Below are 121,896 nucleotides of genomic sequence, written 5' to 3'. Positions count from 1 at the left end.
CTAGTTTAGCCGAAGTGGGTGTTAAGAGAGTTAGGTCACTGAGACACAATGACTGACCAAATGTTGGTAGTAATCTGTTAAACCTGTGGAAACTCCAGCTGTCTAACAGAAATTCCTTTGCGTTGTGTGTTTGACCAGGTGAACAACAATTGTGTGCTGGCCCCAGGATGCCATTCAGACCTTCTGCCTGACTCTCGGGGCACAAGGCTCAGTACCTCCAGAAGCATTTTACCCACCTCATCTGGGCATGGGGACAACATGTCTTCATACAGGAAGGCCGCAAAAGAGTCTGGTAAATTCTCATGCCTCGCATGCTTTGGGGGTGTGAGGGGCAGGAGGAACAGAACTGTGGTTCTCAGATTATGTATGTGGGAACCATCTGTTAATTTGTTAACCTGCAGGTTTTGATTCACTGGGTCTGTGCACGAACTTAAGATTGTGCAGTCTAACAAGCTGTCACACTTAAGAGTAGCGGTGACTAGAGACTTGTGTTTTATTTTACTCTTAACAGATAACATTTTTTCCAGTTATGTAAATAATAATGTTACATATATAACATGTAATACATAATTTTTGTATAGTAATAGATATTACATATTTACTGCAGAGAATCTGGAAAACAAGCACAAAGGCACAGAGAAGGTGGCTTTCAGTATATACTACTAACAGTGTTCTAATGAGATGCCACTGTCTCCAGGTGACCCATACTGTCATTGTCTTGTCTCCAACACTGGTGGCTTACTGTCATTTTTCAACATTTTTTTTAAAGATTTTATTTATTTATTTGACAGAGAGAAATCACAAGTAGATGGAGAGGCAGGCAGAGAGAGAGAGGAGGAAGCAGGCTCCCTGCTGAGCAGAGAGCCCGACGCGGGACTCGATCCCAGGGTCCTGAGATCATGACCTGAGCCGAAGGCAGCGGCTTAACCCACTGAGCCACCCAGGCGCCCCTCAACATTTTTTTTATACCTTTCCTCTCTCTTTTTAAGTTCAGCTCAGCTGCTGCTCCCTCTTCTCTCCTGCCCTCCTTGTTCTCAGTGTTGCTCCCCACGCAGAGGGCTAAGCCAGAGCTCTGCAAAGGGCCGTCCTTGCTGGGCTGCTTCTTTGGTCTTGCAGCTCTGACTCCAAAAGTCTAACTGGTCCTGTCTACATCTAAAAGACCCAGAAGCAGCTTGCTTCTTCATTGTGATACTACTTACCTGAGCATATTTGTGGTCTCCAGTTTTTTTTTTCCTTCCATTATAAACATTACTATTGACAACATTTTAATATTTATGGATTTTATACTTGCGCTAGATTCTTTGTTTAGGATAAATTCTCAGGATTGGGATCCTTGAGCTAGTGGGTCTGAATTTTGTGTTGCTTTTATTCTCTGTTGCCACCATTATTTTCCAGAAAATGTTAATCCTATTACCAGCAGTATGTTAGTTATAATGTAACCTCCCTTTGGTGTTATCACAGCCAAGAAGGTAATTCAGTTTTTATGAAATGGTATTTTGAGTCTCCTTTTTCTTTCCAATTCTGTGATTACTCTTCAGGACTATTTATTTCATTTTATTTAACTTGATTTTTTAAAAAATCTGCCTACTGCTTTTTCCTTTTTGAGATAACAGTGCACTAACAGTTCATCAATTATTTTCTGAACTACATAAGAATCTGATCAAATTATAGATTTTTACTGGAGTCTTTTAAAATACAATTTTGAATTAGTTTCTTTCCTATTTTATGTCCCAAACACATCATTCCTTTATTTTAGGTTTCGTGAAAAGTACAAAGACAGCACACACAAAAAATAGTAAAGGCACTCATTTACTTAAGACCTTTGCAATTACTGTGCAAGTGACCAAACTGACTGGTTCCTTAAAATAAATTATTATGAAAGTAGCAGTTGTCATATTTTATTGGTAGAATGTTTTAAATTCTAAATACATATGGCCATTTATAGCTTTGTTCTTTTATTGCCACCTAGTGAATGGTCTCTTTTCTCAAGGAAAGAGTGCGTTTTGCAAAATTGCTTTGCAAACCATATAGATGGAATTAAAGTCCACAATAAGAGAGAGAGATAGAGCAACAACCAAGTTACTTTGAATGAATTAAAATCTTTAGCCAGTGCCCAAATCACTTATTAGAAACATTTATAGTTTTTGTGGAATTCCAGCTGGAATTTGTATTTTCTTTTCTGGGCTTCCTTAAGGCTTTTAAAAATATCTTTATTACAGTGCCTGTTTTATTGTCTCACATTATAGTTAATTTTATACTTCTCTATTGAAGGACAGACTTCTGGAGGGTAAAGATTGAGTCTTTCTTCCTCTTTGCTTAAGCACACTCGGTGCTTTGTATATTGTAGATATTTAATAATGTTTGTTGAGTTAAGCATTATTGCAGAGCTGCTTTTCATGGAAGAGAGAGAATAGAAGAGCTACTACTGATCTGTAGTTTCTACAATACATTGTCCTTCAAGAAATGACAGATTAGCAGTTTTGATTTATGAAAAATTTCTATTACCAAACAGATCATTTGTGAGCCCCTAGGAGAGGATGAAATGATCTTTTAAGAACTGAGTTTTACTTAAAACAGGACAGGTTAAACCAGCTTCTAACTAGAGTAGTCTGAGCAGCCCTGGATCAAGAAGAAGCTTTCCTCATCCTGATAGGGTAAATGTTCTTTTTCCTGGCCACCCTAAGATTAGGATGACCCAAACCACCAAACGCCAGGAAATCTCTTGCTTGGAACATTTGATGGCCCTAAAGCCTCCCCTGGAATCCCATTGTGAAATGAGATAGGTGCTTGAACTTAGCAGTGCTTGCTGATGTCAGAAGTCATCCCTTTTTTGATTCTGAAAGTGGTAGAATACTCAGGAGATTCAGTTACTCATTCAACTAGTTAACTAGTCGCTTAGATGTCCTCTTGGCAAAGGCTTTGTGAAGATCTTCAGCCTTCTTCATGTTTTAGGCTCCTTAAAACTTAGCCAAAGTAACCTGAAATTTTTGGTCATCTTGTTGCTTGAGGTCCAATAAAATTTGAATTATACAAAACCATGTAGGACCTGAGCTAGCTAGTCCAGGATTTATGCTACTCTCTGTTAGTTCCTGAGAATCCTGGAAGAGATTCGTGAACAAGATGGTCAAAATAATAAGCAGAAAGAGCTCTGAGAAATTTAGCAACCCTTAGAAGAAATAAATATCAGAATTGAATACAAAATTGGCAAGGCAGGAAACAACAAATGTTGCAGAGGTTGTGGAGAAAGGGGAACCCTCTTACACTGTTGGTGGGAATGCAAGTTGGTGCAGCCACTTTGAAAAACGGTGTGGAGGTTCCTGAAAAACTTAAAAATAGAGCTACCCTATGACCCAGCAATTGTACTACTGGGTATTTACCCCAAAGATACAGATATAGTGAATAGAAGGGCCATATGTACCTCAGTGTTCATAGCAGCAATGTCCACAATAGCCAAACTGTGGAAAGAGCCAAGATGCCTTTCAATAGATGAATACATAAAGAAGGTGTGATTGGTGTACACAATGGAATATTACTCAGCATTCAGAAAGGATGAATGTTCATCATCACTAGCCATCAGGGAGATTCAAATTAAAACCCCATTGAGATATTACCTTACACCAGTTAGAATGGCCAAAATTAGCAAGACAGGAAACAACATGTGTTGAAGGGGATGTGGAGAAAGGGGAACCCTCTTACACTGTTGGTGGGAATGCAAGTTGGTGCAGCCACTTTGGAGAACAGTGTGGAGATTCCTCAAGAAATTAAAAATAGAGCTTCCCTATGACCCTGCAATTGCACTACTGGGTATTTGCCCCAAAGATACAGATGTAGTGAATGTTTATAGCAGCAATGTTTATACCCCAATGTTTATAGCAGCAATGGCCACAGTCGCCAAACTATGGAAAGAACCAAGATGCCCTTCAACGGATGAATGGATAAGGAAGATGTGGTCCATATACACTATGGAGTATTATGCCTCCATCAGAAAGGAGGAGTACCCAACTTTTGTAGCAACATGGACGGGACTGGAAGAGATTCTGCTGAGTGAAATAAGTCAAACAGAGAGAGTCAATTATCATATGGTTTCACTTATTTGTGGAGCATAACAAATATCATGGAGGACAAGGGGTGTTAGAGAGAAGGGAGTTGGGGTAAATTGGAAGGGGAGGTGAATCACAAGAGACTATGGATTGTGAAAAACAATCAGAGGGGTTTGAAGTGGCGGGGGGGTGGGAGGTTGGGGTACCAGGTGGTGGGTATTAGAGAGGGCACGGATTGCATGGAGCACTGGATGTGGTACAAAAACAATGAATACTGTTATGCTGAAAATAAATAAATTAAAAAAAATGCAGATTCAAAAAAAAAAAAAAAGAAAGGATGAATACCCAACATTTTCATCAACATGGATGGAACTGGAGGGGATTATGCTAAGTGAAATAAGTCAAGCAGAGAAAGATAATTATCATATGGTTTCACTTATATGTGGAACATAAAGAATAGCATGGAGGACGTTAGGAGAAGGAAGGGAAAAATGAAGGAGGGGAAAACAGAGGAGGAGACGAACCATGAGAGACTGTGGATCTGGGAAACAAGCAGGAGAGTTTTAGCAGGGAGGGGGTGGGGGGATGGGTGAGCCTGGTGACGGATATTAAGGAGGACATGGATTTCATGGAGCACTGGGTTTTATATCAAAACAATGAATCATGGAGCACTACATCAAAAACTAATGATGTACTCTATGGTGACTAACATAAAATAAAAAAGAGTTGAATATAAAGTTAGATCTATTTTTCAGAAAATGGGATAAAGAGACAAAACAGATAAAAGATTAGATTAGAAGATGAATCCAAGATTGCCTGTCTGTAACTAATAGGAGTTATGGAAAAATACAGTGACTGAGAAGTTACTTACTGAAGAAAAATTTCCAGATGGAAGGACACGAGTTTCTAGATTTGAGAGTGAGCTCAAGTACCAGCAAAACAAAAGGCAAAAGAGACACCACATCAAGGAACATTATTGTGAAATTTCCAAACACAGGGAGAAAATCCTAAACATTTCCAGTGAGGGAGAATGAAAGAGGTCACAGGTACAGAAATGTACTCTCTATTCTTAGCTTCTCAAATTATCGCAGTGGAAGCCGCAAGAAAGGGTTTCTCAGTCATCACATTTATTTTCAATGTGGGACAAGAAAAGAATTAGAGGGAGTGGAGTAAGGAACTGGGGTTGTCAGCCCTGGGGGAGAGAACCAAACAGTAGATGTTACACCAGTGAGCCAATGTGCCAAGAGCTATTGTGAAGGGACGCATTCTGTGGTGCTCCAAAGTGCAGGGGTGGAGTCAGAGATTACACAGGGAGACTGGCCCAATGTGCTAATGGCTTGTGCTAGTCCATGATTAAATCGTGATTGTCTGAGACAAGCCTATCCAAGTTTGAGTAGAATCATATAAGTGAATCTCTTTGAGAGATTGCTAGACTTTGAAGTATAAAATCTAACTAGACCACAGGAAGACCATGGGATGTGATTATGACGATAAATGCATTATATAAACAGATTAGTAGAGAGGAAGCCGTCTGGTATAGGCACAAAAAATGGGTCAGTAAATCTTACAGGTTTTTTTTTTTTTTTTAGTTTAAAGAAAGTTAACAGAGCCCTGCATTTCTTTAAAGGTTATTTAAAAAGTACGGTCTAGTAAACTTGAAGGTTCTTCATTTATTCAAATCAAATTTTGAAAGCTCCTGATTGACCATAGACACAATCCCTTTTTATTCTAAAGGTCAAAATCATATATTCTTGAAAAATCACTCTGCGTTCAAGTGTCACTTCATTTAACTACATTGTATTAGCAGAAACACAAACAGAGAAAAACTCTGTCTCAGATAATTTATTCAACTCATTAAATAATCAAGGAGTAGTGCTGGTTGAAAGAACATTTTGAGGAACAAGGTATGTACTGTCTTAGAGAAGGCATTTTGAAATAAGTTTGCTGAATTAGAAGTTAAAGTGATTAATGTTCTACAGGGCATCAAAACCATATCCTTTTCGGTCAGACAGTCATCTTAACAAAATGATATCATTAAAATAATAACTTTACTTCTGATATAAATATATGACCTGCAGTTTTGGTTATTTGACTATTATTTATAACTAATTGTGTTATACCTCACAAACTGTTTTGACTCAGAGCTTTATCAAGTTTGAAAGCCTTTGAAAGGGCAGAGGATAGAAATCAGGGGAAATCAGGATAATCTCTTAGATTTCCATTTTATGAATGTCAGAATTTATTAATTGTCCCAGAACTGAAGGACATTTTGTTTTTCTCCCCAATATTTATTTTTCCAAACAGTACTACAATGACATCCTGATCTTTGATCAATATTTGTATGTGTGAGTATTTCTGTATGAGAGATATATAGAGGAGGAATTTCTGGTTAAATTTTGTGCACATTTAAAGGGGATTGTTACTGTTTCAATTTAATTTCCCTTTAGCCTATTTCCCTAAATCCTCATCAATAGTGAATTTTATCCATTTTAATAATTTTTCCCAACTGTTGAGTTAAAGTGATATCACACTATTTTAATGTATGCCTTCCTGAATGCTAGCAAGGTTGTTATCTTTTTTATTAGGCTATTTGCATTTCATCTGAATTTTCTGTTTTTGTCTTTTTTTATTGTTGTTTTAAAAATGAGTTTACTATAGGATATATGTATTGCAGGTATCTTTTCCCACTCTATGGTTTGCTTTTTGACTTAAATTTTCCTAAAAGTTATGTATGTATATATGTATGTATGTAATCTCTCCACCCCATGTGAGGCTTGAACTCATGACCCAGAGCTCAAAACTCATATGCTCTTCCAACTGAGCTAGCCAAGTGCCAAGTGTCACTGTCTTTTTACTTCATGGTAAAAATGGTATCTTTTGATGAAGAGAAATTCTTAATTTTAAGGATGTCCAGTTTTTCATTGTTTTCCTTTATGGCTAGTGTTTGTTTAAGAAATATTTACTTCCTCAAGGTGATGAGGATATTTTCCTCTAAAAGCTTATTTAACTTCTCAGATTTAGATCTATGATCCTTCTGGAATGAGTTTTGAGTATGGATATTTAATTGAACTGGTACCTGGTATTGAAAGACATTTTTAAAAATATGTTCACGAGGGGTATTGATATTTCACTACTTTTGTTGTAGGGTTTTTGATAGCAGGGTAATTCTGATGTTGTCAAATGTTTTTGAGAAGTATTCTGTGTTCTTTTATTTTCTGGACTACTTTTTGTGGAATTGGTATTATTTATCCTGAAATACTTGGTGTAAGTGAAGTCATAGAGCCTTAAAAGTTATTTGGATGTTTTTTTTGCAAGGTTTTGACCCAAATTTTCAACTTCTTTATTTGGATTTTCTATTTCTTATTGTGTCTCTGTTTAAAATTTGTGACTTTTCACTGATGAAAGAAATCAAAGAAGACATAAATGAATGGAAAGTTATCCCATGTTCATGGACTGAAAGAATTAAAATTGTTAAAAATGTGTTTACTAGCAAAGTCATCACAGATTCAATGTAATCTCTATTGACATTTTAATGGCACTTTTTACAGAAGTAGAAAAATTTACATGGCGATACAAAAGACCATCACACTTTATATTTCAAGCTGTATTATAAAGATATAGCTATCAAAACATTATGGTACTGGCATGAAAACAGATACATAGACCAATGGAACAGAACTGAGAGCCCAGAAATAAATTTGTATATATAGTCAGCAGTATTTGACATGAGAGCTATGAATACTCAATGGAGATAAGACAGTCTCTTGCATAAATGGTACTGGGAAAATTAAATATATAAAAAAAGGAAGCTACACACATACACACACACAGGAATGTTATTCAGCCATAACAAAGGAGATCCTGCTATTTGCAACAACATGGGTAGATGTTGAGGGCATCATGCTAAATGAAATAAATCAGAGAGAAAAGATAATACTGTATGGTCTCGCTGATATGTGGAATCTAAAACAAAAAAACAAAAACAAAACACAAAATCATAGAAAAAGAGATCAGATTTGTAGTTACCAAAAGTGGAGGGATGGATTGAAGGGGGGAGTTGGAAGAAGATAGTCGAAAGGTGCACACTTCCAGTTATAAGATAAATAAGTGCTATGGATGTCATGTACAACATGACGTCTATCTGGTTATCACTGCTGTATGGTATATATGAAATTTGTTAAGAGAATCTATATGAAATGATGAAGATAAACTGATTTGATAATCATTTCACAATATGCATAAGTCATATCATTATGTGATATACTTTAACCGTATACAATGCTGCATGTTGATTACATCTGAATAAAATGGGGAATTGACCCATGGATGAGTGGATAAACAGTATGTGGTATATTCATAAAATGGCATATTACTTAACCTTGAAAAGGAAGGAAATCCTGTCATGCAACAACATGGATGGACCTTGAGGTTATTATGCTAAGTAAAATAAGCCAGTCACAAAAAGATAAATACCATATGATTCCATTTATGTGAGATATTTAAAATGGTCAAATTCATAGAAACAGGAAGTAGAATGGTGGTTACCGGGTGCTAGGGGGAGTGGGATAAATGGAATTGTTTAATGTTTAAATTAAATTTCAGATTTGCAAGATGAAAAAGTTCTGGAGATCTGTTTCATAACAATATGCATATAGTTAACTCTACTGAACTATATACTTAAAAATGGTTAAGATGGTCAATTTTGGGTTATATCTTTTCTACCACAATAAAAGAAAAAATGGAAGGAGTGCTAAGGTTGGAAACTTACTATTTTGTACCCATTACAGAAGACTGAATCAAGCAAAAAGCAGCAATAGATGCTAAATATAGGTGAAAATTTCAATGAAGAGCAGGATGTGTGTGGTCACAAAATGTCTCCCTATAGATTGTGCATTAATTACAAGATAGGAGAACAATTGGACTTCAATCAGTGGTCAGAATTAATGCCAGTAATGAGGGAGAGATGGACAGTGTAAGGTTTCAGATGTAAAATGCTGAGAAAGGAGCCTCACCTATGCAGTATTCTAGTCGAGAATGCATAATCTGAATTTAATCATGAGGAGACCTTGGACAAAACAGAAATAAGGAGGATTCTATTAAAAACAATGGAACAGAGGGATTCTATTCTATTAAAATGTGCGTGTCCAAAAATTTAAAAATATTTGGGTCTTTGAAGAAATTTATTTCCCTAAATTGATAATTTTGTTGACATAAAAACTATTTTAGAGTAATTTTTGATTTACAGACAAATTATGAAGATAGTACAGAACATCCACAATACCCTTCATCCATTTTCCCTGTTGTTAGCATCTCATATTACCAGGGTTCATTTGTCAAAATCGACCTTAAAGAAACTGGCCTTGGCATATAAGTATTAACTACATTCCAGACTTTATTTGAATTTCGCCTTTTTATCCCCATTCATGTTCTCTTCTGTTCCAGGATCCAGCGCAGAATATCACATTGCATTTAGTCAGTATGTCTCCCCAGTTTCTTCTGGTCTGTGTCAGTTTCTCAGTCTTTCCTTGTTTTTTGTGACCTTGACAGGTTGAATAGTGGCCAGGTTTCCTGTAGAATGGCCCCCAATTTACAGTTGTCTGTTTCTTTTTTTTTTTTTTTAATGATTAGACTAGAGTTACAGGTTTGGGGATGGAATACTACAGAATTGAAGTGCTCTTCTTGTCACATCATCTCAGGAGGCACATGACATCCACGTGACACCACTAAAACTCTTTAACGGTCATCATTTGGTTAAGGTGGTATTTGCCAGAGGTGTTTTCTCTGCTGTAAAGTTACTGTATTTCCCTTTTTTCACTCTTTGGAACTGAGTTACTAAGTGTAGTCTGCCCTCTGGGTGGGGAAGTGAGCAAGAATTAAGCTCTACCTATTGGAGGAGGGAGTATATATACATTTTGGGAGATTTTCCTGTAAAGAAGGTTTGTTCTCTTCCCCTACTTATTTATTTGATCATTAGTTTATATGAGTATAAACTCATATTTATTTTATGCTTCATTATAATCCAGTTGTTACTTATTTTAGTGTTCAAATTGTTCTAGCCCTGGCCCTTGGAAGGACTTTCAGATTGACTCCTGTGTCCTGTCCTTTCACGTACATTTTCCTTTAGTTTTTTTGAGCACTTTGCTACTTTACTGCATTACAAGATACTCCAGGCTTATCTTGAGTTTTCCCCTGGCCAGGCCCTAGATTCAGCCACTTCTAGAAAGAGATTTGTTTTACTGGAGAACAGTATTTAGAAATCAAGATCTGGACACTGGCTTGTTTGTTACTACAGTAGTATCATTGTTTCTGGCCCCTGGATTTTTTTTTTTAACAGACAGAAAAATAATCACATGGTTTAATGGAATAAATCTTGAAAAATGTAAATGAACGAAGTGAATTCTTGAAACGTTAACAGTCATAACCAACTTTAAATGCTGAGCCCAGGTGAAGCACTGTACTGAGTGTTTCAGGTGTAATACCTCAGCTGATCATCATAATGTCCTTATGACACAGGCACTGTTGGTATTTCTGTTCTATAGATGATGAAACTGAGACACAGAGAAATTAGGGAATTTGGCCAAATTGTGTGCCACAAAAATGACAGAACTGGGATCAAAGAGGTGAAATTCAAGTGTGATATATGACACTTGGGCATTACTGATCGGATAAATTCAAGAGAAAACTGTTGAGAAATTATTAGGATTAATCAAACAGTGAATTTTGAGGAAATACAATTTATCAGGGTTTTTTTTGTCCATCATGGTTTGTTTTTTTTTTCTGTGTACTAAGAATTACTTGCATAACTGTAAACACTTTTCTCCTGTTTCTAAAATTTTGTAGTTTAGCAATTAGGTTTATATCTCTGATTTACTCCTTTTTTTAATGGGGTAATATAAGGATTGAGGTTTTTTCCCCCCATGTTATTTCAGCATCACTTTTTGAAACATCTCTCTTTCTCCATTAAGTTACCTAGGCATCTTTGTCAAAAATCATTGAATATATATGTTTGTAGAATTGTATGTGGACTTTCTATTCTGTTCCATTGCTTTATACTTCTGTCCTTATTCCAGAGTCGTAGTATCTTAATTATTATAGCTCTGTAATAAGTCTAGAAATCAAGTGGTAAAGTCTTTTGGTGTTGTTCTTTTTCAAAATTGTTGTTGCTATCCTTGGCCCTTGGCATTCTATATACATTTTAGAATTAGCTTGTCAGTTTCTACAGAGAACGCCTAATGGGATTTTGATTGAGATCACTGTGGGGGTATTTAACATCTTAGCAATATCGAATCTTCGAATGCAAAGACAATATGCATTTCTCCATTTATTCGGGTATTTTAAAATTTCTTTCAGCAATGCTTTGTAGGTTTGTTTTTGTTTTTGTTTTTTTGGTTTTTTTGAATTTGGGAGAGAGAGAGAGCTGGAGCCATGGAGCAGAGGGAGAAGGAGAAGCAGACTTCCCATTAAGCAGGGAGCTCAACTTGAGGCTCGATCCTAGGACCCCGGGATCATGACCTGAGCCAAAGTCAGACACTTAACTGACTGAGTCAACCATGTGCCCCAATGTTTTGTAGTTTCCAGTGTATAGGTCTTAAGCATGTTTCAAGTATTTCAGGTTTCTTACATTATTAAATTTTTTAATTGTGATTTTTAGATTGTTCCTTGCTAACACATAGAAATACTGCCGATTTTGTATTCTGACTGCATATCCCACAACCTTGCTAAGTTTATTTATAATTTCTAACAGCTTTTTTAAAATAGATTCCTCATGATTTTTTGTATATACAATCATACTATCTTTGAATAAGAGTTTCATACATCTTCTTTAGCAATCTTTTTGTCTTCTTTTTCTTGCCTAACAGCACTGGCTAATACTTCCAATATGTTGTTGAAAGGATGTATTAAGGACAGACATCTTGTTCAGTTGTTCCAGATCTTAGAGGGACAGAGTTCAGGCTTTCACTCTTAAGAATGCTGTTAACCGTAGGATTTTTTGTAGATACTCTTTATCGGGTTGAGAGGTTTCCCTTCGATTCATAGTCTGCTGAAGGCTTTTTTTTTTTTTTTTGTAAATAGGAATTTTATTTTGTTAAATTTTTTCTGCATCTATTGAAATGATTGTTTTTCTTCATTTTGAGTATAATCATACAGCAACTTATACAGATTGCTCTTGAAGTGTTAGCTTACTTTATATTTTTGGATAAATTTCATATGGTCACAATATACCACCCTTTCTATGTATTTCTGGATTTGATTTAGCATATTTTGTTAAGGACTTTTGCATTTTTATTCGTGAAAGGATATTTATCTGTAATTTTCTTCTAATATCTTTGATATTGGTATCAAGGTAGTTGTTAGGAACTGCAGAGTGTTCTGAAGTTCATAAGTTGAAACCCTCACCCCCAAAGTGATTGTGTTTGGAGATAGGACCTTTAGAGAACGTATGAAGGTTAAATAACATTATACAGGTGGGGCCATAATCAAATTGGACAAGTATCCTTCTAAGAAGAGGAGAAGACACGAGGGATATGCATGCACAGAGAAAAGACCATGTGAGGACACAACAAGAAGGTAGTCAGGGAGAAATGACTTAGGAGAAACCAAAACTGCTGGCACCTTGATCTTGGACTTCCAACCTCCAGAGCTGTAAGAAAACTGAATTTCTATTGTGTAAGCCACTCTGTGCTATTTGTTATCGCAGACCTAGTAGATGAATACAATAGTGTTTATGTCTTTCTATTCAGTTTTTATGTCTCCTCTCTTCAGTTTTATGGCTAATTGTTGTAGAAGCAGTGTTTTTCTTTTTCCTTAATGTTTTGTAGAATTTGCCAGTGAGGCTCTTCAGATCTGATGTTTCTTTGGGGGAGGATTTTAAATTATGAATTCACTTTCTTTAAGTGATATAGGGCTATTCATATTATCTAGTTCTTCTTGAATGAACTATGGTAGATTTTGTCTCTCAGATTATTTGTTCATTTCATCTAAGTTGTCAAACATGACATTAAGTTACCTGTATCCTTTAACACACTTTACATTCTTATAGAAAATATGGTGTCATCCTTCCTTTCATTCCTCAGGTTGTTAGCTTGTTTCTTCTCTCTTTTATTTTTTGATGCATCTGAAGATTCACCAATTTTATTGATCTTTTCCATGAACCAAACGTTGGCGCAGTTGATTATTTTTCTCTCAATGATTTCTGTTTTTACCACCATTTCCATTCTTCTGCTTCTTTGAATTTGTTCTTCCTTTATAATTCAATAAAGTAGAAGTTTAGATAGTTGGATTTTGGGCCTTTCTACTTTCCTCATACAAGTATCCAATGCTGTACATTTCTATAAGACATTCCTTTGGCTTCATCCTTAAAATTTCAATATGCTGTTTTTATTTACCCTCAGGAAGTTAAGAAGTTTTCTAGATTCTCTTGTGACTTATTCTGACTCACAGGTTTAAAAATTTGTGGTATAGTTTCCAGATATTTGGAGATTTCCCATATATCTTAATATTATATATTTCTAATTAAGTTCCATTGTGATCTGAGAATATTTGTAGGATGTAGTTTATAATTTATATGATAAGCTCTGGGTGATTTCATAGCTTGTAAATTTATTGAGAATTATTTTATGGCTCGGTGTATAATCCTTGAAAATGTCCCACACACACTTCAATATATATTCTGTTGTTTTTAGGTGAAGGGTTTTGCGCTTTTAAATTAGGACAGTATGAATTATAGTGTGTTTCAAATCTTCCAAGGCTTCACTGATTTTTTTTTCTTTTATGTCAGTTGCTGAAAGAAAGTTTTGTGGGTATGTGTCTTTCTCTTTTCAGTTCTGTTAGTTTTTATTTCATATTAATCTGGGTTTTTGCTATGAGTTGAATATAGATTTTGAATTGCTGTTTTTCTAATAAATCAGCCTCTGTCATTATGTAATATCATCTTTATCACTGATAATGCTCTTTAATCTGAGGTCTACTTCATCTAATGCTAATCTAGCCATTCTAACTTTTTCTTGACTAATGTTAGCATGGTATCTTTCTCCCTCTTTTTTCTTTTGAAATTTGCTGACTTTCTGTTCAGTCTTGCCCCACTCCCCCATCATGTGCTTCATTTTTGGATCATTTCGTTGCTGTATGTTGACATACACTGGTCTTTTCTTCTCTACTGTCTCATCTGTTGTTAGTTCTATCCAGTACATATATTATGTATTTCACCACTAGAAATTCCATTTGGGTTTCATTTTTACAGTTTCTATTTCTCTTCTCATTATGTTTTATTTTACTTCCTTGAGTGCCTTCATACAAGTTATACTAGCTTGTTAAATCTTCTCGTTTATAAATTTCATCATCTATTCTTTCTAAGTATATTTCTATTGATTGACTTTTCTGGTCTTAGGACATATTTTCCTCCTCCTGTGCATCCCTGTTAATTGTTTACTGGATGCTGGGTGTTGCAAATTTTTTTTTTTTTTGCAAATTTTTGGATGCTGGATTTCTTTTTAAATTCCTCTAAGAAAGTGTTGGTATTTTCTGCCTTGAAGTTGTATTATTACTTGAAGTTCAAATTGAACTTGATTCTTTTTGAAGCTTGCTATTAAGCTTCTTAAAGATGGTGCAAGGAAGCCTTTATTCTGGGGATAATTTAGTTATGCTAAGAAGTGTGTGTTCTGTGAACCTTCTCTGGAGTCCCATGTATTGTGAGATATCCTCATTCTGGATTATAAGAACACAAACTTTTCCTAGCTCTTACTAATCTCTGCTGCTTTCCAGTGATTTCCCTTGATGTCAGGAATTGTCCTACATATATGCAGACCCATATTCTGCAAAGGGTAAGAGAGGATTTCTTTGCAAATGTTCAGATTTTCTTGTTCTGTATAGCTACCTCCTCTCTTGACATTCTTCCCTGCAAATTCTACTTGCCACAGTCTCTCTGAGCTTTGATCTCTTTCTCTGCAGCTCAGTGAGATCACTGGACTCTCTTTCAATTCTCTCCCTGAGCTATGACCTGGAAACTCCCTGTGGTCTTAATCTGGGGGCAATCATAAGGCTCACCTCATTTGTTTCCCCTCTCTCTGAGATCATAATCTATTGTGCAATGTCTGAAAATTGTTGTTTCAATGTATTTTGTCCTATTTTCTGGTTGTGATTAAGTGATAAATTCCCCATAGACAGAAGTGAACATCAGTGTAGGTTACTTAAATTTTCATTTGTTTATTAGGTGACATTGGATTTTTAAAATACATTTATTGACCTGTAGGTTTTCTTCTTCTGTGAGTTGCTTGTATATAATTCTTATCGTCATTTAAAAACAGAATTGCCTCCCTAGCATATGAAGCTCCTTTTTAAGTTCACAGAATTCCCTGTTCTTTGAATCTTAGTGTGAAGCAATAGTGGCAGTAACATTTAATGTCAAGGATTATGGGAGGATATGGTAGTTTTAGCATCAGTAACAGGAGTGAGTGTTAGATACGCACCTTCAGCATTCAGGAGACCCATGTCTTTTTGCTCAGCCTTTTTGGTGGTTAGAGGAATTGCCCAGAGGACATGCCATAAATTTTACTTATTCTCAAATCAGCAGTAGTTGGATGTTTTTATTTCCTACTAAGAATAGCAGCTAGTTTAATATACTTGACTCATTTTTTCCCCCTATTGGCTTGTCTTGCTGAATTTCAGGAATTCTCTATATATCCTAGATGCAGATCACTTCTTCCTAGTGAATACTTTTTTCTTTTTGAATCCTATTGATGTACCTTTTTTCCCCCATTTCTTTTAAAGATTTTGTTTTTAAGTAATCTCTACAACCAACCTGGGGCTCAGATGTCCAACCCTGAGATCAAGGGTCACATGCTCTTCCAACTGAACCACTCAGGCACTCCTACTGACAGTGTCTTTTATTTGTTTTTTTTGGCAGTGTCTTTTAATTAATATTCAAATTTATCAATATTTTCTTCTGTAAGTTGTGCTTTTGTAATTAGAAAATCTATTCCTACCCTGAGAGAATAAAAATAGCTTTTTTTTGTTTGTTTTTGTATACTATCATCTTTGGTCTTATCAGGCTCTGAGATAGGTATATAATCTTTTTTTTTTTTTTTTCCTAGCAGGAAAGCCAGTTGTCCCAACAGTATTTATTTTATGTTTTCCCTCTGATCTGCAGAGCCACCACTATCTAAGAGTAAATGCTCTTAGGTACTTGAGTTTGTTTAAGAATCCCTATTCTCTTTTCTGCCTCTATTTTCTACTCCTACACCAGTGCACCCTGTTGATTGCTTTAACTTATAATCAGTATTGATATCTGATAGGGCAAATGCCCCAATCTGTTTTCCTTGTCCAAGTTGTCTTTGCTGTTCTTGGACTTGTTTTCTCTAGTTTGTCTACACACACACACACACACACACACACACACTGCACACATCCTGCTTAAATTTTGATTAAATTTGCATTAAATTTGTGGATTAATTTAGAAACTACTTACAATTATTATGATACTTAGTTTTCTTCTGTATAAATATGGGTTCTACTTTTTGTAAACCAGTAAGATTTTGCAATTTTTACTATTTATTTTTGCTTTATTTCTAGTTACCTTTTATTTTTATTTCTATTGTAAATGGTACATTTTCTTTTGTTGCAATATTTAGTTGGTTATTGTTGGTTTATGGAATGTTTCTAATTTGTTGTATCAGCTATCCTGTCCGAAGTTTTTATTATTTCTAGTAATATGATACAGAGTCTCTTTAATTTTCTATGTATTTGCAAATACAATTTACTTGCTTTGTTTCCAATTCTTAAGGTTTTTTTTTTCTTCTTTTGTTTTATTGCTTGGGCCCTATATATTATACAACATTAAATAAGGGTAGTGGTAGCAGGCATTTTATGTTTTTCTTAAAAAATGAGACTGTGTCTAAAGTTTTACCATTAAGCTCATGTTAGCTCAGTATTTTAAATAACATTTTCTATAAGTTAAAATAGTTCTATTCTACCTTGAAAGGCTGTTAACATTTTCAAATGATTTTTCTTTCTATGTTCAGATAATAATATGATTTCTGTCCTTTATTGACATTTGTTATATAGCAAATGACACTGATAGATTTTTATGATACTGGTCATAATTTGAAATTTCTTGATAAATCTAACTGAGTCTACACGTTCTTCCATTGCACCATTCAGTAATATGGTACTTAGGATTTCTGCATTGATGTCCATTTTTAAGTTTGGCTTACAGTTTTTCTTGTATTTTACATCTTTTGTTCTCATGTAAGGATTTTACTGATGTTTTAGTATAAATTACATAATTTTACATTTTAAAAAATTCTCTAAAATAGTATAAGAAAGAAATTTTGTTCATTGAAAATTTGATAAAATCTCATCTGGAAGCATCTTTGGGCCCATGTCTGTTACCTCCTGGGGATGAGATTTTAAATTATTGGTTTAAATTTTTAAATGCTTGTTATACTATTCATGCTTTCTACATATTCTTAGGTAGATTCAGATGATTTACAATTTTCTGAAGAAGTTTCCATTTCATCAAATTTGTCTAATGGTGCTTTTAAAAATGATAGTTGAGTCTGTGGCTGTGCCCTTTTTCCTTCTTAGTATTAAGTAAATTTGTTAGTGAAAGATGTTTGCGTATTTTTAAGTCTTTTATCAAAGAACTAGTCTTTGATTTTGTTGATCTGTTGTTTTAAATTATTTTCTATAAGATGTATTTCTTTATGATGTCTTTCTACTTTTTGGGGGGTTTCCTCAATTTTACTTGGACTTTATGATTGACTATAAAACTCATTTTTGTCCATTTTTTTCTGCTTTTGTTATAAATGTATTTAAAACTATACATTTCTGCTTTAAACACTGCTTTAGCTAACTTTCACGTTAGTTTGGATATATTGGTTTCTCATTGATATTTCATAATATGTACATACAAAGTTAACTTATATTATAATAGTTCACAATTATTGTCTTTTTTAACACATTAGTGAATGACCAGTTTTACTTCCAAAGTATATGTTTACTATTTTTTTTACTATATTTGTATTGTTGATTTTGTAACATACCATGTCACAAAATTTCTAAATCATAATATTGAGGGCTGCCATGATATAAGAAACAGTACTTTGAATGCTCAGTTTTAAGATCAGAGAAAAACATCTCCTTTGGCTTCTATATGAAATAGTCTGTGCAGTTAAAGTAACAGGTAATGATCCTATAATAAAACAGCAATGGCTTTCCTAGGGAGAATTCATATTATATTCTTCAATAAAGCTTGAAATGACTTTCTGTATACATCAACACATTGCTAATTTATTTATTATTAAAAATTCAAGAAGTTAGAGACTTATGTAACACACCTTTCTTTTTTAATTAATTAATTAATTTTTAAATTTCTTTTCAGTGTAACAGTATTCATTGTTTTTGCACCACACCCAGTGCTCCATGCAATCTGTGCCCTCTCTAATACCCACCACCTGGTTCCCCCAACCTTCCACCCCCCCCGCCACTTCAAATCCCTCAGATTGTTTTTCAGAGTCCATAGTCTTTCATGGTTCACCACCCCTTCCAATTTCCCTCAACTCCCTTCTCCTCTCCATCTCCCCTTGTCCTCCATGCTATTTGTTATGCTCCACAATTAAGTGAAACCATATGATAATTGACTCTCTCTGCTTGGCTTATTTCACTCAGCATAATCTCTTCCAGTCCTGTCCATGTTGATAACAAAAGTTGGTTATTCCTCCTTTCTGATGGAGGCATAATACTCCATAGTGTATGTGGACCACATCTTCCTTATCCATTCGTCCGTTGAAGGACATCTTGGTTCTTTCCACAGTTTGGCGACCGTGGCCATTGCTGCTATAGGCATTGGGGTACAGATGGCCCTTCTTTTCACTACATCTGTATCTTCGGGGTAAATACCCAGTAGTGCAATTGCAGGGTCATAGGGAAGCTCTATTCTTAATTTCTTGAGGAATCTCCACACTTTTTTCCAAAGTGGTTGCACCAACTTGCATTCCCACCAACAGTGTAAGAAAGTTCCCCTTTCTCCACATCCTCTCCAACACATGTTGTTTCCTGTTTTGCTAATTTTGGTCATTCTAACTGGTGTAAGGTGGTATCTCAATGTGGTTTTGGTTTGAATCTCCCTGATGGTTAGTGATGATGAACATTTTTTCATGTGTCTGATAGCCATTTGTATGTCTTCATTGGAGGAGTGTCTGTTCATATCTTCTGCCCATTTTTTTTATATGATTGTCTGTTTTGTGTGTGTTGAGTTTGAGGAGTTCTTTATAGATCCTGGATATCAACCTTTTGTCTCTACTGTCATTTGCAAATATCTTCTTCCATTCCGTGGGTTGCCTCTTTGTTTTGTTGACTGTTTCCTTTGCTGTGCAGAAGCTTTTGATCTTGAAGTCCCAAAAGTTCATCTTTGCTTTGGTTTCCTTTGCCTTTGGAGACATATCTTGAAAGAAGTTGCTGTGGCTGATATTGAAGAGGTTACTGCCTATGTTCTCCTCTAGGATTCTGATGGATTTCTGTCTCATGTTGAGGTCTTTTATCCAAGCCGACACTGCAGGAAATATTAAGGGGGGTTCTATAAAAGAGGAAAAATCCTAAGAATAGCATTGAACAGAACTACAGAGACAATCTACAGAAAGAAAGACTTCAAAGGTAACACAATGTTAATAAAAACGTATCTATCAATAATCACTCTCAACGTGAATGGCCTAAATGTGCCCATAAAGTGACACAGGGTTGCAGATTGGATAAAACGACAGGACCCATCCATATGTTGTCTACAAGAGACCCATTTTGAACCTAAAGATACAGCCAGACTGAAAGTGAAGGGATGGAGAAGCATCTTTCATGCCAATGGACCTCAAAAGAAGGCCGGGGTAGTGATTCTCATATCAGATAAATTAGATTTTAAACTGAAGACTATAGTCAGAGATACAGAAGGACACTACATAATTCTTAAATGGACTATCCACCAAGATGATCTAACAATTGTAAATATCTATGCCCCCAATATGGGAGCAGCCAATTACATAAGAAAACTGTTAATCAAGATAAAGAGTCATATTGATATGAATACGTTAATAGTAGGAGATCTTAACATGCCTCTCTCAGAAATAGACAGATCATCGAAGCAGAAAATCAATAAAGAAACAAGAGCATTGAATGACACATTGGACCAGATGGACCTCATAGATATATACAGAACATTCCACCCTAAAACAACAGAACACTCATTCTTCTCAAGTGCACATGGAACCTTCTCAAGAATAGACCACATACTGGGTCACAAATCAGGACTCAACTGATACCAAAAGACTGAGATTATTCCCTGCATATCCTCAGATCACAATGCTTTGAAACTGGAGCTCAATCACAAGGAAAAGTTTGGAAGGAACTCAAACACCTGGAAGCTAAAGACCAATGGTTTCACTTATTTGTGGAGCATAACCAATAGCATGGAGGACATGGGGAGTTAGAGAGGAGAAGAGAGTTGGGGGAAATTGGAAGGGGAGGTGAACCATGAAAGACTATGGACTCTGAAAAACAATCTGAGGGTTTTGAAGGGGCGGGGGATGGGATGTTGGGATACCAGGTGATGGGTATTATAGAGGGCACAGATTGCATGGAGCACTGGGTGTGGTGCAAAAATAATGAATACTGTTATGCTGAAAATAAATAAAAAATAAAAAATAAAATTAAAAAAATAATCTGGGAGAAAAAAAGATGATCACATCATTTTTATTATTTATTTTGTTAATATGCTGTATTGCTTTGGTCCATGTGCACCTGTGAACCATCATTGCATTCCTGGAATAAATCCCACTTGATCATAGTTAAAAAAAAAAAAAGAATGCTTGCATCAACCAGGAGATCAAAGAAGAACTTAAACAATTCATGGAAACCAATGAGAATGAAGACACTTAGGTCCAAAACCTATGGGATACAGCAAAGGCGGTCCTAAGGGGGAAATACATAGCCATCCAAGCCTCCCTCAAAAAAATTGAAAAATCCAGAATACACCAACGTCTCTACACCTTAAAGAACTGGAGAATCAACAACAAATCAAACCAACTCCACACATAAGAAGGGAAATAATCAAGATTAGAGCAGAAATTAATGAGGTAGAAACCAGAGATACAGTAGAACATATCAATGAAACTAGAAGCTGGCTTTTTGAAAGAACCAATAAGATCAATAAACCATTGGCCACACTAATCCAAAAGAAAAGAGAGAAAGCCCAAATTAATAAAATTATGAATGAAAAGGGAGCGATCACAACTAACACCAAGGAAGTAGAAACAATCATCAGAAGTTATTATCAACAGTTATATGCCAATAAGCTAAGCAACCTAGATGAAATGGATGCATTCCTGGAAAACTATAAACTCCCAAAATTAAACCAGGAGGAAATTGACAACCTGAATAGACTGATATCTAGTAACGAGATTGAAGCAGTGATCAAAAACCTCCCAAAAAACAAGAGCCCAGGACCTGATGGATTCCCTGGGGAATTCTACCAAACTTTCAAAGAAGAAATAACACCTATTTTCTGAAGCTGTTTCAAAACATTGAAGCAGAAGGAAAACTTCCAGACTCTTTCTATGAAGCCAGCATTACCTTGATCCCCAAACCAGGCAAAGACCCTACCAAAAAGGAGAATTTCAGACCAATATCACTGATGCATATGGATGCTAAGATTCTCAACAAGATCCTAGCCAATAGGATCCAACAGCACATCAAAAAGATTATCCACCATGACCAGGTGGGATTCATCCCTGGGCTACAAGCATGGTTCAACATTCACAAATCAATCAATGTGATAGAACAAATTAATAAGAAAAGAGAAAAGAACCACATGGTCCTCTCAATTGATGCAGAAAAAGCATTTGACAAAATCCAGCATCCGTTCCTGATTAAAACACTTCAAAGTATAGGGATAGAGGGAGCATTCCTGAACTTCATCAAATCTATCTATGAAAGACCCACAGCAAATATCATCTGCAATGGGAAAAAACTTGCAGCCTTCCTGTTGAGATCAGGAACACAACAAGGACGCCCACTCTCACCATTCTTGTTCAACATAGTATTAGAAGTCCTAGCAACAGCAATCAGACAACAGAGAGAAATAAAAGGTATCCAAATTGACAATGAAGAAGTCAAACTCTCTCTCTTCACAGATGACATGATTCTTTATATGGAAAACCAAAAAGACTCCACCCCCAAACTACTAGAACTCATACAGCAATTCAGCAATGTGGCAGGATACGAAGTCAATGTGCAGAAATCAGTGGCTTTCTTATACACTAACAATGAAAATACAGAAAGGGAAATTAGAGAATCGATTCCATTTACTATAGCACCAAGAACCATAAGATACCTGGGAATAAACCTAACCAAAGAGGTAAAGGAACTGTACTTGAGGAACTACAGAACACTCATGAAAGAAATTGAAGAAGACACAAAAAGATGGAAGACTATTCCATGCTCTTGGATCGGAAGAATAAACATTGCTAAAATGTTTATACTGCCTAGAGAAATCTATACTTTTTTAAAAATTAAATTTATTTATTTTCAGCATAACAGTATTCATTATTTTTGCACCACACCCAGCGCTCCATGCAATCCGTGCCCTCTATAATACCCACCACCTGGTACCCCCAACCTCCCACCCCCCCACCACTTCAAACCCCTCAGATTGTTTTTCAGAGTCCATAGTCTCTCATGATTCACCTCCCCTTCCAATTTCCCCCAACTCTATTCTCCTCTCTAACTCCCCATGTCCTCCATGCTATTTGTTATGCTCCACAAATAAGTGAAACCATATGATAATTGACTCTCTCTGCTTGACTTATTTCACTCAGTGCAGTCTATACTTTTAATGCCATTCCGATCAAAATTCCACTGGTATTTTTCAAAGAGCTGGAGAAAATAATCCTAAAATTTGTATGGAATCAGAAGAGATCTCGAATTGCTAAGGAAATTTTGAAAAACAAAAATAAAACTGGGGGCATCACGTTACCTGATTTCAAGCTTTACTACAAAGCTGTGATCACCAGGACAGCATGGTACTGGCATAAAAACAGACACATAGACCAGTAGAACAGAGTAGAGAGCCCAGATATGGACCCACACTGTTCCTCATCTAAGAAGTAGACCCTGAAAGACAGAAGAATGATCTTCTGTGATACCCAATGCATAGGTTCTGGAAGTTGTGCGTTATTTAGGATTTACCTGAAGAATAATACAGAAGTAGGAACAAAGGGACTGCTCAAAAATTAACTTTCTGAGGATGATCCTAGAAGAAGGATCATGTTTGCTGTGTTATTTATTTAAAGCAGGGAGAAAAGTGATTAAAACAGGAGATAAAGATGAGATGACTGTACAATAGGAAAAATAGACAAACATTCCCCTTGTGTAGCTTGGGTTTTCTCATTAAGACACAACCTTTCTCCGTGTAGTAGCCCTTTGCATTTGACCAATTCTGTCCTTCTCTTTTTTCAGGAAAAAATAAGAAGGGAAATGACTCTGATTTGGAAGACATGATTTCCAGGGAGACTTCACCTTCATCAAGTGAGAAAAAGACACCTAAATCAGTGACTCATAAGGTAAAACTAGAAGAGGGATGTCTGCTAAATGATTGTGGCTACTATCTAATCACAGAGTAAGCTCTCTAAGGCATAGTGGTGTATTTGTTCTCCTTAGCACAATAATTTTCATTCTCTGTCACTCTGATGTTGAAGATGACCAAAATAGTAATTTGAAGGAGTAAAACTCTTTGCAACTCTAAAGAAAACTCTTGATACTCTTCTGGAAATTTTACTTATTTTGGCATGGATTTTATTTTGTGCTACTAATAGAGTTACAAAATGAATTTCATATAAAATATGAAGCACCCTTAGATGTATTGATTGATGGAATTCTTAAAAGTTAGAGACAGAAAAAAAAAAAAAAAGTTAGAGACAGCATGGTGCTGTGTCTCCAAACTGTGGAAAGGTAGAGGATTGGGAAAAATCTGGGACAAACCCTCTCACCTTTACACATGTCTTCTTCCTTGTGGAGATAACGCCAGGATCAGAGCACAAAAAGAGAATGCATTTTCATCATGTCAGTGGTTTGCATTTTTTTCTCTTATCTACTGGAGCTTTGGGACTGCCATCGTGTTGCTGTCCTCAGACTCACATTCTATAAGTTCCAGCATTACTAGAGATCAAAGTAAGTACCAAGAACAGACACTGCTTCACCTGCTCCCCAGTTTGGCTGCCCTCTCCACCTAGGACTCACAGTCATGCTGCTTTGAAAAACAGCACTGTGGTTTGGTTGTTCTCTCAGAGGAATCTGTGCATTCTTCTGTGACAGGTAAAGTGGCTGCTTCGAGGCCACCTACTATCACATCTCTGGCTGGCGGTCTCTAGTTCTTAATGCTCTGCTGGGTTCTCAGACCCACTGTTGATACTTTTCTCTGATCAGAATGATTTTGTACCTGAAGGAGAAATAATTCCAAAGTGAGCACTTTCATAGAACGTCCCGAGTAGATCCTTTTTATAACCATATTTGACTCCCTTCTAGAACTCAATACATTTCATCTTAATTTTATGGCTTGACCTATCAAGGATGAATTTTGATATGCTTTAAACTTTACTCTTATTTTTTATTATTTTTTTAAACTTTTTAAAAAAGATTTTATTTATTTATTTGACAGACGGAGATCACAAGTAGGCAGAGAGGCAGGCAGAGAGAGAGGAGGAAGCAGGCTCCCTGCTGAGCAGAGAGCCCGATGTGGGGCTCAATCCCAGGATCCTGGGATCATGACCCAAGCCGAAGGCAGAGGCTTTAACCCACTGAGCCACCCAGGCGCCCCTAAACTTTCCTTTTAGAAAAGAGTATCTTAGAGAAAATCTCTGGATGGTTTTTAGAGTAACATGTTGGGAAAACCAGCTGATTTTACCAGAATTTGCTTTTCTTAACATTTCATGAATTAATTTTATGTTATAGCCCCTTGATGCCCTTTCAGTTATGATGCTATCCCTAAGAATTATCTAGATTCAGACTTATAGATGATTAGATTTGGAAGCTAGGTCAAGACATTTTTATTCCAACACTCATTTTAGAGGTGAAGAAACTAAGTCTCAGAGAGCTGAAGTGATTTGTCTGTGATACAGCTTTTCAATCACATCAGAGACTAGAAACCAAGCTCCTATCTCCTAGTATTACTGCTTTCACTTTGTCCTCATATGTCCTTGGTATATACAGTGCAGGAAAGCTAACTTACATTCTTTAGAAAAAGTTATCTGGCCCTTTCTTTAATTTGACATTAATTTGATTCGGTGAGCAATCTCCAAAAAGATCTGACATCTTGGTAATTTGGTATATTTCTCCTTGCGCCTTCTTAGCGTTGTTAGCCAAATCACATTTCACTCAATCAAAGACATATTAGAGTCCTAAGTGAGACTTTAATTTGAATTGCAGCCATCTAAAACAGTTTGCCTTCTTGGATAAATGTAATCAAGTTGATTTTGAAGTGTGACTTGAAATATGTCTCAGGTTTAAATTATGGTAGGAATTCTTGCCCAGGTGACATCACTTTTTCTTCATGAGTGAGTTTGAAGAAAATAGCTTTTTAAACATGTCTTGTTGGAGATGAGAGGGATTGTAATAGTACTATTGTAACAGTACTATTCTCTTTCTTTTCCTCCATCCCATTTCATTCACAATCTTCACATTCCTTTTTGATTCTCCTGAAATTAATGTTTAGGGATTTGTTTTACTAATTATTGTTGATAAACTAGTTTTTAGGACTAGGCCAACTCTGTAGAACTCATTCAATTTATTGCTTATTTCTGTTGTTTAATGAAAAGAAGTCTTTGGAGGACATTTTCCCTTGATTTTTTTTTTAAGATTTAGTTTTTTTAAAGATTTTGCTTATTTATTTGTCAGAGATAGGGAGAGAGAGAGAGAGCACAAGCAGGGGGAGTGGAAGGCAGAGGGAGAAGCAGGCTCCTGGCTAAGCAATGAGCCCAATGCAGGACTTGATCTCAGGACCCTGCGATCATGACCTGAGCTGAAGGCAGACACCTAACCAGCTGAGCCACCCAGGTGTCCCTTCCCTTGATGTTTTAAAGTAAAAGAGTTAAAATACACAGAACAACACTAACAGAAGAGAACTAATGTAGCTATAGTAATATCAGACAAAAAGGCTTAAAAGCGTAAAGGTATTAGGCTTTAGAGGTCACTATATAATACTAAAAGGTTTACTTCATAAGGAATAACATGGAGGACAAGGAAAGAAAGGAAAGGAAAAATGAACCAGGGGAAATTGGAGGGGGAGATGAAGCACAAGAGACTGTGGAGAAACAAACTGAGGGTTTTGGAAGGGGGCAGGGTGATGGGATGGGTGAGCCTGGTGGTGGGTATTATGGAGGACACGTATTAGATGGAGCACTGAGTGTGGTGTAGAAACAATGAATCTTGGAACACTGAAAAAGATAAAAAAAAACAAAGCTTTAGTTCACATGGAAGATATAAAATTCTAAACTTATAAGCACTAGAATATATAAATCAGTACTGGACATAATTACAGGAAGGAATTAATAAATTCACTATGATAGTGGGCCATTTAAAAAGATATCTTTTATTAAAAGAATAGACAATAGTTGAGAGTATAGAAATTATAAAAAAATTAGCCAGATAGATAGAACAGACATATCTATAGAACTTGCATCCAAAAGTTAGAGAATATACATTCTTTTCAAGCTTACATGAACCATTTATAAAAGTTTACCATATACCAAATTAAAATATATCTCAACCAGTTTCAAATAATCTTTTTTTAAAAAAACTTTATTTATTTGACATAGAGAGAGATTTCATAAGTAGGCAAAGAGGCAGGCAGAGGGATAGGGGGAAGCAGGCTCCCCCAATGAGGGGCTTGACCCCAGGACCCTGAGATCATGACCTAGGCTAAAGGCAGAGGCATAACCCACTGAGTCACCCAGGCACCCCTCAAATAATCTTTATAATACTGACTGTGGCCTCTGACATAAGTTGGAAGTCAACCACAAATAGATAAAACATACATTTGGAAATTAAAGACATACTCAAAACTCATGGGTCAAAGAAGAGGTCATAGTGGAAATTTAAAATATTTAAAGTAGAACAAATATAAAATTATGTAATATAAAATATGTGGTTTTGTCATTATGCAGTAGTTGGTAGGTGTATACCAGATATCAAATTATCTACTGTAATAGATTACACCATCACATTTACAGTAGTACCTGCAATAAAGTATGTAGGAATCAAAATTCCACTGGTATTTTTCAAAGAGCTGGAACAAATAATCCTAAAATTAGTATGGAATCAGAAGAGACTCCGAATTGCTAAAAGAAAAAGAAAAAGAAAAACAAAACTGGGGGCATCACGTTACCTGATTTCAAGCTTTACTACAAAGCCGTGATCACCAAGACAGCATGGTACTGGCATAAAAACAGACACACAGACTAGTGGAACAGAGAGCCCAGATATGGACCCTCAACTCTATGGTCAAATAATCTTTGACAAAGCAGGAAAAAATATCCAGTGGAATAAAGACAGTCTCTTCAATAAATGGTGCTGGGAAAATTGGACAGCTATATGTAGAAGAGTGAAACTCGACCATTCTCTTACACTGTACACAAAAATAAACTCGAAATGGATAAAAGACCTCAGTGTGAGACAGGAATCCATCAGAATCCTAGACGAGAACATAGGCAGTAACCTCTTCGATAGCAGCCACAGCAACTTCTTTCAAGATATGTCTCCAAAGGCAAAGGAAACAAAAGCGAAGATGAACTTTTGGGACTTCATCAAGATCAAAAACTTCTGCACAGCAAAGGAAACAGTCAACAAAACAAAGAGGCAACCCACGGAATGGGAGAAAATACTTGTAAATGACAGTACAGACAAAAGGTTGATATCTAGGATCTATAATGAACTCCTCAAACTCAACACACACAAAACAGATAATCATGTCAAAAAATGGGCAGAAGACATAAACAAACACTTCTCCAATGAAGACATACAAATGGCTATCAGACACATGAAAAAATATTCATCATCACTAGCCATCAGGGAGATTCAAATTAAAACCACATTGAGATGCCACCTTATACCAGGTTAGAATGGTCAAAATTAGCAAGACAGGAAACAACATGTGTTGGAGAGGATGTGGTGAAAGGGGAACCCTCTTACACTGTTGGTGGGAATGCAAGTTGGTGCTGCCACTTTGGAAAACAGTGTGGAGATTCCTTAAGAAATTAAGAATAGAGCTTCCCTATGACCCTGCAATTGTACTCCTGTGTATTTACCCCAAAGACACAGATGTCGTGAAAAGAAGGGCCATCTGTACCTCAATGTTTATAGCAGCAATGGCCACAGTTACCAAACTGTGGAAAGAACCAAGAGGCCCTTCAACGGACAAATGGATAAGGAAGATGTGGTCCATATATACACTATGGAGTATTATGCCTCCATCAGAAAGGATGAATACCCAACTTTTGTAGCAACATGGACGGGACTGGAAGAGATTCTGCTGAGTGAAATAAGTCAAGCAGAGAGAGTCAATTATCATATGATTTCACTTATTTGTGGAGCATAACAAATAACATGGAGGACATGGAGAGATGGAGAGGAGAAGGGAGTTGAGGGAAATTGGAAGGGGAGATGAACCATGAGAGACTATGGATTCTGAAAAACAATCTGGGGGTTTTGAAGGGGCGGGGAGTGGGAGATTAGGGGAGCCAGGTTGTGGGTATTATGGAAGGCACGTATGGCATTGAGTATTGGTTGTGGTGCAAAAACAATGAATACTGTTATGCTGAAAAGAAATTAATAAAAAGATAGTATGTAGGAGTCAATCTAAGGATAGGTCTGAATTACTTTTTTTTGAGAATATTTAAAAATATTTTGTTGTTATAGATATATCATTAATGGATATTAAGTCTTAATAAATGAGGAACATAGTTATCCCTAATTTATTTATTTACCTTTTTAGAGATTTATTTATTTTAAAGAGAGAACAGGAAGAGGGGCAGGTTGGGGAGTGAATCTCCTACAGACTCCCCACTGAGTGTGGAGCCTGATGTGAGACTTAGTCCCATAACCCTGAAATCATGACCTGAGTCAAAATCAAGAGTCGGATGTCTGGGTGGCTCAGTTGGTTAAGCAGCTGCCTTCGCCTCAGGTCATGATCCCAGCGTTCTGGGATCGAGTCCCACATCGGGCTCCTTGCTCGGCAGAGAGCTTGCTTCTGCCTCTGCCTCTGCCTGCCTCTCTGCCTGTCTCTCTGTCTGCCTGTGCTCGCTCTCTCTCCCTCTCTCTCTGACAAATAAATAAATAAAATCTTTAAAAAAAAAAAAAAGGAGTCGGATGTCCAACCGAGCCACCCAGGTGTCCTAGTTATCCCTAATTTAAACTACAAAATGAGTGTAACTTAATTTAAATAAATTTTTCAGTTCGTGTGTGTGTGTGTGTGTGTGTGTGTGAGAGAGAGAGAGAGAGAGAGAGAAAGAAAGAGAGAGATTTGATCAGCTGATTGCAAAACTTGGGAAAACAGGAGGTCAAAAATAGGCAAGCCAGTATTAGGAAAGAAAGCAAGAGTATATATGTGGTGGAGGGACGACTGGCAGTGCAGGTTGTCCAGGCTTATAAAGCTATATAGGAATTAAAGAAATGTGGTAATACAATAAAAGGTGGCAAATAAGACTGATGAAACTGCATAGAAATTTCAGAAAAAAGACTTATATGCATGTGGGAGCATTTTATATGACAGATGATATTGTAGATATCTACAGTGACCTGCTCAATTAGTAGTGTGGTACAACTGGTTATCCAGTAGGACAAATAAAATGCTTTACTACCTGTGAGTGAAGATGAACAGATTCGTTTCTTCTTCCCTTTGAGGAAATGATCTTGGGTTAGCCTTCCAGGACCCTGTTTCTCTGAAAACCTGATAAAGGTGCTATCACCTGTGTTACCAGGCCCATTGCTTACGGTGAAAATGACCCTGGACTACGAGGATTATGACCAGAACAATGATGTCTTGTTGAGGGTACAAAGGGGTGAATGTGGGAATCCCCTTGCTGTGAGCCTGAGGTTAGGTTCATGAATTATTATAAGAGGTACTGGTTCCTGTGTACCTTGAGGTTTCTAAGCTGGGAGACTTAGGTATACACCCATGTGGTGTCATTGCATCACACCTGAGCTTAAACCAGATTGCTGTTAGGACTCCTGATGAGGGTACACTTAAGGCTGTGCTGCTGACATGTTGTGGCTCTTCACCTGTATCCTTCTGCAAAGCTCATCTGGTACTGGGTGTGGCCTACTGGATCTGTGAATGTCCAGCTGACTACAAGGTCACTATTGGTGGTTGAGCAGAGTGGGCAGAGTACACTCTACACTGAAATTGATTCTAGGTGAATTGAATCCCCCAATATTAAAAGCAAATGTTAAAAAATTTTGTAAAAATATTTTTTTAAATAATTTTTTTATTTTTTATAAACATATATTTTTATCCCCAGGGGTACAGGTCTGTGAATCGCCAAAATTTTGTAAAAATATTTTGAGGGGCGCCTGGGTGGCTCAGTGGGTGGGGCCTGTGCCTTCAGCTTCGGTCGGGATCCCAGGACCTGGGATCGAGCCCCGTGTCAGGCTCTCTGCTCAGCAGGGAGCCTGCTTCCTCCTCTCTCTCTCTGCCTGCCTCTCTGTCTACTTGTGATCTCTATCTGTCAAATAAATAGATGAAATCTTTAAAAAAATATTTTGAGAGATTGCATTTTTTCTTGCTGGCATAGGGAAGGACTTTTAAATTATTATTATTATTTTTAAAATTTTATTCATTCATTTGACAGAGAGATCACAAGTAGGCCGAGAGGCAGGCAAAGAGAGAGGGGAAGCAGGCTCCCCGCTGAGCAAAGAGCCCGATGCGGGGCTCGATTCCAGGACGCTGAGATCATGACTTGAGCTGAAGGCAGCGGCTTACCCCACTGAGTCACCCAGGCACCCCTAAATTATTTTTATTTTAATTTTTGTTCTTCTACTTATTTTCATTTGCATATAGTTGAGACACAATATTACATTAGTTTCTGGTGTCCAACATAGTGATGCAGAAACTCTGTATGTTAGGATATGCTCACCACACGAAAGGACTTTTTTTGTCTTCTCTATTATTCAAAATGGTTATTAGCTAATCCCCTAGAAATGAAAATATTTAGAAAACTATTAAAATATAAGTTAACTTTATATTTCAACCAATCCTTATTCATATTAGGCTAAATCATTATGTTTTGACGTGTTCAGCTAAATGAATACACTTGGTAAGAGTGCTGGGTAGTCATTTACATCTTTCCATTAACATGCTTGTTTCTTTTTTTTTAAATATTTTTTATTTGTTTATTTTGAGAGAGAGAGAGAGTGAGAAGAGAGCTTGAGAGGGGAGGTCAGAGGGAGAAGAAGACTCCCCATGGAGCTGGGAGCCTGATGTGGAACTCGACCCCAGGGCTCTGGGACCATGACCTAAGCCGAAGGCAGTTGCTTAATCAACTGAGCCACCCAGGCGCCCAACATGCTTGTTTCTTAAGTTGATTGTGTTTGGTCCATGTTTGAAAATGATGGTTGCAGGTACTCCCACAAGAGGTACTCCAGGCCTAAGAAGTTTCATGGGATAAGCAAAACACACACACATTGCTTCTCGGCCTTTTGATGAAGATCAAGTGTAGTAAAACACACCCCCCCAACGTGTAAACATATTAGTAAGAGAGGAAAGATTAAGAAGTTCTACACAATCAGAGTCGTCAAAAGTCACTTCAGAAAAGATGGAAAGAAATGGTATAGGCTATGGCTCAATATGAGGCTTGAGAAACAGGTATGAGATGAGGATGGTCAGTCTGGCAAAGGCCAGACCGTGGAAGGCTGCCGGGATTTTGGATCCACTGTTTTCTTTTGCTGAGGATACTTCCCTTTTCTCTTTGCTTAGCTCTTCCTTTTGTCTTTTAGGTACATGACAGTTACGTGTCACCGTACTATGTGACTGCATTAACATCACCAGCTGTAATTTGTATGGTTGCTTGTGTATTTTTTTCTCCTCATGAGAAAACATGCTCTGCAGCAGCAGAACACATGCCTCTCTTGTTCACTGTTTTATCCACAGCACTTAGAGCAGTATCTGTGCATACTAGATCCTCAGAAAAGAATCATCGAATGAATGGATTAATTGAAGCAGAATTACTGAATCTTTAATTTAATGTGATTTCCCCCCTAATTATACTCAATTTTTTTTTAAATTATAGAAGACTCTGAATGCAACAGAATGTACTGACATCTATGGGGCAGTACGGAATCCCATGGTAGAGATGGATTACTGGACTAGATTACATAAGCACTAAAATAAAGATAAATACAGGGCTAAGAATTTAGTATTTACAGTAAACCAAGGATAAGAACCTTCTCTGGGCTACAGTGATATTTTTTTTTGATAAAAAATGAAGCCTATTTTTATCAACTTTTAGTAAAGAACTTGGGTGATTCAATAAAAATTCACTTGTGTGTGCATAGTACTTTATACTCTTTTGTTTTGACAGGTTGTAAAATATTTAATAGGGAGCAGTACATTTCAGGTGATTTTCTAGAAGTAGAAATCACACTGACTGTGGTTTTAGTTCTATTATTGAAGATTCTTCTTAAGAAGTTATAGAAAAGACATTTCTTTTAAACTACACATTCCTAAAATCATAGCCATGATTTTCTTTTCATTCTTATTCCTGTAGGTTTTGGAAAATGCAGGTGGCTCAGAGAAGGTAAAACTCTCTGTTCAGAATTTCCAACACAGTAATTACGATGATCTTTTTAAAGATGCTACAGAAAGGTATAACCAATATGCTTATTTAGTGAGCTTTCTGTTCATTCATGCTCATAGCCCTCTCAGTGGAGACCGTGAATAAACAACCCTCAAATGTTTGATTAGTTTCTCAAGAGATAATTCTTTGTAGTAAGTACAACCTGATTTTGCTAGAAATAGGATGCATTTATGACCTCATAAATATGGTATTAACACAAGAAGAAGATATTCCTAAAGAGTTTAATTTCTCAGTCAACTCAACAATTATACAGTTCCAGAGTCTTTGTAAATGTGTTGGGAGCTTTGGAGAGGGCATTATGCTTGAGGTAAAGTAAAGCACAGGACACAATTAATTCCACTAGAAATTATATGATTTCCAAGAAAGAAAATAATGTGCTACAAACAATAGAACTGTTAGATGATGAATTCTTGGTACTATGTATGAAAATATTTAAAGAACCAAGAGAAAAGTACATTTCCATTAAGAAAAACAAAACAATAGCATTCATGCTTATAAAAATGTTCAAATTTAGGTGTGACATGCAAAATCATATCAAAGAAGAGAACATCTTAATGAGCCATATTTCCATATAGAGATTTATAAGTCATGTTAGCTGTAGTGACTGGAATAGCACTGCATAATAATGCAGATAGTTTAAAACTTGCATATGCAACTTTCAAACGTGCATTAAATGAACAAATAAATAATAGTTCAAAAGACATTTTGAGATCCTATTATATACTAATGGTATATACAATTATTAGATGGTAATTATATACTAAGCATTGTATTAAAATGTAAAATTTACACAGTTCTTGTCCTTTAGTTTATAATTTAATTAGGGAAACAGATATGTAAAAGACAAATTTAAATACAATATAATAAGTACTGTTATAGAGCCAAAGTCCAGGGATTGTGAATACAGAAGACAGAAATATGGATGGGAGAGTTTATCACCACCTTATTTGAATAAAAAATATTTAGGTTGGATTTAGGATCTTAAGTATAAATCTAGCAGAGGAAAAGGGAGGGAAGAAAATGTCAAGCTGGGAGAGGTTTGAACAAAGATAAGTTGTGAAAATATCTTATTAATGGTGAGAAATATTATGTGTTAAGAGCTCTAGGGTACCTGTGAATTTGAATGCCAGGAAGCTTGGGAAGATAAGAGGTAGAGCCAAAAATATAATGTGGGTCAGAGTGTGAAGGAGCTTGATATACATGAAACCAAGGAGTGCATATTTTAGTCAGTTTGTTAGCATTAGGAGGAAGTACAGATGGAATTTTTCTTGTTGTATTCATGCATATGTCTGTCTATCCATCTAGGAGGAGGATTGTGGGTAGCAAGGTGGATGATATCTGGCAAGAAATGGGCAACAATTAGATATTTATAGTAATCCAAAAAAAAAAAAAAAAGATGAGAAGAGGAATGAATAAGAAACTTGAAATGACTCACAGAAGCAAAAGAAGAAAGGCATTTATTTGGTTAAGGTTAAAGCATAAGATGCACAAGAGATTAGTAGGCATGACGATGAAAAAGTAGGAAGGGGCCAGATTGCCAGTAACTTAAACTTCTGTGAGGGGCCTGGGTTTTTCCTGAAGCTGGTGGGCGGGTAGAATTAAATTTGAATTTAGGGAGAGTTTTCTCTAGACATCAGAGATTAGAACCAGAAATCACATTAAGAGGCTTCTGTTAAGTGGGGTTGCAAATGACGGTGCAGCAAGTAAATGGAGCAGTGAGAAACTGGAAAGGAACAGGAAGAGAGTAGGGCTTAGTGTTTGAAAGAAAGTTGAAAAGGGTTTCCATTTTTAAGATCGGGGGAATCAAGTATTCTTACGTTTGGAAGAATTCATACATGGGGGAGATTATATATATATATGAAAAGATAATTTTAGAAAAAATTGTCTAGGAGACAGAAGGCTTGGAGTTGAATGTGGAAGAATTAATTCTGATCAGGGAGAAAGTAAGGAATAATTGAAAATGTTGGTGTAACTAAGCACACATTTTTAAAAAAGTATGTTGAACGTGTTCTTGCTTTCTGGCTTTCATTGTCGAGAAGGGGCTACATTTTTACGAAGGCAGAGAATTAAGATAGGGTCTACATGAGGATGGTGGTTCAGAATTAGCTGCCATGGAAGAAAGGTAGAGGAAGCTGGACTGAGACCTGCCCGTATTTTCCAGATGGCTTTCTGTTGATATCAGAGACCCCGTGGCCTCAGTACTTTCTTCCTGCAGCCGAGGTAAAAGACGTTAGTTGATCCAACATGCCTAATTTGCAAGCCAGGCAAATGTGGGAAGAGATGGAGTTTGTGATCAGACGTTGGGACGTGGGCATGATCTCTGTGGAAGTGGCCCCCTCCAGGGGCAGACGACAGAAGTACATAGCTGAACTAAAATGGAGATGGGTGTCAGCACATTAATTAATACAGATTACCAGAGAGTCTTTCATAAATGTATATATTCTTTGAAACCATGAACAAATACATAAATTTCTTTTCTAGTGAGAGTGAGGGCACCCTCGCCACGGGTGGCTTGTTTCTCAGAGACAAGTGGAGCAGTGAGGATGAAGAGCTTCCTGGACCATCCCAGACTGTCCCGCCTCAGCTTGCCGGTACGACATCATCCTATTGCTATTAGCACATTCTTGAAGAGGCTGTATTTCAGAGGTAGGAACGAAGACATTTCTAATATGAATGCAGGAAAGAGCTGGGAAAAACTTTTTTAGATGGGGAAAGCATGGTTTCCTAGGATTTTTTTTTTTTTTTAAGAATGAAGAAAATGCTCCACACTCCACCTTCGTAAGGGTAAATTTCTCCCTTTCTTTGAGTATTTTAATATATCAAGGTCAGCTTAATAAAATGAGCTATTTGTATTTTCTTATACTAGGAATTAGAGATTTGTGTAGACTTGCATTATGATCTGCTTCCTCATTTTCTTAATTTTAATTTGTTGCATAGTATATACTTTATGAGTAAAATAGGAACATTTTTTGATGACACGTAGTCATATGTTGTAAGGAAAAAGAAAATACAGATGTGTATAAAAATAAATCATAATACTGAAGAATATTAAAAATGTTGTGTGTATGTGTATTTACTTCTGTATATAATGTAAACAGAAATATAACCATGAACATATCTAGATTTATACACATATAAGTTATAAAAATAATAAAATAAAAACATTTAAATTTCTATATATGTAAAATTTGTGTGTGAGGTAGGGGAAATCCCATACTTCAAAAAACCCTGGGGGTGCCTGGATGGCTCAGTGGGTTAAGCCTCTGCCTTTGGCTCAGGTCATGATCTCAGGGTCCTGGAATCGAGCCCTGCATCAGGCTCCCTGCTGGCCAGCTTCTCTGCCTACTTGTGATCCCTCTCTGTCGAATAAATAAATAAAAAAAAAGAGAGAATTATAGAGAACATGCATTTCAATATTAGATTGAGTGTCAAAATCTTCTCTAATGACTTTTTTAAATTTGGAAAACGTCAAATCTAATTAGGACAATCTCACACTCTAATTGTTAATATACAGTCTGACACAAAAATAGTTTACAAGAAAATACTTTTAAAATACTAAAGTATAATTTACATATGGTAAAATTCATCCTTTTAGCATGCAGTTCTGTGAGGTTATAGACAAAGGTCTACCATCACCATCAAGATGAGTTTCCTTCATTCTTCATCTTTCTCGTCATCGGTCTTTTGTCGTCGGTCTTCCCTCACCCCACTGCCTGTGCCTGGCAACCAGTAATCTGATCTTGTTCTTGTTAGCTTTGTCTTTTCCGAAGTGCCATATAAACAGAATCATAAATATGTGCCTTTCATGTGCCACTTCTTTCACTTAGAGCAGTGCTTGGTATTTGTTTCCACTGTTGTTTTTATTGGTATTTAATTTTTTTTTCCTAAATAGCATTCCATTGTATGGCTATACCAGTTTGTTTATCCATTCAGCAGTTGAGGGACATTTGGGTGTTTCCACATTTTGACGATTATGTATAAAAGCACTACAAACATTCACATACTGGTTTTGTATAAATCTACTTTTCCATTTCTTTAAAGGGGTGGATTTCTGAGTCATAAGTCTATAACTGATAGACTGTTTTCCAAAGGGGCTGTACCTGTATTCATTTTATCTTTTTTCCTCCTACTCTTTTTTCTTTGTGTTTGTGTTTAAGATAATTTTTACCAACTCATCTGCAAATTTATTTACTCTTTCCTCAGCTTTGTTAGTCTACGAACAAATAAGCCCATGTGAAAACATTCTTTAGCTTTCCTACAGAGTATTTATTTATTTATTTATTTGAGAGACCGTGCACTCGCAAGCCAGCATGAGTGGGGGGGAGGGGCAGAGGCAGTGGGAGAAGCAGGCTTCTGGCTGAGCAGGGAGCCCTATGTGGGGCTTGATTCCAGGACCCTGAGGTCAGGACCTGAGCTGAAGGCAGACTGAGCCACCCAGGCGCCCATCTTACAAAGTTTTCTAGTGAGAAAATTTACATTTGACTTTATCTTCTAGTTTCATCTCTGTTCAAATTCCCGATCTGTTCATAGTTTGTCCACTTTTTCCATAAGATCTTAAACATATTAATCAGAGTTATTTAGAATTCCCTCTCTCATGATTTTAACACATGGGTCATATCTAAGTTTTTTCCTGTAGAATTGCCTTGGTTTTTTTGGACGTATTTTGTCATTGCTGCTGCTGCTTCTTGTATGTCTTGTAAAGTTTGGTAGGGTGTTGATTTGGGGTGTATAAAAGTAGAGATTAAGGTAAGTGGAATTTATGCCTGGAAATAGTCATGCCTGTTCCGCTGCTAGGCCATTAGTGTAGGTTCTTGATTTAGCATGTTTGAGACATGGGTCAGATTTTGGTTTTGTGTTGCTTTCATTACCTACATGAACTTTTGTTTGTTGGTTGGTTTTGTTTTGTTTTGTTTAATTTTTAAAATTTATTTTCAGCATAATTTATTTTCCTTCATTGTTTTTGCACCACACCCAGTGCTCCATGCAATATGTGCCCTCTCCAATACCCACCACCTGGTTCCCCCAACCTCCCACCTCCTGCCCCTTCAGACCCCTCAGATTGTTTTTCAGAGTCCATAGTCTCTCATGGTTCACCTCCCCTTCCAATTTCCCTCAACTCCCTTCTCCTCTCCATCTCCCCTTGTCCTCCATGCTATTTGCTATGCTCCACAAATAAGTGAAACCGTAGGATAATTGGCTCTCTCTGCTTGACTTATTTCACTCAGCATAATCTCTTCCAGTCCCGTCCATGTTGCTACAAAAGTTGGGTATTCATCCTTTCTGATGGAGGCATAATACTCCATAGTGTATGTGGGCCACATCTTCCTTATCCATTCATCCGTTGAAGGGCATCTTGGTTCTTTCCACAGTTTGGCGACCGCGGCTATGTGAACTTTTGACTTAAAAATGTGTCAAGATTTAAATTGTGCCTAGGGTGGCAACTGCAATGCTAGAGGGTTTCTCTTCACCTTCCTGTTCTGCCCTTACTTTAAGCCTTCCTGGTGCACCTGTGGTTCAGAAGGGCTCTTCCCCACACTCATGCTCTAGTGGTAGCCTGATACTGGCTGGCCTGCACAGGAGGGCAGAGTTCTTTGTAGTCATAGTCCAGTCTCAGCCTTTGGTAGGTTCTCTGTTCCTGGTTGTCATGGGAGAGAGTTTTGTCCGTGATGCTGTCTCTCCTCGCTGTGACATTCCAATTCTGCTTTGTATTTTTGGCAGGCTTACTGTGGGAGAAATTTCCTGTTCCTTGCTTAGTGGTAGGACACTGATGATAGTATCAGTATAGGGTCCTGAGCTCAGGACCGTTTCCTGCCTTTCCTCCTGGAGGAGAGTGTTTTTCTTTAGCTATTTCTAACTGCATTGGTTCTTCACCTGTGCACAACAGAGTTTGCTGCTCGTCCTCCTTCAGCTGAAGACTTTGTTCTCTGGGGAGATGGTAGGTCCAAATGGGACTTTATACATTTTCCACAGTGGCAGTAACTCTTCTCTAAGCCTTTGTCACTGAGGGATTCCTTCCATTTCCAACTCTGTGTCATTTTTTTTTCTTTCTTTGTTTCTTTTTTCCTTTCTTTCCTTTTTTTTTTTTTTTTTTTTTTTTTTTTTAATGAGCATCCGTTGGAGGCCTTACTGAGTCTGCAAGGGTGTTGCAAACTCTCTAGTATCTGTGGCTTCCCAAAATTTCATGCTCTCACATTAGGCCACATTCAGCCTTCAGCAAGATACTAAGTTTTTTTTTTAATCTGAATTCTTTTCCATCTTATGGAAATCCTATAAATTAAGCCATTCTCCAGTTGATTTTTTCCCCATTAATAATCTGTAACATGGGGACGCCTGGGTGGCTCAGTTGGTTGGACGACTGCCTTCGGCTCAGGGCGTGATCCTGGAGTCCCGGGATCGAGTCCCACATCGGGCTCCCAGCTCCATGGGGAGTCTGCTTTGCTCTCTGACCTTCTCCTCCCTCATGCTCTCTCTCACTGTCTCTCTGTCAAATAAATAAATAAATAAAAATCTTTTAAAAAAAATCTGTAACATGTATTCTTATACATATTTCCTATGTACCAGTGCTTTTTTTGTTTGTTAGATTCCCTTGGTAAGTCAAGGTATATATTCATTTTGTATTTAATAGATAATATCAGACTCCTTTCCAGAGGTTAGAGCAATTTATTCTTGCTCTAGCTGTTTTGAAGGGCCCAATTTCCCATATTTTTATCACCACTAGATAACCCTTTTCCCAGCTTTTGCCAATCTGATGAATTAAAAATAACAGTTCCTTGTTACTGAAATTCACATTGTCCTGATGACTAATGAGAATGAGTATCTTGTTTGTTTATTAGCCTCTTTCGTTTGCATATTTGTACCCTTTACCATTTTTGTCTTATTATTTTGTAGGAACTCTTTACATTTTGGAAGTCCTAACATCTTGTCTGTCTGATAAATATAAATTCTTCTCCTGCTCCATACCTAAGAAAGAAAACCTTCATAACCATTGTGGGTTTCTAGAGTGTTTAGAAAGTCCTTTACTAGAAGAATGCACAAATACTCTCTTAAATTTCTCCCAGAATTTTCATTCATTCATTCATTCATTCAGTTTTACCTAGGTTATTCATCTTTCTGCTGTTAATTGCTAAGTATAGTGGACATGTAGAAAATGGACTAGACAATTAAACCAGTACCATTCACTAAGCCACTTTCCCAATTAAATTTAAATATATGTTTATTAAATTAAATTCCCAAAAGTGTTTGGATCCTTTTCTGTTCTCCAAACTTTTCCACTGATTGTCTTGTTTGTTCCTGTGGACGTATTATTCTGTTGCGATTATAGCAGTTGTAAGTAATATCTAGAAAGACAAATCTTCCCTTAATTTCTAAAAAAAAAAAAATGAATGTAAAGGGGATTAAGAGGTGCGGACTTCCAGTAATAACAAATAGCATGGAGGACAAGGGGCGTTAGAGAGGAGTAGGGAATTTGGGTAAATTGGAAGGGGAGGTGAACCATGAGAGACTATGGACTCTGAAAAACAGTCTGAGGGGTTTGAAGTGGCGGGGGGGGTGGGAGGTTGGGGTACCAGGTGGTGGGTATTATAGAGGGCACGGCTTGCATGGAGCACTGGGTGTGGTGAAAAAATAATGAATACTGTTTTTCTGAAAATAAATAAATTGGAAAAAAAATAAACAGATCATGGGATGTAATACAAAGCATAGGGAGTGTAGGTGATAATATTGTAATAACTTTGGTGACAGATGGTAAATAGACTTATTATGGGGATTATCTCATAATATATAAAGACACCAATCACTTTACTCCTAAAACTAATAGGATACTCTATGTCAATTATACTTCAGTCAAAAAATTTTACAGGCTGTTTGGGCTATTGCTACATATGGCATTTTAAATTATTTTGTTCATTCCCATGTAAACCCTTTTGTTTTTTTTTTTTGTTTTTTTCTTTCCCCAAATTTTTATTTAAATTCTTGTTAGTTAACATGCAGTGTAATAGTTGTAGAATTTAGTGACTCATCAGTCACATACAACACAGCACATCACAAGAAATGCTCTCCTTAATCCCATCACCTATATAACCCATCCCCGCCCCCACCTTCCCTCCAATAACCCTAAGTTTGTTTACATGGTTAAGAGTCTACTTCTTGGTTTGCTGCTCCTTTACTCCTACCATGTTCTTTTGTTTTGTTTCTTAAATTCCACATGTGAGTGAAATCATACGGTATTTGTCTTTCACTCACTGACTTATTTTTGTTAGCATCATCCTCTCTAGCTCCATCCACTTCCTTGCAGATGGCAAGATTTCTTTCTTTTTAACATGGCCAAGTAACATTCCATTGTGTGTGTGTGTGTATGTATACCACATCTTCTCCATCCATTCATCAGTCAGTATACATTTGGCTCTTCCCATAATTTGGCTGTTGTTGATAATGCTGCTACAAACATCGGGGTGCATGTATACCCACATAAACCCTTTTGAAATTTAGATTGAGAGTGGCATGACATTTATATTCATTTGGGAAATATCGGCATTTTATGACACTAAGTTTTTCCTTCTATGTGAAGAATGAGGTGTGTCTGGAGATCAGGTATTGTGTGTGTGAATTACAAAATGACTATTGCTTCACCTTCCAAAATCTGACACAAGAACCTCTCTTATCAACCATCTTAATTGGAAACATTTGGGAAATAGAATTCTTGGAGAAGTAGTTCAGCCTAGCCATGTTGACATATTGCAAAGTGACCACAGTCCATCTTTTGTTAACTTGACACTCATACACATCTCTTTAAACCATACCTAATCTCCAAATAAAATGAGACTATGAGAGTCCATGGTCTCTCATGGTTTACCTCCCCTTCCAATTTCCCTCAACTCCCTCCTCCCCTCCATCCCCCCATGTCCTCTGTGCTATTTCTTATACTCCACAAATAAGTGAAACCATATGATAATTGACTCTCTCTGCTTGACTTATTTCACTCAGCATAATCTCTTCCAGTCCCGTCCATGTTGATACAAAAGTTGGGTATTCATCCTTTCTGATGGAGGCATAATACTCCATAGTGTATATAGACCACATCTTCCTTATCCATTTGTCCGTTGAAGGGCATCTTGGTTCTTTCCACAGTTTCGCGACTGTGGCCATTGCTGCTATGAACCTTGGGGTACAGATGGCCCTTCTTTTCACAGTTTTATTTTTTAAATTTTCTAATGTATATGCTTTTCATTTCTTTTTCTTAACTTATTGCACTAGCTGGGACGTTTGGTACAATGTTGAATAAGAATAGAAAGAGCAGACTTCATTTTTGGGGGAAACATTTTGTTTTTCATCATTAAGTATAAGGTTAGTTGTAGGATTTTTGTGGATGTCTTTTGTCATATTAAGGAAATTCTTTCCAGTTTTAATTTCCTGAAAGTTTTCATTATGAATGCATGTTGAGTTTTGTTTTGTTTTGTTTTAGTGCTTTTTCTGTATCTGCTGAGATGATCACATAGTTTTCTTCTTTTGTCTGTTGATACGGTGAGTTATGGTCAGTTGCTGTGGTTGATTTTCAAATGTTGAACCTTCTTTGTATTCCTGAGATAAGCCCAACTTTGTGCATTATCCTTTTTATATGTTGTTTGATTCGATTTGCTAGCATTTTATTGAGAATTTTTACATTTATGTTCATGATAGATCTTGATTTGTGGTTTTGGTTTTTGTGATGTCTTTTTCTGGTTTGGGTGTCTGGGTAAAATTGCCCTCATAAAATTAGTTTGGAAGTGTTTCCTCCTATTTTATATTCTAGAAGAGTCTGTACAAAATTGTTATTATTGCGCTCTTAAATGTTTGGTAGAATTCAGTGAAACCATCTGGTCTTGGAATGTGTTTGTAAAATTTTAAAATACATATTTGTATTCATTTTCTAGGGCTTTCATAACAAAGTGACTGATTGGCTAGTCAAACTAGTGACTGATTGGCTTACACAACAGAAATTTATTTTCTCACAATTCTGGAGGCTAGAGTCCAAGATCAAGGTGTTGGCAGTTTTGATTTCTTCTGAGGCCTCTCTTCTTGGCTTGCAGATGGCCATCTTCTCCCTGTGTGGTATCTGGATCCCATTATCTTTTTTCATAAGGACACTAGTCGTATTGGGTTAGGGTACACTCAAATAATCTCATTAATTTTATTATCTCTTTAAAAATCCTATCTCCAGATATAGTTGTATTTTGGGTTATTAGAGGTTAGGACTTCAACATAAAATTCTAGGGGGACACAACTCAGCTTATAGCAGTCTTCAGTGTTTTTAACTGATAAAGGACTATTAGATCATCTCTCTCTTTGATGACCTTTGGCAGTTTGTCTCATTCATATAAGTTGTCTGATTTATGGAACTAGAATTGTTCATAATGTTCCCTTATTAACTTTCCAATATCTATAATATCTGAATTGATGCCCTCTCTTTTATTCTTGTTTTGGTAAAGTGTGCTTTTTCTCTTTTATTTTTTAATCAGTTTGGTTAGAGATTTATTAAATTTTTAAATTCAATGCTACTTTATTTATTTTTATTATTTTTAATTGAAGTATACTTAATGTACAATGTTATATTAGTTTCTGGTGTACAATACAGTGATTCAACAGTTCCGTATATTACTCAGTGCTCACAGCAATAAGTATAGTCACTATCTGTCTCCACAAGTTATTACTGTCTTATTGAACTATATGCCTTATGCTTACATTCTATCTCCATAACTTACTTGTTTTGTACCTGGAAGTTTGTCCTTCTTCTTCTTCTTCTTTTTTTTTTGTGTGTGATTTAATTTTCGTTTTTATTTATTTATTTTTTAATTTTTTATTTCTTTTCAGCGTGACAGTATTCATTGTTTTTGCACCACAACCAGTGCTCCATGCAATCCATGCCCTCTCTAATCCCCACCACCTGGTTCCCCCAACCTCCCAGCTTCTGCCCCTTCACTTAAGCACCTTCATCTATTTCAGCCTCCATCCTCTGGCCACCACCAGTTTGTGCTTTCTATTCAAGAGTTTTGTTATTTTGTCTCTTTACTTCCTTGTTTTGTTTCTTATTTGTTTATTTATTTATTTTTTATTTATTTTCAGCATAACAGTATTCATTATTTTTGCACCACACCCAGTGCTCCATGCAATTCGTGCCCTCTATAATACCCACCACCTGGTACCCCAGCCTCCTACCCCCCACCCCTTCAAAAACCTCAGATTGTTTTTCAGAGTCCATAGTCTCTCATGGTTCACCTCCCCTTCCAATTTCCCCCAACTTCCTTCTCCTCTCTATCTCCCCATGTCCTCCATGCTATTTGTTATGCTCCACAAATAAGTGAAACCATATAATTCCACCTATGAGTGAAACCACATGGTATTTAACTTTTTATTGATCTTTTCCATGAACTAGCTTTTGGTTTCACTATTATTTTTAGTATTTTTCCTATTGATTTGATTGATTTCTTCACTAAGTTCTTTCTTCTAATATAAGCATTTAATACAACAGCTTTTGCTGTGAATAGTATTGCTTTAGCAATATTCCTGAGATTTTGATGTGCTTTTATTTACATTCAGTTTACAATACTTTCTTATTTTAGTTGGCCATAGCTGGAAAATTTTGAGCACCTATGCAATGTAGCATTGGATTTTAACTCAAAATATAAAATAAATATCTGTGAGTCCATACTAATATAAAAAATAATTGAATATGTAAATAAATGGGGAGAAGAAGCAAAACTCCCATGAAGAAGAATTCCAAATAAATTGTGTTGATATTCTACTCTAAAGTAAATGGAGCAAAACTGCCCACCCCTTAGGTGTAGGTTGTACATAGTGATTTTTTTTTTCTAAAGAGTACAGTATGGAAAGAGGGGTAAAAAGAGTAACTTTATAGTAGGGAAACATGATACACAGCTACAGCAGGTGATTAAGGACAACATCAATAATAATCAGTCATGTTGATAGTAGGTACCCTTGATATATTATGATGAACATGGCACTTTACCTCTGTGATCTTCCCCAAAACTGATAACCGTAGGCTAATCATGAGAAAAACATCAAACAAATTCCAGTAGAGGGGCATCCTAGAATATATCTGATTATTACTCCTCAAACTGCCAAGGTCGTCAAACACAGGGAAAGTCTGAGAAAGCTTCACAGCCAAGGGGAGCCTGAGGAGACATGAGAGCTAAAGGCAGTAAGGACTCCTAGATGGGATCCTGGAACAGTAAAAGGCTATTAAGGAAAACCTAAGAAAATCTGAATAAAATATGGACTTCAGTTAATAATAACGTATTAATATTGGTTTGTTAACTCTAACAAATGTACTATTCTCATACAAAATGTCAATAATAGGGGAAACTATAGCAGGGGATATATGGGAACCCTCTGTACTTCCTGCTATTTTTTTGATAAACATAACTCTATTCTAAGTTCTGTTTTTTTTTAAGTATTCTCTAATTTCTCTTGCGACTTCTTTGATCCATAGGTTATGTAGAAATACACTTTGAACTTTCCCTCTCTCTCTCTCTTTTTTTATTACTTGATTTTATTTGCACTAAGTGGCAGGCACAAAGCAATCCTCCTTAGTAAAATTGACAATTAGCTTCACTCAACACTTTTAATAATGCACATAAAAGAAAGTATTCATCTTACAAATTGTTCTGCAATCCAAATACACAATAGCTTGGGAAAGAACGTTTAGAAAACAAAAGCCAATGTAAAAAGACAGATTAAAACAATAGGACAATATAGGTTTCATATGGCTTTGATTTTACAGTTTTTTGTTTTGTTTTTGTTTTTGTTTTTACTGTATCAGTGTCAGAAATCTGTTCCATCAGCTGGCTCCATTGCTTGGGATTCAAAGAAATACCTTTTCTTCCAGGTTTCATTTCATCTTCTGCATCCATCCAATATTCTCTAATATCGTCAGGACTTTCCCTTTAAAGTCCCAAACACTGACATACCTCATTTTTCCAATCTGGAACATGTTACCATCTCTGCTACTGTGGCTCTGCTTAGAGGATGACAGGGCTCTTGAAATTTCACCAGCCTTTTGGTTCTTCATAGGTTTTTCTGGAGTAACTTGCTTTTTCCTCTTTAACTTTTTGTCAACCTCACTGTCAGAAACGCTGCTAGAAGAGTTTGAAGAACTAAGTTCCTTTGATTTAGGCATTGCTCCATTTTCTCATTCCAACTGCCTTCTGCTTGCCTGCTTGCAACTCTGCTTTGGCCTTTCTCAATATTTGAAGATTACCCAGATATGTCATTGATTTTTAGTTTAATCTCAGTATGGTCCAAGGTCTTAATTTATATTAATTCTTTTTAATTTGTTAAAATACGATTTTTGACCTAGAATATGGTCTATCTAGTGAAGGTTCCACATGCAGTTGAGAAGAATTTTTATAATGTTGTAGGACAGAATGTTTGATAAAGGTCAGTTAAATCAAGTTGTTCAGTTCTTTTCTGTTCTTCCCGAATTTCTGTGTACTCGTTCCATTGATTTGTGAGTGAAGTCTTCAGTTATAATTGTGAATTTTCTTTCTAATTTTAGGACTGTCAGTTCTTACTTCATGTATTTTGGAATTCTTTTAAGTGCATACACATTTAGCATTGTTATGTCTTCTCTGTGATTGATTCCTTTATCACTAGTAATTATTTTTTAAAAAATAGGTTTAATTTTTAGAGAAGTTTTGAGTTTGCAGCAAAATTAAGCAGAGGGTACAGAGATTTCCCATATCTTCACTGCCTTCACATATGCGTAGTCTCCCCACCATGAGTATTCCCCGCAAAAGAGTGGTATATTTGTGACAATTGATGAATCTACATTGACATATTATCACCCGGAATCCATAATTTACATTAGGGTTCACTATTGGTGTTGTAAATTCTGTGGGTTGGGACAAATGTGTAATGACTGGTGCCCACCATTATAGTGTCAAATGGAATAGTTTTATTGCTCTAAAAGTTCTCCTCATTTCCCTTATTCATTGCCCTTTTTCCAGTAATGACCTTTTTAATCTTGGTAATGTTCTTGGTCTGAAGTCTACTTTGTTGTTGGCATATTTTCTACTATTAATGTAGCCACTCCAGCTTCTTTTGATTTGTGCTCCCATTGTATGTATTTTTTCATCCCTTTACTTTTAACTTGCCTACATTTTTGTATATAAAGTGGATTCTTGTGGGCATTGCATGGTTGGGTCTTGCTTTTTCACCCAATCCCCCAATTTCTGTTTTTTTTTTTTAAATTAGGGTATATATAGACTGCTTGTGTTTATATCTACCATCTTTTAACTCTACCATCATGCTAATTGTTTTCAGTTTATATTTCTTTATCTTTTTTTCCTTTTTTTTTTACTTCTTTTGGATTATTTTGTAATTACATTTTATTTTCCCAATTGGCTTATTAGTTATACCTCTTTTAAAAATGTTCTCTTAAAAAAATAAAAATAAAAATGTTCTCTTGGTCACCCTAGGATTTATAATATACGTCTTTAATTTCTCACAGTCTGTTTTTTCTATCTTCAAGTAACATTATATCACTTCACGTGTCGTATAAGGACTGTCCCATAGTGTTGCCCTAATTTCTCCCATCCATTTTTGTGTGATTATTGTCAAACATTTTAATTTTACATAACAAGAAAACATTTTATTTTTACATAACAATAATCATGAAATACATATATACTGCTTTTGTTTTAGGTAGCCAGTTACCCTCCAGAGAAGTGAAAATAAAGGGAAAAAAATGAATTTTATATTTAGCTACATCTATGGAATATTTAGAACTCTTTATTTCTGTGTGAAGATCCAGTTTCCTGTTCTTTGATATATTCTTTCCGCCTAAAGATTTTCCTTAAACATTTCTTATGGTGCAGGTGTGCTGTTAATGAACTCTCAGTATTTGTTTTCTGTGCCTTCCCGGACTCTTTTTCTCTTTCAGTTTGAGTAATGCCTATTGACCTATTTTTAAGTTGGTGGATTCCTTTTCTGTATCAAGCCTATAGATAAGCCCATTGATAGCATTATTTCTATTTTAATGTTTTTCATTTTTAGGATTTCTGCATGGCTTTTTGTGGTTTCCTTATCTCTGATGAAATTTCCCATTTGTTTATACATGTTGTCCACTTTTCCATTGAAGCCTTTAGCTTTGATCTTAGTTATTTAAGATTGTCTGATAGAGGGGGAGGAGTCAAGATGGCGGAGAAGTAGCAGGCTGAGACTACCTCAGCTAGCAGGAGATCAGCTAGAGAGCTTATCTAAAGGTTGCAAACACCTGCAAATCCATCAGCAGATTGAAGAGAAGAAGAACAGCAATTCTAGAAACAGAAAAACAACCACTTTCTGAAAGGTAGGACTGGCGGAGAAGTGAATCCAAAGTGACGGGAAGATAGACCCCGGGGGGAGGGGCCGGCTCCCGGCAAGCGGCGGAGCAACGGAGCACAAAATCAGGACTTTTAAAAGTCTGTTCCGCTGAGGGACATCGCTCCGGAGGCTATACTGGGGCGAAGCCCACACGGGGTCGGCGTGACCTCAGGTCCCGCGGGGTCACAGAAGGATCGGGGGTGTCTGAGTGTCGCAGAGCTTGCGGATATTGGAACGGGAAAGCCAGCTGCAGAGACAGAGCCGACAGTAAGCTCGCAGCTCGGAGTTGCCTTGAACCGGTCGCAAGCTCGGTGAGCTCGGAGCGCGGCCGGAGGTTGGGCAGACGCGAGTTACTGGGAGCTGTTCGCTGAGGGCGCACAGAGAAGCGGGGCCCCGGGCTCTCGGCTCCTCCGGGCCGGAGACCAGGAGGCCGCCATTTGTATTCCCGTCCTCCGGAACTCTACGGAAAGCGCTCAGGGAACAAAAGCTCCTGAAAGCAAAGCCCAGCAGATCACTCAGCCGGGCCCCTGGTAAGGGCGGTGTAATTCTGCCTGGGGCAAAGACACTTGAGAATCACTACACCAAGCCCCTCCCCCAGAAGATCAACAAGAAATCCAGGCAAGACCAAGTTCTCCTACCAAGGAGTGCAGTTTCAATACCAAGGAGAGAGCAGCAGAATTCCAGAGGAGGAGAAAACAAACCACGGAACTCATGGCTTTCTGCCTGTGATTTTTCAGTCTTGCAGTTAATTTAATTTTTTTCTTTTTCATTTTTTTTCTCTTCTTCTGCTAAAATTTTTTATAACTTTTACCCTTTTCTTTTTTAACGTTTTTTAACTAGATTATCTAATATATATATTTTTTTCTTTTTTATACTTTTGTTTATTCATTTTCTTTTTTTTTTAATTTTTTTTCTTTTTTTTCTTTCTTTCTTTTTGAACCTTTTTTTAATCCCCAAATCAGAAGAGATTCTAATCTCTTCAACCTTTTTTTTCTTAATTCTTTTTTAAATTCTTGATTGAATTTTTAATTCAATCTCTTTTTTTTAATTCTTTTTTTCTTTCTTTCTTTTTGAACCTCTTTTTATCCCCAAATCAGAAGAGATCCCAATCAGAAGAGATTGGGAGATCCCAATCAGAAGAGATTGGGAGATCCCAATCAAAGGAGATCCCAATCAGAGGAGATCCCTCACCCAATCGTGAGGGGGGAAAAATCCCCCCTCACGATTTGGGATCTCTTCTGATTTGGTTAAAGCATATTTTCCTGGGATTGTTGCCACCCTTTTAGTATTTTACTTGCTCCTTCATATACTCTTAGCTGGACAAAATGACAAGGCGGAAAAATTCACAACAAAAAAAAGAACAAGAGGCAGTACCGAAGGCTAGGGACCTAATCAATACAGACATTGGTAATATGTCAGATCTAGACTTCAAAATGACAATTCTCAAGGTTCTAGCCGGGCTTGAAAAAGGCATGGAAGATATTAGAGAAACCCTCTCCAGAGATATAAAAGCCCTTTCTGGAGAAATAAAAGAACTAAAATCTAACCGAGTTGAAATCAAAAAAGCTATTAATGAAGTTCAATCAAAACTGGAGGCTCTCACTGCTAGGATAAATGAGGCAGAAGAAAGAATTAGCGATATAGAAGACCAAATGACAGAGAATAAAGAAGCTGAGCAAAAGAGGGACAAACAGCTACTGGACCATGAGGGGAGAATTCGAGAGATAAGTGACACCATAAGACGAAACAACATTAGAATAATTGGGATTCCAGAAGAAGAAGAAAGAGAGAGGGGAGCAGAAGGTATACTGGACAGAATTATTGGGGAGAATTTCCCCAATATGGCAAAGGGAACGAGTATCAAAATTCAGGAGGTTCAGAGAACGCCCCTCAAAATCAATAAGAATAGGCTGACACCCCGTCACCTAATAGTAAAATTTACAAGCCTTAGTGACCAAGAGAAAATCCTGAAAGCAGCCCGGGAAAAGAAGTCTGTAACATACAATGGTAAAAGTATTAGATTGGCAGCTGACTTATCCACAGAGACCTGGCAGGCCAGAAAGAGCTGGCATGACATTTTCAGAGCACTAAACGAGAAAAACATGCAGCCAAGAATACTATATCCAGCTAGGCTATCATTGAAAATAGAAGGAGAGATTAAAAGCTTCCAGGACAAACAAAAACTGAAAGAATTTGCAAACACCAAACCAGCTCTACAGGAAATACTGAAAGGGGTCCTCTAAGCAAAGAGAGAGCCTACAAGTGGTAGATCAGAAAGGAACAGAGACAATATACAGTAACAGTCACCTTACAGGCAATACAATGGCACTAAAATCATATCTCTCGATAGTTACCCTGAATGTTAATGGGCTAAATGCCCCAATCAAAAGACACAGGGTATCAGAATGGATAAAAAAACAAAACCCATCTATATGTTGCCTCCAAGAAACTCATTTTAAACCCGAAGACACCTCCAGACTTAAAGTGAGGGGGTGGAAAAGAATTTACCATGCTAATGGACATCAGAAAAAAGCAGGAGTGGCAATCCTTATATCAGATCAATTAGATTTTAAGCCAAAGACTATAATAACAGATGAGGAAGGACACTATATCATACTCAAAGGGTCTGTCCAACAAGAAGATCTAACAATTTTAAATATCTGTGCCCCCAACGTGGGCGCAGCCAACTATATAAACCAATTAATAACAAAATCAAAGAAACACATCAACAATAATACAATAATAGTAGGGGACTTTAACACTCCCCTCACTGAAATGGACAGATCATCAAGCAAAAGATCAACAGGGAAATAAAGGCCTTAAATGATACACTGGATGAGATGGACATCACAGATATATTCAGAACATTTCATCCCAAAGCAACAGAATACACATTCTTCTCTAGTGCACATGGAACATTCTCCAGAATAGATCACATCCTCGGTCCTAAATCAGGACTCAACCGGTATCAAAAGATTGGGATCATTCCCTGCATATTTTCAGACCACAATGCTCTGAAGCTAGAACTCAACCACAAGAGGAAGTTTGGAAAGAACACAAATACATGGAGACTAAACAGCATCCTTCTAAAGAATGAATGGGTCAACCGGGAAATTAAAGAAGAATTGAAAAAAATCATGGAAACAAATGATAATGAAAATACAACGGTTCAAAATCTGTGGGACACAACAAAGGCAGTCCTGAGAGGAAAATATATAGCGGTACAAGCTTTTCTCAAGAAACAAGAAAGGTCTCAGGTACACAACCTAACCCTACACCTAAAGGAGCTGGAGAAAGAACAAGAAAGAAACCCTAAGCCCAGCAGGAGAAGAGAAATCATAAAGATCAGAGCAGAAATCAATGAAAGAGAAACCAAAAAAACAATAGAACAAATCAACCAAACTAGGAGCTGGTTCTTTGAAAGAATTAATAAAATTGATAAACCCTTGGCCAGACTAATCAAAAAGAAAAGAGAAAGGACCCAAATAAATAAAATCTTGAATGAAAGAGGAGAGATCACAACTAACACCAAAGAAATACAAACTATTATAAGAACATACTATGAGCAACTCTACGCCAACAAATTTGACAATCTGGAAGAAATGGATGCATTCCTAGAAACATATAAACCACCAAAATTGAACCAGGAAGAAATAGAAAGCCTGAACAGACCCATAACCAGTAAGGAGATTGAAACAGTCATTAAAAATCTCCAAACAAACAAAAGCCCAGGGCCAGATGGCTTCCCGGGGGAATTCTACCAAACATTTAAAGAGGAACTAATTCCTATTCTCCTGAAACTGTTCCAAAAAATAGAAATGGAAGGAAAACTCCCAAACTCATTTTATGAGGCCAGCATCACCTTGATCCCAAAACCAGACAAGGATCCCATCAAAAAAGAGAGCTATAGACCAATATCCTTGATGAACACAGATGCAAAAATTCTCACCAAAATACTAGCCAATAGGATTCAACAGTACATTAAAAGGATTATTCACCACGACCAAGTGGGATTTATTCCAGGGCTGCAAGGTTGGTTCAACATCCGCAAATCAGTCAATGTGATACAACACATCAATAAAAGAAAGAACAAGAACCATATGATACTCTCAATAGATGCTGAAAAAGCATTTGACAAAGTACAGCATCCCTTCCTGATCAAAACCCTTCAAAGTGTAGGGATAGAGGGCACATACCTCAATATCATCAAAGCCATCTATGAAAAACCCACTGCAAATATCATTCTCAATGGAGAAAAACTGAAAGCTTTTCCACTAAGGTCAGGAACACGGCAGGGATGTCCATTATCACCACTGCTATTCAACATAGTACTAGAAGTCCTAGCCTCAGCAATCAGACAACAAAAGGAAATTAAAGGCATCCAAATCGGCAAAGAAGAAGTCAAATTATCACTCTTCGCAGATGATATGATACTCTATGTGGAAAACCCAAAAGACTCCACTCCAAAACTGCTAGAACTTGTACAGGAATTCAGTAAAGTGTCAGGATATAAGATCAATGCACAGAAATCAGTTGCATTTCTCTACACCAACAACAAGACAGAAGAAAGAGAAATTAAGGAGTCAATCCCATTTACAATTGCACCCCAAACCATAAGATACCTAGGAATAAACCTAACCAAAGAGGCTAAGTATCTATACTCAGAAAACTATAAAGAACTCATGAAAGAAATTGAGGAAGACACAAAGAAATGGAAAAATGTTCCATGCTCCTGGATTGGAAGAATAAATATTGTGAAAATGTCTATGCTACCTAAAGCAATCTACACATTTAATGCAATTCCTATCAAAGTACCATCCATCTTTTTCAAAGAAATGGAACAAATAATTTTAAAATTTATATGGAACCAGAAAAGACCTTGAATAGCCAAAGGGATATTGAAAAAGAAAGCCAAAGTTGGTGGCATCACAATTCCGGACTTCAAGCTTTATTACAAAGCTGTCATCATCAAGACAGCATGGTACTGGCACAAAAACAGACACATAGACCAATGGAACAGAATAGAGAGCCCAGAAATAGACCCTCAACTCTATGGTCAACTAATCTTCGACAAAGCAGGAAAGAATGTCCAATGGAAAAAAGACAGCCTCTTCAATAAATGGTGTTGGGAAAATTGGACAGCCACATGCAGAAAAATGAAATTGGACCATTTCCTTACACCACACACAAAAATAGATTCAAAATGGATTAAGGACCTCAATGTGAGAAAGGAATCCATCAAAATCCTTGAGGAGAACACAGGCAGCAACCTCTTCGACCTCAGCCGCAGCAACATCTTCCTAGGAACATCGCCAAAGGCAAGGGAAGCAAGGGCAAAAATGAACTTTTGGGATTTCATCAAAATCAAAAGCTTTTGCACAGCAAAGGAAACAGTTAACAAAACCAAAAGACAACTGACAGAATGGGAGAAGATATTTGCAAACGACATATGAGATAAAGGACTAGTGTCCAAAATCTATAAAGAACTTAACAAACTCAACACCCAAAGAACAAATAATCCAATCAAGAAATGGGCAGAGGACATGAACAGACGTTTCTGCCAAGAAGACATCCAGATGGCCAACAGACACATGAAAAAGTGCTCCATATCACTCGGCATCAGGGAAATACAAATCAAAACCACAATGAGATATCACCTCACACCAGTCAGAATGGCTAAAATCAACAAGTCAGGAAATAACAGATGCTGGCGAGGATGCGGAGAAAGGGGAACCCTCCTACACTGTTGGTGGGAATGCAAGCTGGTGCAACCACTCTGGAAAACAGCATGGAGGTTCCTCAAAATGTTGAAAATAGAACTGCCCCTATGACCCAGCAATTGCACTACTGGGAATTTACCCTAAAGATACAAACGTAGTGATCCAAAGGGGCACGTGCACCCGAATGTTTATAGCAGCAATGTCCACAATAGCCAAACTATGGAAAGAACCTAGATGTCCATCAACAGATGAATGGATCAAGAAGATGTGGTATATATACACAATGGAATACTATGCAGCCATCAAAAGAAACGAAATCTTGCCATTTGCGACAATATGGATGGAACTAGAGCGTATCATGCTTAGCGAAATAAGTCAAGCGGAGAAAGACAACTATCATATGATCTCCCTGATATGAGGGAGTGGTGATGCAACATGGGGGCTTAAGTGGGTAGGAGAAGAATCCATGAAACAAGATGGGATAGGGAGGGAGACAAACCATAAGTGACTCTTAATCTCACGAAACAAACTGTGGGTTGCTGGGGGGAGGGGGTTGGGAGAAGGGGGGTAGGGTTATGGACATTGGGGAGGGTATGTGCTTTTGGGTAAATTGGAAGGGGAGATGAACCATGAGAGACTATGGACTCTGAAAAACAATCTGAGGGGTTTGAAGTGGCGGGGGGGTGGGAGGTTGGGGTACCAGGTGGTGGGTATTATAGAGGGCACAGCTTGCATGGAGCACTGGGTGTGGTGAAAAAATAATGAATACTGTTTTTCTGAAAATTAATAAATTGAAAAAAAAAAAGATCACTGTGGGGAAAAAAAAGGTCAAAAAATATTATTGTTACCCGGGGCACCTGGATGGCTCAGTCGATTGAGCATCCCACTCTTCCTTTCCGGCTCCCATCTCAGCGTCCTGGGATTGAGCCCTGCCATGGGCTTTGTGCTCGGGGGGTGTCTGCTTGTCTCCCTTTCCTTCTTCCCTCTTAGGAGCACACCAGCATGCTCTTTCTCAAATAAATAAGTAAATCTTTAAAAAAAAAAAAAAAAAGAAGAAGTGGTATATATACACAATGGAATACTATGCAGCCATCAAAAGAAACGAAATCTTGCCATTTGCGACAACATGGATGGAACTAGAGCGTATCATGCTTAGCGAAATAAGTCAAGCGGAGAAAGACAACTATCATATGATCTCCCTGATATGAGGGAGTGGTGATGTAACATGGGGGCTTAAGTGGGTAGGAGAAGAATCCATGAAACAAGATGGGATAGGGAGGGAGACAAACCATAAGTGACTCTTAATCTTACGAAACAAACTGTGGGTTGCTGGGGGGAGGGGGGTTGGGAGAATGGGGGAAGGTTATGGACATTGGGGAGGGTATGTGCTTTTGGGTAAATTGGAAGGGGAGATGAACCATGAGAGACTATGGACTCTGAAAAACAGTCTGAGGGGTTTGAAGTGGCGGGGGGGTGGGAGGTTGGGGTACCAGGTGGTGGGTATTATAGAGGGCACAGCTTGCATGGAGCACTGGGTGTGGTGAAAAAATAATGAATACTGTTTTTCTGAAAATAAATAAATTGGAAAAAAAAAGAAAAAAAAAGAAAAAAGAAGGTAAAAGTACTAAAAACCTAAGGGTACTATGATTGTATATAATTTTTGTTAATGAAAATAAGAAAGTAGTAAATATGTATTTTGATAAAGATGAGGATTGTCTGTTATTTGAATAAATGTTTCACCCTCTGATTTGATAAAAAAAAAAAGATTGTCTGATAGATTTTTTATTATGTTATGTTAGTCACCATAGAGTACATCATTAGTTTTTGATGTAGTGTTCCATGATTCATTGTTTACATATAACACCCAGTGCTCCATGTAATCCATGCCCTCCTTAATACCCATCACCAGGCTAACCCACCCCCCTACCTCCCTCCCTTCTAAAGCCCTCTGTTTGTTTTCCAGAGTCCATAGTCTCTCATGGTTCATCTCCACTCCAATTTCTCTCCATTCATTTTCCCCTTCCTTCTCCTAATGTCCTCCATGCTATTCCTTATGTTCCACAAATAAGTGAAACCATATGATAATTGACTTTCTCTGCTTCACTTAATTTTACTCAGCATCCATGTTGATGGAAATTTGGGTATTCAAATTTTTGATTTGATGGCTTTTCTGATGGCTGAGTAATATTCCATTGTATCTATGTATTGTATCTATCCATTGTAACCATTGTATCTATGGACCACATCTTCTTTATCCATACATCTGTTGAAGGGCATCTTGGCTCCTTCCACAGTTTGGCTATTGTGGACATTGTGGCTATAAATATTGGGGTGCATGTGACCCTTCTTTTCACTACATCTCTATCTTTGGGGTAAATACCCAGTAGTGCAATTGCTGAGTCATAGGATAGCTGTATTTTTAATTTTGGGGGGAAACTCCACACTGTTTTCAAAGTGGCTGCATCGATTTTCATTTCCACCAACAGTATAAGGGGGTTCCCTTTCTCCATAACTTCTCCAACATTTGTTGTTTCTTGTCTTGTCAATTTTTGCCATTCTAACTGGTGTGAGGTGGTATATCCCTGTGGTTTTAATTTGAATTTCCCTTATGGCTAATGAGGATGAATACTTTTTCATGTGTCTGTTAGCCATTTGTATGTCTTCTTTGAAGAAGTGTCTGCTCATGTATTCTGCCCATTTTTTGACTTGATTATCTGTTTTTTGGGGTGTTGAATTTGGACCCTCAACTCTATTGTCTGATAGTTTTAACATGTCATATCTCTGTCTGGTTCTTTTTATTGCTTTATTGCTTGACCTTGTTTCCCCCTTTTACTTGCTTCTTAGTGTGCATATAATTTCTTCGTTGAAATCTGGGTGTCTTGTGTTTTGAGCTTGAGGTAAATAAGAATAGACATACCTCTTCATTTTGTAGGCCTTCAGTCTGATGAGTTGAGTCAATTTAGTTAGGACTTGAGCAGGGTTTGGGTTTTAATGTTGCTGTTCTTACTCTTAGTGTATCACCAGCTTCAAATTCCTGTTTTGTTATCTTGTGCATAGAATGGAAAATACCACAATTTTATTTCAATGTCTACCCTTTGCTTAAATATCCCCATTACACCTGCACCTCAGAGAAGGATCCTGTCCATGACCTTGTTTATTCCCCAGCAATAGAGTGCTCTTATTTGTAATTATGTTACTTGCTAACCAGTCGGGGGTGGGAGTACATTCTTTCTTGTCCTTGTTCAGTATCAGTTGTAGGCAGGTACAGGTCTCCTTGGTTCTTGGGATGGTGCCCTTAATTACCTGTCCTTTCTTTAGGGTAGAGGATATGTTATAGGCTGAGCAGAGGATGATTTCTCCCCTCCTAATTCCCAATGTTATTGTGTCTTAACCTGTGCTTTGTGAATAATAGGGTTTGCTGCCCCTTTCCCAGCTTATGCGTTTGATCCGTAGGAGAGACAGAGAAAAAGGAACTGAATGAGGCATTGTACCTTTCCTACAGAAGCTGCTGCTTCCCTCTCCAAACTTGTATCATGAGGGAAAGATTTCTTGAGTTCCTCACCCTATCTTAAGTTTTTCTTCTGAACTTCTAATGAGGCCCTTACATATGCTATCTTTTGTTTTTGTTTTTAAGATTTTATTTTCTTATTTGATAGACAAAAGATCACAAGTAGGCAGAGAGGCAGGCAGAGAGAGAGGAAGGGAAGTAGGCTCCTTGCTGAGCAGAGAGCCTGATGCAGGGCTCAATCCCAGGACTCTGGGATCATGACCTGAGCCAAAGGCAGAGGCTTTAACCCACTGAGCCACCCAGGTGACCCTCTTTTGTTTTTTTTTTTTCCATCTTCTCTCCTCTTCATTAATTTATGTACACGTCTTTGTCCTATGACTAAGCTCATTTTCAGCTGTCTACTTTGTTTCTTGTAGTCTTTGATTTAATTACTAATTCTATAATCACGTATTTTTGACCTTTATTAAGTCTATAAATTTATTTTTCACCTCATTCTATTTTTTAAAAATTTTTATTTAAAAAATAGTTCTGATACACAACTTGCCTGAAATTCAAGTAAAGGTTTGTTGGAATCTTTTGGGAAACTTTGTCTTTGCTTTATTAAGAGAGAGGTGTGAGCAAGAAAATTCGCGGTTCTGGTTGCTGTTGACAATTGTCTCATGAGCTGAGGAGAATCTAATCTTTTAATAGCAGCTGGTCTCTGGATAAGAGACTTCAGTGATGCAAAGAATCTCTGTTTTTAATGACATTTTTAAAAATTATGGTAAAATATACAGAACATAACATTTACCATCTTCACCATTTTTCAGTATACAGTTCAGTGGTATTAAGTACATTTTTATTGTTGTACAACCAACACCACCATCCATCTCCAGAACTTCTTCCTCTTCCCCAACTAAGCTCTGTACCCATTAAATACTAACTCCCCATTCTCCCTCTCCCCAGCCTCTGACAAGTGCATTATACTTTCTGTATCTATGGATTTGACTACTCTAAAAACCTTATGTAAGAGGTCATTCTGGTTTTTTGTTTTACTTTTAATCTCATTTAAAATAATTTATATTCTGAGGGTTCCTGGGTGGCTCAGTCAGTAATGCATCTGACTCTTGATCTCAATTCAGGTATTGACCTCAGGGTCCTGAGTTCAAGCTGGGCTCCATGGATATGGAACCTTCTTTTAAAAAAAAGTTTGTTTAAGGGGTACCTGGATAGCTCATCGATTAAACATCTGACTCTTTTTTTTTCCCTATTTATTTATTTTCAGAAAAACAGTATTCATTATTTTTTCACCACACCCAGTGCTCCATGCAAGCTGTGCCCTCTATAATACCCACCACCTGGTACCCCAACCTCCCACCCCCCGCCACTTCAAACCCCTCAGACTGTTTTTCAAAGTCCATAGTCTCTCATGGTTCACCTCCCCTTCCAATTTACCCAAATTCCCTACTACTCTCTAACGCCCCTTGTCCTCCATGCTATTGGTTATGCTCCACAAATGAGTGAAACCATATGATAATTGACTCTCTCTGCTTGACTGATTTCACTCAGCATAATCTCTTCCAGTCCCGTCCATGTTGCTACAAAAGTTGGATATTCGTCCTTTCTGATGGAGGCATAATACTCCATAGTGTATATGGACCACATCTTCCTTATCCATTCATCCGTTGAAGGGCATCTTGGTTCTTTCCATAGTTTGGCGACTGTGGCCATTGCTGCTATAAACATTGGGGTACAGATGGCCCTTCTTTTCACGACATCTGTATCTTTGGGGTAAATACCCAGGAGTGCAATTGCAGGGTCGTAGGGAAGCTCTATTTTTAATTTCTTGAGGAATCTCCACACTGTTCTCCAAAGAGGCTGCACCAACTTGCATTCCCACCAACAGTGTAAGAGGGTTCCCCTTTCTCCACATCCTCTCCAACACATGTTGTTTCCTGTTTTGTTAATTTTGGCCATTCTAACTGGTGTAAGGTGATATCTCAATGTGGTTTTAATTTGAATCTCCCTGAGGGCTAATGATGATGAGCATTTTTTCATGTGTCTGATAGCCATTTGTATTTCTTGATTGGAGAAGTGTCTGTTCATATCTTCTGCCCATTTTTTGATGTGTTTGTCTGTTTCGTGTGGGTTGAGTTTGAGGAGTTCATTATAGATCCTGGATAGCAACCTTTTGTCTGTACTGTCATTTGCAAATATCTTCTCCCATTCCGTGGGTTGCCTCTTTGTTTTTTTGACTGTTTCCTTTGCTGTGCAGAAGCTTTTGATTTTGATGAAGTCCCAGAAGTCTATTTTCGCTTTTGTTTCCTTTGCCTTTGGAGACGTATCTTGAAAGAAGTTGCTGTGGCTGATATCGAAGAGATTACTGCCTATGTTCTCCTCTAAGATTCTGAGAGATTCCTGTCTCACGTTGAGGTCTTTTATCCATTTTGAGTTGATCTTTGTGTACGGTGTAAGAGAATGGTCGAGTTTCATTCTTCTACATATAGCTGTCCAGCTTTCCCAGCACCATTTATTGAAGAGACTGTCTTTTTTCCACTGTATATTTTTTCCTGTTTTGTCGAAGATTAATTGACCATAGAGTTGAGGGTCCATATCAGGGCTCTCTACTCTGTTCCACTGGTCTATGTGTCTGTTTTTATGCCAGTACCATGCTGTCTTGGTGATCACAGCTTTGTAATAAAGCTTGAAATCAGGTAAGGTGATGCCGCCAGCTTTATTTTTGTTTTTCAACGTTTCCTTAGCGATTCGGGGTCTCTTCTGATTCCATACAAATTTTAGGATTATTTGCTCCAGCGCTTTGAAGAATGCCGGTGGAATTTTGATCGGAATGGCATTAAAAGTATAGATTGCTCTAGGCAGTATAGACATTTTAACGATGTTTATTCTTCCAATCCAAGAGCATGGAATGGTCTTCCATCTTTTTGTGTCTTCTTCAATTTCTTTCATGAGTGTTCTATAGTTCCTCAAGTATAGATCCTTTACCTCTTTAGTTAGGTTTATTCCCAGGTATCTTATGGTTCTTGGTGCTATAGTAAATGGAATCGATTCTCTAATTTCCCTTTCTGTATTTTCCTTGTTAGTGTATAAGAAAGCCACTGATTTCTGCACATTGACTTTGTATCCTGCCACGCTGCTGAATTGCTGTATGAGTTCTAGTAGTTTGGGGGTGGAGTCTTTTGGGTTTTCCATATAAAGAATCATGTCATCTACGAAGAGAGAGAGAGTTTGACTTCTTCATTACCAATTTGGATACCTTTTATTTCTCTCTGTTGTCTGATTGCTGTTGCTAGGACTTCTAATACTATGTTGAACAAGAGTGGTGAAAGTGGGCATCCTTGTCTTGTTCCTGATCTCAACGGGAAGGCTGCAAGCTTTTTCCCATTGAGGATGATATTTGCTGTGGGTCTTTCATAGATAGATTTGATGAGGTTCAGGAATGTTCCCTCTATCCCTATACTTTGAAGCGTTTTAATCAGGAACGGATGTTGGATTTTGTCAAATGCTTTTTCTGCATCAATTGAGAGGACCATGTGGTTCTTCTCTCTTCTCATATTAATTTGTTCTATCACATTGATTGATTTACGAATGTTGAACCATCCTTGTAGCCCAGGGATGAATCCCACCTGATCATGGTGGATAATCTTTTTAATGTGTTGTTGGATCCTGTTGGCTAGGATCTTGTTGAGAATCTTAGCATCCATATTCATCAGTGATATTGGTCTGAAATTCTCCTTTTTGGTAGGGTCCTTGCCTGGTTTGGGGATCAGGGTAATGCTGGCTTCATAGAAAGAGTCTGGAAGTTTTCCTTCTGCTTCAATTTTTTGAAACAGCTTCAGGAGAATAGGTGTTATTTCTTCTTGGAAGGTTTGGTAGAATTCCCCAGGGAATCCGTCAGGTCCTGGGCTCTTGTTTTTTGGGAGATTTTTGATCACTGCTTCAATCTCGTTATTAGATATCAGTCTATTCAGGTTGTCGATTTCTTCCTGGTTCAATTTTGGTAGTTTATATTTTTCCAGGAATGCATCCATTTCATCTAGGTTGCTAAGCTTATTGGCATATAACTGTTCGTAGTAACTTCTGATGATTGTTTCTACTTCCTTGGTGTTAGTTGTGATCTCTCCCCTTTCATTCATAATTTTATGAATTTGGGATTTCTCTCTTTTCTTTTGGATTAGTGTAGCCAGTGGCTTATCGATCTTATTGATTCTTTCAAAAAACCAGCTTCTAGTTTCATTGATACGTTCTACTGTATCTCTGGTTTCTCCCTCATTGATCTCAGCTCTAATCTTGATGATTTCCCTTCTTATGTGTGGAGTTGGTTTGATTTGTTGTTGATCCTCCAGTTCTTTAAGGTGTAGAGACAGCTGGTGTGTTCTGGATTTTTCAATTTTTTTGAGCAAGGCTTGGATGGCTATATATTTTCCCCTTAGGACCGCCTTTGCTGTATCCCATAGGTTTTGGACCAAAGTGTCTTCATTCTCATTGGTTTCCATGAATTGTTTCAGTTCTTCTTTGATCTCCTGGTTGATCCAAGCATTCTTAAGCAAGGTGGTCTTTAGCTTCCAGGTGTTTGAGTTCCTTCGGAACTTTTCCTTGTGATTGAGCTCCAGTTTCAAAGCATTGTGATCTGAGAATATGCAGGGAATAATCTCAGTCTTTTGGTATCGGCTGAGTCCTGATTTGTGACCCAGTATGTGGTCTATTCTGGAGAAGGTTCCGTGTGCACTTGAGAAGAATGAGTATTCTGCTGTTTTAGGGTGGAATGTTCTGTATATATCTATGAGGTCCATCTGGTCCAATGTGTCGTTCAATGCTCTTGTTTCTTTATTGCTTTTCTGCTTCGATGATCTGTCTAATTCTGAAAGAGGCGTGTTAAGATCACCTACGATTAGTGTATTCATATCAATATGACTCTTTATCTTGATTAACAGTTTTCTTAAGTAATTGGCTGCTCCCATATTGGGGGCATAGATATTTACAATTGTTAGATCATCTTGGTGGATAGTCCCTTTAAGGATTATGTAGTGTCCTTCTGTATCTCTGACTACAGTCTTTAGTTTGAAGTCTAATTTATCTGATATGAGAATCGCTACCCCAGCCTTCTTTTGAGTCCCATTGGCATGAAAGATGCTTCTCCACCCCTTCACTTTCAGTCTGCGTGTATCTTTAGGTTCAAAATGGGTCTCTTGTAGACAGCATATGGATGGGTCCTGTCGTTTTATCCAATCTGCAACCCTGTGCCGTTTTATGGGTGCATTTAGGCCATTCACATTGAGAGTGATTATTGATAGATACGTTTTTATTGACATCGAGTTACCTTTGAAGTCTTTCTTTCTGTAGACTGTCTCTATATTTCTGTTCAATGCTATTCTTGGGATTTTTCCTCTTTTATAGAACCCCCCTTAATATTTCCTGCAGTATCGGCTTGGTGGTTGCATAGTCTTTTAAGTCTTGCCGGTCTTGGAAACTCTTTATCTCTCCATCCATTTTGAATGTCAGTCTTGCTGGATAAAGTATTCTTGGCTGCATGTTCTTCTCATTTAGTGCCCTGAATATATCTTGCCAGCCTCTTCTGGCTTGCCAGGTCTCTGTGGACAGGTCTGACGTTATTCTGATGGGCTTCCCTCTGTAAGTAAGGAGCCTCTTTGCCCTGGCAGCTTTCAAGAGATTATACCTACAATTATAATTTCTCAATTTGACTATCAGGTGTCGTGATGTTTTTTTGGAGTGTATAATCTTGGGTGGAGACCGTTCAGCCTCTAGTACATGAACGCTGGTTTCATTCGCGAGATTCGGAAAGTTTTCATGAAGGACTTGTTCCACGACATCTTCTAGACTTCCTTCTTTCTCCTCCCCTTCAGGAATTCCAATAATTCTGACGTTGGAACGCTTCATGGCATCACTTATTTCCCTAATTCTGCTTTCGTGGGATCTAAGCTGTTTGTTCCAGGCTTCCTCCTGATCCTTTCTCTCTATCTGTTTGTCTTCCAGATCACTAATTCTATCTTCTGTCTCAGTTACCCTAGCTTTGAGAGAGTTTAGATTGGATTGGAACTCATTGAGAGCATTGTGGACCTCCTCCCTGGTAGCTTTAAGCTCCGCCCTAACATTGTGAACATCCTGTCTGGTCGCTTTCAGTTCGGCTCTAATCAATTCTGTTTGGTCATCCATGGCTTTCTCCAACCTAGCTATTGCCTGGATAATTGTTAGCCTGAATTCTCTTTCCGACATATTGTCTATGTTGATAGCCGTTAGCTCTGTTGAGGAAGGTCCATCCTCTGTATTTTTCTTCTGTTGGGCATTCCTCCTCCTAGTCATTTTGGTGGGAGAAGACTGAACAGATGTAGCTGGATGTATCAACTCTGGTGCAGTCAAGGTGCACCCTGGAACACTTCCTGATCTCCGTCTCAGAAGCCTCAGTCTGGGTGCAGAAGCTGAATAAATTCCCCCTTGGACGCTGGCAGTGCAGGTTCCAAGTTAAAGACCCTGGGGGCGCAGGATCTTTTGCTCGTCCCCAAAGCCAAGGCAGTGGCGGCTGTCTGGGAGCTCCTGACCGCCAGAGAGGTTCCAAGCAGCGATCGCACACTGAGATTTTGCCGCTGGCCGGGGCTGGGAGTGCCCGGCTTGCGCGCACCTCTTTTCAGAGGCGGCTGTGGGTCGGGCGCGCGTCTGGGGCACTGAGAACGGGGCGCTGGTCCGTAAGCCGCAGGCTGGGCTTTTGCGCGCCTCTGTCCGGGGAAGAGTTTCGCGGGCGCGCGGCTTAGACTTTGAAACAATGGCCCGGGTCAAGAAGCGCCCCAGGGCCTTAGAAACCCAGGAGAGCTGGAGCGACGTGCACGCGCATCTCAAGCTTTGTGGTAGGGCTAGCGGGCGTTCTGCAGACCGGCTCCCATCCCCTCACAGGAGCCGGAACCCCGCGCTCTGGGGCACGCTGGCGGCTTAGGGACCAGAAGCCGGTTTCTCCGCCGCACTCTCTCTGCCTCCGCGCCGGGGAGGCCGTCTGGGACCGGGGACTCAAGCCCCTGTCCCTAGCCGCCCCGATTCCCACAATTTGCCCCCGCGATCCTTTGCTCTTTTGGAGTGCTTTCAACCAGTCTCCGAGTTAATGCTGGTCCCCAGACGCAGGGCACTCTCGCTCCTATCGGGGTATTACTTTTGCACGGGTCGCCTCTGGTGGCTCCCTCCCCCTTTTGTTTATCTTCCGATATCAGTCCGCTGTTCCCATTCCGCTTTACCTGCTCACTGGCGTCTTCTGCCCCTGTAGAGATCCAGACGTGTATAATTCTGATCTCAGGCTGATTTCATGGGTGATCAGAGTTCTTTGGTAGGTAATCAGCTCACTTTGGGGTACCAGCTGAAAAGACGCCTCTTCCTAGTACCCCGCCATCTTGTCCCCCTCTAAACATCTGACTCTTGATCTCAACTCAGGTCTTGATCTCAGGGTCCTGAGTTGAAGCCCTACATAGGGCTCCAGCCTGGGTGTGGAGCCTATAAAAATAATAAAATAATTTATATTCTTATTACTTCCTCCTACAGACAATCTACAATGTAGGTTATGTTCCATTCAGAATGGATTGAAATGTTTTTGCATATCATATTGCATTACTCATTTTTTCCTTCATCTTGTGTTTTATTTCCATCTTGTTCACTAACATGTATAGTTCTTCATCTCTTTGATTTTGCTGTTTCAGCATGAATTCTTTTCTTTTTAAAGATTTTATTTATTTATTTTACCGAGAGAGAGAGAGAGAGAGCGCGCACGTGAGCACACAAGCAAGAGGAGTGGCAGACAGAGGGAGAGGCAGGCTCCTGCCTAAGCTAGGAGCCCGATGTGGGACTTGATCCCAAAACCCTGGGATCATGACCTGAGTCAAAGGCAGATGCTTAACTGACTGAGCCACCCAGGTACCCTGTCATGGGTGAATTCTTGTTGATTCCCATTCTATTTTATTTGGTTTGATTAGTTATCTTCCATTATAAACACTTTGAGGGCTAGATTTTGCCTGAGAGGATAATGACAAGTGTGCAGAAGGGTTGGGGGAAAAGAGAAGAAAACTGAATGGGTATAGATGAGTTATGTTGCAGGTGTTATAGCCTAGTTTACTCAACATTGATCACATTCTCCTCCCAGTGTGTCTTCCTTTATGGTCCAGTCAAGAATACTAAAAATTACATTTCCCAGAAATCCTGGTCATTAGTATGGGTTTGGCCAGTTGTATGCACTTAGCCAAGACTGAGACATGAAGAGAAGCATCCAGGCTGCTGGTCCAAACCACAACAGACATGGTATTCTTAGCATCTCATTCTAACTAAGGAGGTACATGATGAGCCAGCACTCACTTTCTGATTCCTCTGTGGTTGTTAAAGTAGTGTCATCCAGGAGCTGGTGATGGCAGCAGTAGTGTCCAACTCCCCCAAATTCCTCATTACAGCAAAGCTAGCTCTTCTTGTGGTAGACCATTTTGTGGTGTTATTTTTGGACCATGATGAGGGGAAGCTTCTGTTCTTTTGACCTGTCCAATGATGTCAGCACTAGATAGCTAGATAAAATCCCTTTCTGTAAACCGCCTTTCTTCAAAACTCCCTTCCTGTAATGATTGCCATGATCTTCAGCTGAAGCCTGACCTATTCACCTTCATTGGAATTCTTGGACCAGGCCGCAATAAAAAGAAACCAAATGAAAATGATGTTAATGATAAAGAAATCTACTTTCTCCCATAATGGAAGTATAGAGGTAGGCAGTATTCCACATTCAATATGATCAAATTGCTCAGTGATGTCATTTAGAGCATAGGTTTTTTGTTTTGTTTTTTTGATTTTTTTTTTTTTTTGTATTTGCTATATTCAGTTCATTCCTTTTATGTCACAGTGGGGCTTATAGTGATAATCAGGGCCATAGTTATACTTATGTCTGGACAGTGGATAGAGATGAGAGAGAAGCTTGCTTCTTTTGGACATAAGCCTTGAATAAACTTATCCTTACTTCCCACGTGGCTCTACTAACCATTAGGGTAGAATCAATGTTGGGGGGGGAAACAACAGTGTCCATTACTGTCATTCTACCTTTTCATTCCCCTCCTCCTTCCCTGCTCTCAGCTTCTGTTCCAGCAAGGCTGGAATATGTGGGAAGCTCTAAGGATTTTTCTTCTGGGAATCAATGATGATCAAAATGGCTTGTACTCTCATGGAATTTTATTCCCCGCTCTGGGCTTCCTAGGCCTCCTCTCATACTAAGGTTAGAGATATTTGTGAGAAATTTTAGGATTTCTATGACTGTCTTTCCCAACCAACAGTCCCTTACTCCCACCCCTATAGAGAGCTTTTGGTTGAGTAAGTTTCCAAGACAAGAAGGGTTTTATAAGGCTATGCATATTTTTAGAAACCTCTTTTTTATGCCCACTCTTTTGTGGAATTGCTTCTTATATATATTTTTACTAGTATTAACTTGAATTTTGTTCATATTAGTTGGCTTTGTTAAGAGATTTGGAGAACTGGCTTCACTTGAGCACATTACCTCAAAATCCTGAAATTGAAAAGATACTCTTTTAGTATTGACTTCTAGATTTATTGCATTTTTAAAAAGATGTTTATTTACTTATTTATTTGTTTAACAGACAGAGATCACAAGTAGGCAGAGAGGCAGGCAGAGAGAGAGAGGAAGAGAAGTAGGCTTCCTGCGGAGCAGAGAGCCCAATGCAGGGCTCAATCCCAGGACCCTGGGATCATGACCCGAGCTGAAGGCAGAGGCTTTAACCCACTGAGCCACCCACGCGCCCCGTAGATTTATTGCATTTTGGTCAGTGAACATGATCTGCAAAATTGCAGATATTTGAAATCTAGACTGTCAACATGGCCTAAAAAATCATCATTAAAATAAAAAACTTCCATGTGTACTATTAAATAGCATGTATTTGCTTCTGTTATTTTTGGTTATACATGTATAACTATATAATGTATATAAAAATACTTATTATCTATAACTATATTGCATGTTATATATATATATTTTAGTCTTATTAATTATATAGAACCTCTCTGTCCTTGGTGGGTATGTGTGTGTTTGTGTTGTGGTGTATCTGTATGTGCATATGTGTACTTGATCTGTTTTAGAGTAGGACGTGTGTTAGACTCTCCACATCTTCTCGTTTCAGACTGCAGGGACTTTCAAATACTTGGTCTGAAGGAGGGCAAAATTTCTCACTTTTCCCCATCCAAGTCTTGTTTGTATATGCTTGCCTTAGCATAATTGTCAGTTCATATACTTAATTCACACTATAAAGCAGAACACTTCTCAGTCTATAGCATTTTTTATATTTATAGCACTTCACATTTTTTTTCTAAAAATAGTGTGTTTTGTGTAATTTCAAGGGTATATGATCATGATTTTTCTGAAACAAGAATTCTTTCTTTCAAAGTAATAGGCTCTTCACTTCTGGAAAAATAAATTTCCAATAATCCTTAAGTGTCTGTGCCTTCACTTAAGAGAAAACACAACAAAATAAAATCTCCCTTCACATATGTATGAGTAACTTAAAAATGTGAATTTTTCTTTTTCTTAGGTATACGAATTGTTTCTGAAAGGGAGCTAGCTCAGTTGGCTCAGGTTCGACCATTACTATTCAATTTTCATGAGCAATCAATCATCAAGGATTGTTTTAAAATGCTTAAGAAAAAAGTAGCAGAATATGAAATCCTCCATGAATTTATGGTAAATATTTTGGTCTTAACAAAAGTCTAAATGTGATTTTCCATATTACTAATAGAGGGTTTTTTTTCTTTTCCTTTTTTATCTTTTCTTTTAGATTGAGTACTTTTTGTTTTCAAATATTAAGTCTATTTTTAAAGTAATAGGTTTATATAGCAAAAAAATATGTTAAATAGCATAAAAGGTTATAAAATGGATAAAGTCTTTGTTTTTCCTCTCTTGAGTTCCTAGGCCTCCTTTCCACTATTAAGTTTGTCATGTAAATTTCTGGAAAACTATTGGCCTTTACTTTACTAATTATTCTACCTTTTCTTTCCTTTTTTTTTTTTTAAGAAAAATATCTCACGTAGGAAATAATTTCCAAATATATTATTGGTACATATAGATCTGTCTTATTTTTTATCTCATTATTTTTAAGTCTTGCATAATGTAGTTAATTATATAGATAAAGACCTTCTTTTCTTTAAGTAGTCTCCTGTGATGAACACAGATTGTTCTAGTCTTTGTCCTTTATGAACAGCAATTACCCCTCTTTATATGCTTGTGCTTATGTATGAGTATTCTTATAAGTTTCTAGAAACACAACCAGTATTTTGTGCTGTCAAATTTTTGATTTTTGCTTATCTCTTATATTGATAAATGACTTCCTGTAGATTTATACTGACACTTATTTGAGAACAAGGGAATAGCTTTCCATATGTTTTTAAGCCTTTTATATATATTTTTGGTGAAATGTTAGTTCCTATTCTTTGCCCAATTTTCTATTTATTCTTTTTCTTATTGATTAATAATTTTATATAATGAAGAAATTGTCTCTTTTGTATGTGCTGTATGTGGTAAATTTTCCCCCTTGTTTGTGCTACACAGAAGTGTGCATGTACACACATATACATTTAGTTAGAAGAAATAGCTAATTTTTAGTGGTCAGATATGACAATCTTTTGGGACTTCAGGGTTTTCTGTATCCTTTAGATGCCCTTTTCACTCTAGGATCATAATAATTACTTCATGTCTTTTTCTAATATTTTTTTATTTTTTAAATGTATAAATCTTTGATCCAGCTAGAATTTAAGGTATTTGGTAGCAACCCAGCATTAGATAGCTATCCGGTTGTCCCCAGATCCTCTTGAAATTGTGCTTCAGTGATATAAAAGGCCACTTTTATTATATACTGAAGTTCTCTGTAAATTTTAATTTATTCTTGGATTTCTTCTATTGATTTATTCATGCACTAGTACCAAACTCTTTTAATTAGTGTAGCTATGTTATCTTTTATTTGTTAACACTAATCTTCCCTTAGTACTCTTCTTCTACAAAATTGTTCTGCTTTTCCTATAGATATTTTTCCAAGTTAATTTTATAATTGGTTTGCATAAAGATAAGAAAGGTAAAAATCTGATCTATTATCCTACTGCTTAAAACCTTCACTAGCTTCTCATTTGCCTTGCCAATAGTTGCCTACATTTATTTAAAGACCTGTGGTGCCAAGAGTTACTGAAGAGCTTTTGAAAAGTAGAGATTCTCAGGCTTTATCCACAAATACTCTAATAGAGTAGAACTGGACACATCTCTACTTCTTTTGTATCTGAAACAAGGCCTTCCTGGGTAGTTTTAGTTTCCCTCTGGGCTAGATTATGTTTTCTCTGCTCTTGTTACCACGTATTTACTTTATTTGCCAAAGAGGAGATGTATGCCCCATGCCTTTATTCTGGAGAGATAACCTGCTCACCTCTGCTCTCCTTTCCTTCCACACACACAGACTTTCATATGACTAACTTCTGATGGCAGTCATCAGCATCTTGTGGCATTGATCACCCCTCTGACTGGTCTGAGAGCTCCTTAAAGATGGGGTCATTTTCAGACTCATCTTTTTATTCCAACATCTAGAGAAGTGCTGAGTATGTACTAAATGTTCAGTAAATGTATACTGAGTTCACACTTGGTAATTAAATTTTTTTGAAAGGAAGAATTCTTTTATGTATGTATGTATTTTTTATTATGTTATGTTAGTCACCATACAGTACATTATTAGTTTTTGATGTAGTGTTCCATGATTCATTGTTTGCATATAACACCCAGTGCTCCATGAAATCCATGCCCTCCTTAATACCCATCACCAGGCTAACACATCCCCCCATACCTCTCACCTCTAAAACCTTCCGTTTGTTTCCTGGAGTCCATAGTCTCTCATGGTTCATTTCCCCCTCTGATTTCCCCTCATTCATTTTCCCTTCCTTCTCCTAATGTCCTCCAGGCTATTCCTTATGTTCCACAAAGAAGTGAAATCATATGATGATGGACTTTCTCTGCTTGACTTACTTCACTCCCCCTTCAGTTCCATTCATGCCTATGCAAATGGTGGGCATTCATCCTTTCTGATTGCTGAGTAATATTCCATTGTATTTATGGACTACATCTTCTTTATCTGTTCGTCTGTTGAAGGGCATCTTGGCTCCTTCCACAGTTTGGCTATCGTGGACATTGATGCTATGAACATGGGTGTATGTGCCCCTTCTTTCACTACGTCTGTATCTTTGGGGTAAATACCCAGTAGTGCAGTTGCTGGGTCATAGGGTAGCTCTATTTTGAACTTTCTGAGGAACCTCCACACTGTTTTTCGAAGTGACTATACCAGCTTGCATTACCACCAACAGTGTAGGAGGGTTCTTCTTTCTTCACAACTTCTCCAACTTTTGTTGTTTCTTGTCTTGTCAATTTTTGCCATTCTAACTTGTGTAAGGTGGTATCTCACTGTGGTTTAGATTTGAATTTCCCTGATGAAAGAATTCTTAATAAGAATTAATACTAATACTTAATACTAATTATAGTATCCTAGCTATAATTCCTTCATGGGGCAAGGAATAAATTGTGAGACATTTTTTGTTTATATATTTATATATTTTTCTTGCTGTTATTTTATTATTTTTGTTTATAAAATGATAGATTAATGAATAGGTCCCAAGAAGTGCATGTTCTGTGTGTGTGTGTGTGTGTGTGTGTGTGAGAAAAGGAAAAATATTGAAGTTCAAGGGAAAGAGTATGTCCAGAGAGATTAGTCTGTTCTTTTGTTTTAAAAAGGATATTACTTATTTATTTGTCAGAGAGAGAGAGATACATAGAGAGAAAGAGCACAGGCAGTGGGGGAGTGGGAGGCAGAGAGAGAAGCTTATCAAGGAGCCTGATGTGGGACCTGATCCCAGGACTCTGGGATCATGATCTGAGCCAAAGGCAGATGCTTCTGACTGAGCTACTCAGGTGTTGGAGATTAGTCTTTTCTTATCAAGCAGCTTGTTGATTGCTATCTCAATTTTGAGATATTTTAATAGTATTTTTTTAATGGGATTCTGACTTCACTTATCATACAGCACATTTAACATCGGGTCATGCCATATAGAAGTTTAAGGATCATGAGCACTGAGGAAGAGCAGATTTTTTTCTTTTTCTTTTTTTTTTTAGATTTTTTTCTTTTTCATTTTGTTATAGTAAATGCATGATTTATATTTCTTACCTTTTAAAGACTTTAGGTGGTAAGAGCCTACCTGATGCGTTCAACTCGGGGAATGAGCTATGCAACAGAGAAAAAAACAGATATCGGGATATTCTTCCATGTAAGCTAAAAATGGTTTTGATTATTTCCTGTTTGTATTTGGGAAAAGATAAAAAGTGGGTTGTGTGGCTTTTAGTACTAGGTGTTTTGACCTGTGACTGTGATGAAGAGCTCTGGAAGCTAGCAGTGGGTAGCTTGGGCATATTCTTCAAGATGCTAGGATACATGTTGAATTTCAAGTCTGGCATTTGAGTAGCTATCATAGTGTTATTTATAGATATCCCTCAGCCTTGTCCTTATGCACATGCTACTTCTCAGACCATGAACCATCTAAAATATAAAGTCTAGTAGCCTGAGACATCTGTCACTTTTGGTAACCCAACTCCTAATCACCTTCCTTGGCTGTTTTGTTTAGACATAAAAATACAATTGGACTCTTCATTTTTAAAAAGATTTTATTTATTTTTTAAATTTCTTTTCAGTGTTCCAGAGTTCATTGTTTATGCACCGCACCCAGTGCTCCATGCAATACATGTCCTCCATAATACACACCACCAGGCTCACCCAACTTCCCACCCCTCTCCCCTCCAAAACCCTCAGTTAGTTCCTCAGAGTCTACAGTCTCTCATGGTTCATCTCCCTCTCCAGTTTTCCCCAACTCCCTTCTCCTCTCCATCTCCCCATGTCCTCCATGTTATTCCTTATGCTCCACAAATAAGTGAAACCATATGATAATTGACTCTCTCTGTTTGACTTATTTCACTCAGCAGAATCTCTTCCAGTCCCGTCCATGTTGCTACAAAAGTTGGGTATTCCTCCTTTCTGATGGAGGCATAATACTCCATAGTGTATATGGACCACATCATCTTTATCCATTCGTCCGTTAAAGGGCATCTTGGTTCTTTCCACAGTTTGGCAACTGTGGTCATTGCTGCTATGAATATTGGGGTACAGATGGCCCTTCTTTTCACCACATCTGTATCTTTGGGGTAAATACCCAGTAGTGCAATTGCAGGGTCATAGGGAAGCTCTATTTTTAATTTCTTAAGGAATCTCCATACTGTTTTCCAAAGTGGCAGCACCAACTTGCATTCCCACCAGCAGTGTAAGAGGGTTCCCCTTTCTCCACATCTTCTCCAACACATGTTGTTTCCTGTCTTGCTAATTTTGACCATTCTAACTTGTGTAAGGTGGTATCTCAATGTGGTTTTGGTTTGAATCTCCCTGATGGCTAGTGATGATGAACATTTTTTCATGTGTCTGATAGCCATTTGTATGCCTTCATTGGAGAAGTGTCTGTTCATGTCTTCTGCCCATTTTTTGACATGATTATCTGTTTTGTGTTTTGTGTTGAGTTTGAGGAGTTCTTTATAGAATTTGGATATCAGCCCTTTGTCTGTACTGTCATTTGCAAAACTCTTCTCCCATTCCATGGGTTGTCTTTTTGTTGTGTTGTCTATTTTCTTTGCTGTGAAGAAGCTTTTGATCTTTTTTTTAAATTTATTTTTTATTTATTTTCAGCATAACAGTATTCACTATTTTTGCACCACACCCAGTGCTCCATGCAATCCATGCCCTCCATAATACCCACCACCTGGTACCCCAACCTCCCACCCCCTGCCCCTTTAAAACCCTCAGATTGTTTTTCAGAAGCTTTTGATCTTGGTGAAGTCCCAAAAGTTTATTTTCGCTTTTGTTTCCTTTGCCTTTGGAGACATATCTTGAAAGAATTTGCTGTGGCCGATGTCAAAGAACTTATTGCCTATGTTCTCCCCTAGGATTCTGATGGATTCCTGCCTCACGTTGAGGTCTTTTATCCATTTCGAGTCTATCTTTGTGTCTGGTGGAAGAGAATGGTTGAGTTTCATTTTTCTACACATAGCTGTCCAATTTTCCCAGCACCATTTATTGAAGAGACTCCACCCCCAAACTATTAGAGTTCATACAGCAATTCAGTAATGTGACAGGATACAAAATCAATGTACAGAAATCAGTTGCTTTCTTATACACTAGCAATGAAAACACAGAAAAGGAAATTAGAGAATCAATTCCATTTACTTTAGCACCAAGAACCATAAGATATCTGGGAACAAACCTAACCAACGAGGTAAAGGCTCTGTACTCAAGGAACTACAGAACACTCATGAAAGAAATTGAAGAAGACACAAAAAGATGGAAGACCATTCCATGCTCATGGATTAGAAGAATAAACATTGTTAAAATGTCTTTACTGCCTAGAGAAATCTATACTTTCAATGCCATTCTGATCAAAATTCCAGTGACATTCTTCAAAGAGCTGGAGCAAACAATCCTAAAATTTGTATGGAAATAGAAGAGACCCTGAATTGCTAAGGAAATGTTGAAAAAGAAAAACAAAACTGGAGACATCACGTTGACTGATTTCAAGCTTTACTACAAAGCTGTGATCACCAAGACAGCATGGTCCTGGCACAAAACCAGACACATAGACCAGTGGAACAGAGTAGAAAGCCCAGATATGGACTCTCGACTTTATGGTCAACTAATCTTTGACAAAGCAGGAATAAATATGCAGTGGAAAAAAGACAGTCTCTTCAATAAATGGGGCGCTTTATATCCTTTCTCCTGGACAATAAAACTGACAGTCTACCCTCCCAACAAGAGGTTTCTCTTTGTGTGTCTCTAAGGGCCCTCCACATTGCTTTCCTGTGCTGGGTGAAGCTAATGCCCCTCTCCTCCCCGGCCAGTTACTCACAGGATTTCTCTATCCCAGGCCATCCAAAGAGCAGAAACAAAATACAACACATTTTTTTTAAATTTATTTATTTTCAGCACAACAGTATCATTGTTTTTTCACCACACCCAGTGCTCCACATTTTTAATCTTAGGTAGGAAATGTCATTCTATGCCTCACATTCCTTTCAAAGTAAAAAATTTTCCAAGTTACTTTACTGTTTTTCCTCCTCCATCTTGACCGTCCTCCTTTCTACTCTATCTTATTTAATATAACCACCCTGTTGCCCAAGCGAGAAGACTTTGAGTCACTTGCGATATTTAAAAGTGGTCATAAAGTCCTTTTGATTCTACTTCCTTAATACTTCCAGAATCTGCCCCCCCCATCTCTCAGTTCCCATGGCTCCTAACTGAGATCGAATCTTCCTGTTTCATCTCTCAGCTGGTCTGTCTTCTTCACTGCCTTCATGCCCATTTACTCACAGCAGCTACCTAAATGATTTTCCTAAAACAAATACTTTCAAAATCCTTCTTTGGCTCTCTGTTATTATTGTGGTAAAGTGCTTTAGCAGCATGGCATAAACTTCACTTTTCTTGGCTCAGCTCTTTCACAGACTTCTTTTGATTTCTGGAATTCCTTCACTTTCTCCTCTCCAGGCCTTTGAACCCACAGTTCTTGCAAGAACCAGCCATCCTCCCTTATTTCCTGAGGTGATTCTTGCTGTCTTTCAGAGCTAACTCAGCCAGACCCTCCTTGTTTTCCTCAAAGCTAGGTTTGACTGTTTCTCCAATAGCCTCATACCATCTTGTGACTGCTTGTCCCAACTTACCAAATTATCTTTTTTTTAAAAAGATTTTATTTATTTATTTGACAGACAGAGATCACAGGAGGCAGAGAGGCAGTGAGAGGAAGGAAGCAGGCTCCCCGCTGAGCAGAGAGCCCGATGCGGGGCTCGATCCCAGGACCATGGAATCATGACCCAAGCCGAAGGCAGAGGCTTTAACCCACTGAGCCATCCAGTCGCCCCCCAAATTATCTTTTAATTATCTTATGTTCCTGTTTCTCCCACTAGACTTGAGGTGGTTATGACAGAAATTGTGGTAGAACAGTGACTGTCATAATTGGATCAATACCTTTATGTTTAGTTGGTTCATCCAGATGTAAAACAACTTTATGATTATAAAATTAATAAGTACCTTCCCAGATAATTAAAATATTTTATTTTGCTACCTTCTCTGGGGAGAATGTACAGAAATACATTGGTGAATATTTCTGAAATATTCTGAAATGAACCAGCATTAGACATTTTAAGAGATAATGTCAACAATTTGGTGCTACTCTGAGATAAAAGTACCAATTGTATAATTCCCATCCCTGTATGTGCAATTATCCCTCAAGAAACCAAATAAATGCAAACAAACCTTTAAAATGAGGCTCCGGGGGCACGCCTCGGTGGCACAGTTGTTAAGAATCCAATTCTTGGTTTCAGCTCAGGTCCTGATCTCTGGATCATGAGCCCCACATCAGGCTCTGAGCTCAGTGCAGAGTCTGCTTGAGATTCTCTGTCCTTCTCCCTGTGCTCGTCCTGCTCGTGTTCTCTCTCTCTCTCAAAATAAAATAAAAATATTTTCTTTTAAAAGATTTTATTTATTCATTTGACAGACAGAGATTACAAGTAGGCAGAGAGGCAGGCATAAAGAGAGGAAGGGAAGCAGACTCCCTGCTAATCAGAGAGCCCAATGCAGGGTTTGATTCCAGGAACCCTGAGATCATGACCTGAGCCGAAGGCAGAGGCTTTAACCCACTGAGCCACCCAGGCGCCTCCTAAAATAAAAATCTTAAAAAAAAAAAAAAAAAAAAAGAGGCCCCAGGAATTTTAAGAAGCTTGTTTAAGAATATGGGGTACATTTAACATTTGATCTGGCATTAACTCTTTACTCTGGGTACAAGAATAACTAAAGAGAAAAGAGATGCAAAGATATGAACAATAAAATTCAATGATTAAAACTAGGGAAAATCATGTGAAACTTTTTGCTTTTCTCTTAAAATCAATGGTTATTAAGCCGAGTTCTGTTTCAAAGTTCACTGATTTATCTAACTTATGTCACTGTGTAATTTAATCTCAGATAAGCCTGTTCAAGTGAAAGTCATAGAAAGTTTCTTTGATTTCTTTGCCACACATTTCTTGAATTAATAGAGAAGATTCCTAAGGAATCACATGAAGAAAGCCAGAAAATAATTAATTTTTCCCTCTTTTCAAATGCTGAGAAGACTAACTGGAGGATTCACACATCTTAGGACATTGCAAGTATATGCAGTCCTCACTCTCCATGGCTCCAGTACTCACGAATCTCAGTGAGTGTGTTTAAAGAACTCCAGTCCCTCAACAACATAATTCAAATTTCAGTAATCACAATATATTAACTGAGAGGAATTGCATAAAGTACAAACTTCACGTCTAACTCTTTAGTCTGCAAATCACTATGTAAATAACAGATGCTCATCATGATCACTGAATAATCATGTCTTTTTTTTTTAACTCCTTTTAAAATATGTCTCCAGTTGGTTACTCTGTATCTGTTGTTCAGCGCATGCACAGAGAGCAAAGCATGTAGTTGTATTGCCTCCTTATTTTTCGGTGATAAAACCTCATTGCATTTTATATAAATGAATTACCAAAAGTTTATTGGTCAACAAAGATGAAATTGAAGCAAAGAAAGGAAAAGTAGTAACACTGGGGGTGAAATTCTGATAGAATGTGAATCGTTATAGAAGAAATAGATTATGGAACAATCATAATTTTTCCTATTGATTATTAAGATCTTAAGTATAGCTTCTGCTTGTGTGGTCATATTTATACTACTATGCAAGGCAGGAATGGGCCTCATTATGTAGTCCAAGGATTTTTAGGTGTAAAGACAACATCTTGCATTTCTATAACACTTTACAATTTGCAAAGAATTTTAAAATGCATAATCTTATATAATCTTCATAAAATATCTCTGAAGTAGATATTTGGATACCATAATTACTACTTCACAGCAGAGGGAATAAGCTCTGAGGTTAAAGGTGTTTTGAAAGCTAATAAAGGAGGGGGGACATACCACAGATCACATTCTCTGACTTCTGGATGAATATTTTTCTGTTACTTATATTTTGGTTAGGATCCATTCAGATCTAACTAATAATGATAGTGACTTATATTTCTAGTAGTTTTCCACCTTACAGAGCATGTTTACACTTATATCTCATTAAGTGCTGCCTACAGTCATGTAGATGTAGACGATAATATCTGCATTTAAGATGCGAGTGATGGGAGGAGTCAAGAGGCAGAGAAGTAGCAGGCTGAGACTACTTCAGCTAGCAGAAGATCAGCTAGAGAGCTTATCTAAAGATTGCAAACACCTGCAAATCCATCCGCAGGTCGAAGAGAAGAACAGCAATTCTAGAAACAGAAAAACAACCACTTTCTGAAAGGTAGGACTAGCGGAGAAGTGAATCCAAAGCGACGGGAAGATAGACCCCGGAGGGAGGGGCCGGCTCCGGCAAGCGGCGGAGCAACGGAGCACAAAATCAGGACTTTTAAAAGTCTGTTCCGCTGAGGGACATCGCTCCAGAGGCTAAACTGGGGCGAAGCCCACGCGGGGTCGGCGTGGCCTCAGGTCTCGCAGGGTCACAGAAGGATCGGGGGTGTCTGAGTGTCGCAGAGCTTGTGGATATTGGAACGGGAAAGCCGGCTGCAGAGACAGAGCCGAGAGTAAGCTCCCAGCTCGGGGTACCTTGAACCAGTCGCAGGCTCGGTGAGCTCGGAGCGCCGCTGGAGGTTAGGCAGACGCGAGTTACTAGGAGCTGTTCGCTGAGGGCGCACTGGGGAGCGGGGCCCCGGGGCTCTCGGCTCCTCCGGGCCGGAGACCAGGAGGCCGCCATTTGTATTCCCGTCCTCCGGAACTCTACGGAAAGCGCTCAGGGAACAAAAGCTCCTGAAAGCAAAGCCGAGCGGATCACTCAGCCCGGCCCCTGGTAAGGGCGGTACAATTCTGCCTGGGGCAAAGACACTTGAGAATCACTACAACAGGCCCCTCCCCCAGAAGATGAACAAGAAATCCAGGCAAGACCAAGTTCACCTACCAAGGAGTGCAGTTTCAATACCAAGGAGAGCAGCAGAATTCCAGAGGAGGAGAATACAAACCACGGAACTCATGGCTTTCTCCCTGTGATTTTTTTAGTCTTGCAGTTAATTTAATTTTTTTCTTTTTCATTTTTTTCTCTTCTTCTGCTAATTTTTTTTTAACTTTTACCCTTTTCTTTTTTAACGTTTTTTAACTAGTTTATCTAATATATATATATATATTTTTTCTTTTTTATACTTTTCTTTATTTGTTTTCTTTTTTTTAATTCTTTTTTTTCTTTCTTTATTTTTGAAACTCTTTTTATCCCCAAATCAGAAGAGATCCCAATCTCTTCAATCTCTTTTTTTAATTCTTGATTGAATTTTTAATTCAATCTCTTTTTTTAATTTTTTTTTCTTTCTTTCTTTATGAACCTCTTTTTATCCCCAAATCAGAAGAGATCCCAATCAGAAGAGATCCCAATCAGAAGAGATCCCTCACCCAATCGTGAGGGGGTAGAAATCCCCCCTCACGATTTGGGACCTCTTCTGATTTGGTTAAAGCATATTTTCCTGGGATTGTTGCCACCCTTTTAGTATTTTACTTGCTCCTTCATATACTCTTAGCTGGACAAAATGACAAGGCGGAAAAATTCACAACAAAAAAAAGAACAAGAGGCAGTACCGAAGGCTAGGGACCTAATCAATACAGACATTGGTAATATGTCAGATCTAGACTTCAAAATGACAATTCTCAAGGTTCTAGCCGGGCTTGAAAAAGGCATGGAAGATATTAGAGAAACCCTCTCCAGAGATATAAAAGCCTTTTCTGGAGAAATAAAAGAACTAAAATCTAACCAAGTTGAAATCAAAAAAGCTATTAATGAGGTTCAATCAAAACTGGAGGCTCTCACTGCTAGGATAAATGAGGCAGAAGAAAGAATTAGCGATATAGAAGACCAAATGACAGAGAATAAAGAAGCTGAGCAAAAGAGGGACAAACAGCTACTGGACCATGAGGGGAGAATTCGAGAGATAAGTGACACCATAAGACGAAACAACATTAGAATAATTGGGATTCCAGAAGAAGAAGAAAGAGAGAGGGGAGCAGAAGGTATACTGGACAGAATTATTGGGGAGAATTTCCCCAATATGGCAAAGGGAACGAGCATCAAAATTCAGGAGGTTCAGAGAACACCCCTCAAAATCAATAAGAATAGGCTGACACCCCGTCACCTAATAGTAAAATTTACAAGCCTTAGTGACAAAGAGAAAATCCTGAAAGCAGCCCGGGAAAAGAAGCTGTAACATACAATGGTAAAAGTATTAGATTGGCAGCTGACTTATCCCCAGAGACCTGGCAGGCCAGAAAGAGCTGGCATGATATTTTCAGAGCACTAAACGAGAAAAACATGCAGCCAAGAATACTATATCCAGCTAGGCTATCATTGAAAATAGAAGAAGAGATTAAAAGCTTCCAGGACAAACAAAAACTGAAAGAATTTGCAAACACCAAACCAGCTCTACAGGAAATACTGAAAGGGGTCCTCTAAGCAAAGAGAGAGCCTACAAGTGGTAGATCAGAAAGGAACAGAGACAATATACAGTAACAGTCACCTTACAGGCAATACAATGGCACTAAAATCATATCTCTCAATAGTTACCCTGAATGTTAATGGGCTAAATGCCCCAATCAAAGACACAGGGTATCAGAATGGATAAAAAAACAAAACCCATCTATATGTTGCCTCCAAGAAACTCATTTTAAGCCCGAAGACGCCTCCAGATTTAAAGTGAGAGGGTGGAAAAGAATTTACCATGCTAATGGACATCAGAAAAAAGCAGGAGTGGCAGTCCTTATATCAGATCAATTAGATTTTAAGCCAAAGACTATAATAAGAGATGAGGAAGGACAGTATATCATACTCAAAGGGTCTGTCCAACAAGAAGATCTAACAATTTTAAATATCTGTGCCCCCAACGTGGGAGCAGCCAACTATATAAACCAATTAATAAAAAAATCAAAGAAACACATCAACAATAATACAATAATAGTAGGGGACTTTAACACTCCCCTCACTGAAATGGACAGATCACCCAAGCAAAAGATCAACAAGGAAATAAAGGCCTTAAAAGATACACTGGACGAGATGGACATCACAGATATATTCAGAACATTTCATCCCAAAGCAACAGAATACACATTCTTCTCTAGTGCACATGGAACATTCTCCAGAATAGATCACATCCTCGGTCCTAAATCTGGACTCAACCTGTATCAAAAGATTGGGATCATTCCCTGCATATTTTCAGACCACAATGCTCTGAAGCTAGAACTCAACCACAAGAGGAAGTTTGGAAAGAACCCAAATACATGGAGGCTAAACAGCATCCTTCTAAAGAATGAATGGGTCAACCGGGAAATTAAAGAAGAATTGAAAAAAATCATGGAAACAAATGATAATGAAAATACAACGGTTCAAAATCTGTGGGACACAACAAAGCAGTCCTGAGAGGAAAATATATAGCGGTACACGCTTTTCTCAAGAAACAAGAAAGGTCTCAGGTACACAACCTAACCCTACACCTAAAGGAGCTGGAGAAAGAACAAGAAAGAAACCCTAAGCCCAGCAGGAGAAGAGAAATCATAAAGATCAGAGCAGAAATCAATGAAAGAGAAACCAAAAAAACAATAGAACAAATCAACCAAACTAGGAGCTGGTTCTTTGAAAGAATTAATAAAATTGATAAACCCTTGGCCAGACTTATCAAAAAGAAAAGAGAAAGGACCCAAATAAATAAAATCATGAATGAAAGAGGAGAGATCACAACTAACACCAAAGAAATACAAACTAGTATAAGAACATACTATGAGCAACTCTACGCCAACAAATTTGACAATCTGGAAGAAATGGATGCATTCCTAGAAACATATAAACTACCAAAATTGAACCAGGAAGAAATAGAAAGCCTGAACAGACCCATAACCAGTAAGGAGATTGAAACAGTCATTAAAAATCTCCAAACAAACAAAAGCCCAGGGCCAGACGGCTTCCCCGGGGGAATTCTACCAAACATTTAAAGAAGAACTAATTCCTATTCTCCTGAAACTGTTCCAAAAAATAGAAATGGAGGGAAAACTTCCAAACTCATTTTATGAGGCCAGCATCACCTTGATCCCAAAACCAGACAAGGATCCCATCAAAAAAGAGAGCTAAGACCAATATCCTTGATGAATACAGATGCGAAAATTCTCACCAAAATACTAGCCAATAGGATTCAACAGTACATTAAAAGGATTATTCACCACGACCAAGTGGGATTTATCCCAGGTCTTCAAGGTTGGTTCAACATCCCCAAATCAATCAATGTGATACAACACATCAATAAAAGAAAGAACAAGAACCATATGATACTCTCAATAGATGCTGAAAAAGCATTTGACAAAGTACAGCATCCCTTCCTGATCAAAACTCTTCAAAGTGTAGGGATAGAGGGCACATACCTCAATATCATCAAAGCCATCTATGAAAAACCCACTGCAAATATCATTCTCAATGGAGAAAAACTGAAAGCTTTTCCACTAAGGTCAGGAACACGGCAGGGATGTCCATTATCACCACTGCTATTCAACATAGTACTAGAAGTCCTAGCCTCAGCAATCAGACAACAAAAGGAAATTAAAGGCATCCAAATCGGCAAAGAAGAAGTCAAATTATCACTCTTCGCAGATGATATGATACTCTATGTGGAAAACCCAAAAGACTCCACTCCAAAACTGCTAGAACTTGTACAGGAATTCAGTAAAGTGTCAGGATATAAGATCAATGCACAGAAATCAGTTGCATTTCTCTACACCAACAACAAGACAGAAGAAAGAGAAATTAAGGAGTCAATCCCATTTACAATTGCACCCCAAACCATAAGATACCTAGGAATAAGCCTAACCAAAGAGGCTAAGAATCTATACTCAGAAAACTATAAAGTATTCATGAAAGAAATTGAGGAAGACACAAAGAAATGGAAAAATATTCCATGCTCCTGGATTGGAAGAATAAATATTGTGAAAATGTCTATGCTACCTAAAGCAATCTACACATTTAATGCAATTCCTATCAAAGTACCATCCATCTTTTTCAAAGAAATGGAACAAATAATTTTAAAATTTATATGGAACCAGAAAAGACCTTGAATAGCCAAAGGGATATTGAAAAAGAAAGCCAAAGTTGGTGGCATCACAATTCCGGACTTCAAGCTTTATTACAAAGCTGTCATCATCAAGACAGCATGGTACTGGCACAAAAACAGACACATAGACCAATGGAACAGAATAGAGAGCCCAGAAATAGACCCTCAACTCTATGGTCAACTAATCTTCGACAAAGCAGGAAAGAATGTCCAATGGAAAAAAGACAGCCTCTTCAATAAATGGTGTTGGGAAAATTGGACAGCCACGTGCAGAAAAATGAAATTGGACCATTTCCTTACACCACACACAAAAATAGATTCAAAATGGATTAAGGACCTCAATGTGAGAAAGGAATCCATCAAAATCCTTGAGGAGAACACAGGCAGCAACCTCTTCGACCTCAGCCGCAGCAACATCTTCCTAGGAACATCGCCAAAGGCAAGGGAAGCAAGGGCAAAAATGAACTTTTGGGATTTCATCAAAATCAAAAGCTTTTGCACAGCAAAGGAAACAGTTAACAAAACCAAAAGAAAACTGACAGAATGGGAGAAGATATTTGCAAACGACATATGAGATAAAGGACTAGTGTCCAAAATCTATAAAGAACTTAACAAACTCAACACCCAAAGAACAAATAATCCAATCAAGAAATGGGCAGAGGACATGAACAGACGTTTCTGCCAAGAAGACATCCAGATGGCCAACAGACACATGAAAAAGTGCTCCATATCACTCGGCATCAGGGAAATACAAATCAAAACCACAATGAGATATCACCTCACACCAGTCAGAATGGCTAAAATCAACAAGTCAGGAAATAACAGATGCTGGCGAGGATGCGGAGAAAGGGGAACCCTCCTACACTGTTGGTGGGAATGCAAGCTGGTGCAACCACTCTGGAAAACAGCATGGAGGTTCCTCAAAATGTTGAAAATAGAACTGCCCCTATGACCCAGCAATTGCACTACTGGGAATTTACCCTAAAGATACAAACGTAGTGATCCAAAGGGGCACGTGCACCCGAATGTTTATAGCAGCAATGTCCACAATAGCCAAACTATGGAAAGAACCTAGATGTCCATCAACAGATGAATGGATCAAGAAGATGTGGTATATATACACAATGGAATACTATGCAGCCATCAAAAGAAACGAAATCTTGCCATTTGTGACAACATGGATGGAACTAGAGCGTATCATGCTTAGCGAAATAAGTCAAGCGGAGAAAGACAACTATCATATGATCTCCCTGATATGAGGAAGTGGTGATGCAACATGGGGGCTTAAGTGGGTAGGAGAAGAATCCATGAAACAAGATGGGATAGGGAGGGAGACAAACCATAAGTGACTCTTAATCTCACAAAACAAACTGTGGGTTGCTGGAGGGAGGGAGGTTGGGAGAAGGGGGGGTAGGGCTATGGACATTGGGGAGGGTATGTGCTTTTGGGTAAATTGGAAGGGGAGGTGAACCATGAGAGACTATGGACTCTGAAAAACAATCTGAGGGGTTTGAAGTGGCGGGGGGGTGGGAGTTTGGGGTACCAGGTGGTGGGTATTATAGAGGGCACGGCTTGCATGGAGCACTGGGTGTGGTGAAAAAATAATGAGTACTGTTTTTCTGAAAATAAATAAATTGAAAAAAAAAGATGTGGTATATATACACAATGGAATATTATGCAGCCATCAAAAGAAATGAAATCTTGCCATTTGCGACAACATGGATGGAGCTAGTGCGTATCATGCTTAGCGAAATAAGTCAAGCGGAGAAAGACAACTATCATATGAGCTCCCTGATATGAGGAAGTGGTGATGCAACATGGGGGCTTAAGTGGGTAGGAGAAGAATCCATGAAACAAGATGGGATAGGGAGGGAGACAAACCATAAGTGACTCTTAATCTCACAAAACAAACTGAGGGTTGCTGGGGGGAGGGGGGTTGGGAGAAGGGGGGTAGAGTTATGGACATTGGGGAGGGTATGTGCTTTGGTGAGTGCTGTGAAGTTTGTAAACCTGGTGATTCACAGACCTGTACCCCTGGGGATAAAAATATATGTTTATAAACAATAAAAAATTTAAAAAAATGATGCGAGTGATGAAGTAAGGATAATTTCAACAAATGGTTCTGGACAATTGTATATTTCTCTACTAAAAAATGAACTATACCCTTACCTCACATCTTATGTAAAAATTAACTCAAAATAGATCATAGACCCAATTTGAGTTAAAACCATAAAACTTCTGAAGAATACTTGAGAAAAATTTAATGTCCTTGAGTTTGGAATATTTTTCTTTAATAGGACATAAAATCCCCAAAGTATAAAGGAAAAAAAGCAAATCAGACTTTTAAAATTTCACTTAAAAATATATATATATTGCCCTCCAAATATATATATTACCCTTCAAAATTAAAATATATATATATTGCCCTTCAAAGTATGCTGTTAGGAAAATGAAAAGGCAAGCAACAGACTAGAGGAAAATACATTCAAAACATTTATCTTACAATAATATATTTATATATATTTATATATTCTAATATATATATATTTTAAATACTGACTTATATTTAGAATATATAAAGAATTTCTACAACTCAACAAGAGGACAAATAACCCAGCAATAAAAGACTTGAGTGGCTGCTTCACAAAAGATGTATGGGTGACAAATATTGAAAAGCTGTTCAACATCATTAATCATTAGGAAAACAAAAAACTGTAGTAAGATACACTTCACATCTGCTACAATAGAAGAGTTTAACAATTTCTTATAATATTAAGCATGTGTCTACCACAGGAGTTAGCATTTCTACTTCTGTGTATTTACCCAAGAGAAATTGAAGAATGTACTACATATAGACACATATATTAATGTTCATATCAGTTTTCTTTGCAAAAGCAAAAACCTGAAAACAACCCAGTATCCATCAACAAGAAAGTGGATAAACAAATTTGGTACGCCCATTCATTGGGTACCACTCAGCTCTAAAAAATAGTAAACTAATGATACAGGCAGCAGCAAGGATGAATCTCAAAATGATTTGGAGTGAAAGAAGCCAATCAAAAGAGTATGTACTGTACATTATCGACTGAACTGTGTTCTTTCAAGATTCCTGTCTTAAAGTCTTAACTACTAGTACTTCAAAATGTGACTGTTCTTAGAGAACAGCCTTTAAGCCTTTAAGGAGGTGATTAAAAAACAAAATGAGGCCCTTCAGGTCCCTAATCCAATCTGCCTGATACTCTTGTCAGAAGAGAAGTTAGGACACTTGAAAGACACTAGGGATGTATGGACACAGAGGAATGTGGGGGCAACATGAGGACACCTCAAAAGGCAGGCCTGTTCAAGCCAAGGGGAGGCCTTACAAGAAAAAAACCGTGCTGATGCCTGGGCCTTGGACTTGTAGCCTCCAGAACTTGGAAAATGTCTGTTATTTAAACTATCCAGTTTGTGGGGTTTTTTTTGTTTTGTTTTGTTTTAAGACTTTTATTTATTTATTTGACAGAGAGAGAGAGAGAGAGAGAGAGAGATCACAAGCAGGCAGAGAGGCAGGCAGAGAGAGAGAGGAGGAAGCAGGCTCCCTGCAGCAGAGAGCCCAATGTGGGGCTCAATCCCAGGACCCTGAGACCATGACCTGAGCTGAAGGCAGAGGCTTAAACCACTGAGCCATCCAGGTGCCCCTGTTTTTTGTTATGGCAACGTGAGCAGACTAATATACTATATTACTCCATTTCCGTAAAATTCTAGAAAATTCAAAGTAATTCATAAAGTTTATCAGTGGTTGCCTTGAGGGTAAGTGTGGAGCAAGCGGGATAGATTACCAAAGAGCATGAGAAAATTTTAGTGGTGATCCAGATGTTCAGTTATCTCTCTGTGGTATTGGTTTCATGGGTGTGCATGTGTAATAATTAGACCTCAATACACTTCTAATATTTTGTATACTTTACCATTATAATATATAAATGGCTAGAAAAATACAACTATGTGAGAGATTTAATAAGCATCCATACTCCATACATTTGGTGAGGTAATTGTATATTTGTCTGTTTATTTTTTAAGATTTATTTATTTGAGAGAAAAAGTGTGTGGGGCAGGGCCAGAGGTAAAGGAAGAGAGATAACCTCTAGCAGACTCCCCAGAGAGCGCAGAGCCCAAGTGGGGCCCAAACCCACGACTCGGAGATCATGATCTGAGCCAAAATCAAGAGTCAGACATCCAACCAACTGAGCCACCCGGCACCCCAGTATGTTTGGTTCTATTACTACTATCACCACTGCCACCAGTAGTAGTAGTAGTAGTAATATGTTTGTATGTACTCGGTGCTGATCTAAGTCCTTCATAGTAGTAACTCATTTAATCCTTACCATAAACCTATGATATTGGTACTCTTAGTATCTTTGCTTTACAAAAAAATCTAAAATAAATAATTAACTTTCCCCTGGTCAACACTGCAAATGGGGGCACGTCTAGGATTCAAACCTATGTTAAACCACTATGCAATAGTGCTTCTGTATATTCCTTTTCCAGACTATTAAAAGATTTTCTTGTGCTGTATGTTATATTCTATTTCAAGAACCATTTTAGCACATAATGATAGATTCTCATTCTTCATATAGATATAAAACTATATTTTACAAAGCTTGTTTCTCTCTACTGTTTCCCTTTCATTCCATTAATTTGAGGTCTCTGTTCTCATTCATTAGTTGTTTGGTTAGAGACAGGCTATGTAGTTGATATAGTTGCCTCAGACTCTATCTGCAGCTCTCTCTCCCTTTTTTATTTTCTTACCCTGATAAATGAGTATCTTTGTTGATTTTTGAATTGTGGGATTCCAGTCCATTTCTCTTATGTTTTTCTGAGGGTTACTTCATTGTCCCCCAGCTTCCAGTATTTTAGGTGAGAAATACAATGGTAATGTGACCTTATTCTATAAAAAACATATTCTTTCATTCTGAAATATTTTAACATTTTTATTTTTTTTCCTGGAGTTTGGGAACATTACTCTGTAATTTTCATTTCATTGGTCTTACTTAGAATCTGTGGAGCCCTTTTTTTTTTTTTAAAGATTATTTATTTATTTATTTGACAGAGAGAGAGAGAGAGAGATAACAAGCAGGCCGAGAGGTGGGGGGAAGCAGGCTCCCTGCTGGGCAGAGAGCCCCGATGCAGGGCTCAATCCCAAAACCCTGAGATGACCTGAGCTGAAGGCAGAGACTTAACCCTTTGAGCCACCCAGGCGCCCCCTGTAGAGCCTTTTAATCTGCAGACTCAGTCTTCCTTTAGCTTTAGGAAAGATAATATTTGATAGTTATTTGATAATTGCTCTTCCTCTCTCTGCTCTGTTTTTCTTCTTATGATTTTTAGGGCTGGTCTCTTGGATCTGTTTTTTAAGGCTTTCATCTTTTTCCTATTTATTTCATTGCTTTTTGCCTTTCTCTAGTTTTGCATGTACTTTCCTGTCCCCTGTAGTTTTTATCGTTACTTTCTTTCACTTGGTCTCCTAGTGAACTAATTTCAAGTTTCAAGGAAGACCTTCCTTCCTTAAATCATATACTAAAATTTTTAGCTAGTGTGATGCTTAGTCTCATGTGTCAACTTGGCTAGGCCATACTACCCAGTTATTTGGTCAAACACTAGTCTAGATGTTGTTGTAAAGGTATTTGTAGATGTAATTAATATTTAAGTCAGTGAAGTTTGAGTAATTCAGATTACCTTCTATAATATGGATGAGCTTCATCCAATCAGTTGAAGGTCTTACAAGAAAAAGATTAAGGTATCCCAAGAAAGATGCCATTTGGCCTCCAGATTGCCTTTGGACTCAAGACTAAAACATCAGTTCTTTTCTGGATCTCCAGCCTGACAGTCTGCCCTGAAAACCTCAGACTGGTGAGTCCCCACAGTTGTGTGAGCCAATTCCTTAAAATACATTTCTCTTACTGTGTGTGTATGTGTCTTCGTGTGTGTGTGTGTGTGTATAGCCTACCAATTCTGTTTCTCTGAGAATACTGACTAAAACAAATTTTGGTACCAAGAATGATTCTAGAGGAACAGAATCTTAAGGAAGAGTTTTATGAAATGGTTTTGTACTCTGATAAAATTTAAAGGCATTAGTGACTCTATTTCTAGTAATAAAGAGAGCAGTGATAATCCATGGTGTGATAATGGCAGTAGAGATACAAAAAATCTCATCCCTGGATATTCCTTCTCAAATACTTATAAGAAGCAAGGTCTGGATGACTATGTATTCCATACCTTAGAATGTTTTTATCAAACTAACAAGTGTAATGAGATTGGCTGGTTGCTTCTAATTGTCCTGGGCAAAGTAGGGAAAGAAAAGGATGATCTCAGGGATTTGAATTTCTACCCCAAGCACCACATAAATGGCCTACAAGTTTTCATATTTTCCCTGAAAGAAATGCATCTCTTCTGTAAATGACTAACTTAGTATAAATTCCCCACCTTGCAAGTTATTTGCTTTTAAAAGGAGGGCATTGATTGGGAATCAATAGGATTCTGAAAACTAGAATGGAAACATATGGGAAGATCCTGATGAAGATGGGCACATCAAACCCCTAAACACTGAAGAGTCTTCTTTGCCAGTATTTACTCACACAGGCATTAATCTGACATTAATTTCTGGAGACCAAAAGTCTCACCCTGGTCCACCAGTAAGAGTGGCAGTTATGGAAGTCAGATGAGCAACGGGTTTATTGGGACTTAGCTTGGGTCCATTTCATAGTGGGTCCAATAGATTTTGAGCCACTGTGGTTATTTCTACAGTTATGGAATGTGTAATTGGAATAGACTTACTCAGTAACTAGCAGAAAACCTACACTAGTTCTCTGACCTGTGCAGTGAGGCCAATTATGGCTGTACTTGATAAAGGCCAAGTGTAAGCATGTAGATCTTCTATCGGGGAAAAGAGCAAGGTAAAAGCAATCATGGGTTTCTGAGAGAATGCAAAGAGATTAGTGCCACCATCAAGAATTTAAAAGGTGTTTGGGCACCTAGGTGGCTCAGAGGGTTAAGCCTCTGCCTTCAACTTGGGTCACGGTCTCAGGGTCTTGGGATCAAGCCCCGCATCAGGCTCTCAGCAGAGAGCCTGCTTCCACACCCTCTCTCTGCCTGCCTCTCTGCCTACTTGTGATCTCTCTCTCTCTCTCTCTCTCTCTCTGTCAAACAAATAAATAAAATGTTAAAAAAAAGAATTTAAAAGGTGCAAGGGTGATGATTCCCATCACACCCCTGTTCATCTCACTTACTTCACCTGTGTAAGAAACAAGTGGATCTTGGAGAATGACTGTAGATTATTATAAACATAAGCAGGTGGTGACTCCAACTACAACTGTTGTACCAGATGTGATTTGGTTGCTTTGGAAAATTAACACATCCCCTGATAGCTGGTGTATACGTACTGATCTGGCAAGTGCTTTTTCTCCATTCCTCTTAGTGAAGACCACCAGAAGCAGTTTGCTTTCAGCTGGCAAGGGCAGGAGTACACCTCCACTGCCCCATCTCAGGATCAGATCCATTCTCTAGCCCTGTACGTCATAGTTCCCAGGGATCTTGATTACCTTTCCCTTACTTAAGACATCACACTGGTCCATTATATTGATGACATTATGCTGATTGAATCAAGGGAATAAGAGGTAGCAACTACTTGCTCCAGACTTATCCATAAGACATTTATACGTCACAGTGGGGAAAATGAGTCCAATGAAAATTCTACCTTAACTGAAAGTTCTAGAGGTCCAGTGGTGTGGGGAATGCCAAAATAATCCCTTCTGAGAAGGAGGAGAAGGTGTTGCATCCGGCCCCTCCTATATCCCAAAGAGGTACAATGCCTAAGTGACCTCTTTGGACTTTGGAGACAATATATTTCTCATTTTGGTGTGCACCCTGGCTCATTTTACTAAGACTGGTTTTGAGTGAGGCCCAAAATAAGAGAAAGCTCTACAACACATCTAGGCTGCTGTGCAAGTTGCTCTGCCACTTGGACCATATGGTCCAGTGGATGCGGTGCCAGGGGCATCTAGGGATACTGTTTGAAGCCTGTGACAGGCCCCTACAGGTGAATCTCAGCTCAGGCCATGGGCTTTTAGAACAAAGGCCTGCCAGTCTCTGTGTATAACTACTCTTGTTTTAAGGAACAGTTTTTGCCTTGCTGTGACATATTTGTAGAGACTGAACACTTAACCACAGACCATCAAACTGGAAAATAGAGCGTGCACAGCAGCATTCCATCATCAAATTGAAGTGGTATATACAAGATTGGGTTTGGGCAGGCCTTGAAGGCAGGAGCAAGTTAGATGGAGGCGGCAAAATGTCCACCATGGTCCCCCTTCCTCCTACATTACCTATTCTCTTCCAGTCTACATCTGTGGCCTCGTGAGGAATTCCCTATAATTAGTTGACCAAGGAAGAGACAACTAGAATGTGATTTACAGATGGTTCTGCACCATATGGAGACACCACCTATAAGTAGACAGCAGCAACACTACAGCCTTTTTGGAGGGGACATCCTTGAAAGACAGTGATGAAGGGAAATCTTTCCAAATGGTAGAACTTTTAGCAGTATACTTGGTTGTCCATTTTGCTTAGGTGCAATGGGCAGAGGTACAAATCTGTACCAATTCAGGGACTGGCCAATGGCTTTGCTGGATGGTCAGTGACTTGGAAGGAACATGATTGGAAGGTTGGTTATAAGGAGATCTGAGGAAGATGTGTGTAGATAGACCTCTCTGAATGGGCAAAAACCATGAACATATTTGTGTGATATGTAAATTTTCATTGAAAGGTGACTTAAGGAGAGAATTTTAATAATCAGGTGGATAGAATGATGCATTCTGTGCATACCAGTCAGTCTCTTTCTCAGTCAATCCTATCGTTACTCAATGGATTCATGAAGAAAGTGGAAATGCTGGTGGGAATAGAAGTTATGAATAAATAGACTCAGCAACTTGAACTTCTAGTCACCAAGGCTGACCTTGTTATGATCACTGCTGAGTGTCCAGTTTGACCACTACAGATCTCGAAACTGAGGCCCCAACATGACATCGCTTCCCGGGGTGTTCAGCCAATATCTGATGACAGGTTGATTACACTTCTATCACAGAAGGAACAGTGCTTTTTTAAGTGCTTTTCTTACAGAATAGATACTATATGGATTTGCCTTCCCTCCATGTAGTACTTCTACCAAATCTGCCATCCATGGACATGCAGAATGCCTTATCTAACATCATGGTAGTCCACACAGCATTCTTCTGTCCAAGGAGCTCACCTTAAGTCAAATGGTTTGTGGCAGTGGGCACATGTTTGTGGAATTCACTGGTCTCAACATATTCCTCATCCTTCTGAAGCAGCGGGCTTGATAGGGCAGTGAAATGGCTTTTTGAGGACTCTTGCAGTGCCAGCTAGGTGGCAGCACCTCAGAGGGCCGGAAGCTTGCATATGCTCCGGATTAGCACCCAGTATATGTTACGATTTCTGCCATAGCCAGGATTCAGGAACGAGGCCCAGAACTGGGAGTGGTATGACTCCCAGAGACCTCTAGTGACCCAGTATCAAAATTTTGCTTCCTGTGTCTGTGACCTTATGCTCTGCTAGTCTTGTGGTCTTAGTGGCTGTCTTCAGTAATTTTGTTTGGCTTTTGATGTGGTCTTTCCATCCACAAACTTGGTCTTCCTTGAGGGGTAGCAGATCAGGGACTTACTTGTGGACCATGAAGTCTAGAAGAATTGCTGCATTATACAGAACAAATTATTAGCCACTTTGAGTAAGGGTTTCTCCTCTGAAAAGAATGAATAATGTACTTCATTCAAAAGATTGTTTTGAAGTTCAGATGGGTGATATTCGCAGAGCACGTACATGTTGCCTGGACCTGGGGTGGATGTTTGCATTAAATTCTACAGTAATCTCTCCTCTTGGGGGAACATTTCTCCTATGATCGCTTGAGTTCTTTCTTTCCTGCTGTGTATTCCATAGTTTGCTTCTGAAATTCCCTTTATGTATTTTCTTTACATGCTCTGTATGTCATCATGTTTTTTGTCATCATGTTTTTTGTCTTTTTTCCTGAGTTATGGGAAAATTCCTTGAGCCAGTTTTCTAAATCACTTTTTTTTCCATTCACTTCTCACTTCAGAAGTTTTTTTTTTTTTTTAGATTTATTTTCAGCATAACAGTATTCATTATTTTTTCACCACACCCTGTGCTCCATGCAAGCCGTGCCCTCTATAATACCCACCACCTGGTACCCCAACCTCCCACCCCCCCGCCACTTCAAACCCCTCAGATTGTTTTTCAGAGTCCATAGTCTCTCATGGTTTACCTCCCCGTCCAATTTCCCCCAACTCCCTTCTCCTCTCTAACTACCCATGTCCAATTGAGTGATTGTGGTTTTTATTTGAAAGCAAGCTGTTATTATTTTGGATTGTTTAATTTTCACACATTTAGCCTCTTTTTTAAAAATAAAAAATGCTTTCTGCTATAAAGTAGTATATGTTCACTATAAAAATTTAGATTATAAAATAGCCACTATGAACATTTTGGTGAATACTTGTCAGGTTTATTATTATATGTTTGTATATGATGTATTTGTATATATGTCTATATATGTGTACATACATACATGTGAAAGATCTCACTGTAATACTTTTGTTACCTCTTTTATAACTTAATAATATAACATGTCAGTAACCATAGATGTATGTTATTCTTTTAAATAATAATATTCTTTCAGATATTGTTTTAAATAAATATAGGAGTTTTTAAAGTAGTCTTCCCTCTTATAGAAAGGAAAACATTTGATATGATTTTTAAAAATTGTTTCTTTTTGTGAGGAACTGGCTATCTTTATATATCTAGTGATTGTATTTCCAATTTGTTCATATTTACAAGGGGAAGTTTACGTTTGCTGTGTTGGAATCTGAGAAGAGTTCTGTCAGAAACTATGTAAGGCCCTGTTTAGTTACCTTGGACATACCCTGTTGGCCAGATAAGTGGTCCACAAGGCCCTTGAGCAGTAGAGAGGGGCTACTGGTGAGACTACTGCATGGTAGGGAAGGTCCATCCTTCACTGAGGGCTTTTATTGTCTGTGTGGGAGCAGTGGTCAAGCCAGAGATCCACCTGTCTATATAGAATGAAAAAAGAGCTCTGGGCCAAATAATATTTATGAGTAGGCCAAGTAGTGGAATTCCTCTTTCATATTTGTTGCAAGAGTCCATGTTAGGTGAGTTCCATGTTACTTGGACCAAATCCCTTCATAGCACCATTTTGCCACAATATCTTTACTTTGATTAGCATGCTGCTTCACCTAGTGAATGGTGAGGATGGACATAAAAGTTGGCTGCCATGTACTAGGGACATTGGTAGAACTCCATTAATCCTTGGGTTTGCAACTGACCAACTATCATAGTTTTGTTTGTTTGTTTGTTTTGCTGGCCCCTACGGCTCTGGGCTTGCAGGTTCTCTGGATTTGTAGGAGAATTGCATTCACTTACTCCCTCAGAGATGGCTCCTCCTTTGCTGTGTTCATTTGCAGATTAGTAGGTAACTCCCTTGGTTTAATCCTACCTGTACCATACCTAACAGAAATCTCCCAAAGTGTCTGGACACTGATGGCATCTATCTCTGTTTCGGAGAAGAAGATAAAAACAAAAAACATTCCTCATTGTGTATTTTGTAGGTCATGCTAACAGGTTTGGGGGAGGGGGAAGAATTTAAATTCATGGACTCATATAACTCCTCCTACACCATCTTGTCTCCTGGTCAAAGAGAGAAATGGATTTACCAGTATGAAATATATTCATGAATCTGGGTGTATTGTATCTCCTACTTTTCCTTTATCTACCAGATATTTCTGTTTTTATGACAGATGATTCAACACGTGTTCCTCTTGGAGAAAACAAGGACTACATCAATGCTAGCTATATTAGAATAGTCAATTCTGGAGAAGAGTATTTTTATATTGCTTCACAAGGACCACTGCCAAGTACCACAGATGACTTTTGGCAAATGGTTTTAGAGAATAACTCTAATGTTATTGTTATGATAACCAGAGAGATAGAAGGTGGAATCATCAAATGCCACCATTACTGGCCCATTTCTATGAAGAAGCCTATGGAATTGAAAAACTGTCGCATCTTCCTGGAGAACTATCAGATACTTCAATATTTCATCATCCGAATATTTCAAGTTGTGAAGAAGTCTGTAAGTTTAAAAAAAATCAGTAGAAGAGATATTAAGATAAGCCTCCTGTCAGGATGAGAAGTTAGGATTAGGATGTGTTATAGACTGGGGATACTTTTTTGAGTAACTTGTTTTTAATGCTCCCTGATACCAGAAACTAAGACACCACTGTGTCTGCTTCTTAACCAAACTGACTGGAGAGATGAAAAACCTAAACAGGGGAGGTGGGGCAGGGAGCAACAGTATTGGAAGTTGCCTAATCCTGGGATGTCCTTTGGCTGCTTCTGTTGAGTGTGACAGAGATGTATGGAGTCTTTAAGGTATATTTCTAACCACTGTGCCAGGTACAATCACAGCCGTACTGATTATTGGAGACCTGGGTATGCTTACTGATACTTTCAGTTACTGTGCTCCATGGTAATGAGGGATGCTTTGAAGGCCTGGAAGGGAAGTATGTGGCTTCGTGTATGGCTTGGGGGAAGGTTTGCTGGAGGAGGGAACATATGGACTGAGAACTACTCAAATGAAAAAGATGGAAAGAAAAAGTAGGTAATCAAGATCTAAAATAGCATGGGGTATATATAGGGAATTGCAGGTAATTAAGTGTTTCAGGAAGGGAAAAGTTTAATGCCAAGGAATAATGACTGGTGAGATGAGGCTATAGAAAGTAAGCAGGGAGCAGTCAGAACATGAAATATCTTGGATGTTGGCTAAGGAGCACAAACTTCTTTATGAAGATAATTAGGAGACATTGAAGAATTTCAATAAGCAGGTGCCATGATCAGTCAGGGCGGTTGGTATTGAGATGGAAAGCAGAGACTTTGGTGTTTTTTCATATCAGATTGGCTGACTTATATGTGGCTTATGACTCGTAACTTTTTTTTTATGAGCAGTCAAAATTAAGCTATCTAATACAATAGCTACATGTGGCTATTTAAGCTTAAATTTAATTCAGTGTCTCACTTACAGTAGCCATATTTCTAGTGTTTAGTTACATGTCACTAGTGGCTATCATATTGGGCAGCACAGATTCAAAACATTTGCATCGTTGTAGAAAGTTCTCTTGGGAAGTGATGATTTCTAAAATCTAAAACTCATAAATTTCTTGCTTTAATAGATTCAAAAAATATAAAAGGAATGGTTTGTAGGAGAAAGTGATGAATTCCGTTGCTCTAAGTGGATTTAATTAGCAAGTAGGTGATACATGTGTTCGAGAGGAATGAAGGGGATGGGAGTTAAACAAGAAGTCTGATAAGAGTACACTAGGAGTATCATGCCTCCATCAGAAAGGATGAATACTCAACTTTTGTAGCAACCTGGACGGGACTGGAAAAGATTATGCTGAGTGAAATAAGTCAAGCAGAGAGAGTCAATTATCATATGGTTTCACTTATTTGTGGAGCATAACAAATAGCATGGAGGACATGGGGAGTTAGAGAGAGAAGGGAATTGGGAGACATTGGAAGGGGAGGTGAATCATGAGAGACTATGGACTCTGAAAAACAATCTGAGGGGTTTGAAGTGGGGGTGGGTGGGAGGTTGGGGTACCAGGTGGTAGGTATTATAGAGGGCATGGATTGCGTGGACCACTGGGTGTGGTGAAAAAATAATGAATACTGTTATGCTGAAAATAAATAAATTTAATTTAAAAAAAAAAGAATGATGAGTCATCACCAAAGAAGTTGATTGGAGTCCAAACAATAACTAAGAAAGAGTTGGAACCCATAAATTTTCAATAGCAATAAAATATATACCTACACGATTATTTTCTTCCCAGCAGCCTAACTATGGGATTCCTGAGCACAGGTTATGGAACTGACCCAGATGTTGTCCACTACGTGTGGTAAGATTCAAAGGATGAAGGGTGTTATCGGTTTGGTAGGAACATGATTCAGATAATCAGCCATGAAGTCTAAATTTAGGGCGACAAATGGAACCAGGAGCCAGTCAAGTAAGAGCAAGTGGAGGACATAAAGGACAGAGGAACTCCATTTGGTCACATTGTTGTTGGAGTAGGAGTGAGGCACAAATGAGGTGGTAGCAGATGATCTTCTGGTCAGAAACTGATGTTGGAGTTTAAGAACTGGAAAATTTTTGATACCGGACATTATAGGTAATGATAAGTTCAGGGAGTGAGCATCACTGTGAGGACTAGAAGAAATGAGTAGTGTCCTTTGCAAGAAAGAAATATAAATGCTATGAGGTTAGAGTGTCCGTTGGGCTGTTGAGACTTCAGGTTTGCCCTGGATGATGTCAGAGCTTGTGGGAGAGGGAAGGTAAGAGTCTTCAGTGAATGTGGCAGGTGGACTGGAGGCTAAAGCCACTAGGTCATAGCAATGAGAGGGTGAAGGTATGAAGCTAAGGAGTATGAGACTCAAAAGGGAGTGGGGTTTTTCACAAGAAGAAATGGTGGATTGGAAACAGGAATGGGCCGCAAGGAGTACTCAACCTAATCTCTATGCTCTGTGGGACCTGGAGACAGTAGAATAGGTGGCTTCCATGGTGGCGTTGGGGTGGGGGAGAGGCTGCAGAGAAAGAAGTACTGTGGGAAGCAAGGAAGGAAATGGAGGAAGCATTTAGGGAAATGAGGAGGATTTCAAAGAGTTTACTATGAGATGGGGCACCTGTGTGCAAGGGGAGAGGTTGACAAGTTAAAGGAGTAGGGTGGGAGGGAAAGATGAAATTGAAAAGTATGAGGAGGATCTGCGCATAGGTGGTAACCAGAGAGGCCAAGAATGATGGCTGACGCTTGCTGGTTGTGTGCTAGCCCTTGCGCTTGGTTATGCACCTAGGAACTCACCTCAGCCCTCAGTCCCCCAGGACTTGCTGATTCCCTCCCTTGTTAACCAGGTGTTGTGCCAGGTGCCAGAGACAGAACATACACACAGTCTCAGCTCTTAGAGTGCTTATGGTCTAGTGGGAAAGGAAGTTCCAGCTGACTTGTGAGGCACATATTATGGCAGAAGAAAGACAGCCTGCTTGAAGAGGATAGGCAGGTGGGAGGCACAGAGGAATGATCTGTTTGCAAGGACGAAAAAGCTAGGGTCCATCTGTGGAGACTTGGCAAGGGGTTGGTGGCCTTTGCTCTGAGGCCCACAGGCTTCAGAACCATGGGGTTCATGTTTGAAGAGTCTGCATCGGGATTTCTGTCTGAATGGTATTAGGTCAGGAAAGTGGTGAGGACTACCTTTATGCACATTCTTAGTGGTCACCAGTAGCAGAAGAAATTTAAGCCCTGAAACACGCATGGTAGGGTTAAAGCTATCCTCAACTTGGTGCCTTCACAAGCTTTGCAAAGGGTGTTGGCATCATTCAATTTCATGTACCAGTGTGTCAAACTTGAGTTTTCTATTTGGGACTTAGGAAAAGTTATTTCTGTTTGGAACTCAGGAAAAATGTGTGCATTAGGGAGAAGCAGGGGAGGAGCAAGAGGCCCATCCTGAGTTTTCCCACAAGGGTTCCCAGTGAAGTAAAATGAGGGCTTCACACTGGGAAAGCCTCCCACTTTGGAAGGGATGATGGGTAAACTCAAAGTCCTTTATCTGTCAACTCTGAGGAGTTTCATGACTGTGTTTCTAGGGGTCTCAGCACAAAAGTAGGGGCTCAGTCCACTCACTTGGTCATCACGTACCCTGTCCTCATCAGCAGAAGAGGTTAGGGCCCTGCCGGTCAAGCAACTTGGCAGCACCTACCTTTAAATTTAATATCATAATATTTAAGCTAAGATAGAACGCCTTTATTAATGTGTTAGCCCATCTTTCACTCTGAGTTTCTTAGGTTCTTGGTTTTTCTGCAGTACCATGGTCCGGAACAAAGATGGTAGATTTGAATTCAGGAGGCCTGCAGTATAGTCCCAGCTCTAAACATGTGAGCTTTCTGACCTAACATGTATCTCCCAATCACCCTAATCCTTACTTTTTCATCTGTAAAATGGGGATGAAACAGTACCTACCTCCCAGAGTTGGCATGAGGATTAAATGAAAGAATGCATGTGAAGTCTCTAGCGTACCTGGCACATTGCGAGTGCTTAAATCGTGCTACCTCTTCCTAGTGTGATTTTCATTATTGTATGACCACAGAGCCTTTAGCAGTAGTAGTAGTAGTAGTATATTAAAAATTCAATTTAGGGGGCGCCTGGGTGGCTCAGTTGGTTGAGCAACTGCCTTCGGCTCAGGTCACGGTCCTGGAGTCCCAGGATCGAGTCCCGCATCCGGCTCCCAGCTCCATGGGGAGTCTGCTTCTCCCTCTGACCTTCTTGCCTCTCATGTTCTCTCTCACTGTCTCTCTCTCAAATAAATAAATAAAATCTAAAAAAAAAAATTCAATTTAGATCTTTAATATAAGAAGTTGATAAATCTCTCTCTTCTCCTCACTCCTCCCTCCCTCCCTTCTTCTCTGTCCCCTTTTCTCCCTCCCTTCTCTCTCCACAGACAGGAAGTAGTCACTTTGTAAAACACTTGCAGTTCACCAGCTGGCCAGACCATGGCACTCCTGCCTCGGTAGATGGCTTCATAAAGTACGTGCGTTACGTGAGGAAGAGCCACCTTACAGGACCTATCGTTGTTCACTGCAGTGCTGGTGTGGGCCGGACGGGGGTGTTCCTCTGTGTGGATGTTGTGTTCTGTGCCATTGAAAAGAGCTTTCCAGTAAGTGTGTGAATTAAACAGATAACTGATGCTGTTAGTAAACATTCTGCTTGTAACAGCCTTCTAGTACCTAGAGACAGATGGGGCCTTCAGGAGAAGTCAGTAAAGAGAAAGCCTGTGAACTTTGGGGACCTGCTTCTCAATTCAGTGCTGCAGGTTCCCGGAGGTGACTGTGATGATGACAGTACAGAAAGCACACAAAGGACATGGGACAGTGTAGAGGCACAGTAGAGGCACAGTGAATGTTCCCTTTTCTCCCCTCTTCCCACACCTAAGGTTTTTAAATCTTGTTAAAGAATGTTGATGAAGTATATGCCTGTTCCTAATGAACAGAAATGCATGCACATGAGCACATTGGAAAAAATGTGGACTTCAGGGTTTTAATGAGAGGTCCCTAGCTTGGACTGCCAATTTTGCTTCATACTTTAGATTTTGGTGATATTGTGCACATTGCTCATCCTCTTGGAAACCTAGTTTTCTCTTACGTAAAATAAGGATAATATTTTTGGGTTTGAGTTCGTCATTAACAATTCTTTTCTTTCCTTCCGAATTTGGAACCAACTGAGAGATAGACCCAAGAATTAGACACATATTAATTATCCTGTTACCTCTACTGTTGGTTAAACTGCTTAGGGAACGTGACCTGAGATTTGTGGCCAGAAAGGCTGACTCACTGAGCTGTTTTTCCCGCACTGTGGAAGTGCAAAGGGCCTGTTTATTAGCAGGTCCCGGGGTGGGAGGCGGGGAGTGGCTCTTACCACCAGGACCACAAGGAATGGAAAACAACCATACCTCTGGCATGACAAAGCGGGCTAGTAGGCGTTTGCCCTGCCAGACAAATTCTGCAGTTAGATTATCGTCACAAAAACTAAATCTCAGTTCCATCGGGCCTTCACCACCTAGTTAAACCCTGACTGTGGGAGGCTATCTTCCTTGGCAGCAGAATGGCTGTTTTGGTTCCAGAACTCACCATCCTCGGGTCATATTATTTGGGAGGGTGGGAAAATGGCCTTTCCCCGTAACTTCTTGGAGGACAGAGGAAATTTCTTTTTGTCAGAAACTTGAGCCAGTATCTCCCAGCATTTCAGCTGCTTCCGAGTTTTAGCCCCTTGCCTGACCTAACTGCTGTGGGAGATGCTGGTCAGTTTGGGCCAGTCAGGACTACTCCAGACTGTAAGGCTGAGAGTGAGAGAGGAATGGTTTTTCAAAGCAAACTCAGAGAATGAATATAAACTAGACAGTCCTCTCCACTCTCCCCCCACCAAAAAAAGGCCAATGTGCTAAAAAAATGCTGAAAATTTAAGTAGTATAATTCTGATATTACCCATTCCCATAACTAATGTTGTTTGATCCTATTAGCAGAAATTCGTTAGTATGATTTTCTTTTATATATTTCCCATTATAATTTCTTAATTGGTTTATGTTTGTCCTTATTTTATTTTCCTTGTAGAAACTGTAAAACCTGTACATATTATACTTCATGATCCTAAGGAGCACTGTTTTCTCCCACATTTTATCTTCTTTAAACTCAGAATGTGTTTTATAATGAGTCAGGTTTAATTGACAGTGTTTTTCTTTTTTTTTTCCAATTTATTTATTTTCAGAAAAACAGTATTCATTATTTTTTCACCACACCCAGTGCTCCATGCAAGCTGTGCCCTCTATAATACCCACCACCTGGTACCCCAACCTCCCACCCCCCCCGCCACTTCAAACCCCTCAGACTGTTTTTCAGAGTCCATAGTCTCTCATGGTTCACCTCCCCTTCCAATTTACCCCAAAGCACATACCCTCCCCAATGTCCATAATTCTACCCCCCTTCTCCCAACCCCCCTCCCTCCAGCAACCCACAGTTTGTTTTGTGAGATTAAGAGTCACTTATGGTTTGTCTCCCTCCCTATCCCATCTTGTTTCATGGATTCTTCTCCTACCCACTTAAGCCCCCATGTTGCATCACCACTTCCTCATATCAGGGAGATCATATGATAGTTGTCTTTCTCCGCTTGACTTATTTCACTAAGCATGATACGCTCTAGTTCCATCCATGTTGTCGCAAATGGCAAGAGTTCGTTTCTTTTGATGGCTGCATAGTATTTCATTGTGTATATATACCACATCTTCTTTATCCATTCATCTGTTGGTGGACATCTAGGTTCTTCTTAGTGATACATAAAATAATGATACATTTTGCAATTAAGGATGCTTAGATTTGAGAGAGTAATTCAAAAATAGAAAATGCATCCATTGTTTCCTTATTGGCTTCCCACAGAACCTTGAACCATCAAATGTTCTTACTGATGCCCCTTTCTACTCTTTTCAGAAATTTTGTCCAGACGTTCCTAGAAATTGAGAGTAAGCATTTAGAAACTTCAAAGCAGTTTTCTGTATTGCTGTGACATCCAAGAGCGTGACCAGTGAGGGGGACTGGTCTTAGTGAACAGGGTGTAGACCAGTTTGTGTGTTGTGGAACTCTCATGCAGTGTCATACATGCAGCAAGCTGCATACGAGCTGTGTGAGGCTGCACAGTTGTGACCTGCAATGTCGTAAGATGCCTTGATCAATTATAACTCCAAAGGATATGAAAAGCTGAGAATATGTAACCATTTATTTCTTTTTTAATTGTACTTTTATAACCATTTGCATTTTTAATCACACCTGCTTAATAATCCATAAAAAGTTGGAAGCAAACGGGCTCTTGCCTTGCAGAAACACTGAGATTGCTCTGTAGTTGGAACATTCTCGATCGACCTTTCTCCTCCAACAGTCTTAGTTATTGTATTATCACATAATGAAGTGAATAATCCAGAATTTAGTACATTAGCCTTTTCATAATGAAAAATTCTTACAACACCACTGTGCACCCTGTCCAGTTTACCCGGCAGGGGTTTGTATTTTTGTTTGTTTTTGTTTCTGTTCTTCGTAGTAAGAGTCTCTTGATGAAGCAGTGTGATTTATCTCTGGGCACCAGTTCCCTGATCTGTGTAATACCTCAGACAGCTTTCTTACCCTTGCAGCTCTGCGACCAGAACATAATCGTACACAAAGCTCAAGCTCCAAATCACATCAGGTTACAGTGTAATGCTTTGCATTTCTGCACAGTTCAGAGCTAGTTGTTTGTCAGTAATCCAACGGAATAAAGGAAGAATTCTTCCTTCTTAACACTTCATGTTCAAATAACACGCATGCTGAAAGAATCACCGTTAGCCACATCTCCGTATCCATTAAGCTGCAGTGCTGAACACCTTGATACTTGCATTTGCTTCATAAGTTGGTACCACTGCATACCATTAGCCCATCCCTGACTTTGTCAAGCTGTCATGTCATTAGAAAATGGTACTTTCTGTGGGTCTCTCCTCGTGCACCTGCCAGAGGAGCACACAGCCCTGAACCATTGCCTGACCTCGTCGTAGGTGGGCTGTGAGCACTGAAGGGGCCTGTGCAGTGTGGGGGGAGAAAAAGAAAAGAAAAGAAGATGTTACTTTAGTTGTTCTTTTTGCCACATATTTACCCCAAATTTCCAAAACATCTTCAATAGCCATTCTTCATTGTCCTGATAATTGTGTATAGGTTTTTAATCTTAGCAATTCTAAGAGCTATTTTGTGAGTCTGCAGAACATTAATGTTACAAGTGAAAAATAATGAACATTAGCTTCTGTTTTTTAAATGTAATATTCTTTTAAATAATTCTTTTGTCTTTGAACAAAAAGACATGTGTTCAAAAGGAACTTTTGAACTTATTTCTTTTTTTTGAAAATGAAAAATACATTTTAATAGTTTGTTTGCTTTGTTAGCCAGTACATTGTTGCAATTAAGACAGGTGTGGTTTAAGCATTCACAGTCAATAATGGTTATAAGATTCAATATAAGGAATTATAGTTCCAAGCAAAATGAACGTGAACTCTTTCTGCCTCATATCTTTGCATTTACCTCCATTATCATCATTTGGTTAACCACTATAGCTGCATCCAGAAAGCTGTGTTTTTCTAGATGAGGCAGTGCAGTGAAACTTGTTTTACCATCCTTAAATTAAGATTAAAAAGGAATAACATAAATTCATTTCCATAAATTGTCTAATCTTCAATTATAAATTTAAAAATAGGCTTTCGGTAACAGTTTTTATTTTTTTTATTTTTTTTCCAATTTATTTATTTTCAGAAAAACAGTATTCATTATTTTTTCACCACACCCAGTGCTCCATGCAAGCTGTGCCCTCTATAATACCCACCACCTGGTACCCCCAACCTCCCACCCCCCCGCCACTTCAAACCCCTCAGACTGTTTTTCAGAGTCCATAGTCTCTCATGGTTCACCTCCCCTTCCAATTTACCCAAATTCCCTACTACTCTCTAACACCCCTTGTCCTCCATGCTATTGGTTATGCTCCACAAATGAGTGAAACCATATGATAATTGACTCTCTCTGCTTGACTGATTTCACTCAGCAGAATCTCTTCCAGTCCCGTCCATGTTGCTACAAAAGTTGGATATTCGTCCTTTCTGATGGAGGCATAATACTCCATAGTGTATATGGACCACATCTTCCTTATCCATTCATCCGTTGAAGGGCATCTTGGTTCTTTCCATAGTTTGGCGACTGTGGCCATTGCTGCTATAAACATTGGGGTACAGATGGCCCTTCTTTTCACGACATCTGTATCTTTGGGGTAAATACCCAGGAGTGCAATTGCAGGGTCGTAGGGAAGCTCTATTTTTAATTTCTTGAGGAATCTCCACACTGTTCTCCAAAGAGGCTGCACCAACTTGCATTCCCACCAACAGTGTAAGAGGGTTCCCCTTTCTCCACATCCTCTCCAACACATGTTGTTTCCTGTTTTGTTAATTTTGGCCATTCTAACTGGTGTAAGGTGATATCTCAATGTGGTTTTAATTTGAATCTCCCTGAGGGCTAATGATGATGAGCATTTTTTCATGTGTCTGATAGCCATTTGTATTTCTTGATTGGAGAAGTGTCTGTTCATATCTTCTGCCCATTTTTTGATGTGTTTGTCTGTTTCGTGTGGGTTGAGTTTGAGGAGTTCATTATAGATCCTGGATAGCAACCTTTTGTCTGTACTGTCATTTGCAAATATCTTCTCCCATTCCGTGGGTTGCCTCTTTGTTTTTTTGACTGTTTCCTTTGCTGTGCAGAAGCTTTTGATTTTGATGAAGTCCCAGAAGTCTATTTTCGCTTTTGTTTCCTTTGCCTTTGGAGACGTATCTTGAAAGAAGTTGCTGTGGCTGATATCGAAGAGATTACTGCCTATGTTCTCCTCTAAGATTCTGATAGATTCCTGTCTCACGTTGAGGTCTTTTATCCATTTTGAGTTGATCTTTGTGTACGGTGTAAGAGAATGGTCGAGTTTCATTCTTCTACATATAGCTGTCCAGTTTTCCCAGCACCATTTATTGAAGAGACTGTCTTTTTTCCACTGTATATTTTTTCCTGTTTTGTCGAAGATTAATTGACCATAGAGTTGAGGGTCCATATCAGGGCTCTCTACTCTGTTCCACTGGTCTATGTGTCTGTTTTTATGCCAGTACCATGCTGTCTTGGTGATCACAGCTTTGTAATAAAGCTTGAAATCAGGTAAGGTGATGCCGCCAGCTTTATTTTTGTTTTTCAACGTTTCCTTAGCGATTCGAGGTCTCTTCTGATTCCATACAAATTTTTGGATTATTTGCTCCAGCTCTTTGAAGAATGCCGGTGGAATTTTGATCGGAATGGCATTAAAAGTATAGATTGCTCTAGGCAGTATAGACATTTTAACGATGTTTATTCTTCCGATCCAAGAGCATGGAATGGTCTTCCATCTTTTTGTGTCTTCTTCAATTTCTTTCATGAGTGTTCTATAGTTCCTCAAGTATAGATCCTTTACCTCTTTAGTTAGGTTTATTCCCAGGTATCTTATGGTTCTTGGTGCTATAGTAAATGGAATCGATTCTCTAATTTCCCTTTCTGTATTTTCCTTGTTAGTGTATAAGAAAGCCACTGATTTCTGCACATTGACTTTGTATCCTGCCACGCTGCTGAATTGCTGTATGAGTTCTAGTAGTTTGGGGGTGGAGTCTTTTGGGTTTTCCATATAAAGAATCATGTCATCTGCGAAGAGAGAGAGAGTTTGACTTCTTCATTACCAATTTGGATACCTTTTATTTCTCTCTGTTGTCTGATTGCTGTTGCTAGGACTTCTAATACTATGTTGAACAAGAGTGGTGAAAGTGGGCATCCTTGTCTTGTTCCTGATCTCAACGGGAAGGCTGCAAGCTTTTTCCCATTGAGGATGATATTTGCTGTGGGTCTTTCATAGATAGATTTGATGAGGTTCAGGAATGTTCCCTCTATCCCTATACTTTGAAGCGTTTTAATCAGGAACGGATGTTGGATTTTGTCAAATGCTTTTTCTGCATCAATTGAGAGGACCATGTGGTTCTTCTCTCTTCTCATATTAATTTGTTCTATCACATTGATTGATTTACGAATGTTGAACCATCCTTGTAGCCCAGGGATGAATCCCACCTGATCATGGTGGATAATCTTTTTAATGTGTTGTTGGATCCTGTTGGCTAGGATCTTGTTGAGAATCTTAGCATCCATATTCATCAGTGATATTGGTCTGAAATTCTCCTTTTTGGTAGGGTCCTTGCCTGGTTTGGGGATCAGGGTAATGCTGGCTTCATAGAAAGAGTCTGGAAGTTTTCCTTCTGCTTCAATTTTTTGAAACAGCTTCAGGAGAATAGGTGTTATATCTTCTTGGAAGGTTTGGTAGAATTCCCCAGGGAATCCGTCAGGTCCTGGGCTCTTGTTTTTTGGGAGATTTTTGATCACTGCTTCAATCTCGTTATTAGATATCGGTCTATTCAGGTTGTCGATTTCTTCCTGGTTCAATTTTGGTAGTTTATATTTTTCCAGGAATGCATCCATTTCATCTAGGTTGCTAAGCTTATTGGCATATAACTGTTCGTAGTAACTTCTGATGATTGTTTCTACTTCCTTGGTGTTAGTTGTGATCTCTCCCCTTTCATTCATAATTTTATGAATTTGGGATTTCTCTCTTTTCTTTTGGATTAGTGTAGCCAGTGGCTTATCGATCTTATTGATTCTTTCAAAAAACCAGCTTCTAGTTTCATTGATACGTTCTACTGTATCTCTGGTTTCTCCCTCATTGATCTCAGCTCTAATCTTGATGATTTCCCTTCTTATGTGTGGAGTTGGTTTGATTTGTTGTTGATCCTCCAGTTCTTTAAGGTGTAGAGACAGCTGGTGTGTTCTGGATTTTTCAATTTTTTTGAGCAAGGCTTGGATGGCTATATATTTTCCCCTTAGGACCGCCTTTGCTGTATCCCATAGGTTTTGGACCGAAGTGTCTTCATTCTCATTGGTTTCCATGAATTGTTTCAGTTCTTCTTTGATCTCCTGGTTGATCCAAGCATTCTTAAGCAAGGTGGTCTTTAGCTTCCAGGTGTTTGAGTTCCTTCGGAACTTTTCCTTGTGATTGAGCTCCAGTTTCAAAGCATTGTGATCTGAGAATATGCAGGGAATAATCTCAGTCTTTTGGTATCGGCTGAGTCCTGATTTGTGACCCAGTATGTGGTCTATTCTGGAGAAGGTTCCGTGTGCACTTGAGAAGAATGAGTATTCTGCTGTTTTAGGGTGGAATGTTCTGTATATATCTATGAGGTCCATCTGGTCCAATGTGTCGTTCAATGCTCTTGTTTCTTTATTGATTTTCTGCTTCGATGATCTGTCTAATTCTGAAAGAGGCGTGTTAAGATCACCTACGATTAGTGTATTCATATCAATATGACTCTTTATCTTGATTAACAGTTTTCTTAAGTAATTGGCTGCTCCCATATTGGGAGCATAGATATTTACAATTGTTAGATCATCTTGGTGGATAGTCCCTTTAAGGATTATGTAGTGTCCTTCTGTATCTCTGACTACAGTCTTTAGTTTGAAGTCTAATTTATCTGATATGAGAATCGCTACCCCAGCCTTCTTTTGAGTCCCATTGGCATGAAAGATGCTTCTCCACCCCTTCACTTTCAGTCTGCGTGTATCTTTAGGTTCAAAATGGGTCTCTTGTAGACAGCATATGGATGGGTCCTGTCGTTTTATCCAATCTGCAACCCTGTGCCGTTTTATGGGTGCATTTAGGCCATTCACATTGAGAGTGATTATTGATAGATACGTTTTTATTGACATCGAGTTACCTTTGAAGTCTTTCTTTCTGTAGACTGTCTCTATATTTCTGTTCAATGCTATTCTTGGGATTTTTCCTCTTTTATAGAACCCCCCTTAATATTTCCTGCAGTATCGGCTTGGTGGTTGCATAGTCTTTTAAGTCTTGCCGGTCTTGGAAACTCTTTATCTCTCCATCCATTTTGAATGTCAGTCTTGCTGGATAAAGTATTCTTGGCTGCATGTTCTTCTCATTTAGTGCCCTGAATATATCTTGCCAGCCTCTTCTGGCTTGCCAGGTCTCTGTGGACAGGTCTGACGTTATTCTGATGGGCTTCCCTCTGTAAGTAAGGAGCCTCTTTGCCCTGGCAGCTTTCAAGAGATTATACCTACAATTATAATTTCTCAATTTGACTATCAGGTGTCGTGATGTTTTTTTGGAGTGTATAATCTTGGGTGGAGACCGTTCAGCCTCTAGTACATGAACGCTGGTTTCATTCGCGAGATTCGGAAAGTTTTCATGAAGGACTTGTTCCACGACATCTTCTAGACTTCCTTCTTTCTCCTCCCCTTCAGGAATTCCAATAATTCTGACGTTGGAACGCTTCATGGCATCACTTATTTCCCTAATTCTGCTTTCGTGGGATCTAAGCTGTTTGTTCCAGGCTTCCTCCTGATCCTTTCTCTCTATCTGTTTGTCTTCCAGATCACTAATTCTATCTTCTGTCTCAGTTACCCTAGCTTTGAGAGAGTTTAGATTGGATTGGAACTCATTGAGAGCATTGTGGACCTCCTCCCTGGTAGCTTTAAGCTCCGCCCTAACATTGTGAACATCCTGTCTGGTCGCTTTCAGTTCGGCTCTAATCAATTCTGTTTGGTCATCCATGGCTTTCTCCAACCTAGCTATTGCCTGGATAATTGTTAGCCTGAATTCTCTTTCCGACATATTGTCTATGTTGATAGCCGTTAGCTCTGTTGAGGAAGGTCCATCCTCTGTATTTTTCTTCTGTTGGGCATTCCTCCTCCTAGTCATTTTGGTGGGAGAAGACTGAACAGATGTAGCTGGATGTATCAACTCTGGTGCAGTCAAGGTGCACCCTGGAACACTTCCTGATCTCCGTCTCAGAAGCCTCAGTCTGGGTGCAGAAGCTGAATAAATTCCCCCTTGGACGCTGGCAGTGCAGGTTCCAAGTTAAAGACCCTGGGGGCGCAGGATCTTTTGCTCGTCCCCAAAGCCAAGGCAGTGGCGGCTGTCTGGGAGCTCCTGACCGCCAGAGAGGTTCCAAGCAGCGATCGCACACTGAGATTTTGCCACTGGCCGGGGCTGGGAGTGCCCGGCTTGCGCGCACCTCTTTTCAGAGGCGGCTGTGGGTCGGGCGCGCGTCTGGGGCACTGAGAACGGGGCGCTGGTCCGTAAGCCGCAGGCTGGGCTTTTGCGCGCCTCTGTCCGGGGAAGAGTTTCGCGGGCGCGCGGCTTAGACTTTGAAACAATGGCCCGGGTCAAGAAGCGCCCCAGGGCCTTAGAAACCCAGGAGAGCTGGAGCGACGTGCACGCGCATCTCAAGCTTTGTGGTAGTCCTAGCGCGCGTTCTGCAGACCGGCTCCCATCCCCTCACAGGAGCCGGAACCCCGCGCTCTGGGGCACGCTGGCGGCTTAGGGACCAGGAGCCGGTTTCTCCGCCGCACTCTCTCTGCCTCCGCGCCGGGGAGGCCGTCTGGGACCGGGGACTCAAGCCCCTGTCCCTAGCCGCCCCGATTCCCACAATTTGCCCCCGCGATCCTTTGCTCTTTTGGAGTGCTTTCAACCAGTCTCCGAGTTAATGCTGGTCCCCAGACGCAGGGCACTCTCGCTCGTATCGGGGTATTACTTTTGCACCGGTCGCCTCTGGTGGCTCCCTCCCCCTTTTGTTTATCTTCCGATATCAGTCCGCTGTTCCCATTCCGCTTTACCTGCTCACTGGCGTCTTCTGCCCCTGTAGAGATCCAGACGTGTATAATTCTGATCTCAGGCTGATTTCATGGGTGATCAGAGTTCTTTGGTAGGTAATCAGCTCACTTTGGGGTACCAGCTGAAAAGACGCCTCTTCCTAGTACCCCGCCATCTTGTCCCCCCCCCCCCGGTAACAGTTTTTAAATTCAGTGAGATTTCACTTTGTTATATTTCCTCATATGGATCAGACTTTTGGTTTCGAGTCTAAGAACTCCTTACCTAGCCTAGGTCCCAAATAACTTTTGCTATATTGTTTTCTCATCGTTCTGTGTTTTATGATTAACATTTAAGTCCTAAATCCATTTTCAGTTAATTTTTGTATAAGGTATGAGGTTTAAGGTAAGGTTTACTTTTCCTTTATTTTTTTTTAAATTTTTTGCCTATGTTTGCCTTTTTGCCTAATTATGTCTAATTTTCTAACACCATTTGTTGAAAAAGCTGTTCTTCTTCTCTACCAAATTGTTTTGCACCTTCATCAAAAATCACTGGGCATGTTTGTGTGGGCCATTTTCTGGTTGTATATTCTGTTCCATTGATCTGTGTGTCTTATCCTTCTACCAATACTACTCTGTAGATTCCTGTATCTATATAGTAAGTTTTAACATCAGGAAGAGTGATCCCTTTATTCTTTTTCAAAATTGTTTTAACTCTTACAGAGTCTGTGCTTTCCCACATAAGTTTTAGAATTAGCTTGTCTACGTCTACAGAAAAGCTTCCAGGGATTTGGTAGGAATTTCTTTAAAGCTGTAGATCAATTTGGGGAGAACATCATGACATCTTTGCTATGTTGAATCCTCCAATCCATGAACATGGCATGTCTTTTCATTTATTTAGGTCTTCTTTAATTTCTTTCATTAGCATTTTCTCATTTTCAGCATTTAGATCTTCATAAACACATATAATGTGTTTTTTTAGATTTCCTCTTTGGAGCAATTATAAATGGATTGTGTTTTTTACTATCAGCTTCCACATGTGCATTGTTAGTATGTAGAAATGTGATTGTTTTTGTGTGTTTTTGCTGATCTTCTGTGCTGTGATTTCATTGAACTCACTAAATCTAAGAGGGTTTTGTGGAGGGGGGTCTGTTTTGTTCTGTTTTTAGATTCCTTGGGATTTTCTACATAGACCATCATTCTAGTTACAGATAGGGACAGCTTTTTATCTTCCTTTCCAACCTGCATGCTTCTTGTTTCTTTTTCTGGCCTTGTTAAATTACCTAAAACTTTAAGTATTAGATTGAATAATACATGTGGTGAGAGCGAACATTCTTGCCATTACTAATATTAGGGGGAAAGCAAATTAAAACAATTTGTTTGTAAAAGACCCCATGAAGAGAATGAAAAGACAAGCTACGTATTTGGGGAAACTGCAAATAACATATCCAACAAAGATTTTACATTTAGAATTTAGAAAGCATCCTCAAAACTCAGTAGTAAAGAAAAGAAACCAAAAAAGGAGCCAATTAAAAAATTGGTAAATTGGAAGGGGAGATGAACCATGAGAAACTATGGACTCTGAAAAACAGTCTGAGGGGTTTGAAGTGGCGGGGGGGTGGGAGGTTGGGGTACCAGGTGGTGGGTATTATAGAGGGCACAGCTTGCATGGAGCACTGGGTGTGGTGAAAAAATAATGAATACTGTTTTTCTGAAAATAAATAAATTGGAAAAAAAATTGGTAAAAGATATGAACAGACATTTCACCAAAGAGGATAAAAAGATGACAAATTACCACATTTAAAAGATGTTCAGCCTCATTAGCTTTTAGGGAAATGAAATTAAAACTATGATGAACTATCACTAGACATCTATCAGAAAGACAAATATAAAAAATGACACCACCAAGGGCTGGTTGAAGAAACGAGTTGAAGAAAGTGTTGAAGAAATGAGATTAACCATTTGTTGCTTGTGGGAATATAAAATGGTATACCCATTCTAGAAAATAGTTTTACAATTTTCTTTTCCTTTTCTTTCTTCTCTTTCCTTTGAGAGAAAGCACAAGTGCAGTGTGGGGGGAGGGGCAGAGGGAGAGAGAGAATATTAAGCAGGCTCCACATTCATTGCAGTCCCCAACACAGGCCTTGGTTTCATGACCCTGAGATCATGACCTAAGCCAAAATAGCGAGCCACTTTCTTGACTAACTTAGCCACCCAGGTGCCCCTGCAATTTCCTTAAAATGAACAAAAACGAAACTAAGCTAAATTTACCACATAACAATAGCAATAGCGCTCTTGGGTGTTTGTCCCAGAGAAATGAAAACCTACCTTCACACAGAAACCTGTGTGTAAATGTTCATGGTAGCACAATAGCCCCAAACTGGAATTGACCTAGATGTCCTTCCACACGCTGATGATTCAACAAACCAGTATATATCCATACCATCCAATACTACTAAGCAATAAAAAGGAGTGAACTATTGATATGCACAATTTGGATATATTTCAAAGCAATTATGCTGAATGAAAAAAAGTCTCAAAAAGTTAGAAATTATGTGATTCCATTCATATAATCTTGTTGAAGTAACAAAACAGTCAATATGGAGAACAGATGACTGGTTGCCAAGGGTTAGGAACTGAGTTGGATGAGCAGTTCTAAAGGATAACAGGAGAAAGTCCTGTGGTGGAACAGTTTTGCATCTTGATTGTGGTTGCTGTTACTGGAGTCTTCACTTGGGATAATATTGCACAAAAATACACAAACGCATCACACAATCTCACAAATGATTACCTGAAAAAATGGCAAACCCTGAATAGGCTCCGTGGATCATACTAATGTCAGTTTCTGGGTTTTGCTATTATACTATATGTATATAGGATGGCATAATTGGGGAAGATTGGGTGAAGGGCACATAGGATCTCCATGTACCTTTTTTTCCTAACTTACTGTATATCTATAATTCTAGTATAAAATTTAATGGCTCAATTAAAATATTAAATTATTATAAAAACAAAAAGTTATAAAGGAATGGTTATATTTTCTCTGATTTTCACCTATTTGGGGGTTATAGTTAGCAAACCTTAAAATTTCATGTTTTGATGTGGTCTTGCTGAACATGACTGGTCCTCAGCTTGCACCGCTTGACTCTCCAGGCAACTTTAGCAGCACCTGAGCTGGTCTGTAACCTGTTTCGCTGGTGATGCTCCTTGATGCTGCTGTCAGATGGTCAGAAGAGTTTCTAAACACTTAACTACCAGTTTCTGGGCTCATCTTATTGTGGAATAGCAACAGTCCCTTGCAGACCTGCATCAGCTCAGCAACCACATTGGGTACGCTGGTCTCCATTCACAGGTTGCAGACTCTGGTATCAGACCAACTGTTGCTCAGGGTCTCCATTTGAGCCGAGAAGGCTCTTTAGATGAGAAACAGCTGTGTTACTATATGGCCAGAAAAAGTATCCTGTGCTTCAGACTTTTCCAGAATCATAATGCTGCTTTAAGTTTTCCCTTTGGAGAACAGAAAAGTGGACATGGGCAAATTTGTTATTTCTTTTGGAGAGCATTTCTTATTGTAAATGATTGCTTCCTGCTTTTTCCTGGAAACCCCTTTAACCTAAAGTCTTCCTTATCCATTAGACTAGGTTAAAAATAGCATGTTTTCTTATAGCTGAAAATGAGAACTTTCTGGTTAAATTTTGACATCTCTTTAACTGGGAAGAATTATGGAGTACTCATCTGGCAGTCTGTGGGTTTGTGTTTTCCCTCATGTGAATAATACAAAATCACTGTCATCCTGTTGCAGTTCAACATCAAGAATATAGTGACCCAAATGAGAGAACAGCGTTACGGCATGATTCAAACAAAGGTAAGCTCTCACTACATAAATTCTAATAAAAAGAATAATGAACATAAAGATTAACATGTGTAGCACATTACAATTTGTAAATCTCTTTTACCTACTTGATGTTACTGAATTCTCACTGTTTGGGATAGACATGAATTTTTCTCTGTTATTATCGATGAAGTACTTCACCTTCAGAATAATGAAGTCTATTCTGTGAGGTCGTTCATATAGCACGTGGAGGAGCCAGGCAGGAAACTGGTGTCCTGACGCCCAAACACATGCCTTGTCCATCCATGATGTTGTGTTATTTAAGTAACATATCTAAAATTATTCATAGGTTTCTGGATGACAGTTTTGGATATTTACTTGCCACTAAATTATCAAAGTCATTGGCACGTCATAAAGGGATAGCATTGATGTTACAGATTAGTTATTAATCATTTGGGAGGGGGAATCAAGAGAGTATGGATAATGAAAAGCGGCAACCCCTAAATCTTTAAGTTGACCTGTTCTTAGGCCAGTGTTAAATGATAGGAAGCATTTTATTTGAAGTTGGATTGCCCAAGAGACCTGAGGCTACACCTAAAGAAAAAAAATTTTAAATGTGATGTATCCAGGGAGATATAAGGAGATGGAAGTTGAGGGTAAGTTTCCACTCTGTTCAGTTAAGCCTTGAGTTAACCAGTTCTAGACCAAGCACTGTTTTATGATAATTTTTCTTCCTGATATTTAAAAAAATAACATATTTTCATAAAGAAGTTCCTGCCTAAATGTTTGCTCTTTTTAGGAACCTTCCTTTATGGTTGAAAATTACAAGTATGTTTTCTCTAAGTAGATAGTGCTATTCATCTACTTACCATCCTGTTATTTTTCATATGTATGTACACAGGAGCAGTATTTCTTTTGTTATAAAGTTGTGCTTGAAGTTCTTCAGAAGCTTCTGACTTTAGATTAAGAAAGACTTCTGTTGCCTCACGTTTCAAATTATCAAGTGGCTTGGAGTCTTCTCACAAAGAACACGTTCTGGCTGTGCTGACGGGCTTTGCTTACAGGTACCATGTGCTTTCTTGTTGTATCATTTGACTTTCTCTCTGACAACTCCCTGAAGGCAGCATCATTTGGTTTGGGGTGAACAGTGTTTATCCATTAATCTTACTTAGATAATATCAAAATATACTCCCACATTTTCCCGTGAAAGAAAAGTTGCATGAAACAACTGCAGCCTATTTGGTTGACGGGATCACAGAGCCTAGTAATGGACTTAAACTGTACTCATTAAGATTTCATTTGCACAGGCAGCTAAAGGGAGCTGAGGATTTCCAAAGCCTTATAAAGCCCTTACCTTATTCTGGAGAATACAGGGCCAGTAAATGCAAGATCATATCATGAGCTCTTAGAGGCCTTTTCAGGACAGTTACTTAACCCATGTTTTGTTTGTTTGTTTGTTTGTTTAGCTAGAGTCTGTATTTTTAGCTGGTATTTGAATAACTCAGTTCACTAATTAGGATGAATTAAACTTCCATATAAATTGGATTCCATTTTCTTATAGTTCCACACTCTCGGGGGGGTGGGGGCAGAGACCTCAGAGGTCAAGCTGCCTTTCTAGAGCAGCTGCACAGGGACCTGTTGGTTTGGGAAGTATTTCATGGGTGGGCAGGGTTCCCCTGCTCCATCACATGAGCACACTGGTGAACGGTCCAAAACTAAAATAGATGTTTATATAGAAAGTCCAAGAGGAGATTTTTGTCCGGCTTGAGCTCTTTCCTATCCCACCCTAACACTTAACATATTACTCAGTCTGCTTTGTTAAAAGCACATATTATATTTTACTTGCCTCTTAGTCTTTGCCCTTTAGCTAACCAATAAACTTTGATATAAGCATTATTACATAAGGCTGTGTATCTCTTACACCAGATATATTTCTCAAACTAAGATCTTATGATAGTCATTTTTTTCTTCAGAGTTCCATTAAATCATTTCTTTCCATTACTGGCCCACCTCTGCTCTAACATTTAAAAGTTGGCTTTGGGAACTAGGCTTTGGAAAACCAAATTCATAGTTGTGAAAGGAAAACTTCCATATTCTTTTTTTGAAAAGATGTGGCCATTATTATATCCATCTTATTATAGGACTTTGCCTCATACGATTACAGTGATATTTTGGTCAAGGAATTTTAGTGACCAGTTATACCTGATGATAAGCTATTTAGCAATTGCTACATGTCTTTGTACAGTGTAATTCAGTGGAGATCAGAATATTCTATGTATTATATTGAGAAAATTTCTAATATTAATGTAAATCTTGAATTTATAAGAGGCTTATTTTATTCCCTTGGCTGAATGAATATTTGAATTTGTTGAATTAAATTTGATAATTTTCATTTTAGAAATAATTATATTCCAGAAATGTATTTTATATTAAATCAAATTGATGACTCTACCTATTTACATTATTCATATAAATAATAGTCTGTGCTAAACATTAATTTCATTTTGATGATTGGCCCTTAATATTTGTATCCCTAATTTTATTTTCTCTCTGTTATTGTAAAATAATAGATATGATGTACAACAGTATTCATGAGAAGGTTCTATGCTGTTACTTAAATGAAAAGACTTACTATGTATTGCCTGAAGTATTTTCATTATCTAGGCCTTGAAATGTTCTTGTAAAGAAAAATGCCACAATTTTGATGGTAAACATGTTTCTTCTTTAATGTGTGCCCCCTATTTTTATAGCTGTACTAATTTTTAGTTTTTCAAAGAAATTAAATAAGTCAATATAGAAATACTGATTGTACTTGTTTTATTTCATTTTTGGAAAGTGAATTCCAAATTGAAAACTTTTGACTAATTGAAATACTAAGTTTCCTACCAACAAAAAAAAATCATTCTTAGCCGAGGATATGAATATGAAACTCCCACTGACACCTTTGTAAGTTTATGAATGCTTATTTTTTAAAAATATTTTTATTTATTTATTTGACAGAGAGAGAGATCACAAGTAGGCAGAGAGGCAGGCAGAGAGAGAGAGAGGAGGAAGCAGGCTCCCTGCTGAGCAGAGAACCTGATACGGGACTCAATCCCAGGACCCTGAGATCATGACCTGAGCCGAAGGCAGCGGCTTAACCCACTGAGCCACCCAGGCGCCCCTTATGAATGCTTATTTAGAGGAAAGTTTAAATCATTTAGATAAAAGCATACATATATGCATTTAATAATGTTCAACTTTAAATACATATATTTAAAGTTGCATTGTGCTTGATGGACTTACATGTTGGACCAAAGCTTTTCAGAAATAAACATTGTAGGTTTTATTCTCATAGAAGTCTTGGTAATTTATTTTTTCTTGGGCTTTTTACCCTGAATCTATCTAGAACATTATTGAATTTTCAATTAACTTTACATTTACTGCTCAAAGTTCATTTCAGTGATTTATTTTTATTGAAAAATCTTAAATGAAAATGCCTAAGTAACCCTAAAACAAAACAGTTTCATTTCCTACTTACTTTTTCTTAATCCCTGGGAAGATTTACTTTTCTTTTTTTTTTAAATTAAAATTTTTTTAAATTGACATATAATGTATTATTAACCTCAGGGGTACAGGTCTGTGAATTGCCAGGTTTACACATTTCACAGCACTCACCATAGCACATACCTTCCCCAATGTCCATAACCCAACCACCCTCTCCCTAACCCCCTCCCCCAAGCAACCCTCAGTTTGTTTTGTGAGATTGAGTCTCTTATTGTTTGTCTCCCTCCCGATCCCATCTTGTTTCATTTATTCCTTTCCTGCCCCCCAAACCCCCCATGTTGCCTCTCAAATTCCTCATATCAGGGACAGCATATGATAATTGTCTTTCTCTGATTGACTTATTTTGCTCAGCATAATACCCTCTAGTTCCATCCACGTCGTCGCAAATGGCAAGATTTCATTTCTTTTGATGGTTGCATAGTATTCCATCATATATATATACCACATCTCCTTTACCCAAGATTTAGTTTTTTTATATGTTGTCTTGATCCAGAAGATTTGGAAAGTATTCATTAAGGAGTGAATTCATTAAGTAGGTCAGTGGCACTCAGTGGGGGTGAAGGACCGCTCCATGGAGTACCCCCTTTGTCTACAGCTATAATCAAAAAGCAGGAAGTAAGGACTTCATATGAAACAATTTGAATTACAAGGAATCTTAAAACATACCTAATGTAACTATCATATCTGAAACCTGAACATGACAAGGAACAATTTTTATAAACTTTTAATAGCAACATCATATTGGGAACTGAAAAAATAGAGCCTTCCCATTAGCAAAACAGTAACTCCTGCTAACACTATAGCCTTGCTCTAGAGTATCTAGGCAATGCAGAAAGACTACAAAAGGAAATAACTGGTATAAATATATTGGAAAGTTAGAACAAAATGATCTTTTGTTTGTATATTTGTCCACATAGAAATAATAGATGCAATTAAAATATAGTATTAGAAAAATCTGTATCTTCAATAGGAAAAATGCCTCTGAGCAACAGGGAGATATAAAAATCTATAAAATACTTAAGATTTAACTTACCAAAAACTTGACCCACTGATGCTCGCATTCTAAATGAACAGTAAATACATGAAAAGAACCAAGATATTTTTGAAAAAGAAGAGGTTAACTAAGGTGAATTTAAATAAAACATTTTTAAAAAGAAAAAGTAAATGTAATTGTAGAGAAGAGAGATTGTTTGCCTTAGCAATAATTAAAGTATTATCTAAAGTCACCGTTAATACAAACAATGTGATTCTGGATCAGGGATATACAAATGGATCAATGGAATGAAATAGTCAAGGAGACTCCACAGACCCATATATGTTTATGAATTTATTGTATGCTAAATTTAGTATTTCAAATCCAGAGCTTCAAAATTTATGAAGGAAAAACTGATAGAACTGATAAAACTGGAAAGATAGACAAGTCCACTATTGTATTTGGAGATTTCACCATTCCTCTCTTAGTAATTGGTAGAATAAGTAGACAGACAAGTCAGTAAGGATATAAAAGATTTGAATAACATTATGAACCATTTTGACCCAATAGACATTTCTAGAACACTGCACCAAAGTACAGCAGAATACAAATTTTTCACGTGTATATGAGACATTGACCAAGAGTGATTATACTTTGGGTCATAAAACAAGCCTCAATATAATTCATAGGAATGGAACTTTATAAGTATGTTTATGGAATTAACTAAAACTCAATAATATAATGATATTTCTAAAATCCCCAAATATTTAGAAATTAAACAGCATACTTCTAAATAACTTGTAGCCAAAGGAAAAAAATCAAGAGAAATTAGAAAATATTTTGAAATAAATGAAGATAAAAACAATGCATGAGATGCAGTGACAAAATATTTGGAAAGAGTCATGTGATTGGTTGGGACTGTGCTGAATTTGTCATGTTTATGGGACCTCCAAGTGCCTCTGTAAGCCTGGGATGAAGACCTAGATCTGGAGGAATATTTGCCTTGAAGTCAATGAAAGTATGAAGTGGATGAGCTCCCGTACAAAGAAAGTGAGATGGAGGCCAAGGGCAGAGTCCTGGAGAATGTCAACATTTATTCCTACTTTGACTGCTCTTCATGGCTCAGCCAAAAAGCCACCTCTTTCATGAAGCCCATGCAGCCTCCCAATACTCATCTTTCCTTCCTCTGACTCCTTCATCATTGCTTCTCAAACTCTCTGGTGAAGGACCCATTTTATTTATAAACAGATGGATCCCAAAACAGCCAAAACACCCATCAGATACTTATTGGAAAATGTGGTGGGCTAATTTGAGGACAGCAGCTGAAGTTAGCTGATTGTCCACTTAAAAAGTGAGTAAGTCCAAGGAGGTAAAACCTTCATAAAGCCTACAAGGGTTGGAACAATCTAGCTTTTATCTACTCTACTTTTATCTACTCTAAAAGCTGATGAGCTCAGACTCCTTTCTGGAACCATGTTCCACACTGAGGAGAAACTGCAGAATCAAAATTGAGTAAAAAAAGGAGAAGGTCCATGTAAAAGTGAATAAGGGAAGCAGAAGCAGAAAACTTTGGAAGGTGAGTTCGGTGAAGTTACCAGAGCTACCTGAACAAACTGCTTAAAAGTTCAGGGAAATTAAATTTGCATAAAAATAACTAAAAGAAAAGTATCATGATTAAACCCCATATGAGTTACTACAAGGGGGAAGAAAATGCTAGCAAACTCAATAGTGTCCCTACAGACAATGAAGTTACACCAGAAAGACATGATCAAAAAACAGATCAAAACCATAATATAATATTTCAAGATTATTTAAAGACATTAGGAAAATCACATAAGATACACAAACTACAAAAGTCAGTATGAGACGAATTCAAAGTGGTATGACAAATTGAGAATTAGAGACAAAAGTTTTAAAAATGGAGACTAAGTTAGAAAGAACTCAGTAAATAAATACAATAACTGATGACTTGGTAAGAAATAGGTTTCAGAGAAGGAACACTTTCAATACAAAATGAAGAAAGGAAACAGCTTAAGAGTATGACAAATATCAATGATAGACAAAAAAGACTACCATACAGAAACAGAACTTTTAAAGAAGAAAACCAAAGAAAGAGTACAGGGCAGACACAGTATAATTTAAGATAATATTCTTGAAATAAAAAAAATTAAAATTACATATTGGAATACTATAGTACATACCTGAGACTATCAGATGAGCTTGACCAATACCAAGGAATGTTTTAGTAAAATCAGTGGAGTTTGAAGAAAAGAAAATCCTTGGGCATCTATGCAAAAAAAATGAGGAAAATGAAATTAGGTTACCATCAGTCTTTTTTTTTTTTTTTAAGATTTTATATATTTATTTGACAGAAATCACAAGTAGATGGAGAGGCAGGCAGAGAGAGAGAGGGAAGCAGGCTCCCTGCTGAGCAGAGAGCCCGATGCGGGACTCGATCCCAGGACCCTGAGATCACGACCCGAGCCGAAGGCAGCGGCCCAATCCACTGAGTTGACAGTAACATTTTATGTCAGGAAAAATAAAGTAATTTAAGATTTTCAAGGAAAAAAATGTAAGCCAAGGATTTTATAGCTAATAAAACCTTGATGTATAAGGGGTGTAAATTAATGTCAACACAGAAAAAAGAATTGTTTCCAAGTGAGCTTTCTGGAGACCCTACTAAAAAACACACCTTAAATAACCAAAATACTTAGAGAGTCATATATATATTTCATATTACATAAATAATTATTCATATTACATATATAATCAGCATATATGCATATATGTAATATGAATTATATACATTTAATGCTAATAAATGTATGGATATATGTGTTTTAAAATATAAAAGTTAAAAAAAGGAGAAATTATAGTATACAAATATCTACTTATCTAAGAATATAGAATATAATCTTTTAAAAATGGGAGAGAATAGTATAATATAGGTGTAAAAAGGCAAAATATGTTTAAATGTTTTTGGTAATAATTGGTAGAGTAGTATTGAATTGTTATTTTGAAACTATTATAATATTGGGTAAAGCAAATGAGTAATTATGGAGTATTTGAATTCAATCATCCTTTGCATCCTTGTGAATGAGGACTCTCAGTGTGGAAGAAAAAAGATACAAGTTTAATACAGAAATTTAGTAAAAACCATATAATTCTCACTTGGAAATGACAATACAAACTAAGAAACAAATAGATGATTCATTGGTAGATAGATAGGGATCGATAGGTAGACAGATGATAGATACATAGATAGATAGATAGAGATGATGGATAGATGCTCCATCAACTTAAATGGCCTACAAACAGTGACCAACAAGTAAAAATGAACATCACTAGTGCCCAGATTTCATTTTCTAAATCTTGCATAAATTTGAAAGTGACGTGAAGACATTTTCAAACACAATAAAACTGAGAGAGTTTGCCTCAAGCAGAATACCCTAAAGGAAATTCTAAAAGTTAAAATGGCAGAAAATGATCTCAGATTAATGATGGCATTAAGAACAGAGAATGGGTTAAATATTTTGTTGAGTTTAAAATACACATACTGAATTTAAATACATTATAACACGAGCATATTGTTCAGGAGTGGTGTAGATAAATTTAATATGTTCTAAGGTCTTTACATTATTCAAGATAAGGACACATTTACTAGTCAGTGTTAGATTTTGATAACTTTAAAATGCTTTTTATAATTTCTATTATAGCTACTAAAAAATAGGTAAAGAGTATGTAATCTTCAAACTAAGAAAAACTAACAATGGGAAAGACAGGAAAAAAAAGAAGAAAGAAAGAAAGTTGCAAGAAAGAGAGAAAGAAGGAAAGAAAAAGGAAG

At 38.2% G+C, this 121,896-nt stretch overlaps 2 protein-coding genes and 1 pseudogene across 2 annotated transcripts; 2 read left to right on the top strand and 1 right to left on the bottom strand.

Moving 5' to 3' along the window:
- Positions 1 to 258: 258 nt before the first annotated feature.
- Positions 259 to 68,246, top strand: LOC122899265 (tyrosine-protein phosphatase non-receptor type 20-like). The gene is made up of 5 exons (XM_044236830.1): positions 259 to 292; positions 23,538 to 23,641; positions 32,834 to 32,931; positions 35,405 to 35,514; positions 68,068 to 68,246. The coding sequence occupies exons 1-5, from the start codon at positions 259 to 261 to the stop codon at positions 68,244 to 68,246; spliced, it is 525 nt and encodes a 174-aa protein (XP_044092765.1).
- Positions 45,022 to 46,095, bottom strand: LOC122898537 (annotated as a pseudogene).
- A 26,386-nt stretch (positions 68,247 to 94,632) lies between the features above and the next one.
- Positions 94,633 to 114,577, top strand: LOC122898944 (tyrosine-protein phosphatase non-receptor type 20-like). Its single transcript, XM_044236603.1, has 5 exons — positions 94,633 to 94,974; positions 99,384 to 99,591; positions 102,317 to 102,324; positions 113,504 to 113,566; positions 114,435 to 114,577. The coding sequence occupies exons 1-5, from the start codon at positions 94,633 to 94,635 to the stop codon at positions 114,498 to 114,500; spliced, it is 687 nt and encodes a 228-aa protein (XP_044092538.1). The 3' UTR covers positions 114,501 to 114,577.
- Positions 114,578 to 121,896: the final 7,319 nt, after the last annotated feature.

Source organism: Neovison vison, chromosome 2, assembly GCF_020171115.1.
Source record: "Neovison vison isolate M4711 chromosome 2, ASM_NN_V1, whole genome shotgun sequence".
Lineage (NCBI taxonomy): Eukaryota > Metazoa > Chordata > Mammalia > Carnivora > Mustelidae > Neogale > Neogale vison.
The sequence above is the reverse complement of the archived record's forward strand: the minus strand, read 5'-3'. Positions and strand labels throughout refer to the sequence as shown.

Coding starts and splice junctions, on each gene's coding strand:
- LOC122898944 (XM_044236603.1), top strand. CDS start 94,633: ATGACAGATGATTCAACACGTGTTCCTCTTGGAGAAAACAAGGACTAC. Junction 94,975..99,383: donor TTCAAGTTGTGAAGAAGTCT/GTAAGTTTAAAA, acceptor CTCTCTCCACAG/ACAGGAAGTAGTCACTTTGT. Junction 113,567..114,434: donor ACGGCATGATTCAAACAAAG/GTAAGCTCTCAC, acceptor GTATGTACACAG/GAGCAGTATTTCTTTTGTTA.
- LOC122899265 (XM_044236830.1), top strand. CDS start 259: ATGTCTTCATACAGGAAGGCCGCAAAAGAGTCTG. Junction 293..23,537: donor GAAGGCCGCAAAAGAGTCTG/GTAAATTCTCAT, acceptor CTCTTTTTTCAG/GAAAAAATAAGAAGGGAAAT. Junction 23,642..32,833: donor CTAAATCAGTGACTCATAAG/GTAAAACTAGAA, acceptor TTATTCCTGTAG/GTTTTGGAAAATGCAGGTGG.